At 41.2% G+C, this 122,994-nt stretch overlaps 1 protein-coding gene across 4 annotated transcripts; it reads left to right on the forward strand.

Annotated features, from left to right (window-relative positions):
* Positions 1-11,522: 11,522 nt before the first annotated feature.
* On the forward strand, positions 11,523-105,568 carry Pcyt1b (phosphate cytidylyltransferase 1, choline, beta). 4 transcript variants are annotated; one of them, XM_036174706.1, is made up of 8 exons: positions 11,523-11,946; positions 62,062-62,161; positions 67,594-67,710; positions 79,187-79,338; positions 81,571-81,649; positions 87,689-87,831; positions 90,701-90,889; positions 102,262-105,568. In XM_036174706.1, the coding sequence occupies exons 1-8, from the start codon at positions 11,794-11,796 to the stop codon at positions 102,472-102,474; spliced, it is 1,146 nt and encodes a 381-aa protein (XP_036030599.1). In that variant the 5' UTR covers positions 11,523-11,793; the 3' UTR covers positions 102,475-105,568. The 4 variants fall into 4 exon arrangements, with proteins under 4 accessions (XP_036030599.1, XP_036030600.1, XP_036030601.1 ...); XM_036174707.1 differs by lacking the exon at positions 11,523-11,946 and adding an exon at positions 36,218-36,616; XM_036174708.1 differs by lacking the exon at positions 11,523-11,946 and adding an exon at positions 61,058-61,288.
* The last annotated feature ends 17,426 nt before the right edge of the window (positions 105,569-122,994 follow it).

Consider the following 122,994-nt stretch of genomic DNA (forward strand, 5'->3'; position numbering starts at 1 on the left):
CAGGAGAAAGGATAGACATGGCTGGCAGGCAGAGAGAATGAATAGAAGGAGAAATCTGAGAAGCAAGAGAGGTCCAGGAGCAAGAAAAGGAGGAGAGGAGAATGCTAGGGGTCAGCCACACAGCCATACAGCCAGCCAAAAAGTAAGAATAAAAACCAGACAACTACAGTAAAGCCTACCTCCAGTGACAAACTGTCTCCAACAAGGCCACACCTTCTAATCTGTCTCAAGTAATGCCACTCCCTGATGAACAAGCATTCAAATATATGAGCCTATGGGACCATTTTTATTCAAACCACCACAAGATCTAAAGAAAGAATTCTCAATAGAGGAATCTCAAATGGCTGAGAAACACTTAAAGAAATGTCCTTAGTCATCAGGGAAATGCAAATCAAAACAACTTTGTGATTTCATCCTACACCTGTCAGAATGGCTAAGATAAATAAAACAAGTGACAGATCAGGCTAGCAAGGATGTGGAGTAAGAAGAATACTCATCCCTTGCTGGTGGGAGTGCAAACATACAGAACCACTATAGAAATCAGTACGGCAGTTCCTTACCAAGATGGGAATTGATCTACCTCAATATTCAGCTACACCACTCTTGGACATACAGCAAAGGATACTTCGTCATAACCAGGTGGTGGTGGTGCACGCCTTTAATCCCAGCACTCGGGAGGCAGAGGCAGGTGGATCTCTGTGAATTCAAGGCCAACCTGGGCTACAGAGTGAGTTCCAGGAAAGGCGCCTGTCTTGAAAAAAAAGGGCGTGGGGGATGCTTCACCCTACCACAGAGACACTTGCTCAAACTTGTTCATTGTATAATAGCCAGGGATTGCAAACAAACTAGATGTCCCTCAACAGATGAATGGATAAAGAAAATGTGTTATATGCACAATGGAATATTACCCAGCCATTAAAAAATGAAATCAAGCAATTTGCAGGTAACTGAATGGAACTAGAAAAACTCCTCCTGAGTAAGGTAAACCAGACTCAGAAAGACAAATATGCTATGTATTTGTTTATATGTGGATGTCAGCTGTTAAGTCGATGAAAATGAGTTACAATCCATAGAACCACAGAGGTTAGGTATTGAGTAAGGGACTAGGGTGGGGGACAGATAAATCTTCCTAGGAAAGTGAAATAGAATAGATATTTATGAATGGATGGGGGATTAGCATGGGAGGATCAAGTGAGGATGGGTATGAGAGAGGGAATGTGGGGAGAGACAGCCATAATTAAGAGCTGTTTGAGTAGTATGGAAACATAATAAAGTAGAAGCTTCCTAAAATATATACATATATAAAGATGATCTAAATGAAATTACCAAATAGTTGGAGAGACAGAGCCCCAAATGGACATTTCTTGTCACTAAATGAAGCTTCCAGTACCAGGATTGTATGGTGAGATGTCCTTCCATACGCTATGAATATGTGTTGCTCTCATTGGTTGATAATAAAGCCATTTGGCCAATGTCAAGGCAGAATAAGGTTTAGGCAGTACAATCACACTGAAGATGGAGATGAAGAAGGGTGTTGCTGGCAGATGCAGAGGAAGCAAGATGAGAATGTCATACTGAGAACAGGTACCAAGCCACTTGGCTAAACAATGATAGGAATTATGGGTTAATTTAAGTGTAAGAGCTAGTTAGTAATAAGTCTGAGCTACTGGCTGATTTTTTTATAAGTAATATTAGCCTCCAAGCCAATTATTGTGGAAGTAGCTGCTGAGTATTTGGGAATTGCTGGCAGGACAGAAACTTCCGCCTACAGGATTGGGCTACTTTTAATTGAGTTGTTGGCCAAAGGGGTCCATGGGAACCCCCAAACACCTATCAGTTGCTCTCCATAAACTGGTGGCAAAGCCCTAATGCTGAAGACAACACCTATATAGCTCATTGAACATGGAGAAGTTGAACTGGTGCCTACACAGAGCCTTTACCCATAGGTGCTAGCATCTTTGGTACAGGAAGGTACTCTGGGCACTAACAAAAGAGAAATGTAAACACCAACACAGCCACAAAACCCTTGATTTACGATGGTGTCCTGCCTGCAAGATATACTAGTGCAATCATTGCACAAAGCTTGTGGGAGTAACCAACCAATATCTGATTTGACTTAGGACCACTCCACAACATGGAACCTATACCTGGCACTGCTTGGGTAAACAAGAACCTGCGATTAGATAGCCCAGGGATCTAAGGTAAAAAACCAAATACTACTGTTTTTTATATATATATATATATATATATATATATATATATATATATATATATATATATGAATAAATATACTGTTTTATATATATGAATAAAATGGCTCCTGACGACATCCTGCTATACTCATAGATCAGTGCCTTCCTCAGCCATCATCAGAGAAGCTTCCTCCTGTAGCAGATGGGAACAGACACGAAGACCCACAGCCAGACACTATGCAGAGAGTGAGAGACCTTGGAACACTCAGCCCTATATGAGATGTTGCCATTAAATTCCTCCCCTCTGGTCCCAGGGAACTCTGGGCAACAAGAGGTGGAGAGAGTGTAAGAGCCAGAGTGGATGGAGGACACCAAGAAAACAAGTCCCAGCTGGGAGAAGGTAGCTCATGGCTTTAATCCCAGCACTCGGGAGGCAGAGGCAGGCGGATCTCATAATTAGGCTCATGTTAGGGCTTTTAAAAAATTTATCTTATTTTTTATTTTAATTTTAATTTATCTAACTTATATATTTTTTTTCTTCCCTCTTTTTACCCTAACACTCCTTTGCATATACTATTATGGCTTCCAGTGTAGTGTTTTTTTTATTTTTGTATTCCTAAGCATGCAAATGAGTGGGTCTCTGAGTTTCTATTTCTTGTGTGTTTTTTTTCAGCTCTTTTCCTCCTTCTGTTTGTTTTGTCCTATTCTGATGTGCTAGCTTTTTTGAAATATCACATTATATTATATTATATTATATTATATTATATTATATTATATTATATTATATTATAATCCTTTAGAAATGTTTGTTTTCTAGTGAGAGACAGAAAGGGAGTGGTTCCAGATCAAGGAGAGATGGAGAGGAACTGGGAAGAGTAGAGTGAGGGAAAAAAATCTCTTTTCAGTAAATGGAAAAAAATAAAGACGTCACAAAGGTGAGTTTACATCTTTTTTTTTTTTTTCATTTGCTAAGCTTTGCTTTAGGATTTCCAAATCTGTCTATACTTTTTTTCTAAGCAAGTAGAAAAAGTCGTCGTTTTTTCAATTCTTGGTTACATATTCTACCTTCCCTTGGGCCAGTTAACTTCACTAGCTTTCAAACTCTGGTTGGCAGGCTTTTTCTCTCACCAGTTTAAAGACTTTGCTTTGCTTTCATCTCATATGCCTTCCCATAAGTGCACTATAATCTCAATTGTTCTTCTGTAACAGTGATTTTCAACCTGGTCAGTCTTCCTTCAGGATTTCCACCGTGGCCAGGCATGGTGGAGCTGGCAAAGCCAACAAGAGACTGAGGCTAGAAGGCTGTCTGTAAGTTCAAGGACAGCTTGGGCTACCTAGTGAGATGCCATCTCAAAACAAAATCAACCAACCAACCAAACAAAAACAGACTTTTAACATTGGAAGGTGACATTCCTGGGGGTGTTTTCTGATCTGGTTTGGGTATTGATGCTATCCTCTGAGCTTCCCAGATTCTGCTTTATAGCTGTTACATTATTATTACTTGGAGAGTTCTTAACCAATATTACTTCAAAGACATTTTCTTTCCCATTTTCTCTTTCTGCTGCTACTGATATTCTAATTACATGTGTATTCCATCCCAACCTTCTACTTCTCCCCCTAACTGTGTTGTTTCCAGTTGATTTTCTCTAGATCTTGCCCTTTGTTGATTATGGTTAATCTCAATTTTCCCCTTAGGTAAGATAAAAAGGATGGAGCAGGCCAAAGTCCCTTTCTCTCAAATAGAAGGCTTGATATAATTTTGCTCCGGAAAGAGCTTTTCCTGTGGAAAACAGGCCGCTGTGACAGACATTTTGGAAAAGGTTTCCAAAATAAGCTTGTTATACCAACAGCACAACTCTCTTTCTCTCTCTCTCTCTCTCTCTCTCTCTCTCTCTCTCTCTCTCTCTCTCTCTTAACTTTTTAAAAAAGATTTATTTATTTATTATGTATACAGAAGAGGATGCCGTATCTCATTGCAGTTGGTTGTGAGCCACCATGTGGGTGCTGGGAATTGAACTCAGGACCTCTGGACGAGCAGTCGGTGCTCTTAACCTCTGAGCCATCTCTCCAGCCCCAGAATAGCTCTCTTATATATAGTCTTCTATTTTCACTTGATTTTGGAGGGAGAAGGAGAAGATAATTTTAATGGTTTTGTTTATTGCTTTTTTTGTTTGATTTCCAAGAACCTGGAAGAAGCAGGTGACTGGCAGCATTGCATGCAACCACAGTCGTAAGCTGCATGCATGCTCATTCCATTGCAGCTAGGCCTGTGACGGCAGATTTCACTTTTATTATTGACTGCAATCCCGACATATCTTCAAAATAAATGAATCTTTTTTCTGATATGAATTTCAAACCTCTGGTTTGCCCTTCTTGATGGCAGCCACCATCATGTCACTTACAGAAACAGAGCAAATTCTGTTTGGTCATCCCCCCAGTTGCCTTCATGGAGCTAAACACAGCTTTTCTTTTTGTTGGTTTGGGTTTTTTGGTGTTTGTTTGTTTGTTTGTTTGTATTGTCAGCATAGTTGATCATTGCTTTTACAGTAAGGAAGACTAATGTAGCTTATATGTATAGATCTTAAAATTAGGGACCCAGGGCTAGTGAGATGGCCCAGTGTGTAAGGGTGCCAGCTACTAAGCCTGAGGACCTGAGTTCAATCCCTGAGACCCACATGGTCGAAGGAGAGACACAACTACCAAAAGTTGTCCTGTCATCCTCCACAAGCATACCGTGGTATGTACATATACACATACGCAATAAATAAAGTGTAATTAAAAAATTAAAATCCAGGGGCTGGAGAGATGGCTCAGAGGTTAAGAACATTGGCTGTTCTTCCAGAGGTCCTGAGTTTAATTCCCAGCAACCACATGGTGGCTCACAACCATCTGTAATAAGATCTGGCTCCCTCTTCTGGCTTACAGGGATACATGCAAACAGAACACTGTATACATGATAAATAAATATATCTTTAAAAAAGTTAAAATCCAAGTTCTCCATCATTGTTTTTCTTTTCAAAATTATTCCAGGTGATTAGGTCTTTACATGTTCATATTATTTTTGGAATCAGTTTATAGCAAAACACTTATAGCAATTTTGACTGGGATCACATTGGACCTATAGATTAATTTGGGGGATGTTTCAGTCAGTTGGGGTATTTTGTAAGAAGGTACTATAAACAGTAATTTATAAACCAATGGAAATGTATTTTTCATAGTCCCAGATCCAGGTGTTTGCAGGTTCCATGTCAATCCTATGCTTGTAGTCCATCCCGTAAAACAGCTTCTTTGGGACTCAGATTTGAAGGTGAAGACTCATTTGCTAAAGCACCAAGAAGAGGGAAAGAGAGAAAGAGGCATTGCTCCAGGTTTTTGTTTTTTGCTCAACCATCAAAATCTTTCATCATGCAAAGGCTACTAGCAAACAGTGTCTATGCGTGAGTGCGTGCGCGCGTGCGTGCGTGCGTGCGTGCGTGCGTGTGTGTGTGTGTGTGTGTGTGTGTGTGTGAGAGAGAGAGAGAGAGAGAGAGAGACAGACAGACAGACAGACAGACAGACACAGACAGGCAGAGACAGAGAGACAGAGACAGGCAGAGACAGAGGGAGAGAGAGAGGAAGAGACAGAGACAGACAGGAGACAAAATTAATTATGAAATACATTGTGCTCAGTTTTCCTCCTAGTCAGTTTAACACCAAATAGACAGTTTTTCTGCTATTGAAAATAAAAGTCTACAAAACCCCAGTGACCCATTAAAATAATTGCTATGAGGTGAGGAAAAGGAAAGAACTTCAGAATCATTTGGCTGACCACCTCAACAGCTTAGAGAAGTTTTGTCAGTGTTTTGTCCAAACTTGGAAGATGGTTCTTTTCTTAGAGCTAGAATGTTTCTTTGTGTTATTACAATGAAAGCTATTGTGGATTGAAAAGAAAGACTAATACATTCCTATGGCCTTTGATAGCTACCATTTCTCAATGTAGTATTTTTTCTTTTATATCAATATTTATCCAGATGCTAACTCCACCATGTAATATTAATCTTATTAATCTTCCGCAATCAAGGTCTTTCAAAACTAAAACCCAAAACCAAAAAATCCTATCACTGTCAAACCATGCCTCTTTTTCTAGCAATACTCTATATACACAAAACCACATCAAAAATAGGAAAATAGTATAATTTCAATCACATTCATTAACAAAACATTTCTAGAGTACTTAATATGTGCCAGGCACTGGATATATTAGCACTGAAGCAAAATCCCTGTCCTTACTACACTCTTCTAAAAAACACACTTAATAATCCCATATATATATCCCTTTAGGGACTGCTGTTATGAAACAAAACAGAGCAAAGCCAAGGGGCCAGAGATGAGCTGGAAGTGGTAGAACTTATTACCTAAGTCAGGAGCGTAGTCTTTTCTCAGTTCTGAGTGATAACCCCAATATCTGAACACATTAGGCAAGTACTTAACAGTGAGACATATCTCCAAAAATATTCAACTTAATAGCATTTATAAACTGATTCAGAGTTCCATAAAAGTGAGTTTTTGTGAGAATGTGTCTCCTGAGAATGTCAGAAGCTACACTCAAAAAGTCCCACCAACATGGCTGCCTAAACATGAGATGAACAAGGGCACAAACAATGGCATGCTAACCTGGATGGAAGCAGGGGCATGAGGTCTCAACCCTACACAAAGAATTAGGAACAACTAAAGAATGCTGAGAGCAGGAGAAGTCATCTTCCCCAGGGAAGAGCACACAAATTGGTTATCCAGTGCTAAATGGTCAGACCTGAAAACATACATACAAGTAACATTTATATAGACTGAGAAAACTGTACTTAAGTATTTGGTATATTGTACCTAAGTATATATGAGAATATATATTGGAATAAATATGTAATATGTATGTGTATGCAACAAAAATTAATGAAAAAGAGGCCATGAATTTGGAAGAGAGCAAGGTAGGGTAAACGGGAGGATTTGGAGGAAGGAAAAGGAAGGGGAAAATGATGTAATGATATTATAATCTCAAAAATAAAAGAAACTATTAAAAATAAAATAAATAAAAATAGAGAGCAGTAAAAAAAGAGCCAATTTCTATCTGGCTTCAGGCTTGGCACAAAACAGAAGCTCAGAAAATCCAGTTGGGGCTGTAGAGCTAGCCCAGTGGTTAAGAGCACTTGTCGCTCTTGGAGAAGACCTAGGTTAAGTTCCAGTAGCTCACAAGCATCTGTAACTCCAGTTCCAGGGTTTCTGATATCTCCTTCTGACCTTCATGGGCACCAAGCTCACTTGTGGCGCACATATATAGGTACAGGCAAAACACTCACACACATAAAATAAAAAAAATCTTAATATTTATATCCTACTCTTGAACTTGGATAGATCTTGACATCATATGGATGGAATCTGATTGTAGTTCAGACTTTGGAAACACATATTCCATGTTTTGTGTTCCATTTAATAAGTGGTGTTTTTTTTTTTCTCTTTTGAGAACCTGCCACTCAGCTCCCAAATAAATCACACTGAGGCTTATTCTTATTTATGAATGCCTGGCCTCAGCTTGGCTTGTTTCTTGCCAGCTTTCCTTAACTTAAATTATCCCATTTACCTTTTGTCTCTGGAATTTTCCCATTCTCTTACTTCTGTAAATCTTACTTTTACTCTGTGGCTTGCTGTATAGCTGGGTGGCTGTGCCTTGATGTCCTCCTCCTTCTTTCTCTTCCCAGATTTCTCCTTCTTTGTATTCTCTCTGCCTGCCAGCCCCACCTATCATTTCTCCTGTCTTGCTATTGGCTATTCAGTTCTTTCTTAGACCATCAGATGTTTTAGACAGGCAAAGTAACACAACGTCAAAATTAAACAAATGCAACATAAACAAAAGTAACACACCTTACAATAATATATCCCCCAACAAATAAGTATTGATATCTAATTCTAGAACATCAGGAGATGAAAAAGGTAGGGAGTCATAGGTAACCACTTGCTCTCAAGAGCCTCCCATTTCTTCATTTGTTCCTTAGTTTTATCTAAAAGCTAAGATGCCCAAAGCAGCCTCAGATGAACACTTTTCTACAGCCTTATTAGCTGCCCAACACATGGCAAGTGATGAGGGTCAGTTTACAAAATGCTGCAGGGACTCTTTTATTCATCTTTATAATCATTTTTAAAGCAATTACTATGGAGCTGTAAGTATGGCTTACTGATAGTTTGCCCAATATACACAAGGCCCAGGGTCAGATCTCCCCTCGCTGCAATAAAGAAATAAACTAACTACTATATGGCAAAAACTATCCTAGAGCAAGTTATTTTACTTTAGTATAGGATCTAGCTCTTGGTTACGTAGATTTGGAAAACAGTATTGTTCACATATTCATAATTAATGAAATTGACACACTTCCTATAATTAGCTATCATTAAAATTACAAGAAAATGCCAACTTGTTAATTTCCACAGTGATTTTAGATGATTTAGAATACTTTTAGACAGGCCTGCATCTAATATTTGTGGTATCGGAGTAAGAGCATAAAATGGAGGCCCAAGTATCATAAGCCTATGTGTTTAAAAGTTAGAAGTTACCCATGAGTATATATACATTACAATATATAATAACCATTATCATAACTTGACAAATTCACCTTATAAATAACATAGGATGCCAAACAGCTTGTTGGAAAGATGAGAAGAGAAGCCAAAGCTCCCTCTCTGTCTACACCACAGGATGGAACTAGAACAAATCTTCAGGTTTTATTCAGTCCTCCTGGTAAAAGTCTGTTCATCCACCCCCTTGTTGTGGAACATTAGTTTAAGATGTGTTCCATTCATTTATGCTGTGGACTATTTGTTTAATGATGCAAAGATGTGTTGTATTCTTTTCTGTTGCATTTGTTTAGCTCTGTGAAGCTGTGTGACTTTGCCTGCCTAAGACACCTGATGGCCTAATAAAGACCTGAATGGCCAATAGCTAGGCAGGAGAGAGAAATAGGCATGGCTGGCAGGCAGAGAGGATAAATAGGAGAAATCTATGGAAGAGTGGGAGGAGGGTGGAGTGAGAAAAGGAGAAGTAGAAGGAAAGGAGGACGCCAGGGGCCAGCCACCCAGCCAGCCACGGAATAAGAAGTAAAGAAAGGTATATAGAATAAAGAAAGGTAAAAAGTCCAGAGGCAAAAGGTAGATGGGATAATTTAAGAAAATCTGGCTAGAAACAAGCCAAGCTAAGGCCAGGCATTCATAAGTAAGAATAAGTCTCCATGTATTTATTTGGGAGCTGGTGGTGGGCCCCCAAAGAGGAAGAAAAAAAAAAAAGAAGCAACTATACCCCCTTTTGTGCCATTCTGCAGCAGTGGGGTTTACCCAAGATGACCCTAAGGAAGAGGCTAAGAATGCCCTAGAAGTAGCTCAGGACTTGTGGGCAGATAACTCCAGAGTATTGTAGAAGGAGGATGGGGCCTCTAGATGTGTATTCCATCCTCTTGACTCATGGACTTCTCAGAGAATGAGCGTCAAAGAAAGACCCTTCAGCGTGAAATCCATAGCCATGATTCAGAATATTCTCTGCCTACCAGTGAGGTACTAAGAAGGCAAATTGCTGACTTAGTACAAAAAGAAGACAGTTCACCAGGCATGGTGGTACATGACTTTAACCCCAGTACTTGGGAGGCAGAGGCAGGCAGATCTCTGTGAGTTTGGGGCCAGCCTGATCTACAGAGGGAGTTCCAGTATAGCCAGGGCTACACAGAGACACCTTGTCTCAAAAAACAAAAAGACAAGTCAGCTTTGGAGTTGAGACCTAGTTCACCATCCCTCCTTAACAGCCTCCTAGCCTAACAGACGATATGTGTCCCTTAGGTTCAGGTGATGGTACTAGCAAACTGTGTTCCCAATCCCATTTTCTCTGAGGGCCAGTGGCTGCAAAGTCTCCCTGAAGACTGAGAGAATACCTGAGACTCATCATATTGGGTTGCTTAATCCCAAGAGAAGGCCTTATGTATTTTCTTCAACCCCTCTGATGATTTTAAAGCCAAATTCTATGGGGTGTTCTCCCTATTGTTCCCTAAACTCTGCCATGATGAGAATTCTCTCTTAACAGTCCTCAAATTACTTAGCAAAAACTAAATCAGGCTGAACTCAGTCAGGGAAGCAGGCATTATGAGTGATGGGAAAAATTATTTATCACAGGAAGTAGTCCTAAGAATCATTGAGAGAGGGGCAGTGAGTAGACGCCTAGGAGGGCATAGAAGGATGCAAGAAGCTAAACTATCACTAGTCTGAGAAAGCCAAAGCTGTGGCAGTGAAGGAGGAAGTAGGTCAGGATACCTGTAGGAAGGTGCTCCTACCTTTGTGCATCTGGGGTTGCTCTTAAGAGTCAACAGTCGGAAGGAAGACCTGGCCACAGACAGAAGAGCATAAACTGGGAGTTGCCATCACTTCCACCTGTGCATGATGATGTCTCTTGTGTCAGTCTTGCCTTCCAAATATTCTATAAATTCCTCTGTGTGTCAACTTTAATCCAGGGCTGTAAGGGAAGAGGATCCCAGCAATATGATTCCAGTGACCATTTTGGCACTCTACCACATTAGGAAATCCATCGAGAATCTCCCAACAAAACTCAACTAACAACTAACATAGTGCCAGAAAAGGTACAGGGTCAATTCATAGACATAAAGGCAAAAATGGATCCTTTAACAGATCCAGCAGGACTACTGTTCTAGAAATTAGAATATAAGGACAGCTACTAAAAGCTTTCCTGTGGGAATGGAACTGAGGATGTCATTACTTTGGCTAAAGGAGACTCAGGATAACTGTTTTCATTCTGAATTGACAGGCATGAGTCAGCAGCTAAAATTTCCATAGTACTTTGGTACAACTCCATTACAACCACATCTTTAAAAAAACCGGCCCAAGCACACACATCTTTAGAGTTCTTTCCATGCACCGAGTGTCTGGGGGATGGGAGAGCATTACCTTAACACAAACTAGGAAGCCTTCACATTGCTAAAAAGCACAAATTCATTATTAACAGTGCTTACTTAGATGCTGGTAAGAAGATAGCTCCTTATGAAGGATAAAATCATATTAGAGCCAATTAAAGTATATTTAAATGCTTTATTTGACCACCTTTATTTTCCTATTTAAAGAAAGTTACTGCTGAGTTGTACATCAATACTTCAAGGTTTTTGGTACTTTTTAATCTTTGGAGTGGAAAAAAAAAAGAAAATGTTTGTCATTCCAGGAGCATAATCAGTTGAGCCAGCACACAATGACATAGTTAACTCACCAACGGAATTTGTTGCCATAGCTCCAGGGAGGGACAGGGTAGATCAAACAATGGCCTTCTTTACAACTGCAGCTTTCACCACAACCTGCCTATCCCCACACAACAGCCATCAGAGCGCCAGTCCCGAGCACAGCACTTGTCAATGAGCAACAGCCCAGAGGAGACAAGAGGACGCTTGTGACAAATCTAATAAAGCGAAGGCACTGGACAACTCGAATCTCTGCTTATTCAATAATCTAGACACTCCGAGTCCTTTGGAGCTTATCTGTCAGCACTGGGCAGAGTAACATGCCTTGAGCTTTTTGCCAAGTGTCTCTCTCGTATATGTCTAGATCCACAAAAATTTCACCCTGTGACTCAAAAGAAGTTGTAAAGGGAGAAGACCATAGATACAGAAGAAAGTTGGGAACGAACATAGTGGGACACCAGCAATGCACCATGGACAAGGACAGCTGCACTCCCAAATTCTCACGCAAGGTAATGCCAGTGCTTTCCTCTTTTTGCTTCTTTAAATATTAAAATTGATTGAAAAATAAACTACCTATGTGAGTGTGACAGACCTGTGTCACGTTCACACAGAAAATGAAAGTAATGTCCTTTCTATCTTGAGGCGATTTTTAAAAGGGAGAAACAGAAGGTGGCTCATGTTAGTTTCTCTTGCCTCTTGTAAGTTATTGTAAGATCCATTTAGAAAACACAAACAAACTTGCTTTCTAGAAAATAGTCAGGGAGATTGTTATGGTGGTGGCTCATGTTGTTAATCGCAGCACTCAGGAGACTGAGGCAGAAGGATTACAGGTTCAAAGCCAGCCTGAGTTATGTAGCAAAACTCTCATGAGGAAAAGAAACGGCGGGGGCTGGGCTTGCAGCTGAGTGTGGAGTGTGTGCTTACCATACATGTGGCTCTGGGTCCAATCCCCAAATCTAAACCCCAAATACAGATTAAAAAGTCAAATCACTATGAGGAAATATAGGTAGTTCAAGGCAAAAAAGGATGCCTGGAGAGCCTGGGGATTTTGGAAAAATAGTTTAATAAAATGTTCATCTTCTAAAGTGATAGCTTTCTCTAGTGCAAATGACATAAGATCTTGATCTTTTTCGAGGCAAAGTCTTATTAATAGCTCAAGCTGGACTTAATTTCACTATGTAACCAAGACTGGCCCCAAACTCATAATCCCTTGTCTCTACCTCCAAAGGGCTGGCACTACAGGTATGCCTCACAACAGAGGTTCTTACCTGATTTCTGAGGTATATATTATTTATAGCCTCACTTTTAAGTGAGATAATTGAAGCTCCCAGAAGTTAACTAAATTGTCCAAGATAGTAAAGGGAGACTTGGATCCTAGGATCCAATTTCCATTAAAAACAGAACAACAAAACCTATCCTGAAAAACAAGGAAGCCAGCTACTAGCTACACATGACTATTTACATTTAATATTTTATTTATCTTAATTTCCTGTGCATGTGTGTACCTGAGTGTATATATGTGCATCACATGTGTGCAGGAGCACACAGATGTCAGAAGAGGCATCAGCTCCCCTGGAATTGGAGCTATAGATGGTTGTGAACCCACCACATAGGTGCTGGGAACTGAGCCAAAGCCTTCTGCAAGAGCAATGAGTGCTGGCTCTTAATCTCTAAGCTATCTCTCCATCCCTGGCCATTTAAATTTAAGTTAATTAAAATTAAATATAAATTAAAATTCAATTCCTCAGCTGCACTAGGCAAATCTCAAGTGCTCAGCAGCTACATATAGCTCATGAGACTACCTTTATTTGAACAATGCAATTATAGAACATTCCATAATCACAGAAAGTTCTATTAAATAGTATGATTTTAAACCATATACTTCTTTTTTACTATGTTGACCCATATTCTGAAAATGCATTGCAGTTCTGTTACAAGTAATATGGATTTAAAAATTTACATTAAAATCTCATTCATTTGAAGTCTCCTCATTTGCATAGTGCCAAGTTAACTTTGATCTGCAAATTAATAATATAGATAAGAGTCAAGGAGACTGTTAAATGCACTTCAGAGACCAAAGATTTTTAAGCACCATCAAATAACTCCAGAAGCACTCACTTAGTTGCAAGCAATTGATATGATAATTACACATCATTTTTATTTATTCATTAAAATAGGGATCCCCTAAGGTGCCCTTGTAGAGAATAATGTGGTTAGCCTACTTATTTCTAGTAACCCTTTTGCTGTTTCTGAATTCTGTGTAAAATCATTTTATGCTACCGATTTTGCTCACTTCATTTGGAACATACAGTAAGTTGGTAGCAAAAAAATACTTTACACTGACATTTTGACCAGTTCAAGAACCACTTCCAAAACCCTTACTTCTTCCATATAACCCATGAAACCCTGGAAGGGTGTTCCCATGGGTCCAGGGTACTGCTTCTCACAACACAATTCGAGAACTACCTGTTGTTAATCAAGGGACAGGTCCGTCAGGATCCCACTTCCTCAAGTGGACTCTGATTTTCCGAATACAATCCATGAATCCAGTGGAAAACTACCTCATGCTTGCTTCTTTCTTTTGCACCAGTCTTTGCTCCAAGGTCTTTGTGCTGAGATAAGGGCCTGTTGATGAGAAAGAACTAAGTTTTGGGCATTGGGAAGGGAGAAGAGGAGTGTGATTTGAAGGTAAATTGGCTGACTCCCTTAGAAGAGAGAACTGGAACAGAAGAGAGAACAAAAAATAAAGAACTTCAAGATGTTTTCTTTAGAAATCAGCACTTAGCCCTTAGTTATTTGGGGTGTGTGTGTGTGTGTGTGTGTGTGTGTGTGTGTGTGTGTGTGTGTTTGCCATGATGGGGATAAAACCCAGGACACTGTATAAGCACTTTGGCACTGTGCTGCACTCCCAGGCAAGCATTTGTATTTTTAAATTCATAGCTAAGGTGGTTTCTTACAGCTTCCTAAAACCAGTCACATCAAACATGAATGCCTTTCTTCTTGTCATATATTCATTGTACTGGATTTCACAGGGACATATTTATGTAAGTATATAATGCACTTTGAGCATATCCCCCCACCATGCACCAAAGAACATTATCTGTTGTTTCCTCTTTTTCCTTAGTGAAAATGTCTGGTCCCATAGGCCATAAAGTGAGACAAGAAAAATTAATAGAAACAATTTAATGTGGTGTGCACTAAACATTTATGCTTTATCTGGAAGCCATTAAACTTTTTAGAATCTGCCAGATCTAGAACTTTTAGATAATTGAACATTTTTGAAAAGCCACCGAAGAGAAAGTCAGGTGTGAGTTTAAGGCCAGCCTGGTCCACATAAGGAATTCCAGGCTCAGCCATGGATACCTAATGAAACCTTGTCTCAAAAACAAACAAACAAAGCCATATAAAAGGAAAGAAGTTATTAACTTTTTATTCTAAACTATCATTAGGCCTTCCTTCCTCCCATCTTTCTGTAAACCCCTGTATAGGATCCTTACTATTTTAGGAACAGTGTATATATGTACACCTTTTAGCTAATCAGCACACTCATGTGTCCTTTGGAGACTATGATACATTGCTCCAAGGGTCAAACAATTAGCAGATATAGAATCAATCACTGCCATAGACTGCCTGGTTTCGACTTCTTCCTCTAAATATTGACAAGTGGAACACGAGCTGATTCTCTAGAGTGCAGTAACTTCTCCCTGTACCTCACCCTTTGTGGTCCCCCAAGGCAAGCCTTGGTGGTTCTAAATTCTCTAAAGCCTGCCTGCTCACTGAAATGGCCCAGTGATCAGACAAAAAGATGGGCTCTAGCCTTGTGGCCAAACAAGGTTTTCCTGTGTTTCCTGACACTGAGAGCTACGAGGGAGGAAGAGTCATAGGTTTTTTTTTTTCTCTCTCTCATTTTTGTTTTTTATTCTGAAGGACCTGGGTTCAGCTCTTAAATATCATAGAATAAAGAAAATGACAGAATTAGCATGAAACTGTTATTTCAATCTTGCCTTGGGTACTAAAACAGTTCTTTTTGAGCCAAGCATGATGTATCATGCATACAATCTCAGCACTTGGGAGGTTGAGGAAGGGAGTATTGCCTTGAGTTGGAAGGCTGCCAGGAGTTCAAGGCCAGCCTGGGCAGCAACAGCAAGAGCTTGTTTCAAAACCACAGCAAAAATAGTTTTCTTTGTTTTTCCACAAATGACAAATTCTGTCTCAAATGTGTGTACACACACAAAAGATAGACACATATACTATATACACACATACACAGAAGTAAGGAATTTCAAAAACTGGCAAGTATGGCCCAGGACAAAGAGAACTAAATTTGTTTTTTTCCCTTAGTAACATTGGTTAAATCATGAATAAAAGCATTATGCCAGGGAAGTGAGTCAGTAGGTAAAAGAACTTCTATGAAAGCAAGAGGACCTGAGTTCAAATCCCAGCCATTTGTTAGACAGCTAGCCTAACCAAAATTGTGAGCTTCAGGCTCAGTGAGAGGCCCTATCCCCAAAACTAGAGTGGAGAGCAGTACAGAAAGACACCTGATGTCCTCCTCTGACCTCTGCATAATACACCACACACACACACACACACACACACACACACACACACACACACACACACAGAGAGAGAGAGAGAGAGAGAGAGAGAGAGAGAGAGAGAGAGAGAGATCATGGAAGAATGTAGCATGAATTCCAATTGGTCTTAATAATGAAAACCCAGAGTCAGATATCAGGGTAATTGATGAAATATCAGAGAAGTAAAGGAGCAGCCACTAGAGAGACTTCTTACCTCTACTGAATCCTCAGACCAAAAGGGCTGAGCTCCTGTCTCCTCCTGCCTTATATTCCTGTCTCCACCTCCCTAGTGCTGGGATTAAAGACATGAGCCTCCACAGCCTGGTTCTGTTTCTCTTTTAGATTGGATCAGTCTTGTGTAGCCCAGGGTGACCTTGAACTCCTGGTCTTCCTGTTTCCTCCTCCCAAATGCTGGGATTAAAGGTGTGTGCCACCACTGCTTGGACTCTATGGTTAACTAGTGGCTAGCTCCGCACTCTGATCTCCAGGCAAGCTTTAATTGTTAGAGCACAAACAAATATCATACAACAGAAGAATTTAAATGATTTCTTTTGCAATAAATAACCAATATGATTAGAGTTTTTAACATATTTACTAAAAAATTCAATCTTAGGGTTTTTTGTGGGAAGAATGATAGAGACTGAACATGGGGCCTTGAACTATACTATCTACCATTGAGCTACTTGCCTCCAAACCCCAAACCAATTTGTAAGTATTTGTTCTATATATTCTTGAAAGTAGAGACTTTCATCTGGAATCATGGCTTCTAAGCCATGCTTAGCAAATTATTGTTGAACAAGTAAAAGGAATCTAAATTGCTGTTTATCCTAGTTTTTTTTTTCTTACCAAGGAAGACTTAAGTTTCTCCATCTAGTGTCATCTCTAGATCATTCCAGAGAAAGAATCTGTTACAACCCAGCCTTTGAGGCATGGTTCAATGTTAAGTAGACCAACTTCAACTAGACTGCAACCTCTAACTTGATTGACACTAACAGCACCAACAACCAAGATATTGGGATTGTTGTTTACAGGGCTCTCCTCTTCATCTCCTGTGTGATTCCAAGGATTGCCATGGGAATATAATATCCACAGAGGGCAGACTCATCCATTTATAGCTCCTGCTCAACTGTCCTAGAGGGTGGGAGCTAGACCATCCTCTGAGAGAGAGGGATAAGACTTGAACATATATGTATCCCATATGACTGCTATACCTTTGTCTAGGGTGGCAATTGAAGTACCCTTTTTTTGGACACACTCTCACTAGGTGGCCAGGCTGGCTTCAAACTGTCAATCCTCCACTCAGCCTCCCAAATGCTAGGATAACTGCATGCACCATCATACCCAGCTTGAAGAACTTTCTTAAACTATCACACAAATAATTCACGATAATGTCCATCAAAGTTTTTAGGATTTTCTCCATAGTAAAAAGTTGGAGAGAGTTGCAATCACTAGGCATTGTAGTATATGTCTTTTTACTCTATACAATGAGATATAATAGTTCAGTTTATTGAAAAATAAATGAGCCTCATTTTGAAAATAAATACATGCATCTCAAACATTTATTGAAATACAAAAGATATTTATTTGCCAGTGCTTTGATTGGGGCACCAAGCAGAGTTCTGAAGCTTCATCTTTATTTTCATTAGGCAAACACATGTGCACTGTCTATGGTTTCTGGTTTTGTTTTATTCCAATTGGAATGACAGCTTAAGATCCTTCTAAAACATTCTGAGTACAGATTCACCACATAAACCTTTTGTAATTTTATCCCTCAGCTTTTACAGTTGTCTTGGCCTCAACAAGCAATTCAATGGCAATTTTCAGAGTCATAACTGTATCTTACCAATTCAGTTTAGGATAACTCTTTTTTTTGCATATTTTCTTGCAGAGTAAATGTAGGTTTATTAAAGAAAAGCAAGAAAAGAAGACCTGAGAAAACAAGGACCTTGCATTTAAAAAAAAAAGTGACAAGGTCTTTGTAAATGTAGGTCTCAAACTGAAGATCTTTCTGCCTCAGCCTCCCAAGCGCTCAGTGTGCTACCATAATTGGCTGATTGTGCACTAATTAACTAGACTCAAAGACAATTGTAAGTACAGTGGACATACACAGGTTTTAGGGAAAGCTCAGTTAAAGCAAAAGCACCTAGTGATGTCTACAAGCCATAAGCCTTTGGAGACTTTTGAGACTCTTGAAAGAAGTGGCCAACATCATTGGTTAGATTTGCAGGTTGGTTAACTTGGCAGTTATTTAAGGAAACCATGTTTGTTCTTCAGATACATACTGTTAAAAGACTAGTAACCAGGCAGGACAGAAATATGTTAGTGGCCGACTACTATTTTGCGGATCTACTGTATACTGAGGACCTATATACTTTGTGATAGGTACTTAGGAGATGCAAAGACACATTTGTGGTTTGTTTGTTTGTTTGTTTGTTTCAAGACAGAGTTTCTCTGTGTAGTTTTGGTACCCGTCCTGATCTCACTCTGTAGACTAGGCTGGCCTCGAACTCACAGAGATCCTCCTGGCTCTGCCTCCTGAGTGCTGGGATTAAAGGTGTGCTCCATCTCCGTCTGGCAAAAGACACATTTTTTTTAGATTTGTTTATTTATTTTATGTATATGAGTGCTCTAGCTGCATGTATGTTATGCCTTTATTTAGAAGAGGGCATCAGATCTCATTATAGGTGGTTGTGAGCCACCATGTGGTTGCTGGGAATTGAACTCAGGGCCTCTGGAAGAGCAACCAATGCTCTTTCTTAACCACTGAGTCATCTCTCCAGCCTGCAAAGACACATTTTTAAAGACACAGCTCATGTTTAAGGCTATACTGTTTGTGAATTGAATACATACTTAACTTCTTTCTTTCTGGGTATATAGCATTATAGACCTCAACTCCAAGTTTCCTGACTGTATAACAGGGATAGAGAGCAAATGGTATATAATAGTGACCTGGTAGGCAACCAGCATTGAAATGGAGATTACACTTTTTTCCAAAGACAAGTCGTTGCTCTATATCCCAGGCTGGCCTTGAACTAACAGCCAGCCTCCTGACTCAGCCTCCTGGGTGCTAGGATTATACGTGTGCACCACTACACCTGGCTGAAATGGGTTATTTAAACAAAAGAAATACAACACCGTAATTCTTCCCATTGACAAAGACAAAAACTACAGAGCTGTCAGGAAAAGGAACATCCTTGCCACTAGTTAATGAAAAGATGTCCTGCCTTCACAGTCTATTAATTGAGAAGGTATTGCTGTAAGCTTGGAATTTGCTATTTGAAACTCAAAGGTAATACAATCAGAACACCACTCAGACTTTTTTTCCTCACAAATGAATAATAATTTAGGGCCACCAAGCTAAGGTAATCACATGATTTTAAATGATTTTTCATGAGTGTGCCTCTGATCTCCTGCTCATGTTGGGTAGAAAGAAAGAAAGAAAGAAAGAAAGAAAGAAAGAAAGAAAGAAAGAAAGAAAGAAAGAAAGAAGGGAGGGAGGGAGGGAGGGAGGGAGGGAGGGAGGGAGGGAGGGAGGGAGAAAGAAGGAAGGAAGGAAGGAAGGAGAGAGAGAGAGAGAGAGAGAAAGAGAGAAAGAAAGAAAGAAAGAAAGAAAGAAAGAAAGAAAGAAAGAAAGAAAGAAAGAAAGAAAGAAAGAAAGGCAAAGTTAGTTACTAAGGAAAGTCTTGATCCCCTTAACCCAGGGTTTCTCATTGTTGCTGCTACCAATATGTGAGGCTAGATGATTCTGTATGGCAAGGACAGGCTGTGCATGGTGGGATGTTTCAAAAGATCCCAGGGCTCTAGCCATTAAATACCATCAGTGTCCCTCTCCATCAAGTTGTGACAATGACAACTGTCGCCCAAAATTGTTAAATGTCCCTTCTAAGGCAAAATGACCAGTGCATCACCTACTGAAATAATTCCTTCCTTCCTTCTCACTCTCCATCCCCTGGGGCCTTCTAGGGTTTGCTGTTCTGGAGGCCCAAAACAAAACATTTCATAACAGGGTCATCTACACTTTCCATGGAACTATCTGAAAAGGAATAGACTAGGTCAAAATTACTCATCCAGACAACAAGAAAGGACGCTTTGCATTTCTATACTGGGGAGTACCATACAGAAAGAACAGGTAGATGTAGTAAGGTGTTCATGGAAGGCACCCCAGTAAACATGGCCTCTAAATAATCACCACAAGACCCTCAGAGGTACTGTCAACCTCATTTTATCTGGAGGGAACTGAGGCTTACAGAGGTTAAAAGCTGTGCACAAGAACACACATTCTGGAACTTAGTAGTGGAGCCAGAAACCCGACAGCAGCTCTTGAGCCTATATACATATTGCCTGGACATATGCATTTAGAATGCCGGATACATAATAAAGCAAAGGGACCAGTATTTATCTTTTTGAAGGTTTGTTTTTATTGTATGTGTATGTGTGAGTGACTACATATATGAAAATACACCACGGCCTGGTGTCTGAAGAGGACAGAAGAGGGCATTGGATCTCCCAGAACTAGTGTTACAAGCAAATTTATACTATCACATGGATGCTGGGAACCAAATCACAGTCCTCTGGAAGAACAAACACTGCTTGTAACTGATAAGCCATTTCTCCCACCCCAAGCATTCATCTTTTTAAAAAATATATTTTTGTTCAAGAAAAGTTTCCAACTTGTATATATTTTAGATAATGCTGTATATTCCCCTTTTTTAATGTTCATGTGCTCCTTACCTTGCTTCAGCACGATGAACTTACAGCCCTGCTCATTCAGGAGATTCTCAGCCTCTATATTATTGATATTCTGGGTGGGATAATTGTCATGCACATGCACACTACAAAATCTGGGTCAAGGTCTGGCTGATTTGACTGGTAAAAATACAATGGGCCACTTTTAGATTCAGAGAATTTATCACTTCCATAGTCAGCAAAACAAACAATGGCTGGTGTCACTAACTCCCCATAACCCTGTGTCCCACAGAATAAAGGGTAACGCTAAAACAAAATGGGACAGAGGCCCTGACTCCCATTGCTGAGAAGCCTAATGAAGATTGAAACTATGTAATTTTGCTTTTGCTGCTCTATACTGAGAGACACAAAACAGAAAGCCCAGTGCCCCAAAGAAGGGACGAAGTGGTTAGAAACCACCTTGTGATAGAAAAAAGAAGTAAGAATCTCCTCACAGGTCTCCCAATCTCAAAACTCTGTGTGATCCAAGGTCTTTGTCGCATAGTGGAGGATAGCATCTCTGAACATTCTAGGACGTTCAGTAGCATCCGTACCTTCACTCCATAGATACTTGTAGCACTAGCCTCCAAGTGGACAAAAATGTCTCTAGACATCACTGGAATGTTTTAGGACCAAAACTTCACCTGACTGGAAACCACTGATGTAGAGTTTAATCCACTTCTCACATCCAAACATTATACAAAGGCAAACATTTCAGTATATATTTCTCTTTTTTTTTCAGTATATATTTCTAAAATAGTTTTGAAAGCAAAAGCACAATGCAATGCCATTGTCACATCTAAAAAATTAACAATGTCTTCATACCATCCAGAAATCAGTCCAATTTCTAGTGGTCACATAAATACCATTTTTTTTAGTGTTTTTAAATTAAAATACTAAGACTCTACACTGGTTGCTGTTTTATGGACTTTATGTAATCAGTGGATTTCTTGCCATTGTTTGGCTGAAGAGGCAAAGCTTGTTCTGCAGAATATTCTCAGATCTGGACTTTGCTGATTGTGTCCCTGGGTTAGCGTACTTCTTTTATCCCCTCTGTGTTTCCTGTAAATTGCTCTGAGATCAAGAGGTGTGGTCAAATTCAGGTTCTGTTTCCTTGAAGGACTATTTTATAGATGGTTCAGAAGCGCAGAGTGGTTAAGGTTGTCTGTCTGTCATGTTATCCATAGTTAGTGTGCAATGCCTACATTGAATCATTCATTAGAGGCGAGGAAGCAGAGCAACTCACTACCTTCTTCAGTAGTCACTTTAAGATGAGATCCTCCTCCCTATTTGATGGCTCAGAGGGACAGTTTGGATAGAAAAAGTTTGTAACAAAATATAAAACACTTGATCCTTTTTCTAGCCCCCAATTTTCAAAATATCCAGCACCCTCAAATTCAGACAAGTGAAGGTTTTGGTGGTTTTGTTTCTCGAGACAAGGTCTCACATAGCCCAGGCTGGATGCAAATGCACTATGTAGTTAAGAATACCTTTGAATTCTTTTTTCCCCACTGTGGAAGTATTTTTCCTCTTCATTTTTCTCATTATTTACAGGATAGGATCAATATACACATATAAAATTTTTGCTGAGTATAGTGATGGTGTTATGCTGCAGGAACAGCAGGAGTAGTCCCAAACACCACTCAAATAGATCACGAACTAATTTCTTTATTAATCTTTTCATATCCATTATCCAACTCAAACTATCATTTTCCCTACATATGGTTTTAAAAACCTAGTATGCCTAAATCAAATTCTGTCTCAAATGATTCTTGTTAGTATAGTTATGTTTTTATTTAAATTAACATGGGAGTGGAGATCAGCATCATATTTGCATGACTTATGGGACCTTTCAAAGGATTTGAATCCATCAGACTTCTCTATACTGTTGTAACCCAGCCCCATAATGAGTATTTCCCTTCAAATCATCATAACTTTGAAGCCTTAATCCTTCTGTCTCTCTCCGCAGGTGATGGGGTCACAGACTTGCACCATCGCACCAAGCAAATGTGGTGACAGATGACCCCAGTCATTCTGTGCTCCTTCTTTTCTTGACATAGTACTGTGAACTTGTGGATTAAACTTATTTGGTGGGCTTCAATCCATCGAAGTTCTCATTCTTACTGTTGTTTGAGTTTTCCATCTTGGCTGGCAGGTGTCTCTTCAAGTTGGATCCTAAGTTCTTTTGACATTTTCTATCATTTTAAAAAAGACTGATATGTGATACTCATGAGCACATTGTTAGCAACAGTTTTACCTCCTAAGTCTCTGTACTTACTATACTTTCATAATTGCTCACAAGTGTTGCTGAACACACATGAACTTGGACAAAATTCAAATTGGTGGGCCCACTGAATTAGAATCTCTGATTTTCATGAGTCATCTTGATGAGTTGCCTTGATGGAAATTTCAAAAGACAAATTCCCAAAGTGTGTGTGGAACAATGGTAGGTTTTCTTCCTTTTTAGTTCCTATGGCTGAGTGATAGTAAAGTTATTCAACTTATTATTTTTCAGGGAGAAAGAATTACTCTTCTTTGATACTATTTTATCCAATGCTCACTTATTTACTTACTCAAGAAAAAAAAAAAAACGTTTATAGCAATGATGGGCTTCTGCAGAAGGCCATTGGCTTGTATACAGTTACTCTACTCATGATTAGTGATTCATTTTACATAACTTCTCCTAATACTTTAGTAGGTTAGGTGTTTAAATTATTGCTTTGGGACCTATTGGAAGTTTTTATATAGCAAACTTTTGGGAACAAAAATAACAATAGCTATTTCCTCATGAAAATAGCTCATAATGAGGATTCTTGGGGAAAAACAATTAATAGTTGGGGTTAAGGCTCAGAGGGTGAAGGTACTTGCCATTAAGACTGCCAACCTGAGTAAAACCTGAATTCAGTTCCAGGAATTTACATGGTGGAAGGAAAGAACCAACTCCCACAAGTTGTCACATCCATGTATGCATGGTGATACAAGCACATGTGAGTACACACACAGACACACACACAATAAATGTAAAAAAAAAAAGTTTAAATCTATGCTTGTTTTGTTTTGAAGCAGGGTCTCACTCTATAGCCCAGGCTGGCTTGGAAATCACAGTGTAGGCCAGGCTAGACTTGAACTTGCAGCAACCTTCTTGCCTTAGCTTTTCAAGTATGTAGACACAGGTGTGTGTTGCCGTGTTTGATTTCCAGATGTTATGCTCCAGTCTATTAGACCAGAATCTCTAGGGCATTAAAACCAAGCCTTGGTGTTATTGAAAACCTTCCAAGTAATTCTCTTTATAATCAAGATCGTGAACTGTATTAATTGGGGTTTTCTAGAGGAAGAGAACCTAAATAATGAATATTTCTGTATATATATATATATATATATATATATATATATATATATATATATATTGCATATACATATATGATACAATTCTGTCCAAATTCACAGGAGTTCAGTAACACAGTTGTAGAGCAACATGAATATATATTATATGTATATGCACATATATAAAGGGAATTTATTAGAATGGCTTATGGAATGTGGTCCAGTTAGTCCAACAATAGCCATCATCTAATAATAGATGGTCTAAGAATCCAGTAGTTGTTCAGTCCATGAGGCCGGATGTATCTGCTGATCTTCAGTATATGCCAGAATCTAGAAGAAGTAAGCTCTGATGCTAATGAAAGAATGGATTTGCCAAGGAGAGCAAGAGCAAGCAGGCCAAGGAGAGCAAGCTTCCTTCTCATTCTCCTCTATACAGGCTGCCACCAGAAGGAGTGGCCAAGATTAAACATGGATTTTCCCAGCCATGGTGGTGCACACCTTTAATCCCAGCACTTGGGAGGCAGGGGCAGGTGAATTTCTGTGACTTCAAGGCCAGACTGGTCTATAGATTGAGTTCTAAGACAACCAAGAATATCTAAGGTACACGGAAAAACCCTATCTCAAAAAAAAAAAAAAAGAGGAAAAAAAGAAAAAGATCTTTCCACCTCAAAAGATCTGGATTAAAGGTGTGTCTCCCCACCTAAAAGATACAGATTAGAAGTGGGTCTGCCCACTTCAAGTGACCCAATTAAGGAAAAATCCCTAGCAGGTGTGCCCAGCCATTTGGATTTTAGTTTGATTCCAGATGTAGTCAAGTTGACAACCAAGAACATCTATCCTAAGAACTTTGTGGGGTGAAACAAAGATGACACAAAGTTTTATTTAGGAAGGAACTCAAGACCTTTTTTTTTTTTTTTTTTTTTAGAACAGGGCATTTGGCGGGCAGTGGTGTCACACAGCTTTAATCCCAGCACTCGGGAGGCAGAGGCAGGAGGATCTCTGTGAGTTCCAGGACAGCCAGGGCTGTTACACAGAGGAATCTTGTCTCAAAAATCCCCCCCCCAAAAAAACAACAACAAAAACCCACAAAATCAAAAACAAAAACCCAACAGGGCAGTTAGTATACTGGTGGGGCTTGGGGAAGATAATTTTCCTTGTGCCAGCCGGCTATTATCTTTTGGAGAGTTACATTCTACTCCCAGAGAAGAAGACCTAATAAATCCATTTCAGCTCACATTGCAGAGTAACTTGTGTTGTAATGGCAATGCCACTTTCCGAAAGACATATGGGAGCTGTGAAGGCAGCTTTTCTTTTCTGGCTGTGGATAGAGCTCTGAGGCTATCACACACTCATTGTGTCGAACCATTGAGACTGAGCAGCACCCCCTAGCCAGAGTATCACCTTCAATGTGTGTTTCCTGATGATGTTTTCCAATGACATCTTCTGATTGAGTAAAATAGGAGATATATGGGGCTTACTAAAAGCTTTTATCTGGCTAATTTGTATCATTAAATGTCATCCAAACTAAATGAAAAGCTTTCAATTCAAAGGCTATCCAAAGAGAGCAAACTGATCAGACCTTGCAAACGCTGAGATACTGAAGCAAATGTGCAGTGAACAGAGCCTTTGAAATGCCCCAGTCCTGAATTTCAAACCCAGTTTTGCACAAGCTCTGAGACCTTGGGAAAAATCATTTAGTATCTCCAAGTACTGCTTGTTATCTGCAAACTAGGCATAGTGCCTGTACCTGATACAGAGTAGGGTCTCATAATTATTAAGTATTGAAACTACAAGCAATGTATTCTTCTGAATATCTTGATATGAGATATCAGGTCAGGCTCCCACTAAGGAATGTGTAGCAGGCAGAATAACAGGACATCAGCCTCCCAACGATGTCTGCCCTATTCCTCAGAAGCTGGGACTACATACATTAGTCTACATGGCAGAAGGGACTGTACAGATGTGATTTAAGGTCTCAAGGTGGGAAAAATCTCTCTGGATTATCCAGATGACCCCAGGACATTGCCAGAGTCCTTCTAAGTGAAAGGAGGCCAGAGATTTAGAAAATGAAATTATTGATGCAGAGGCTTGAGTGACATGATTGCTGGTTTGCCCATGGAAGAAAGCAGGCCAAGAAATGTGGGCAGCATCTAGAAGTCAGAAAGGCAGGGAACCAGATTATCCCTTGGAGCTTCCAAAAGTACAGTCATGTGGCCATGTTGATTTTTAATCCAGGGAGATTCATTTCAGGTTTCTGACTTTGGTCCAGAACTTTATTTTTTTTAAGGGTAAAACAAATTTAATTGAACAGAATCTAAGAAAACATATTGAACAGTGAAATCAATTTTATAAGGCATAAAATGTTTTACACAGCATCCAATGTAAAATAAATGTATACATGTAGAATAAGAACAGTATCCAAGGAATGTTATGTAGACACCAGGGTATGAGGCTGGAGGTATCATTCAATAGGAGAAGGCTTGATGACATGCTCCAGGACTATAACTCAATGAAAGGCTCTTTTTACAAAAAGAATGCGAATCGCAGCATGCATGTTGGGATTGATTTGGAATAGCATTGCTGCAGTTACTACTACATTCATTAATTGTAAGATGATGTTCACCTTTAGAGACTGTCACTAGGAAACACTTCTGGTCTATTTTTGCTTCACAGGTTTCTTTTGATGACTTACACCACTTGGTAGATGGAAGTTCTGTACACACAACACATTGCAGAGCTTCTACAGAGCAGAGAAGAGATATGGTCGCTGGAGTCATGTTGCATGACAGACAGTGGCTTGAAGTAACAGATGGCCACTCACTCCCTTTATAAAGCTGGAGAACAGAAAGAAATCTCCAACATCGGTGCAAGGAGGAAATGCTCTTTTCTTTTCCAAGAAACAAGATGTATGATAATGTTGGAAGTACAGGCTGCCCAGTTGTCTAGCTGCAGCTGAGTCAGAGAGCTTCCTTCCCTTATCTCATCTTCTCTGTGTGCAAGTATGTGAGATGTAGTTTTCAGGTCTTTCAGGAACTTCTCTAGGAAATGCCTGCTCATCCTAGGATTAGGAAATGGGAAACAGTAACTGAGAATTCCAAGGCTTCCAGAGAAGGTACATGTAACATGAAGATTTCCTGAAAAGCTTATGCTAATGTTGGAAAATTCTCCAGTTTGAGTCATACAAAAGAAGGAGGTTTGAACCTAAGAGTCTACACACAACTCCCTAGTGTGTAGCATCTTCCAACATTTCCATCTTTCCTCCTTAGGAAGTTCTAGTGCTTATCACTCTGGAAGTCTGGGATATCTGGAGGTCTGGGATATCTCAGGTTCCCAGCAAATGTTGTGGTTGAGAAGTTCAGGAGTGAAGGCAGAAATGAGGGTGCTTCTCAGAGGCATTTCCAGTGAGCTCCTTCTTGATATCTGAGCACAGTTTCTGACTATTTCCTGCCCTGGTCCTTCTGGAATTAAAGCTAGGACCATGCCTCCACCATACTCAGCCCTGTCTCACACAATGTCCCTGCTGTGGACTCTATGGAAATATCATGGTCCCAACCTCACTCTGAGCCATTCAGCTACATTCTAGAACACAATTCTAGAAGAAAAAATTTTCTTGTCCTTGTGGACTCCCCAACTTCTCAGGGAGATTTATTTCCTTCATGAAAGAGGCCATCTCTGGTGGGGTACATTCTCTCCACCCCATTCTAGTTGTTACCAGGTCTTGATACCTTTCTCTTCCAGGTGACCTTGTCTTTGTGTAGCTCCATTGTCTGGACTTCATTTAAAACCAATAACCATGAAGGTCTTTTCTATTTCTTTGTTGGCCTTGTCCTCTGTGGGGATTAGGTTCTAAGACCTTAACAGACAGGCCTCTCTCCCTTTCCATCTGCACCTTTCACATACTGAGTCCTAAAAACAACTCTGAGAAGTATGGATATATATGTGTATATGTATGTATGTATGTGTGTATATATATAAAGAAGCAGCTCACTGGAAATGCCTCTGAAAGGAATCTCATTTCTTTCTTCACCCCTGAACCTCCCAACCATAACATTTGCTGGGAACCTGAGATATCCCAGAAATATATATATATAAAATTATCATTTCTTCAAATGAAATAATAATCTCAGAAAAGTTCAGTAATGTATTTAAGGTCACAGTCCAGTTAGGAAGCTGCAGAGGACTTGGCACCATGATTGCAACAAATCTGTATTTGAGATAAAATTTGTCCTACTTAGAGATTATAATTTTTTCTTTTTTTTATTATTATGTGTTTTAATTTTATACATCAGCCATGGGTTCCGCTGTCCTCCCCCCTCCCGCCCCTGCTCCCACCTTCCCCCCATCCCCTCCCCTCCATTCCCATGTCCTCCAGGACCAAGACTCCCCTGGGGATTCATTTAAACCTGGTGGATTCAGTACAGGCAGGTCCAGTCCCCTCCTTCCAGGCTGAGCAAAGTGTCCCTGCGTAAGCCCAAGGTTCCAAACAGCCAGCTCATGCACTAAGGACAGGTCCTGATCCCACAGACTGGGTGCCTCCCAAACAGATCAAGCTATTCAGTTGTCTCACTTATCCAGAAGTCCTGATCTAGCTGGGGGCTCCTCAGCCATTGGTTCATAATTCATGTGCTTCCATTCGATTGGCTATTTGTCCCTGTGCTTTTTGCAATCTTGGATTCAACAGTTCACGCTCTTGCAGTCCCTCCTCTTTCTCAACAGTTGGACTCCTGGAGCTCCACCTGGGGCCTGGCTGAGGATCTCTGCATCCACTTCCATCAGTTATTTGATGAGAGTTCCAAGACGACTGTTAGGGTGTTTAGTCATCTGATCACCAGACTAGGTCAGATCAGGCTTTCTTTCGACCATTGCCAGCAGTCTACAGAGGATATATCATTGTGGATTTCTGGGGACCTCTCGAGCACTCTGCCTATTCCTGTTCTCATGTGGTCTTCATTTATCATGGTCTGTTATTCCTCATTCTCCCTTTCTGTTCTTGATCCAGCTGGGATCTCCTGCTCCCCTAAGCTTTCTTTCCCTCAAATCTTGCCCTTCATTACTCCCACTGTCGTCCAGGTTGTTCATGTAGATCTCATCCATTTCTCTGTCATCGGGTGATCCCTGTGTCTTTCCTAGGGTCCTGTTTTCTAGGTAGCCTCCCTGGAGTTGTGTGGCAGTCTAGTCAACTTTGTTTTACATCTAGTATCCTCCTCTGAGTGAGTACATACCATGTTTGTCTTTCTGAGTCTGGATTACCTCACTCAGGATGATTTTTTCTAGATCTATCCATTTGCCTGCAAACCTCATGATGTCATTGTTTTTCTCTGCTGAGTAGTACTCCTTTGTGTATATGTACCATATTTTCTTTATCCATTCTTCTGTTGAAGGGCATCTAGGTTGTTTCCAAGTTCTGGCTGTTACAAACAAAGCTGATACGAACATAGCTGAGCAAATGCCCTTGTGGTATGATTGAGCATTCTTTGGGTATATGCCCAAGAGTGCTACAGCTGGGTCTTGGGGGAGACGGATTCCCAATTTTCTAAGGAAGCGCCATATTGATTTCCAAAGTGGCTGTACAAGCTTGCATTCCTTAAGCTTTAAGATAATAAATCTATATAGTTAAACCCATTAACTTTGTGATAAATTGTTAGGTCAGTTATAGGAATCTAACAGAAGATTCAATCAACTCTATGGGCATTCAAGTATTTTGAGTGCAGATTTTGCAAGACAGTTACATTGGAAACACATTTAAAAATCTGTTAGTATAAAATCCAAGGATCATCATAATAATCTATTTGTAAATGATTGCATCTAACCTGCCATATGATCTTGATAGCTTGTCAGATTCATTTGTGTCATACTTGGATGACTCCTGGGAAAACCCTCAAAACTCTACAGTATATGATGTAGTATTGGGAAACTGAGTCTGAGCATGGTGGGGCACATCTGTAACCCCAAACTTCAAGAAGTAGAGTCAGGATATTTGTAAGCTAGAAAGGTCATACTTGAACTGCACAGTGTGACTCTGTTTTGTTTTTTTTTAAAGAAAGAATGGAAGCCTGGAGGTGTTGGTATATACCTTTAATCCCAGCTTGGGAGATGAAGCAGGTGAATCTTTGAGTTCAAGGCCAGCCTGGTCTACACAATGAGTTCCAGAATGGTCAGGGATACATAGAGAAACCTTGTCTCAAAAAACAACAACAACAAAACAAATGAACAAAAATGATAGAGCTGATTATGGGAGATACCAAGCAAGGAAGACAGTTGTTTAAGTGGATATAAGGAAATAAAAATGTGATCAAACAATTGGGAGATAACTTGATCACAGTATCAAAAAACATGTCAAAAGCCCTGAAAAGGCAAGTACCCTGACTTAACAATTCTAATTATAAGAAAAATCGTTGGAATGGGAAAAAACAGATTACTATGCATATCATTCACATACTTCAATTCTTTCATGGTCCCCATGATTCCTTATAGAATAATGTGGTGATACTGAAGGGAGACAGCAATACACCCATTTAAGGTAAACAATGAAGACTGGCAGGTGAGCATACCAGTTGTAGCTTTGTCTAGACTTGCATCTGGTTGAATTACCTCAGAGGTCCTTCATCCACTTTTGGTAGATTTGATTTTCATTAAAATTGCTGAAACTGTGACTGTGACTAACAGTTGCAATAAATTGGTGTCTGGTTTTGTGCGATTATCAAGACTACCATTCAATTTTTTGGGCTAAGCAAACAAAACTTTAATTTCATAGATGCATTAAATTAAACTATTACATGTAGAAAACTATCAAGAGTTTTACTTATCTACTGTAGCGGTTTGAAGGAAAATTATCCCCAAAGGGAATGACACTATTAGGAAGTGTGTCCTTGTTGGAGTAGGTGTAGTCTTGTTGGAGGAAGCATGTCACTGTGGAGGGGGGCTTTGAGGTCTCATATATGTTCAAGATACTACCCAGTATCTTAGACCATTTCCTGTTGCCTGCAAGATGTAGGACTCTTAGCTACATCTCCAGCACCATGTCTGCCTGCACACCACCATGTCCCACCATGACAATAATGGACTAAACCTCTGAACTGTAAGTGAGCCAGCCCAATTGAATGGTTTCCTTTATAAGAGTTGCTGCGGTCATGGTGTCTCTTCATAGCACTAGGAGCCTTAACTAAGACATCTGCTGACATTTACTCAGTGAATTTAGTACGCAAAATTTTTACATTTAAAATATGCTTAAATCCAAGTGGGAAATTTTTACCCATTTTTGTATATAGTATTATGTGTTTCAGTCACGTTAGACTCAAATCCCATGAGGGAGGGACCAAAATTTACACAGCTTCCTGAGTGTGATGGCGGCAGCACTTAGAATTTTGATTAAACTGCACTACATGTGTGATTATTACTTGTAAACAGATGATTAGATATTAATTAGACAATAAGTGATTGTAAAGCACTTAGAATATAAAAGTGTTTATAAATACCACCAAGTGATAACAACAATAATTCTTTACTGACTACACAGCTGCTAATGTCAGTAAGAATGATTTTTTTACAGCTAATGGCAGCTCTAATTTGTGCCCCAAATCCCTGTTATATCTGGCTTACAATAGCAAAAAAATATATACCATACTTCTACTGAGTTTAATCATCAGTATTTAGATAAATGCATTGTGTTTTGAGGGAAAAAATTGTATTTGTTTTCAAGACTTTCTCAAACACAGGTACAGCCACTATGCTCTGCTGTTTGTCCCCTTTGGTGCCAAGAACTTGAAGTGTCAAATATTTGGGTTTTTTTTTTTAGTTTTTAATTATTTATTTATGTTGTGTGTGGGGGCACACATGTGTATCTGTCACTCACAGGCCACAGCATGTCTGTAGAAGTCAGAGGACAACTTGTTGGAGTTGGTTCTTTCCTTCCACTTTGTGGGACCCATGGACCAAACTCAGGTTATCAGGCTTGGCAACGCCTTTCCCTATTGTGCCAGCTGGCCAGCCTGTTTATTTTAGATACAAGATGTTAGATCAGAATTAGTTAGCCACATTTTCACTATACAGTAGGTTTGATGTTTTGGGTTTATGCAGTTGCCCTTAGCGTCACAAAACCATGCTCAGAAACAATATATTTTGGTCAAATGAATGAAGGCTAACTTTTTCTTGGTTACTATAGAAGTTGAAAAAAGAAGAAAATACATTTTAAGAGCAAAACAAAGCACTTTAATTCTATATTCTTGAACTTTTTTCTCTTCAAAAAAATAAGTTTTGAAGTTCTGTTAGGCCTCTTCCAGTGGCCTTTATGGATCATGGCCTTGTATGAACCTTGTTCTTAACAAAAATGTTTGTTCTATCATAAGTAAACATGAGAACCACCACCATAAGTTCAGATCCATGGTTGTACAGATTTGAAATGAACTATATGAATCAAAGTGAAGAGTGCTTCATGTTTCATGACCCAATAGAAAAGGAATAAAGGATATAATGGATGAAGATATATACCTGAATCACCCAATAGTTTTGTTAACAAAGTAAATCTAGTTATACTGAACAGTGAACCAGTATAGCTTATTGGAAAAGAATGTTCAACTTTGATTCAATAAATCTAGACTTTTATCATTTACTATGTAATGCTGGCTCAGTCAACTAATCACTCAATCATTTGAAAATTTTCAATATTAAACTTGGTGCTACAATGTTATCATCTAATGAGTGAAAGCGCTACAAAAGGGTGAAATGTTCTCCATTGTGAAATATGTTTATTACCATAATTTTCCTGGAGTAGATGAAAAGGATTTGTGCATGGGTTTCATTACTTAATATAGTTGGTTTTCTCCAGACTGTTGGGGTTTAGACCTTAACTTTGAGCCACAGAGGGACAATTGGGGATGTGACTCAAATGAAATTCAACAAGAGAGGGAGAGGTTATAGAATCTAGATGTGCCTTAGGGGACATTTCCTCTACCTCTACTAATTACAGATAGTAAGCCACACCCATATTCCTTATTTCAGCTTTCTTATTTCTTTGCCCTGAGATCCATATACCTTTCTAGTTGCACATGTGCTAGCCAGTCCTGCCTCACCCCTAGCTCTTGATGCCTTTTAGAAGGAGGGTAATGTTCTTTTACCCAATTTCAAGATTAGTATGGGGGTTGGGGATTTAGCTCAGTGGTAGAGCGCTAGGCGAGCGCTAGGCAAGCGCAAGGCCCTGGGTTCGGTCCTCAGCTCTGGGGGAGAAAAAAGAGTAATGTAGCTGCTTATGGTGGCACACGTCTATAATACCAGCTGCATGGAAAGGGGCTTGAAAAAGCCAAGGCTAGGCTGGAATAGCATTAGTCGTCATGGCTAGAAGCCTGAGCTGCCAGGTTCAAGAACTTAGAATGAGTAAGAGTCTGACATAGGTTACTCAGTGATGGTGGGCATCTTGTGTACAGGCAGCCTTTGGTTTGCTGGGACAAGGAAAGAAGTACAGGAGAGGGGAGAGTATCTAGAGACAGAAAAGGCTGGGGGTACATGGGGGTACAAGGCTGTGGTCCAGGCCGTGGGACAAGAGGGCTTCAGGAACCATCTAGATTTCATAACTTAGCTAACTAAGCAAGCAAACTTCCTACCTTGCAGTGAACTCCTATTCTAGAGAAGAAATTAAAGGACCAGTTAAGAACCCTATTGGCAGCTCAGTGACCCAGAATACCCTGGGAGTTAGGTGCTTTCCAGTGTGAACACATGACTGTAGCCCAATGTTTACAAACTTCAGCATATGTTACAATACCTACTAAAACAGGGGTTTCTCTTAAAAACTCAGATTCTCAGCCTTCACTACCTCAGTTTCTCATTCAGCAGGTCTGAGATGGGTGAGAATGTCTGACAAGTTACCAGAAGTTTTGCTGCTGTTCTTCAGGACGTAACAGTTTGAGAACCATTTCCCTAAGGCAAAAAAACAAAAACAAAAACAAAAACAAAAACAAAAACAAAAATCCAGATGGAAAATGTCAACAGTAAGAATGACAATGGAGGAAAGGAGCTTTTAAATAAGAATACAAGTGTAAAAGCCTAAGTGAAGCTCAGGGGTTTCAGAATGACTATTTTAACTGTATAGGAAAAGTTCATTGAGATGTGTAGAGTTTGGGACTGTTTGAGTGGCTACCTTAATCTAGTTGTATGATATTTTCATTTGTGAGTTCACTACAATAAAGTGATTTTTTAACTTTAAAATACAGTGCAGGGTTTGCTTCTTACACACTCATCACCTCAGTAGAGCAAAACCTGTAGCTTGAGGTGTTTGGGGTTTCCAGACTAGGGAGGAAAGGACCCCTCTTGAGATGACCCAACAGTTGCTGGGATTTTTGCATTACTAGGGTTCTCTTTCACTCAAAGATATTTTCAGTTGTGTGTGCATAGACATGTCTGCAGAGGACGTAGGTGTGTGTATGTGAACGTTGGTGCTTGTGGAGGCCAGAGGCATTGGGTCTCCCTGGAACTTGACTTACAGGCAGCTGTGAGGGGTCCAATAATGGTGCTAGCAACTGAACTCAGGTCCTCTGCAAAAGCAGCAGCATCTCTTCTTAACCACTGAGACATCTTTCTAGCCCCTAAGTTCTCTTAAGCATAGGTAATACACTGTCAAGTGATGTCATCCTGACTTAAATGGCCAGTTTTTTTGTTTTGTTTTTGTTTTTGTTTTTGTTTTTGTTTTTGTTTTGAGATAGGGTTTCCCTGTGTAGCCCATCTGCAGACCAGGCTGGCCTCGAACTCAAGAAATCCACCTGCTTCTGCCCCCAGAGTGCTGGGCATTTTTATTCTATCCTTTGAAGTACTGTTTCTCAAATTATGGTCTCTCTGTACCTGTGGCGTTAGAATTACCTAGAAGCTCATTAAAAATGCAAATACAGGCCCCATCTCAAACCTAAAAAGTGTGGTTTTGGATTTGTCATGGGACTAATAATTTTCATTTCTAAAACATTCCCTGGCGGTGATTCTGATGTTATTACTGCTGGTCTGGGACTACACTGAATAAAAACCATGGTTAGAGACAAAAATGAAAGATTTAGAAGCACGAGACTTGTCTTAAGTGGATTCTTCCTTAGTTCCTTTCTGTTATACCTGCTGCATTCTTCAAATGTCAGCTCCATTGCTTATGAACTTTGAGACCCTAAGCAATTACTCTAACTTGCAATTTTCTTACTTATAAAATGGGGATAATAACAGGATCTGCTTGGGGTTCTTATGAAGATCTAAGTAAAGTACTTGGCACTGCATCTGTGCTTAATAAATACTAGTGATTTTCTTACTAATATTAGACATGGCCTTTCACTAGAACAAATATCTTTGCAAGTTCTTTTCCTTTGAGCGTGTGTCTTTAGAATGCTCCACTTAAACTGATGTTCTAGGACAATGTAAACACTAAGACACATCATTCTGTGGTTTTTCTCGGATTGCCATAAGCACTTGGATGAGAGCAGGGTGCTTAGGAGCAGGGACTTGGAACCGACAAAAATAAGAGTATAGGAATATAGGGACGCTAGATAAGAGTACTGAAGAACAAATGACAGGAAGAGCAAGAGGGAAAGACTGGCTGAGGGAGGAAGAGAGGGCAGTCAGACCTGGCAGGAAGGCTGTCAAAGACAACCTACCGCCTTCCAAGTTCCTCTTGTAGCAGCCCCAGGGATAGACTCCAGGGTTACAACAGGCCTTAGGCGTCTGCCAGCGTTCCTGTTTTATGCAGTCCAGAAGGTGACCACTCAGGTGCCCTCCCTCAGTGAATTCTCTAAGAAGCTCTCAGAGGCAGCTGGCAGTTGGCCCAGTGGTTTGGGGCTTTCAAGTGGCTCTGTCTTCAGAGTGACTTCTATTTAGCAAATATTCTGACTACAACTGCATCATACACTCATGCCAGAGACATGGTCCTTTATAGCTATGCTCTTTAGGGAGGCGTCTGGGGCACCGCAGGAAATAGCTTTATCTTATCTAGGAAATGCAGGGAGTCCTTACCAGGCACAGAGACCTTCACGAGTGAATTAAATACAAAAAAAACAAAAACAGCAAGTTCAGGCCCCGTGGGGACAGCAGGCCAGCCAATGGGCCCCGGCCGCTCCCAGGTGGAGTGGTACTATGATGACAGTAACCAACCAGCGCGCTCCATGCAAATGAGGATACTGTATCCGCACCAGACGCTCCAGTGCCGTCTGGTTGTTATAGTGATAAACTGAGGCCCTGCCTCTGGGCTTCTCTGAGAAAGGGGTGGGGTGTGTGTGTGTGTGTGTGTGTGTGTGTGTGTGTGTGTGTGTGTGTGTGTGTGTTGGGGGGGTAACCTTTTTACTTCCCCCCAGGGAAGACAAAAAGAAGGGAAGAAGAAGGGGGATGGGTAGGGAAGAGAAAAATACGTGACAAAGAAAACATTCTCTGCCTGGGAGGAGACTCCCAGAGGGTGTAGAGCCGGAGGGAGCATTCACTGGCCATGCCAGTACTTACCACTGATGCTGAGTCAGAAACAGGTATCCCAAAATCCCTTTCCAATGAGCCTCCCTCAGAAACCATGGAGGAAATAGAGCACACATGCCCACAGCCTCGACTGGTAAGTAAAGACAAAGGATGGAAATGTATGCGTGGCTATGGCACAAAAGAGTTCCTTCTGTGCCCGCAGTCAGCGAGGAAAAAACGATGCTGACAGGATTTTCATGTAAATGAGAACGGAGCGGCAGCAGCCTAATCCTTCTCAGCTGTTTATACTTAGCTCCTATACCGGACACAGTTCTCAGCTTACAAAGCATTATTGTATTGGCCGGGTAGGAAACGGGCTTCTCGGGATATGGTGCGTTTTTTGTGCTTTGGGAGGAGAAAGAATGATCTTTTCGCCCCTTTTAAGCGTATTGTCATCTAGAGGTAAAAATCCTACAGTACAGTTTTTAAAATGGTTTTCTTCTTCACAAACCTTGGACTGCTTCCCTGGTGAAGTTCTAAATTCTAGCTCGGGAATGATCTGTCCTCCTCAACTGTTTTCTTTCTTTTCTTTTCTTTTCTTTTCTTTCTTCCTTCTTTCCTTCCTTCCTTTCTTTTATATATATAATGTCTGTTTTGGAAAAAACGAAAACGACATAGAAGCAAAACTCCCCCATTCCTTTGATATTTTCAAAATAAATAAATAGTCCCTCGAGGATGCATATAGAAATAATGCGCATTTAAAATGAAACATGAACCTTTTTCTTTTCGGAGGGTACTGGAGGTTTCTAGTCAAGCAATGGCAACCTGGAGACGCTACATTTATTTAGAATAGGGACGCATGCCTTTAAGAATGAGAGTATGGAAACAGGGTACTCAAGCTTTCTTCACAGGAACTGCGGCTCCATTGATCAGCTCCTCTGCCACTGGTTCTGATCCCTTAGATAAATGGGGAAGTTTCTTCTCAAACACTTCAACAAAGTAGCCTCAAGGAATTAAAAACATGTCAAATGGGTTGTGGGTTTCCTGTGGCTTCTTGAAGTCCTATAGAACTTGGGGGGAACTGCTCTTTGAACCCCAAAATCCAAGACACACTGGAGGGATCCTTTTTTCAGTGATTCTCCCAAGTTAAAACGTAAAATGTTTTGATTGGCTGTGGAGCTGACACTAGAGAGACTTTTTTTAAAGGATTTTTTTTTTTGGTGTACAATTTTCTGTGAGCCCCCACATAACTTGGACTTACAGATTTCAATGCTAGTGCATTATGGAAGTGTTATTTCTTAATAAGGGTTTGAGGGCAGGCTTGGATCAACTTTCTGAAATCATAAAAACAAGGGAAGTTATATTAGAGCAGTTTCTATGTCTTGAAGCATGTTTTTAGGGTAATTTAGTATTAACTGCTTCTTAGCCCTTTATCCAGTGACTGAATGACATAAGCCACACAGCATCTGTGCCCTTTATCATGTTCTGATAAGTTGGTTACTAAAGAAGTCCCCTGAACCACTCACTAAACAATTCAAGCTTTAGCAGTGGGAAAAGAGTTGACCACTAAAGATGTGTTACAAAATCTCCCACAATATATATTTTTAAGGAAATGCAATGCAAAAACCATGTATGCTTGGATAAAGAGAGAGCAGCGGAGAGAAAGGCGTGATCCAGCACCAGTTTTTATTACTTCTTTTCATCTTTTCTCTCATCTTTTCACTCCTCTGCTCCTTGGTTGGCTGGCCTGAGAGAGGTGTGCACAGATAATCAAGTCCGGTTGGCTTGCTCACTTTCACTTCTTACAGCGCCTCTCAGGTGCCACACTTTCACCTTCCGCCCATTTTCAGAAATAAGGACTTGAGAGAATGCCTTCAGAGAACACAAGTAACTTCCTTTTGCCACGTTGAAGGGTCACAGCTGGCCACTAAGCCCAGAACAATATACCTGAAAAGTCCAAGGTTATGCCTGGGGAACATATTCTTCAAGGGAGATATAGTCGCTTCTGTCTTTTTGGAGGGGGTGGGTGATGCAAGCACATCAGAGGTATGAGAGGTGTGTCCCAAAACGGAACTGTTGAAATAATTGTTTTGATCTACTTTGATAAAAAAAGTTCCCATGGGCTGCTGAAATTGGCAGTTTACATATTGGTTTAAACTAAATTTTATGAAGATTCTTTTTTCTTAGTAGCAAACTATGATCACTGTGGAGTTGGTCATGTTCAGTAACTGAGGCACATGCTAACTACTTAATGAAGTTTTTTTGATGAAGAGGAGTGGCACAATGAAATGGGGAATTACCATTTTGGGCTCTTTAGCTCTTTCTGTTGATCATAAAGCATTGCCAATACTTCCATCATTCCAATGCTATTAAGTCTCTGTTTCTCCATTCACCCAAACTTATCATATGCGGGTCACTCATGATACAGCCATCTACAGGATGTGGATATTGAGCTGCATAAGCAACTTTGGAAAGTTCATGAAGAATTTGAAAGAGACCTGTTTAGGAATGAAACTCCATACTCAAATTCTGCTTCAGATGCCAGGTCCTTTCTCCCAGTCATTGAGAAAGACAGAAGCTGGCATTTCCTGAATAAAAAAGGCTCTAAAGGGATCCATATTTTAAGTGCAAATCTATAATGGCATTGATACTATTGAAGGTGAAATTTTTCAGAAGGGAAAACATATAGTCTTTCCAGTTGCTTTATTCCACACTGCAGAAAAATTTAAAAGGAGAGGACTAAATAGAATAAATTAGCATTGCTGAAGAAGTTATAAAAGTAATCACTAAAAATTATTTCACTTTTATGGTAGTTTAGATTTTAGGAATATAACCTATTGCCCTTATTACCATGGTATCCACTTAGAGATGTTTCTGAGAACTTCTCATGTTATTATATTTACTTTTGACTGGTTTTCTGTTCCTTAATGTTTCCTGCTTAAATATGATGCAAGGTGACTCAGAAGCTTGGGTGTGAAGAAGAAAAAACTGAGTGGCCTTGGGTGATATGATGTAACAACCCTCCTTGGAAACCTAACTCCTGAGGGAGGAGTGCTCCTTTCAGGCATGAACTGTCCTCAAATCTCCCCAGCCCTCTGACTATACCTGGACAAATCCTCTGGGACCAGCAGGGGCTCCATAAACCCTTCCTAACAAGGACCAGCTGTCCTAAAAGCTGTCTGCTTGAGGATTTAGTTAATGACCTTGGTCAAGTTCTTTGGGGGTACATTCTGTTGTCAGAAGGAAGCTGTAATTCTAGCCTACAATGGTCACTTCCATGAAGATGAGTGTGGCCCTGATCAACTTAGAAGGCTTTGGAAATGAAAAAAAAAAAAGGGCTGATTCAATATGCCATGTTAGCAGGAGTTCATTTGGGGTTTTACTTCAACGTGGAGAAGTGCCAAGAGACTGCTGTCTTTTGCAGAAAGTGCTTTATGTCAGCTGGGATGTAGATATTTCCCCACTGGTACTCAAAAAGATGACTGGATTTCCAGCTCTCAGTATATTTCCTTTACTAGTATCACCATCTGTTTAGAGCTCCATGCATTTTAAAAGCAAGATGCTTTTAATGTGCTGCATTGGTGCAAAGAAATGAACATAAGCTTCCTTGGTTATTTACTGTGGCCAACTGGAAATCTGCCCACAGTTATTGTTAGAAATCTTCCTGCTGATCCCTGTCCCAAGGCAACATCCATTTCTTACCGATTGAGAATTGTCTCACCATTACTCCAAGCACCCATTTCTCTAATGCTAAACTCCTTATGGAAAAAAGCTTAAATCAAATAAAAGATCAGTACTTTGCTTTATTTTGGTGTCTGGGCATACAGAAATCACAAGGATGCATAGATAATCATGCAGACAGTTGGGGGATTGAAAACATCCAACCAATATAGGACTTTAGAAAGTAACTGAGAGAAACCTCAGTCTCTTACTAAGCGGATTCACGGCTACTCAAGGGGTGACAACTTCTAAACACAGCAATACGCCAGGTGATGTGGAGAGGACTAAAAGAATGACTCCAGAGCCCCCACCTTTAAAAATCATTTCCACTTAATAGAACATGGTAGTCTGGTATGTGAATGCATGCCAGGATGCTGAAATCCCTTGAGAACATTTTTGTAAGTGTGACTTTAATATATTGGGCTTCTTTTTTTTTATTTTATTTTTGGTTTTTCAAGACAGGATTTCTCTGTGTAGTTATGGTGCCTGTCCTGGATACAGTTCTGTAGACCAGGCTGGCCTTGAACTCACAGAAATCCATCTGGCTCTGCCTCCCAAGTCCTGGGACTAAAGGCGTGTACCACCTCCGCCTGGCTTTTAAATTTTTTAAAGATTTATTTGTTTAGTATGTATACAGTGTTCTGCCTGCATGTATGCTTGCAGGCCAGAATAAGGCACCAGATTTCATTATGGATGGTTGTGAACCACCATGTGGGTGCTGTGAATTGAACTCAGGTCCTCTGGAAGAGCAGCCCCTGCTGTTAACCTTTGAGCCATCTCTCCAGCCCTTGGGTTTTCTTAAAGGCCATATTTTATCCATTGAGCAGTACTTCTGAGCAGGGAAAACTCTGTTAACCTTATCTCCAAGTTAAGAAAAGTCCCACCATTTGAGGGAAAAATTCTATTTTCTAATCCTTAACTATATTTTGAGACAAGAAAAGGATCTGAAGCTAGGGAAATGACTCTGTTGTTAAAGAGCTTGTCTCGCAAACATGAAGATCTGAGTTTGATACCTAGCACCCAGGTAAAAGCTGGGCATGGTAGCATACACCTATAATCCCAGCATTTGGAAGGTGGAGGCAGGAGGATCCCTCAGGCTTGCTGGCCAGCCAATCTAGCTGATGGTCATTTTCAAGTTCAGTAAGAGACTCTACCTCAAAATATAAATGGAGGGCAATTGAGGAGGATACCCAGTGTCAATCTCTGGCCTCCATACCTACACATGTGTACCCTCACATGTGCAAGCAGATACACACACACACACACACACACACACACACACACACACACACACAGATCAGACTACTTTTTAGATTCTCTTAAAGATCTGTTGTGGGCCTTTAGAGAAGTGCTATCCAATGGAAATACAGTTCAAGTCATATATGTAAATTAAAGTTTAAAAAGGGAAAACAATTGTAACAATGTACCATATCATTTGATGTCATATCATAATAATTCTGTCAACATACCAGCCATATAAAATTATTATTTAATATATTTGTGTGCATATGGTATGTGTGTACATGATTGTGTGTGAGGGTGCATGAGATGGCACATATGGGTTCTGGGGATCTGAACTCAGGCCATCAGGCTTGGGTGACAAGTACTCTTACCCACTAAGCCATTTTCTACTGTTTTATTCATACAAAGTCTAAAATCCAGTACATATATTACACTTAAAATACATGTCAATTCAGAATAGAGTTTCAAGTGCTCAGTAGCCATATATGGCTTTTGAGGAAACTCAGGACATCTTTTTGCCTAATCCAGTTCATGATGAGATCTGAGGATTCACAATGTCAGGTTGGGACTGTAGCTCAATGATAGACCACTTGCTGCCTAGCATCCATGAGGACCTAGGTCTAACTCCCAGCACTGCCAAAAAAAGAGGAAGCTTCACTGTTTAATGCACATCTACATACATGTAGTCATAACAAACATTGAACAACACCTCCCATTTTGTACTCTTGTATTTTCAATGTTAACCTATTCTGTTTCAGTTAGTAGGCTATTGCAGTAATCTAGATATAAGTTAATGAGTTTGAGATTATGGGGTAAGTGGGGAAAGAGAACTGGACAGACCTGGAAGATATTAAAGAGACAAATGCATCAGGATTTGATAATTTAGTCTGAGAGTGGGGCAGGGTCAGGGAACACTAGTTTTATTAGCTCCACTAAGCGGGTACCATCAGTGCAAGTGAGCATCAAGAAGGGAGAGTGGGTGGGTGATGGGAAGACACCATGGGGATTTCCATTTGCTATTATCTAGTTAGTGTTTGTGGAACTCAGGGGTAGAGATTGTAGAAACAGCACAGAAGAGAGAGACATCTAATTGATGACAGTGAAAGTGGGTCGCCTTCTGGATATAGAAGGAAGTGGATTGAAATCATTATCAGGAGAGATGCCTCAGGATAATACTAATGGTGGGTGACTCACTCTTGTAATACCAGCACTTGGAGCCTAAGGTGGTGGCCTGGCTAGATTTATGCCAACTCAACACAAGCTAGAGTCATCTGGGGAGAAGAGGGACTCTCAGTTGAGAAATAACATGGATTTGCCTTGGACTAGGCATGCCATTAAATCCCATCACTTGAGAGACATAAAAAGGTGAATTACTGTGAGTTCAAGGCCAACCTGCTCTACATTAGCAAGTTACAGGACAGCCAGGGTTATAGAGAGACATGTCTCAAAAACAAACGAAACAAAACAAAAACAAACAAAAAATGAAAAATTTGCCTATAGGCAAGTCTGTAGTGCATTTTCTTGATTGATGATTGATATGGGAGGGTTGTGGCTGATATCCCTGTGTGTGGTGATATCCCTGGGCTGGCAGTTCTCTGTTGTCTAAGAAAGCAGGCTGAGCAATTCAGTAAGCAGCATTCCTCCATGGCCTCTGCATCAGTTCCTGCCTCCAGGTTCCTGACCTGTCTGAGTTCCTGTCCTGACTTCCCTCAGTGCTAGAGTGTGGTGTGGAACTATAATCGAAAACAAAGCCTCTCCTCCCTAAATTGCTTTTTGCTCATGGTGTTTTACCACAGCAATAGGAACTCTAATTAAGACAGACAAATATAAACAAATGTGAGGGTAGCCTGCACTATATACAAGACTTTGTTTCAGAAACAACAACAAAAACCCCACATAAAATAAACAAAATCAGCCAGCCATGGTGGCACACACCTTTAATCCCAACACTTGGGAGCCGGAGACAGGGGGAACTCTGAGTTCGAAGCTAGCCTGCCAGGTTTACAGAGTGAGTTCTAGGACAGCCAAGGTTACATAGAGAAATCCTGTCTTGAAAAAAATATATATATAAAACAGAAACCAGCCAACCAACCAAACAACAACATTACAATAACAACAACAAACCCCAAATCTATCCAAACCCAATCATCAGTCACCCCAAACAATCCTGGGGCAAGGCTAACTCTAGGAATCTGTAATGAAACAACCTAACCACAAGCAACTTGGAAAGGAAAGGGTTGATTTGGCTTACACATTCCAAGTCACAGTCTGTTGAGGGAAGCCAAAGCAGGATCCTGGAGGCAAGAGCTGATGCAGAGGCCATGGAGTGCTGCTAACTGGCTTGCTCCTCATGGCTTGCTCAGCTTACTTCTTAAAGAACCCAGGACCACTAGCCAAGGATGGCCCCACCCACAATGGGATGAACCCTCCCCCACAAATCACTAATTAAGAAAACGAACTGGGGCCCCTCCACATCAATCAATCAAGAAATACCCCACAGACTTACCCACAGCCCAGTCTTCTGGAGGCATTTTCTCGATTAAAGCTCCTTCCTCTCAGATGACTCTAGTTTGTGTCAAGCTGACAGAAAACTAACCAGCACAGAATCAATGTAAGCTAAACCATCCTAGTGTGTTCTTGGGAAGAAGAACAGAAGAGATGCAATTAAATCTATTAGAATATTCCTAATTCTTGCCTGTCTGTACATGAAATTTGGCTAAATTAATCTACTTTTATCCTTAAATTTTCCCAGGACAGAATCCCAAGGAAGATATTTAAAGAGCCAACAGAGGAAGGATTATGGAAGGGAAAGAGAAATATATTTCTTAAATGACTGAGAGATCAGGGTACCAAGGGGAGGGTAAGTTCCCAGAGAGAACATTCAAAGTCAGCAGAGAGATCAAATGAGGTGAAAAGAGAGAAGGAAGAATTTCCTGCTGGATTCAGGAAATGGTCAGCGGTTATGTTTTGGTAAAGCTGTGTGAGTAGAGGTCAGCTAGCAGGCATTAGGCTAAGGACACTTTAGAGGAAGTAGATGCTGAACTGAGAGGGAAGAAAGCAAACAGAATCTGTAGTGCCCAGAGGTGGGAAAAGCAGCGTTTAGAGTCAAGAGAGACTAGCTTGCCCCTTCTTTCTTCTTTCCTTCACTCCTTCTTTTCTTCTGGCTTTCTTTCCTTCCAGTCATCTAAGATGCCAAAGCTTTTGGTTGGCTCATTCTTTTAAGATGACAGAACTTGTACTTGAATGTAAATAGGGAAGGGCCAGTGGGAGAGGGAGCAGGTGGAGGTGAAGGTGGCCGAGAGAACCGAAGGACGAAATTCCCCTTGATGCTGAAGAGCTTGGGCACCCATGCAATACAGAAACATTGGCTTCAGGCAGGAAAAGGGAGAACACTAGCAAGGAACGTTTGCATTCAATTAACTTACAGGAAAGAAGAGTGGAAGTTTAGGGTCCCTCTTCTCTGATAGCTTCTGCAAAGGGAGAGGGAAAGTTAAAGTGGCTTGGCTCTGGCAGGTGCAAAAGTATCATTCCGTGGCATTCTGGGATGCTGGGTCCTGTCACAGAGTGTTTTTCAGAGATTGTCAGACCAAGAGTAGGCACAGGTAGAAATGCCTGGAGAGAGAGAGGTCATTTGGTAAAATACTTACCACACAAGCATGGGGATCTGAGTTTGATCCAGAACTCAGGCACAGCAGCACACGCCTGTGATCCCAGCTCTGTGCAGTGAAAAGAGGTTCTCTGGGGCTGTCCTTCCAATTTAGCCAATTAAACAAGCTCTAAGTTCAGAGAGAGAGACTCTGTCTCAAAACCAATCCAAACCAAATCAAACCAACCAACCAAACAAACAAGCAAAAAGTGGAGAATGATTAAGTAGGACACACAAAACCAACTTTTGACCTACACACACACACACACACACACACACACACACACACACACACACACGTGCACATGCACAGACAAATTGAGAGGCAGAGACAGAAAGATGAGGGAAAGGGTATGTTGGTTCTTGATAAGACAGAATGATGAGAGCCAACCTGGTCCTTTGTGGCTTCCAGAGCTCCACATCAACTGCCTACAAGATGAACCTAGGATTAGCCAGAGGGAGCTGGACTGGCCCACAGTGAAAGGGTTGGGAGTTGGTGAAGCTGAAACCTAGTCCCCACTCACTGAAGCCTGCTGTGTCATTCAGTCAGTTTTGTCTTGAAATTATTGTGTGGAACTAAGCAAATCATTTTTCTTCTATAGTCCAACTCTAGCACCCTAAATGAGTCAACTAGGTGATGGTTGACCATGGAGTGTGAGCCATTGTGGTATGTATGTCTGTTTGACCTGCTGCTCCAGTCAAAAGTCAGGTCTCTGCCACTCCTTACTTCTCTCTCATTTTATCCATTTGGGCCAAGCTAGATTGAATGATCTTATGGTAAGACACACCGGCTAAATGCTTGTAAGAAATGTTCACAACGTACTTTGAAATTTTACATGAATCTTGTACAAACCACTTCAGACTTTGGCTTTTTATCTCGGTTGCCTCCTCAAAAGATTAAATGTATTCCAAATTGTATTTGTTATATTCTAGTCATTGTTTAAAGAAAGCTATGTTGAATCTTCTCTTCATGTGAACAATAGCCTCCTAATTTACCTGTTTCATAATACTGAAGTTTGAAACATTGGCTTTTTTCAAGGCTTGGCAGTAGCACATTGAATTAGAGGAGTTTTCTTAACAGAGGCTGTCCATCTATGTTCAGTGCTTGGGTTTAAAACCCAGCAGCAATGGGAAAAGCAATAGACTTGAAGCTCCTGTGTCTTTAGCTAATGCCTGAGGAAAGCTTCTCAGTGACTCTTAGGGAAATAAACATAGAAAAAGAATTCTTCTATCTGATCACAGGGGGCAGGAAGAAAAAGAAAAAAGAAGGAAAGTGGGAATAAACTAAGGCATTGCAAGCCCATTTTCTTCCAATAATCTCCCAGGTAACAGCGTCTACCTTGCTAGGGTCTGATTACCCGTTGCTGGCCTCAGACCATAGTATTATTGTTTTAACATTCCTACCTTCCTCTTTATCCCAGCATGAACTGGGTTAGAAGGGAGGCTGGAGAAGCTGACCCTGCTTGGGGAAAGACAGTTTAGTACTCAATGATCTTGAAGGCGGACTTGAAAACACAGTGATTAGAAAATAAAGCAGTGAGCCCTGGTAGTGTAAGCCTGTGTAATAATGTGCAGGGCCACACAGGGCTAGCCTACTGAGCAGGATTCATTTTCATATAATCTCCTCCCTCCAGCCAAAGTCTTTGACTTGGTGTTTTTGTTTTCCACTCCGTAATTCATGCATGCTGAACCTGACATCAGTGTAAAAGAACACTGAGGGTTATTTAAATGGGCATTTAAGAAAAATAACAACAGCAATAATAGGTTAATAGAAACATCATGAATGATGTGTAGAGCTTATTGCCAAATGAATGATGTTGAAAGCCCATTCCTAGGACACACAGGTTTCTATGCTTCATCTCTAGTTTGCCTAATAGTGATTGTAGGCACAGTCACATAATAATAAATTGTATTGTAGCTCCAAATTGTTTAGTTATAAGGTAATTGTTCTATCCTGGTTCCAGGCTGGAGGCCTTACTCATTTTTCTCTGTAGGTGATGGAGAATTGGTACAGCCATTCATAGTCACACTGTATTGGGCAATGTGTTGAATGCCCTATATGTGTTAAATACATTTAAACAGGCCACAGACTCATGAAATAAGAACTATTATTCCCCACATTATAAGAAAATCAAGAAAATATTCCAAACACCAGATACTAATCGATTAAGGAGAGATTTCAAATGAACTCTATCTCACTTCTAAACTACATATAACCTCAAACCAGTGAGCCACAAGTTACCTGCTCAAGCCCCCAGGGAATTCAGAAACAGTATATGTGTAGATGGAGTTTGAGGAATGCTGTATTTAGCCCTCTCATGGCACATTTCTAATTTTCAGGACTGGGGCTGAGAAACAAATCTGATAGCTAAACTTTTTGTAGTAAAATTAGAAATTCCAAGTACTAATTTTTAAAGTGCTGGGGAAAGATCTCAGGCCTTTTCATGCTAGGCATGTGGTCTGTCACTGAGCTACATCCCAGTCTCAAAGGAAATACTTTTGACCCAGTAATTCCTCCCCCCAAAATTGTACATATGAGCACACACACACACACAAAAAAAAAAAAACCACACACACACACACAACCCCTTAGTATGTTTTGCCCAAATGCTCAGTAGAAGAAGAATACATAAATAAGTTCTAGAAACCTCCCTTTTAACTATGTGGAGTGGCCTAAATAATTTCACCAATAGACAATGAGAATGAAGAACAGACAACCAGCAACATGAATGTAGCTAAGTTTCACAAGCCAGACATGAAGTAATATGTACCACATAGTCTTCTTTCCATAACATACAAAATAAGATAGACAGAGCTCACCAGTGATGTTAGAAGTCAGCATATAATGGGAGGGGCATGGGATGGATGATAGAAAAGATCAGTGACTTGATCTGGATGCCCTGTATAGCCAGGGTTTTAGAAGGGAAAACCAAAGAGCTGTTGTTAAGGCTAGCTAATCCTTCCTATATCTGCTGATCTCTACAGGAATTCTGGTTAAATCAGTCTTCTTCACCCCCACAGTCTCCCAGGATGGAATCCTGGGAGCAACACTTTGAGGGCTAATAGAGGATGATTCCCATGAAGAAGACAAAATGATATTCCTTATATAGGTGGGAGATCGGGAGTCTAAGAGCAAAACCATTACTTCACTGATAATTCCATTGCTTCCCCATAAAATAATAAATTAGTCTTGGCTAAAGAAATCATATATTTTGCAGACTGTATCCTCTTTGGAGCATATTTGTCCATTGCTCAGAAAAACACTTTTATTATTAAAAACCAATCTTGCACATACTTCAAGCTGAGACATGTTAGAAATAGCTGTACTCAATCTGACTGCATAGCAAACCTCCCACACTACATAATTTGTTCTAATGCTTGTTTCTTCCAATCCTCAGCAATGTTTTCTATATGTCTTCTAAACATAATTTCTGACAAAAGAATGCATTTTAGTTTGACATCGGGTTTTTTTTCCTCCTACATGTTAGAGTTACTTGTTTTACTGTGGCAGGAAGAAGAAATTTTTTTTCTCTTTTAAACTACAGGAAACTGAAAAAATACTTCTAAATATTTATCATTACATATGACAGCATTTTTAAAGTGCTGGGTTGAGTATCCCATGACTTGAAACATGAAACTTAAAAGAATCATTTGTCTCCATGTTCTGAATGCTTCATTTTAGAACACTGTGCTAATTACAATAGATCTATATTGCCTCCATCAGCTGATATCTTGAGGTATGATACATGCTCAAACTGGAACGCCTTGGCATTTCTAATAGTCTTCTGTATAATAATTTTCATTTTAGCTGTCTTCTTGTCAGCTTGAGATTACGTCGTCATTGGTTGTGTCTGATCATGTGGCTGATGCAGCATTCATCCAAGGAATAAGAGTCAGCTCTGTCATTCTTCCTTCTCTTCTCCCTTGCAGCTAGAGTTTTTCTCTCCAGGTCCTGCCAAGCCCCAGCAGTCCTGTAGCCCACTCATAAAATAAACACACAGAGACTTATATTACTTATATACTGTATGGCCATGACAGGCTGCTTCTTCTTATCTAGTTCTTCTATCTTAAATTAACCCATTTCTACTAGTCTATAAGTTGTCACATGGCTTGTGGCTTATGGTACCTTACATCTCGCTTGTCATGGTGGTGGCTGGCAGTGTCTCTCTCCCCCAGCCTTCCACTTCCCAGAATTTTCCTTTCTCCTTGTCCCGCCTATACTTCCTGCCTGGCTACTGGCCAATCAGTGTTTTATTTATTAACCAATCAGAATAACACACTTAACATATAGAACGTCCCACAGCACTCCCTCTTCCTTTTCTGTGGCTCATTGTTTTTTGTTTGTTTGTTTCATTTTATTTTGTTTTAAGGCATGGTCTAATGTATCCTAAACTGACCTCCAACTTGCTATATAGTGAACGATGACCTTGGACTTTGGATCCTCCTGCTTGTACCTCTCCAGTCCTGAGATTATAGGCATGTGACACCAAGCCTGGTTTTTGTGTGGTGCTGAGGACCAAATTCATGGCTTTGTATATGCAAGGCAAGTACTCTGCCAACTGAGCTACATCCCTAGTCCAAGGTCTGCCATCTTCTTGTTGTTTACCTCTGCTGCTATTATTCTTGCTTCCCTATTTTGCTGTAAGGAATGTTTTTTGAAAGATTCATTATTATTTTTAATTATGTGTATGTGTGTACGCAGATGATATAGGTGCATAAGTGTGGATGCCCTCCGGGGTCAGAGGCATGGGATCCTCCTGGAGTTGGAGATATGGGCATCTGTGAGCTGCCTGGATGTGGGTACTGGGAAACAATTTAAGGTCCTCTGCAAAAGCAATATGGGCTCTTAACTACAGAGCGATCTCCAGCCCTTCTAATGGGCTCTTAATCACGGAGCCATCTCTTCAGCCCTTCATTTCAGGAAATATTTTAAGCCACTAGCTCCTTTTGTGTGTATCTATCTAGTTAAAAATTAGATAATACAATCCACAAAGGCATTGATCAAAGCCTAGTGAACTATATATAAGTCAGGCCACCCAAGTTGGACTCTCCCTTTAGGACACTGACTTAGTGAGGATTTCTATTGCTGTGAAGAGACACAATGACCACGGCAACTCTTATAAAGGAAAACATTCAATTGGAGTGGCTCACAGTTCAGAGGTATAGTCCATTATCATGGTGGGAAGAAAGGCAGCATGTAGGTAGACATGGTGCTAGAGAAGGGACTGAGAATTCTTACATCTTGGCCTGTAGGTAACAGGAAATGGGTGTCACACTGAGCAAAGCTTGAGCAAAGGAGACCTCAAAGCCTGTCCCGGCAGTGACACACTTTCTCCAACAGGGCCACACCTACTCCAACAAAGACACATTTCCTAAAAATGCTACTCCCTATGAGTTTATGGGGGCCAATTACATTCACACTACTACAGACACCATATACTTCACCATGACAGGGATGGAATGTCAGTGTAAATCCATATGTTAGACTTAGGTATTAGTAATGCTGCCTTTCTTGAATACTGAGATGAAAAGTAAATAAAAATAATAAGCACAAGAGTCACTGTCCACTGCATTGTGTTCTGCCTTTTGCATAAGGAACCAATAGTCTATACATTCCAAATCTTGTCCTTGGGTGCCACCGTAATGGGGGAGATCTGCATTTGATTCTGATTCTCTAAGGGACTGTGTGTTTTGTCCCTTAGAGAAATGCTTTTCAGCTGCTTTTTTTTCCTTTGGTTCTGGGGCTCTTCCTTGCATGGGGAGTGCTATGAAGGTAAACCTTCAAAACAAAACTTTCTTCATCTAGGAGCTTTTACTGAGCTTGCAGGGACTGTGACCATATCATGTAACATATCTTTTAAGGTAGCATGGTGCAGGGGATTTCTTCCAGAATTTGCCGCCAGGAACGCTGGGATTTTCTCAATAGCTTTCCCCCCCCTTAAACATAAGAACAATGATGCCACCTGGTACCTTTATTCTCCTTGTCTCTGGGGCTGCTCAGAGTTAAAGCCATCTTTGTAGTCCACCTCTCTAAAATGCTGATGGCTCCAGCATGCACACTCATGCCCTTCCTTTCCTCTTGATCTTATCTTCCGATGTTTAGAGCTGGCACCCGCAGACTAGCACATGCCAGGTAAGCATTCTATCACTGAGCATCATTTCCGGCCCTTACCCAGGGTCTATTAAAAAACTCCTCTATATTTCCTTATTTCCCCAAGTAAAGCAAGTTTTAAACTCCCCATTTTGACTCTTTTTAAGCCACTTGAAGATTTGGGGGCGGGAGGGGGGAGGAAGTGGGACAATATATGACTGATGTTCATCATAAGCTCCTTAAAGCTCAACTGCCTAAGAAAATATAACTTGGAGTAAGGAATTTCTTATCTCCAGGTAAAGATTCTTTTCTTAGTACCAGTGCCTATGAATGCCATGAATCTGAGATCGGTTAGCTGTAAGCTGCCCTTCCATTTCAGAGGTGTCAGTGGGAAACAACAGCCAACACTGATTACAAGGCAAGATTTATTGGGAGACCCTTCCTAATCTTGGACCCATTAAAATATGAGGCAAGGAAACAGACATCTTACAATCAGTGAAATGCGATTTCAGGTTTAGTTCTAGGAGTCTTCATGCTATTTGAAAGTCACTGTTGTGTGTTCTGAAGGTAGCCACATGGGAGGGCCTTGCAGTTTATAGGTGGCCATTGTTTTTAGAAAGCCCACACACCAGGGCATAATACAATGTCTCACCCCTGATCTCCAGAGTGCAGTGATTACTAGTCTGAGTTAGATGCAGGTGCATAGACACTCACTTGGTGTTTGTTTTTTTTTTTTAATTTGTGTTTTTGTTTTGTTTCTGAGACAAGGTCTTACTCTGTATCCTTGGCTGTCCTGGGACTTTCTATGTCACACACACACACACACTGGTCTAATTTTTATGTTTTTAAGAACTGGACTATCAACCCCATCTACATTACCCATTCCCTCTTCTCCAATGCCTCCCCTATCCCTTCAACATGTTTCCCTCTTAACTTCATGTGCTTTATTATTTTTAAGCCCATGGAGTCCACTTAGTACTTCCTGTATGGAGACGGGTGTGGGACCATATATTGGAGCAAGAATAGGATCTCAGGTGCTGCATCCCTGAAGAAAACTGATTCCCCTTTTCCCAGCAGCCATTAACTGCCAATAGCTCCTCGAGTAGTGGTGGTACTTTGGGACTCCCTCCCTGATCCAGTTCACACTTGGACTTTATCTGGCTTGATTTTGTATAGCTCAATGCATGAATGTCCACAACTCTAGCAGCCCTCACATGTCCAGATGACTGCAATAAGTAGTTGTGTGGGGTTTTTTTTCCTTAATGGAGTTCTTACAAGGCAAATCTAAATAAAGTAGCAAATGCATTTTAAAAAGATATTTCAGGTAACCTTTAAACTGTGCTGTATTGTTTTGCTTTTAAACAGATTCAGCCTACTTATTCCCAACAACAGAAAAGTGGGCAAGGACAGGTTATTCTCAGAAGAAAATACAAATGGCTAATAAACATTTGAAAAATGTTCAATCTTTCTTCTAATCAAAATAATGCAAATTGAAACAGCATGATGCCATTTTTGGTCTATAAAATTGACAAAGATAATACTTAATGCCAGTAAGATGGCATTTTTCATACATTGTAATGTGAGTGTAAATGATTCAGCTTTTGTAGAAGGTAATTTACCAATATATGTTAAAACAGTCTTCAAATATTTCTCTTTAAAATGCTTACACCCCTGATCTAAGTAATTTGGCTCCTAGGCGTCTATCCAGAGAAGACAATCAGAGGGTCACAATTATGTTTAGACTGTTACTTTAATTATGAAAACATTTACAAAATTAACCCTCAACAATAGGGAACTATTTGTGACATTTTAAAAGATTTATTTTATTTTTAATTATGTGTATATGTGCATGTCTGTGTATGGGTATGTGCGTGTGAATGCATAAGTGTCCATAGAATCCAGAAAAGGGTATCCAGTTCCCTGCAGCTGGAGCTATAGGCTGTTGTGAATTGCCTGATGTGGGTGCTAGGAATTGAACTTGGGTCTTCTGCCAAGAGCAGTATGCAGTTTTAAACACTGAGTCATCTGTCTGACTCTATTTATGATTTTCCTATTTAGTGTAATATTTTATTGCCTTCCAAATTAGTGAGGTTGGAAACTACTTAAATGATATGATAAAATACTCGTGACATGTTGGGTGGAAAAAAGACTTATGCAGTGAAATTCTAAAGTTGTTACTATGTATACGTGGCGTATCAGAAAGGCTGAAACTAAACCTAAAAAGTATTGGCAACAGTTGACTCTGGGAAACAATTATTGGAGACTTGTTTTCTTCTCTTAACTTTCCCTAATTTTCTAAAATATACTATGATGATAAGAGACATTTATGGCATACTGTTAATATGTGCACTTCCTTCCTGAGTTTAATGTCTATTTACATCTTTATCAGTAATCACTTTTTCCAATTACTGTTCAACAAGTATTTATTAAGGACCTCTCCGTGTCAGGTGCTGCATTGGGGAGTAGAGCTATAGCAACGAAGATGGCAGACCACGCCCTTGCTTTCTTGGAGTTTCTGTAATGGTGGGGAAAGACTGGCTACAAATTTAGTGTCTCCTCATTTGCCAACTTGGACCCCTTTTCTACCTGCATTCATGTTTTGAAATGCTACAATGTGAGTTTGTTCCAATCACTTTAAGTATCACTTATATTCAGCCATCTGCCTATTGCCAGCTTAGTCTTCTCTCCCAAACTTCAGACTGGGACATACAGGCCTGACATCCCTACTTGGAGATCTAACAAGAATGTCAAAGTGAGGAAGAACAGAACCCCAAATCTTTGCATCCTCCCTACCACAGATTTCCTCTTCTAGTACCTTTCCCATCCAGAGAATGGTATTCCAGGTGGTCCAGCTCTTGTGCCCATTTATTTTGGAATTATCCTAGCTCCTCGTTCTTTCATACTTTGTATCCAATTTATTCCAAATTTTATTTATCCAAAATCTATGTAAAATCTGATTTCTTATTACCTCTGCTGCAGTGGTTTTGTTTCTACCTTAGATATCTTAACAGTTTATTCTCAGCATATCTGCTATGCCCTGGTAAAGAACAGTCAAAGCCGGGCAGTGGTGGCGCACACCTGCAATCCCAGCACTGGGAGGTAGAGGCACGCAGACCTCTGTGAGTTCGAGGCCAGCCTGGTCTGCAGAGTGAGTTCCAGGAAAGGCACAAAACTACACAGAGAAACAGTCTCAAAAAACTAAAAAAAAAAAAAAAAAGAGTTCAGGCCACCACCAGATAAATAGTGAGTTCAAGGCCAGCCTGAGGTACATAAGATCTTGTCTCAAAAAGAGAACAAAAACCAAAGACTAGACAGATGGCTCACTGGGAAAGAATGCTTGCTGCACAAGCATGAGAACTTCAGTTTTGATTCCAGCCTCCGTGTTTGAAAAAAAAAAAAAAAAACAGATGTAATCACATGCACACATATAACCCAGTGCCATAGCGGGGAGAAACAGGAAGATTGCTAGGGCTTATTAGCTTAGATTCCGTTTCAGTGAGAAACCCTGCCTAAAAGAAGAAAGGCAGAGAGCACTAGAGGGAACCGGACATCCGGATACACACACACAGGGATGTACGCACACCCACACACTCCGCCCCCCATACCCCATACTTAAACAAAAAGATCAGATCACACTTCTTTCTCCTCCTTTTCTGCTGGGAATTGAACCTAAGCTCTTGCCCAACCTAGGCAAACACTACCATTGAGGTACACCTTTTGTTTGAGACAAGGTTCCACTAAATGGCCCATTGAACTCATTCTGTAACCCAGGCAGGTCTTGAACTTCAGCCTTCTGAGTAGCTGAGGTTACAGACTTGCCATTTTTCTTTCTGTCTCGTTTACTCTTGATCTCTCTATTTCCTTTCCTCACCACTTAAACACTATATATTTTATTTTACATTCTTTTTGTTGTTTATCATTACTGTTTAGTGTTAGCAAACAGAACTTATTTTGTCTGTTATGGACTCTAATGTGACTTCAGAATCTACAACAGCACACACTAAGTAAGTACTAGTCAAGTGGTGTAAAATGTTGGACAAATGAATAATGGGTAGATATTATGACAGCTATTTAAATCTTTCAAAAGCACAAATGAATTCTAAAACTTCCCTATATGTAGGAATTATATCCGCTATATAGATAATAGGTAAATAGCTCTTTTTTTCCTATAAGACCTGCCTTCCAGATTCAGGACAACTGACCCTTGGTTAAATTTTCTGCAACTCTGAAATCACAGAAGAGGAAATACTTTAAAATTATTTTTACATTTTGAAAATTACATGAGTATGTTCTCATTATAAGAACAAAGCAAAATAACAGTTTATATCTCCTCTCTAAAGAGGTAATTAAGTGTCTGATGTTTATTTTTCTAGGCTAAGTAGTACTTTTTATGATGACAAGAATGTTCTCAATCTACACTGTCCAGTATCTCTATTGCCCAACTGAGCACTTCAAATGTGGCTAGCATGACTGAAACATGACAGAGATTCTGTTGTAAATTTTGTTTCATTTTAAGGATCGTGTTAGTATAAATGCTTCTCCAACTTTCAATTTGGGCTGTGGTTCTCCAGGGAGGCGTGGTCTATGGTTCAGATGACCCCCACCATTCTAGACACTTAATTTCTATGATCTGTATGTTCAAAAGAATGGTACTGAGGTTACAAATATGAAATGACCGGAAACTGTGTATGCCTTTTGATCTACTGTCTTCTGTTGTCACTCTGGTAGATTGCTGCCCCAGAGTCGCTCTCTTTCCTGCCTTTCTTATATGTTCCTTTTTTATTCTTATTTGTTCCTTTTTTTAACCCACCTTCCAGATATCTAGCATCACTTAACTGTGTAGCTTGTGCTAATAAACGCATCTTAGATGTAGTCATTTGTTCCAAGCTGAGGCTTGCAATGACTACATGTGAGACATCTGACATGCTTCTCTAAGTTGGGGTAAAAATATTGGCCACGTGCTTTTGCTTCTTCAGTTAATTGTTTACATTTGCCCTTCATGGTTATAAGGAGTTTCAGTATCTTCTTTCTGAGGTCTCCTCATCCTGTCTAAGAATATTTCCTTAGTTCAGAGGGAGCCAAAAAGGCAACTGAATCTAAAGGATCTATCATTGCTGTTGATTCTTGTCATCAATTGATATTACTATTGAAGGCAGGTATTGTATAGTTCACTGGAAATTGTACAAATCTTACAGAGTTGTTGTACAAACTAAATGAGCAAATATATTTGATATTTTATGTGTCACTACATATACAATCAAAGACTTAGTTGTTTTACTGTGTTATTGGGCCCTACTTTCATGTCTTACAAAAGGCCTATGTCTGGAATACATCACAGTATACTAGTAAGCATTTGGGCTTTGAGGAATAGGTAGAGACTTTGGTCCCTTGTAGACATCTAGATAGTACAAAGGCCAAGTTGGCCCCATCCTCCATCTTCCTAGGAGACTCCCAATATCTTGTTCACAGTGGTTCTGAGGTTGACCCGTTGCTTATATGTGGAGAAAACAGAACCTAATGAGCATAGATTCCTTAGTAGTCAAAGGAATTGTTCTGCTCCTGAAAGGGGATTGTTTTAAAAATTGTAGTCTAAAGTTCTCAGACTGAAAAAATATTATTTCAAGTCACAGAAGGTAGTTGGTGTTTGCCAGGCCCTCGCTAAGTCTTGGTGCATATAGAGTTTAATTACTTTTAACCTAAAATTTATTACCGTCATTATTAATTTGTGGGTATAGATGTCATACTTGTAGAGATCAAAGAACTGCAGCATGAATCTTAAAAGGTCTTATTAATAAAAACAAACCTGGAGCCAGGTATTGGGGTGAATGCTGGAAGGTCAGAGAAACAGAACAAGCCACAGCTACCTCACCTCGCCTGTTTCTCGGCTGATCCTGTTTCATCAAACTGGAAGCCTCTGTGTCCTCATCTGAATAGCTCTCAGCTGAACTGCTGCTCAAAGCTAAAAGCTTAACAAGACCTCTAATTCCTGGTATGCAACCACTGTCTAAACTTATGTTTAATATAATGGCTGTTCTATTCTCTAACTCCCAGATAAGTTTATTGGGGTACACAATACATCAACCACATTTCCCCTTTTTTCTTTAAAATAAAGTTATAACAAATATAAGAAAAAGTATATACAATAAGTATATACAATACATATAGTCAAGAATTACATTAACAATGTCTAGTCCATTCACATTTGACAGATTCAGACAAAAAAATCGCCACTATATACATTAACAATGTCCAGTCCATTAACATTTGACAACTTCAGACAAAAAAATTTTGTTTCTTATCCTATTTAAAATAAGTAGTTCCTTTTAAAAAGTAGATTCAATAATCTACCTTTTATCTTATCATATCTATATTCTCTCTTTTTTCTTTTCTGATTAGATTCAAAAGTCTACCTTTTATCTTATCATTTCTATATCTTTGAACAGCTTTGTGGAGTCAGTTCTCTCCATCTACCTTTACATGGGTTCTGGAAATTGAACTCAGGGTGCCAGGCTTGCATGAATAGCATCTTTACCCATTGAGCCATCTCATTGTCCCAATATAGTGTTTTCTCAACCCAAGGATTATTCTGCATCACTTTTGAAAGGATATTGTAGTTGGAGTTTTCTCTAGTCCCACTTGGGCCCATAGCCTCTCTGACCTCAGTAAACACACAGAGACTTATATTACTTATAAACTGTATGGTCATGACAGGCTTCCGGCTATCTAGTTCTTATATCTTAAATTAACCCATTTATATTAATCTACAAGTTGCCACATGGCTTGTGGCTTACCAATACTTTTACATCATGCTTCTTATGGTAGCAGTGGCAGCTGGCAGTGTCTCCTGACTCAGCCTTCCACTTCCCAGCATTCTCCTCTCTCTTTATTCTGCCTTTAGTATAATTCCTGCCTGGCTACTGGCCAATCAGCATTTTATTTATCAATAAATCAGAACAATACATTTACAGCATACAGAAAGACATCCCCAGCAGGATATCTTCTGGAAAGCAGGGCTTTCCACTTGTTTATTTTTACATTGTCCCCATTCTAAGCATAGTTGTCTTGTATATTACATAAAACAACTGCTTTCCATGACAACTGCTGTTACAGGTGCTCACCTGTGTGCATGCTGTACATACAAGCACACTCATGCACTTAGGGATTCTGTCTGTCTTCCATTTCTTCAGTTCTCCCATTTTCTTACTTCCAGGTTATGAGAATCAACAGCAAAATGCACAGTACACATAAACTCTATCTTCATCTTTCAGTAAATGTCATTTAAAATTTCTAAATTTTTTAAATGCCACACCCTCTTAATACACTTTCCTTATGAAATGATACTTTGTCTAATAATTTTTGTGACTAGTACATAAAATATTTCTAAAGTCATTTATTTTAGATCATTTGATAAAGATTCACTGTTAGTATGTACACATAAATGAAATGGCTGTGTATGGTGGCACACACATATAATCCAAACATTTGAAGACTGAAGTAAAAGGTTTATGAGTTCCAGGTTAGCCTGAGCTATATAGCAAGTTACAGCTAACCTGGGCTAGCATGACAGTAAGACTCTATCTTTAAAAATCACCACAATAAGAACAACAGAACAGAAACGGGTAATGAATCATTAATAAAAGATATTCCCATTTGGGTCTGGAGAGATGGCCCAGCAGTTAAGAGCACTTGCTGCTCTCCCAGGAGACCTAGGTTTGGTTTGCAGTACCCTTGTCAGGTGGCTCACAACTGCCTGTAACTCCAGTGCAGGGAATTGGCTGCCATCTTCTGGCTTCTGTAGGTACCCACATGCATGTGGCTTATTCACACACAGACATGCATGAGCACATGCACACACACATAAAGACCCTTTCATTTGCAACCACATTACTGATGTGGATTGTGTTATCAAAATGCACTTACAAGTCATTTCTTTTGTTTGTATGGAGAACTACATTATCTATCATTGTATAAAAATATGTAGTGCTATGTGTGATATAATGAGTAAGGATAACAACTGTAGGTACAATGTATTGGGTACTAGGTAGAGTGTACATATGATCTCTGCTTCTCACAACAGTCATGCAAGATAGTTACCCCTTTCACAGATGAGGCTGAATTCAGATAAGTGAAAGAATTTGCTTTTAGGAACACACCAAGACAAATAACTTTCTCAGCTCATGTATAGCTAATTCCTGCTAAAGGGGCAATGTTGGGTCACCCATGACTTTCCCTGCCATAACTGTTGGACACAAAAGTACACCTTCCACAACTCCAACTCATTCTGGTTGTGTCCTAATTTGAAAATATGAGCTTAGCCAGACAGATTCTACTTGATGACATTTTTAAATGGTACTGGGGATAGTACCCAGAGCCTTGTGTGTATTAGGCCACCTACCACTCTACCACTGAGGAAAATCATGAATTCAAGGTCAATCTGGGCTACCTGGAAAGACTTTGTCTTGATACAAACAAGCAAATAAAACAGCCTTAGGGGCAGCTTGTGAAGGGAGACTGAGAAAGCCATATATAAGCTGAAGTTCTAGGGAATGGAAAGCAAGCAGAGACTTGACTGTGGTAGAAGGATGCAGGGGGATGGGAGAAGGATGCAGGGGCACGGAAGAAGGATGCAGGAGGATGGGAATGCAGCAGAAAGAAGTACATGCTGTGACAGCCAGCTTGGTGCAGAATTCTTGGCATGCTGAGGCCACACTCTGCCCATTTCCTCTTTCCACTTTCTGTGCATGAAAATAAATCCCCCATCCCTTGAGCTAACTTTAGTGAGTGTTTTTAACCAGAAGAGCCTAATTAAAATGTGCACTCAGTAAGTGCTACAAAGGACATTTGAACACTAGTCTTACAAACACAGATGGAACTCCTTTGCCACATTACACATGTTTCTCTGGTCCTTTAGAGCCCACAAAGTGACATCAATGTATCTGAGGGAAAAAAAAATGGAGTCACATTTCCCAATTCTTTTCCCCAAGCCTTGGTTTGCTTCCAGAGTCCCGAGGGACAGGGTGGGAGTTACAGAAGTCTCAGGCAGCTAACTAGGAGATCTCCAAACAAAATTACCCTAGGATTCCTACTTCAGAGTGGAAGGTATTGAATGGGGCTACAGGGTAGAGCCGGGGCAATGTTCTGTTCTTGCCAGTGTAGAGAACATGGTGTCTTGGAGAACATAGTCTCATCAAGAGCAGGGACTAACTTCCAGGCATGATGGTACATGCCTGCCTGCTAGCCCGGCACTTGGGAAGATGAGGCACGAGGATTCTGAGTTCAAGGTTGGCTTGGGCTATATAACAAGCCCCTGTCTTAAACAAGAAAATTTAAAAAAAACAAAAAAACCCCGGGACTGGGCTAGTCTTATCTCCACATCCAGCCTCAGATTTTAGTATAGCACCTGACATATATGTGAGTGAATGAATGAGGGATTGAAGAAATACCAACAAATGAATGGCAGAAGGAAATCACATCCCCTGTTCAAATGGCTAGATCCTTCCTCAGTCAAATCTTCCCACGTTAAGGAATAGAACCTGTCTCCGTCTCTAATAAGCAATTCACGCAGCATTATGAGTAATGTTTACAGTGACTAGTGAACCTTAGCTTTAAAAAAAATACAACTGAGGATGATGTAGTGGTGACTGTGGTAATGACAGAGCTCAAAGACTGCAAATGGATAACTCTGGGTTGCCCTGTTTACAGAAACACCACCCGCTTTGTCTTCCTCAGTCTGGAGAGAGTGAGGTTTTCATTTTAAGAGGCTGACTAAAAAATGCAGGGCCACTTCCTGGGCAGGCTTCCAAGTGACTACATCTTTTTCACAGCATTCCCCAGAGCGTCAGCCCAGGCTGCCTGGGGCGGGGCCTCTAGCCATTGGTGGCTGGGGAAGCTACCACAGGAGCAGTTATCTGCAGCCCGCCAGAATTGCTGTGCTTTTAGGCTCTCTCCGGTGCAGATATCAGCCTTGGCCTTTGCATTGAAGAGACGTCAGCATTTGTGATTGGCCAGGCTGGTGTGTGTGTGTGTGTGTGTGTGTGTGTGTGTGTGTGTGTGTGTGTGTGTTACAGGAGATGTCGTGCCACGCTTCCGAATATGAGGTTCCTTTCAGCCGAGTGTCCCGGGTATGGGTGAGTCTAAATATCTGAAGACTGCCCTTGTTGGTTGGAAAATGCTCAAAGTGGGGCATTATGATTTTCCAAGGGCATGACTTAGCATATTTCTTAATCTTACTGAGTCTCAGTTGCCTTTTCTGTGAAATAGGCACAGGATGATGGTATCCTATGGAAGGATAGGAATATGTATGCAGCTAGTGTGTTGGGAGACCAGAAAAGAGATGATACCTCCAAAGCATCTCATCTAGCATCTTACATATGGTAGGCACTGTACAGCTCTATTATATCTTCTTTCAAATTTTTATTCTTATTTTTTTAAGACAGGATCTTACTATATAGCTCAGGTTGGCCTTGAACTCTCCATCCTCCTGCCTCTGCCTCCTGAGTGTTAAGATTACATGTGTGAGCCACCATGCCTGACTTACTCTTAATATTCCTGATGCATCAGTGAAAGAAGACAGGGAGAGAATGTGACAGTGCTTTATTTCTAGGAGTACAATGTTGCTCTGGCAGGCCCATCAGATGTAGTCTACTTCTTCCCCTTGGGTCTCACTCTTTGAAGCCTGAGGAACATTGAGGAACTCACTCCATAGTTCACCTTGGCCTGGAACTCACTGTGATCCCCCTGTCTTGGCCTCTTGAGTGGAACACTGGGACTATAGGTGTGACCCATCATGGCCTGCTACATTATTACCTTTCTACCAAACAAGAAACTTCAAGGGAGTTGATGGTGCTAAAGAAATGTTTATCAGAATGCATTCATTCCCCTTCTCTTTGTTTCCATCTAGACCCTGACTGCACCTGCCCCATTTGCAGATGAATCCAGCTGCCAGTGCCAAGCACCTCATGAAAAACTAACCATTGCCCAGGCCCGCTTAGGAACACCAGGTGAGGCTGCTGTTCTCATTTTTCAAATGGGCTTTGTCTTGACATTTGAAGTGTCACAAAGCATTCTGTGAGCAGTGCTTACTTTCAGAGTGGAATTTTGTGATTAGAGCACAGTGCAAGAATGGTGACATTAGTGTTGAGAACTAGTTGGGTGTGGTAGCTTACAACTATAATCTCAGCACCAAGGAGACTGAAGCAGGAGGACTACTGTGAATCTGAGGCCAGCATGGGTTTTGTAGTGAGTATTCCAGAACAGCCCAGGGTGCAGAGCAAGACCCTGTTTAAAAAAAAAAAATAAATAAAAATAAAAAAAAAATCAAAACAGCAATAACTTATACAAATCAAAGTAGCCAGGGCAAAAAAAAAAATGTCATTTATTAGTTCTACAGACACTGGCAAAAGATCTGAATCCATTGTCTCACTTGCAAAACAGGGACAATATCTTGCTCCCTGTGGTTTTTTTGTGACAGGTAGATTCTGTTTAAAGTAGCATTTTTCAAGGTGTTGAAGAACTAAGCCACTATAATTGTAACTACTTTGAAATGTCTTCATTTTTATGTTTTAAGTGAGCCCTAAAAAACAGACCGTTCTGTTCCAGAAGTATATTTGCTCCATTCATTCCTTTGGTCAATATCAGAAGACCAATGGGGAGAAGATGTAAAAAGAACTTGCCAAGCGCTCTCGTGCTAATTAAAGAGACAAGACCATTAGACATGAAGGAAAGCCACGGGCACATGTATGACTGTACAGCACTGATGACACATTCAGAGAATGGCACATTCATGTGGCCTGGAGAGGTCGGGCAAGATTTCAGGGAGGGAGCAGAACCTAGCTGGTTCTTTTGGGAAACGTTTTGGACCATGTATATGGAAAACAGCATGTTATTCTGGGAGAGTAGACTAGGAACAGTGCAGGAAAGCACAGTGATAGAGTTGTGCGAGAGTAAACGGAGGTCCAGTTGGTCAGGACAGAGTGAACAATATGACTAGTTGAGTGGGTTAAGCTTTGACACATATGATGGCATAACAGAGTAAGCTCCTACTGCCATTGAACAACCCAACCAACCCAAACTTAGAGGAATCCATGGGGCAAGGGGCAGTGTATTAGCTAATAGGAATAGGCATTTATTAAATGTACAAAGTACTAAGGTCTTTATGTGTCTGCTGCCATTTTCCTCTCACCACTCAACATGGGCAGTATTTTCAGTATTCTACACAAAAAGAACAAAGGCTTAGGGAGTTTGCAGACTGCATAAGACCTTTCAGCTGCTAAGTGGCAGGGCTCCTTACAATGGAGCCTGCAGCAGAACCCCCAGGAGGACCTGTGGACATACAGATAGCTGGAACTCCCCACCGGAGCATCTGATTCTGTTCACATGGGGTGGGACCCAAGAAGCTGCAACTCTGGCAACCTCCCAGGTAGTAATGCTATTCTGGGAACACTTGCTGAGTTGCAGAGCTGGGGTCTCAGCTCCAGAGTGCTGTAGAGCTTGACCCTCTGAACCATGACACTCTGAACCTTGACCCTCTGAACCATGACTTCCTCGTTAAGGAACCCCTCAAGAGTGTTGAGGTCATTGATCCAATTTTATACTTAAGTGTGTAAAGAATCACATGGAGGGGCTGGAGAGATGGCTCAGCAGTTAAGAGCACTTGCGGCTCTTCCAGAGAATCCAGATTCAATTCCCAGCACCCACATGGCAGCTCACAATTGTCTGTAACTCCAATTCCAGAGGATCTGATGCTCTCTTCTGACCTCCATGGGCACTTGCATGCACATGGTATACATACAGAAAGCAGGCAAACACACACATAAAATACAATAAGAATAAGTATTAAATAAAATAAATACAATAAAAATAAGTATTAAAGAGTTTCTCTAGTCTCCCCCATTCCTCTGCCCTCAGACCAGGAATGGGGATGGCAATCTGAATTTTTAACAAACAGCCTGGATAGTCTTTAAGTTGGTGGTTAGAGACCACATACTGAGAAATACTGGCCCAACAATAAAGTCAAGAGATGTTTATATTTTTGGTTGTGAACCTAGCCTTTAACGGCTGAGCCATCTCTCCAGCCCAAGTCAAGAGATTTTTTTAAATGAAAATTTGGGTGTGTATTAGTAATCTTTCTGTCATTCTGATAAAATATCTGAGGAGAGTTAGGAGGAGGAAAGGTTTAGTTAGGCCTCCTTGTTTCTCTCATCTCCCAATAAAACTGTCACCTAGGAATCAAACCTTCAATACACGAGCTATGGGGGCAGCGGGAGCTGGGGGGCAGGCAGGGTGAGATGAGGACCCAAATGAAAACAAAGTGGTTATGTGGAAAACAGACTTGACCTAGAGTTAAAGGATAAGCTTCAGATCTGAGCAGAAAAGGACCTTAAGTTCCTCTAGAAGTTACGGCGCATCTACTTGATAGGCTGCCCTGTCCCCTAGCTCATTTAATTTTTGAAAAATCCCAGAAGACTAGAGAACTGGTGTCAGAACTGAGTAGACCTAGGACTTCAAATCGCTTTCTCTTCAAAACCCTTCTTTATCCAGCACAAGGGCCTTCCCTGTGAAGTGCTGTCCTCAGCTAACCTTGGGGCTAAGTGAAAACCCGCTGAGGCCCTGAGCGGGCGTGGAAGGTGTGTGAGTCCAGCAGCTAGACAATACTTTCATTGGAATAATTTGCTCTGTGTCTTCAACTTCTGTCAACCGGTCTCTCTCCTCTCTCTCCCTTCCACCCTCCTTCCCCCTCTCTCTGGCCCCTCTTTCCTTTCCCCTTCACCCCCTTTGAAGAGACCAGGAAACCAGGTTCTTCTTTTTGCTTTAGGCCCTGCAGGAGTTTTCCCAATCTGGAAATTGCTGACACGTCACATTTTTCAAAAGTGATCCTACTGCAAAATCAACTCTGCAGATAGTCTTCAAATTTCCCCAGTAATTATGTCTTCTTTCTTTACTTTTCTTCCTCTCTGCTTCCTGAATTCATTTATCCTGATCACCTCTGAATCATTAACAAAAACTTCCACAAAACTGCCATCTGCTTTCTTGTGGGATTTATATCTTAAAACAAAATTTCCTCAATTGAATTGCAATTGAATAAGAGCATTGAAATCCAAGATCCCTCATTAGACAGTTTGTTATTTCAGAGCATTTTCTGTTTACTGAGACTTATTTAGAATACAGTATAAGCCTGTGAAAGCAATTCTGTCTGTTCAAAATAGTATATAATTGAAAATAGTTGCAGTTCTCAATTTGACATAAAAATCTCCATATTTTTTATTGGAGAAATTTAATTTATTAGCAACATTGTACCATCTGAATCTATTAATGTAATATGTCTTTATGTTTTAAATTAATGAGGATGACTGCATCAATAACGAATCACAATTTTAAATCTAAATCCAAAATCATTTAATAGAAGTTTGCAATGATTTCTTTGGTCTTCAACTCCCCATTTTTTGGCGTGTGGTTGCTGAAGTTTGAACTCAGACCTTTGTGCATGCTAAGCAGGGACTCTACCATCCCCTAAATATTTCATTTTATAGCATTAATATAATACATACACATATTTTTCAAAGTCAGTAGGATTCTTAGGTTTATACAGAAAATCAGCAAGCTGGTGAGATGATTCAGTGAGTAAAAATAATTGCTGCACTATCATGATGACCAACTTTGAGCCCTAAAACCCAATAGGAGTGAACTGATTTCTGAAGTTGTCTTCTTACTTCCATGTACATATTCTGGCATGCATGTACTCCCTCTTCCTCCTCCTCCTCTTCCTCCTCTTCCTCTTCCTCCTCCTCTGTCTCCTCCTCCTCCTCGGCTATCAGGATGGAGATATGAACAACAACCTTCTTCCTCCATTTTGTGCCCACTTTATATACTGCATTAGTGAAATCCAACCACTCAGCATTCCCTTCTGATTAGAAGGAAATGGGTCTCTGGTCTGGCTCAGCAATAGCATCCTATAGGACTAGAAAAGACTAGAATACTGATTGGTTGTTTCTAACCCAGAGCACCAACCCCATATACAAAAATGATACATTGACTGCCTTCTCTTTTGGGCCACATACCCCTTCTCTCTTATACCACGGGGGGACCTTGTACAGTGGTATTCTGGGAAACATTTTGCCTTCCGAGGTGAAATGATACTTGCTTTGTAGCATTTGCCTATTTCTGGGGTGAAAACATCCCCATTACAGCTCACTTTGGCCACCAATGAACTTTGGAATTGGAAAAAAAAATGAGCAACAGTCTGAGCACCAAGTAGAAAGCAAAGCATCACTGTGTTTGAGAACAGGACTCAGGTCTTTCTTCAAGTTCTTCCATTCTTGAGATCTTGATGTTTCCACCAAGCATGTGATGAAGAATAGGAATTTTAAAAGCTCTATCTAAATAAATGTGGCTGCATGTGGTGGCACATACCTTTATCTTAGCATTCAGGAGGCAAAGATAGGCACATCTCTGTGAGTTCAAGGCCAGTCTGGTCTACATAGTGAGTTCCAAGCCAACCAAGGCTACATAGAAAGATCCCATCTAAAAAAACATGAAAAAAGTGTTTGCAGAGGAACATTAGAAGTCTTTTCTTACCCTGCCATTGCCTCCATCCAAGGAACAGAGCCTATATAAAACAAAACCTCAGATTCAAATGCAAGGGGAGGGAACCTCAAAAAAACCCATATGCTGCATTCTGGATGCTTTGGGGTCTATATTCAGCTCGTTTCCATTTTTTTTAAAGATTTTTATTTATTTATTATGTATACGTGTTCTGCCTGCACACTCGAAGAGGGCATCAGATCTCACTACAGATGGTTGTGAGCCATGTGGTTGCTGGAACTTAAACTCAGGACCTCTGGAAGAGCAGCCAGTGATCTTAACCTCTGAGCATCTCTCCAGCCCCTCACTTCCATTCTGGAGGGTGATTTTTCCTTTCTTAATAATCATCTGTTTCTATTCCATGCCTCACTTAAAGGTATGACTCTTTCTTCATCTGTCTTCCTGGTGGTTGCCAGGATTTCCCCCTAAGATCTACATTGTCCTCAGGTCTCCTTCTGAGTCCATTTCTAAAATCTTTGATTAACAAGATGAAGAACTCTAAAAGGGAACCTCAGTTTCCCCAGTAACAGGTAGACTCCACTGGTTCAGAAATCTAGATTTTATCTGTAGACTCCACTGGTTCAGACATCTAGATTTTTATCTGGGGTGAAGAGAATTTCAGTGCTCTGTGTCTTCCTTGTTAGGTAACACTCTTGAGTTGGGTTCTTAATTTTTTGTTGTTGTATTTTGATGCCTTTAGAAGAATCTATTTAAAAAAATCAATTTAATGCACTAATGTTAAATTGACAATGTGTGGATATTGTGTCTTCTGAAGGTAAACTTACGGCACTGTACTGATAGAAGGGGCTTCCTTATTCAGCACTTGCATTAACCATGTCTCTTTCTTCCACAGTTGACAGGCCTGTTAGAGTGTATGCAGATGGAATATTTGACCTCTTCCACTCAGGTCATGCAAGGGCACTTATGCAAGCAAAAACATTGTTTCCCAACAGCTACTTGTTGGTAGGAGGTAAGAAGTACATTTTCTTTGTCCAGAAACTCCCTTATAATATGCTTCCTGAAAAATATCCCTTTCACATGTCCATCAATAAAACCTGACATTGTTAATGTTTCCAGTTCAGCCCATACCACCTCACTTGTTCACTACCTGAAATTTAAAGTGACATTTGAAACCATAGGAGAAATTACATCATGAGATTGTACACCATTGTACCAGAGAGAGACAGAGAGAGAGAGAGAGAGAGATTAGCCACTTCATATTTTCCATTAATGCTTTTCTCCTGCTATTTTTGACATGATCCAATTTATGTTTCTAAAATTTTCTAGATGATCAAGGAAAAAGCAGTATTACTCTGATTTCAAATCTTGGAGAACTAAAGGGGTTTAGGATGATTGGTGGAGCACAAGGTCATTATCTACTTAATTGTGTGTGACCTGAAGCACTTAGGTCCGTGTCATGCTCATAAGATAGGCCTAACTGTTTGCATACCTTAAGTACAGTGTGGTGATAAAGAAATGGAGATTTATACATCCAGGCCATATTCACAATGAAGGAGCCGACTTACTTCCTCAGAGTATAGAAAGAGAAACATGGTTTGATGTGGACTGACATTTCATCCTTCAGAAGGCTTACCTTTTCCAATTTTGGTGAAAATGTAGTACTTGACTGTGGAGATGTGCACATCACTTCTGTAGCTCTGGAAGCAGTACATCCATTCATTGTGATTAGTTTCACATCCAGCTACTGGAATCAGTTTCCATGCTGTTACATTGGAGCAGGCACTATAAACCTTGAGATCTCCAAGAAGGAAAAAAATCCAGGACATTCTAGTATCTAATATCATGTTACATTATGCAAATATTTAAAAAATAATACTTTCTGGAAACATTTCTGAGGGAAAACTTGCAGATTTGGCTAAGGGTGCTAACCGTGTGACTATTGAATGGAGTTCTTTGAGAATGACAAGATGGTAAAAGCAATGGCTACTAGGCAAGTCACATGAAGGGAGCCAAAGGAGAAACTATTTCCTGTTCTCTTCCCTTTGTCCTGTCTCCAAGGCGAGTACTGCCACCTGGAGTCTCCTGGGCTACTGGAGCCCTGGGAAGACCTCTGCAGCATGTGGGCTCAAGTCGTTTACATGATCTGAGCTCAGAGGTGGTTTGGTATGGGTGGGTCACAATCAACTATGAGATCTAGAATGTTAAACTCTCGTGTGGGTCCACATGAGCCTTGGCAAGTTGTCACTTTCCATTCTGCTGCCTCTGGTGCCTTCAGAGGTTTCTCCCTGTGGATTTCTGGTCCAGTAAGTCATGCTTTATATTCATATTCCTCTCCCCTGCTTCCTTTCTCTTCCTCCCTTGGGTAGCAGTTTGCCCTCTGCCTTTATTTCTCTGAGAAATCTATGAAAGCTTGTTGGTTTTTCAGTTATTTCTTCCTTTTACTTTTGTTTGTTTGTTTGTTTGTTTTGGTTTTTGGTTTTTTTTTTTGAGACAGGGTTTCTCTGTGTAGCTTTGCGCCTTTCCTGGAACTCTCTCTGTAGCCCAGGCTGGCCTCGAACTCACAGAGATTTGCCTGCCTCTGCCTCCCGAGTGCTGGGATTAAAGGCGTGCGCCATCACCGCCCGGCTTCCTTTTGCTTTTTATAATGGTATGGTAACATTTAAACTCTAACTCTGCCACACCAGGAGCCAGAATTATAACACTGAAACTTTAAAACAAAATTATACCCCAGTATGCTGGTACATAATAGTAATCCCAGAACTGGGGAGATTAAGGTGGGAGAATCATAAGTTTGAGGCTAGCCTGGGCTATGTAGCAAGTTCCAGGCCAGTTTGAGCTACTCAATAAACTCTGCCTATCCAAAAACAATTAAATTAATTAATTTAGTTAGGTAAAATTGTTTCTCAACCACTGAAATGCCTCAGTGGCATCTAAAAACTTTGAAATGTGCCACTATACATTTCAGAATACAAAAAAACTTTCAATTGTTTGAATACTTTATAAATTTCCCCTTTCCTTCTCAAATTTGTTCTTACCTATAATTTTCCTAGTGTGACACTTCAGTGTTTATAAATCTTCTAGTTGCCTCTGTCATAGTCTCTAAAAGAGAAATATGTGTGTAAATCAGAACACAACCAAGCACCACATCATGCTTTTTGATAATCATTATTAAACCAAGGTAAATTTGATCAGCAATTTCTCTCTTAGTAAAATGAAAAGGATCTTCTTATTTATGGATGTACCTGTGGGTGAATATAACTTCTTGCTAGACCGAAGCAAGGTCTAACAATAATTTTGTTTATGTTTCCATTGCTGTAGTAAGTACTGAAATATTTGAGCATACAAATGTATAGATGGGAATGAAAGGAGTTAGTTAAAGTGATAGCACTCAACTCTGTGACTTCTTTCCGAACTATTTACCCTAGCTCACAAAACAACGTTTTTATTAGCGTCAGGCAGCAGTTTGATGAGATCTCTTGTGAAGAATGGATTGAAAGTGGTCTGACCTGCAAAGAGATTTGTTACAAGCTTTTTAGAGTCATTTGTTCTTTCCCTTTCTGGGAAATTATAACAAAAGGTTTTATCAAGACTTATCAAATGGCTCTTAATTATCACCCTTGCTTCTTGAAAGCAACTTATTCAAGCAGATACATGCAAAATGAGAGGGGAAATGGAAGTATTGGTAATTGTGTTATGCCATTGCCAATCCAACAATTTCTGAAAAAAAATGTTTTTGGCATTTACTTTTAAAACATTTTTTTAAAAAAACCAAAGTGTTGGGGCTAGGATTTTAGCTTACTGAATTTGCAGAATATACCTTCTAATCTTATTGGCAAAATGAGTCCTGTAGATAGATTTTTCTTTGGGCTGCCAGCTCACAAATGATACAGAAATTTATAATTAATTATGAAAGCTTGGCTCAACTAGCTCTTATAATTTAATTAACCCATATTTTCTAATCTACATTTTGCCTTGTCGCTTGGTTATCTTTTATCTGTACATATATCTGACTTTTTTAGTGTCTCATTGGTGTCTTTCTGCCTGTTTTCTTCCCAGAGTCCTCTCTGTCCCAACAAGTCCCACCTAACCTCTTCCTGCCTAGCTATTGGCCATTCGGCTCTTTATTAAACCAATCACAGCAATATATCTTCACAGAGCATACAAATATCCCACAACAGAATCCTTATTGTCAGATTTACTAAAACCTGGAAACCAGCATAATGGCTTTTATCAACTATATCAGTACACTCCAGGAAGCTTTATGAAAAATACTGAGTAATGATCATAAAACATACTATATGAAATAGAATCATTCAAGATTAAAATAATAAAGATGCAACAAATATTATAAACAAGACAATGAGCCAGCATCCTTAATTTGTTACAATGTGATATTCACAGATAAGATTAGAGGGCATTTATAAGAATAGAAATAAGGATTTTCTTTTTTAAGACTTATTTTCCTATTTTTAATAATGTGTATACATATGTGTGGAGGGGGAGTTATACGCATATGTGGAAGCCAAAGGTGTTGCATGTCCCTAGAGCTGAAGTTACAGGTGGTTGTAAACCAGGATGTAAGCCTCTTGATGAGGGTGCTGGGAACCAAGTTTAGGTCCTCTACAAGAGCAGTTCTTGGTCTTCCCTGCTAAGCTATCTCTCCATCCTGTCACCCTCCCTTTTGAGACAGAGTCTCACATGAGAAAAAAACATTTTGGGTTTTGTTTTTTTGAGACAGGTTTTCTCTGTGTAGCCCTGGCTGTCCTGGAACTCACTCTGTAGACCAGGCTGGCCTCGAACTCAGAGATCCACCTGCCTCTATTTCCCAAGTGCTGGGAGTAAAAGTGTGTACCACTACCACCCAGCAAGAAATATGTGTTTTAAAGGCATGTTATTCTGAGGTAGGGGTGGTGGTGCACACCTTTAATCCCAGCACCCAGGAGACAGAGGCAGATGTATCTCTGAATCTGAGGCCAACTTGGTCTACAGGGTGAGTTCTAGGACAACCAGAGATTCACAGAGAAACCTTATCTCAAATAAATAAATAAATAAATAAATAAATAAATAAATAAATAAATAAAACAAAATAAAAGGCACATTATTTGTTCTTTGAATACTCGTGTGTGTGTGTGTGTGTGTGTGTGTGTGTGTGTGTGTGTGTGTGATTGTAATGTTTGGCTTTCAGAAATAATTCCATAAAATCAAATGTAAAAATCAGAAATAACTCAATTATATTTATTAGATACCATGATCAAAACTTTTCTATGTATTTAAAGAGATAAAGAGGCATATTACTAAAAATAAATTGTAGGTAACTTCAATTTTTATCATGAAGAGGTAGAAAACAAACATTTTAGAAGGTGAAATTAGATAAGGTCTGTAAATGAAATATTTTATGATGGGAAATTATACAGTAGTTTTTATCTTCCTTTAAAATAATGCATGTAAAATATAATGTAATGCATATAAAAATAATGTAAATGTTTTACCCAGGCCTTTATTCCAGTGTATCTTAAAAATTTTATAATTCTGGAAAATATTCCAGATATATTTTTGAGATGTAGCAGTAGCAGCCTATACAGCTTTGCCTTATTAAAGTGATTTGAAGTGAATAGCTGGAAAAATGCTTACTCTTAACTACAAGAGAAAAGCCATTTTTAGGATTCAATATGAGTGTTGAGAATAGCTGGAAAAATGCTTACCCTTAACTACATGAAAGAGCTATTTTTCACATTCAATATTTCTTTCCAGTGCTCCTTCTGCTTTGAATTCCTGGACCTTGGCCCTCAAGATCCATGTGTTCTTTGATAATACACGAGAGAAGCAGAAGCAAAATTGTTAGGCCAAAATTTGCATCATTCTCCATTCTGCTCTGCTGCTTCCTAACAGCAGCTTTCGTCTGTAACAGAAGTGTGGGGGGGGGGGCCCTAGGGAAGTGGTTTTCAACCTATGGGTTACAACCCCTTTGAGAGTCGAAGGACCCTTTCACAGGGGTCACATATCAGAAATCCTGTGTATCAGATATTTACATTGCAATTCATAAGAGGAGCAAAATGACAATTATGAAGTAGCAACAAAAATAATGTTATGGTTGGAGGTCACCCCAACATGAGGAGCTGTCTAAGAGGGTCGCAACATTAGGAAGGCTGAGAACCGCTCTACAGGTCCATGGTGCTCCACGTGATCTTTCAAGTTGATGCTTCAAGTGTTACCCTCACCCTTCACAGTGCTCCGTAGTGATGTTTGCATGGTGTTCCCTTCTGGAACTGTGATGAGGGCAGTTTCAGATATAAAGACTCCGTCTGGCATATTAATTTTAAGAAATTATACTGCTAGAAGTTGAGGTTCTGGACATTGGTTCCTTTAAAGCTCCCTGTTCTCAAGTACCCACCACCTCTGCATGCCCTTGGAGACTTTTCAGAGTGTCACAACCCTTAATAGCAGACAGCTCGAGCCTATGAAAGTTAGGACACATTTAAAGAAAAGCCATTCTGTCTTATTTGTTGAATGGGTGACTCTCGAGCTTATGTGTGAACACATAAAAATGCTTGTGGTGAACTGAAAGGTTGTGTCATACTAATTACATCTACAGGTAGATTTATTGTAGGAAGTCCTCTGAGTGATGCTAAGCTAAGGTTTCATTCACAAAGCCACTGTTGTCTGTCCAAGTACATGGACAGGTTCTTGGTGGAAGTCTCTGGTGTTCAGCAGAATTTATTTATTTATTTATTTATTTATTTATTTATTTACTTACTTACTTACTTACTTACTTACTTACTTACTTACTTATTTACTTATTTACTTACTTATTTACTTAGTGTGTGTGTGTGTGTGTGTGTGTGTGTGTGTGTGTGTGTGTGTGTGTATGTAGGCATGTGTGTGCCATGGCACATGTGTGAAGGTCAGAGGATCACTTGTAGGAGGAGATGGTTTTCTCCTTCTACCATATGGGTCTCAGGAATCGAACTCAGGTTGTCAGGCTTGGCTGCAAGTGCTTTTACCTGCTGAGCCATTTCACTGGCCTCCACAAAGAATTCATTGAAGGATCAGAAACTAAAAGTTCTGTGGTTTGCTTTTCAACTTTAGTAACAGACACTTTTGTATTTGCATTATGATTACAATATTTGCATGTGTGATTTTTAAGCACACAACCAGTAATTATTTGAAATTTTTTCCTGTACAATCATACCATGTTGGCAGCATTTTAATGAACTGAGAACAGCCCCTTACAAAGTACTGTTTTATCCATTTTAATATTAAGGTGCAACTCATTAAAAATTTACAACGGAGATTTTTTTTAAAAAGGCTAAACATTTTTCTTTTATTTATTTTATTTTATGTGCATTTAGAGTTTTGCTTGCATGTATGTCGGTAAGGGTGTCAAATCCCCTGGAGCTGGAGTTACAGACAATTGTGAACTTCCATGTGGGTGCTGGGAATTGTACTTGGGTCTTCTGGAAGAGCAGCTAGTGCTCTTAACCATAGAGCCATCTCTCCAGCTCTAAGCCTAACCATTTTTAAAGGGCAAGTCTCACCAAACACCTACCTCTACCTCAAACAAAGGGAACAAAATGAATTAATAAACATGGCACTATTACTACTATATGGTAACTTCAAGTACAGTAGATGTAAATATTACTTCACAAACTTGGGTTTATGCTTTGTTGTATTTTTATTAATTAAAATTATGTATTCCTGGACAGCTGAGGGTATAGGTCTATGGTAGGCCACTTGTCTAGTATACAGAAGGCTCCAGATTTGTAACATAAAAACATAAACAACAGTGAAAATTGTTCTTAAAAAAAACATATTCTTCTAAGATTCCATGCTGAGTGGTAAATGGGAAAGTCAATCTCAGTCCTTATTGCTTCATTCTGTCATGTCTATAAAAACAGGACAGGGGTTCCTACTCCTCACATTCTCCACTGCCCTCTCCATCCAGCACCATGCAGTTCATTGTTCCTTTCACAGCTGAGGGACTTGAGGTCTGCACCCAGATGTCAACACCAATTACTAGAGACATTCATCCCTCATCTCTCTTTAGCCTCTAGTCCTCATTCTTGTGGTTTCCAGAGACAATTGGCCCTTTGACCACTGCTTGAAGGAATCTTCTCTTTTGTTATCTTCTCTCTTCTACAAGTCCTCCAAGGAGCTCCAGCCAGGAAGCAACCTGTTGATCAGCATCTTGAACATTAGCACTTCTACAAGGAGTTTGTAGCAAGAACCCCAGACAAGCAATTGGAGTTAGGGTAAGGGAAAGACAGCCCAAAGCCCAAAGGACTAGTTTCACCAATGGTCCTACATTATTACTATTATTAATAAATGGCTAATATTTTAAAGCATTTACTCTTTGTTCATATGGATCATCAAACTGAATTCTCAACATTTCACCCTATTTCAAAGACCAAACAATTAGAACAACTTTCCCAGTAAATGAGGAGCAGAGCTGGGATTAGAATCTGAGTCTTTGGAGCTCCAAAAGTCAAGCCCTGTGCTATTTTTCTCTCCTGCAGTGTGCTTCACTGAGCACAGTGAGCATAGTGAGTACAGTGAGCACCAGGATGGGTTAGCTGCAGCACAAGCTCCCAGAGAACACAATGAATTCACCTGTGGGGTCCCACTGTTGGGAGTTCTACATCTGCTTGTCAGAGTGCATTTGCCAAGATTCACGAACAACAATGCTGCCATGGGTGTAATGAATGTTTAGTCAGCATGTTCAGCTGCTTCTTGAGGTCACTCCTGAGTATGAAAGGAGCCGTGTGTTGCCGTAAACAAGACGTTTGTTTTCTTTGTGGTCTATCAGGAGGCCATTATCTTGGTCATGTAAAAGTCATATGAAACTGCTCAGGTGCAGAATCAAAAGGGGGAGGGCAGTTTATGGGCCAGACCTAGTTTTGTGTGCTCTGAAATATAAAACTGACAGAGTTGAAATCCATTTCTACTTAATATGATTCCTGATAATGATCTTAATAAAGTTCTGATAGAATATCTAAAAACTCCTAGATCTGTTTTTAAATATAATAGTCTAGCCCATAAATGGTTCCTATTTATGGAATCAAAAGCTGGCACAGTCAGTGAATTAATGCCAGTTATTATGGCCCTACTACCTGCCCTCCCACACCCTCTCCTGCTTCTGACCATGATGGATGATTTAGAGACAAGCAGATCTCTTTACTCAAGTTATTCATATTATGCCTCGGGGGACTTGCAAATGTTATAAGCATCAGAATCACCCATGAAGCTTGTCAAAGACAGAGCTGTGTGTGGACCTCATCAGAGACCCACTAAATGAAAACCTCAAGGAACAGAGTACACACACACATAAGAGAGAGACAGACGCAGACACACACACACATACACATACACGAGAGAGAGAGAGAGAGAGAGAGAGAGAGAGAGAGAGAGAGAGAGAGAGGAGAGAATTTTAAAAATATTCATTAGATTAGATTTATTTAAACATCTAAAAAAGTGCTGCCTCTAGGTTATGCTGGCCAGATAAAGAACATTCCATGACACATGTGGCTATGGCAATATACTACAACAGACTCAACCATTATAGACTGGTTTTCACTCCAGTTGAAATTTAGCAGTGGTCAGGGTGGCTCATTTAAACTAAAAACATTGACAGCATGCAAATTATTTTTCTCATCCAATTGAAAGGGCTATAAATAAATCCCAGGCATGGACAAAGGAAGCAATGTAGTCACGTAGGTAACACCTCTGCTAACTGCTTCTACTTACTTCCTCCGCTGCACACTCAGCTATACAATTTTCTAGATTGCACCATGGTTTTGATGCTGGCCTACTGGAAGTGACTGAAACAAAGTGGTTCTGGTAAGTTGACTCTGTGTGGTCTTAAAAATAGAGAGAAATGGCTGTAGGAGCCAAAGGATCATTGTGACTTAGTGTGAAATAAATAAGTGATCACACACGTTTTCTCGTTTTCTTTTGAGATAGGGTCTCACTATGTAGCCCTAGCTGGACTAGAACTCACTATGTAGATCAGGCTGGCCTGGAATTCAGAGAGATCCCCCTGCTTCTGCCTTCAGAGTGCTGGGTCTAAAGGTGTGCACCACCATGTCTGACTCAGATATCTTTCTATTTAATAAGCTCCTTGGATGATTCAGCCATGCAGTTGATATTTCAGTAACTTAAACTGCTATAATAGAAAGCATCTTGGGAAGTATTTATAGAAGATACCAATATACTAGAGCTATATAAGTTTTTATGTGTGTGTACCTACAGATTCATTAGTCTCATGTGCATATGTGTTGACAAAGTGTACCTGCTGATAAATATTTATTGCTTTAAAATAATAATCAACATTTATTGAGCATTGTTATGCACCAGACACAATTAATCACTCAACAAATCTTTGTTAAGAATCTACTATGGCCAGGTACTATTCATCAGAAAATGTAACAGCCACACCGGTCATGGTGGTGCACACCTATAATTCCAAAACTTGAAAGATTGAGGCAGAGGATCTCAAGTTAAAGGTCAGCCTGGGCTATACATTGAGTCCCCACGTCAAAAAAATAGTCTATACAATTACATGCACTGCACAATACTTGATAATGATAAGAAACAACTATCTTATTGGCTTAAGTATTCACTATACCATACGTTTTTGTGTTTGAAACAGGGTTTTGTTATGTATCCCAGGCTGGCCTCAAATTCATGCTCCTCCAGGTCTGGGATTATAGGTATGTACCACCAAACCCCTGTTCTACTCTTTTCTATTGTTAATTTAGAGCATGCCCACTGGTCTTACATGGGTGGCATCCCTGTGCATCTTGTATTTACTCTCTTTTGGTTGCATCAAAAGGCAACATCTAGTTATTGACCTGTACTATCTAAGTTTGTATAAATGCACGCTTTAGTGTTTGCAAGTCATGAAATCAACTGGCAATGCACTTCTCAGAACTTGCCCTTGTTATTAAGTGACACGTGACTATTATTGACATAATAACTGTGTATATTTATTGGGTACAATTTGATGTTTTGCTCTCTATATACATGATAGAAATCAAGGTAATTATGTAGTAATTATACCCATATGATAACATATCCATCACCTTAGCAATCTCACTTTTTTGTTGTTGTTGTGAGAGTGTTTAGAATCTGTTTTAGAAATTTTAAAGTAGGCCAAGCTTTATTATTAAGTGGTCACCCTGCAATACACTAGATCACTAAAATGTTCCTCCAGTCTCACTGAAACTTTGCATACTTTAATCGAGAGCACCAAGGCCAAAGGAATATTTCCATAAAGGATAACTTGGATATTAGATTGCAAAGGAGCTATAAAGGCAAGTTTTCTGCAAGTTGAGCATGGCAGTTGGCTACACTTACTCTGTGGCCAGATTTGGTTCATGGTATTGAACATGACTTGGTTCCAGAAAAAAGAGGATAGTTTTGTCTGTAAACACCACCTTCTACCCTTAAGATCAGAGAGTTTACAGTGTGTACATAATACTTCAAAGGGGGAAAAATCTCATTGCAAGAAGCAATGGTCTCTGGCCAGTAGGACCCAGGTAAATAAACACTGTACTTGTAGTGACCTTTCTTCCTGGCACACAGGGAACACTAGGAAATCTGCCTTAGCCAACCAAAATGTAGGTGAGTAAGTAGGATTTTTGCTTTGTTCGTTTTAAAACACTTTTAAGTAAATCTTCAAAAAACAAAAACCTTTCTGAGGCTGAAGGTAAAGGAAATTACTTTTCCCATTTAAGGGCTTTAGAAGCTGAGATCCGGAAAGGACAGGAAGTTATGGGAAGGTTGAACTCTGTTCGATAAGATCTTCCACTGTATAACTCTCACCTCTTCATTGTGTAGCCTAATGTGTAGTGACTGGATCTCTATCCAGGGAATAGAGCTCTCTCTCCCCCTCTCCCTCCCTCCGTGTGTGTGTGTGTGTGTGTGTGTGTGTGTGTGTGTGTGTGTGTGTGCGCGCGCGCGTTTCATAACTGGGTTACTAAGGACAGTAATTTTGTGAAAGAATTGGAGTTGAAATTTATCGGTCCGGCCTTGTACAGTTCAGGCCTTATCTCCTCTTTCTGTTGTCTCTTCATCTGGTTTCATCTGGCCATTTCATTTCTGAATAATAACATCCACCAAAAAGGGTGAGCTACGAGGATGAAAAGATAGAAAAGTCACATTAGATAATGTGCAGAATAATTTTGATAAAAGCCTCAGAAGAGAATGCTGCTATAATTAACAGTAAAATGAAACTCTTAATTCCTAGTGGATTTAGGTTTGCTTTCCTCTCATAATCCTGTGTTCTTGTAAAAAAAAAAAAAAAAGAAGAAGAAGAAAAAGAAGAAGAAGAAGAAGAAGAAGAAGAAGAAGAAGAAGAAAGGGAAAACAATGAATTCAATGATGCCAAGTAACTAACTAGTGAAAGCACACTCCTTTTGTTTTGCCAAAGAAACCAGGTCTAGCACAGGATGAGTAGCAACAGTATTTAATACCTTTGCCCATTTCAGTTTGCAGCGATGACCTTACTCACAAATTCAAAGGTTTTACTGTGATGAATGAGGCAGAGAGATACGAAGCTCTCAGACACTGCCGCTATGTGGACGAAGTCATCAGAGATGCACCATGGACTCTCACACCAGAGTTCCTGGAAAAACACAAGGTACTTCTCCTTGGGTCACCTTCTCCCTGTAACAGGATTAGGGACTCTGGCTCTGGAGCTGAGACTGCAGGGAACATAGAGACTCTCCCAGTTTCTAAAAAGGGGAAGCTTTAGGGACTGACATGGCATCGCTTGATGTAACACCTCTCTTTTGTCCAAAACTAAGGACTGCCTTCTTCTCCTTGCCTTGAGTGCAGGTATTAGAGCTGGGCTAGCCAGGTCCAAATGCTGCCTCCCTCCTCCTCTAACTAGACAACCACAAGCAAGACTCTTAACCACACTGGACTCAGTTACTTCATCTCTAGAACTGGATGAGACTGCTGTCCTCCTTGCAGGGCCATTTTAAGGAGCTAATGAAAGAATCTGAGCCAAACACTTGGAAAACTGGCTGGCCTGTGGCAGGAGCTCCAAGGATGCCATTGTGCCAGCATCCTTGTTGGTGCTCACAAACTCACAAGCATCCTTAGGCATGGAACAAATGAACACACATCCCATCTGGGAGGTCAGAGGTGAGGCTTTAGGGAAAGAACTTTATAGCTATGATTTTGTGATTCTGAGATTCCTACTGACATAAGATTTTTATTAGTTGAAAACATGAGACATTCTTTTGATCTGCATCAAATTATGTTCTTTGTATCTCCCTACCAGCCCCACACTAGGAGCTATTCTTTCCTTTTATAAGCAGCACAAAAAAATAAGATTAAGCTGTTCTAAGAATTTTCTTTTCTATTTTTAAATTCGCAATGCAGAAGAGAATAGAGAACACTGATCAATGTGCATGGGTAATAGCAGAGGAGACAATTTCCTGGTGAGAAGGAAAAGAAAAGAGGAAAAACTACAATATGATTACTAGCAGTAATCATACTTCGTTTTACTTAGCATATATTGTATATATTCAACATATGACAGGCATTTTAGAGGATACTAATAATGACCACGATAAATGCCACTTATTTTTTACCATATGCCCAGGACTGTGCACAGGACTTTGTTATTATAGAAAGTGGGTTCAGTATCATGGCTACCCTTAGTTATTATTATTATACACTGAAGAGGGGGAACTAAGCTTGAGTACTGAGGATAGAATTAGTGACAACAACAATAATAACACATGTATTGAGTACTTACCATGTATCAACCTCTATTTTTAAGCACTGGTACATATCATTTAACATAGAAATTCTTCCTTGAATTTACACCTCAAAGGGCATTGTCTGGAAACATTTTGGTTGTCATTTCTAGGGGGTGCCACTGACATCTAGTGGGTGGAGGTATGAGATGCTGCTCAGTATCTTCCAATGTACAGGACACCTATACATACATACCCCCAAATTATCTAGCCCCTGCTGTCACTGGTATTGAGGTTGAGGAATCCTGATTAAATTCCTCCTTCCGGTTGTAAGTGGTAGGTAAGAATGATACCCTGGCAAATTAAACTATTAATCTAAACCGCCTCTCGAAGTGGATAAAGGCTCACTGTAAACAGCTTTCAAAGCTGTGCAGAGAATGTTTACCTGGTGTAGCAGGAAACAGGAAGGAAGGAAGGAAGGAAGGAAGGAAGGAAGGAAGGAAGGAAAGGAGGGAGGGAGGGAGGAAGGGAGGAAGGGAGGAAGGGAGGAAGGGAGGCAGGCTTTATGTTTTAAATTCCAGGGGACACAGGTCATCATGACAATGGATGTGAGGCAGCAGAAGCAAGAAGCAGCTGGTCACAGTACATCCAGAGTCAGGAAGCAGAGAGCAGTGAAAGCTTGTGCTCAGGTCAATTTCTCCTTTTTATTTGGTCCAGGAGCCAAGCCCATAGAATGGTGCCACCCACATTCAGGGTGGCTCTTCCCATTCAGTTAACCTAAGAATCCCCCACAGACATGCTCAGAGATGTTTCCATGGTCAGTCTAAATCTCATCGAGTGAACAATAAAGATTAACCATCCCAGGAGGACAGCCCACATGACCACAAGATGGCTTGGAGAGGAAGTCCAGATAGAAATCGGTGTCATGACTCAGATAACAGGGTCTGCTTCTGTGATGCTGAGCTGGAGGGGTTCTTGAAAGCTGTCACAACTGTTTTGATGAGGATGGTTAATGGCTTGTTATGCCCAGACGACAGCACTCTATAACTGCTTTATTTTAAAAGGCACCGGGGTGGAGAGGGAAGGAGTCATCAGCCTCTTTCAAATCTATAAACCTGCCCCTCCACACCAGTGGTAATGTCCTTTTTGTCTTTCTTCAACAGATTGACTTTGTGGCTCATGATGACATTCCATATTCCTCTGCTGGTTCTGACGATGTTTATAAGCATATAAAGGAAGCAGGTGAGGCATTTCCCTGTCCAACACAGCATACAGCCAAGCAAAAGACTATAGTTGTTCTAGCTCTACACTATGTATATATGGAGTGTTGGAATTTCCACTATCACCAAAGTAGCCAGGTCTGTACCATCCATGCTCTTTGCAAGGACTTCCTTAGAACTCAGGAGACCTTGGTAAGAACTAGGGGCCTGACACTTTTCAGTCCCAACCTTGCTTGTAAGGAGTTCAAAGAAAAGAAATCTTACACGTTTCCAACTTGGAAAGGTGCAGAGAGGCTGAGAAACACTGTGCGGAGGATGAGAAAAAAACCTGGTTGGTGCATGAGGTACATCATGATGGGTCATGCCATGGGGGATAAACTGTTCCTTCCCTAAAAACAGCATCAGAGACATAGAGCAGGGATTTGGATCAGCTAAGAGACCCCAAGGTTAATGGAATTGCTGCTCAAGAATTCCTTAGCTACCTTAGTCATTTGGTAGTAGTTTCTTTCCTGGGTGAGTGGTCTCTAGTAAAGGAGGAATAACAAAATTACTCCCAAGGTAGTGATTTTAAAAGGCTGATTTTGTTCATGACTTTTGTGGGGCAGAGTCTTAATAGGGGTCTTGGCTAAGTGCTTCTTTTGTTTCTCTTTTTTTTTTTTTTTTTTTTTTTTTTTTTTTTTTTTTTTTTGTAACAGACTCTTACTCTGTAGCTCTGGCTGGCCTAGAAACTACTATGCACATTTGGCTGGCCTAGAACTCCCAAAGATGGTCTTCTCTTGCTCCCCAAGACCTAGGACTAAAGGCATATGCCACCATGCCTGTTGTGTGGGTTTTGTGTGTGTGTGTGTGTGTGTGTGTGTGTGTGTGTGTGTGTGTGTGTGTGTGTAGTACTGGCAATTAAACCTAGAGCTTCCCATATGCTAGGCAATCCCTTGACCATAGGCTGAGAGTTTTGTGCTTGACTCTTTCAAGTAGTTATAGCCAGATACTGATAGGAGCTGCAGTCATCCAACTGTAAGCCAGGAGCTCAGCTGTGCTTATCCCTATAGCACCAATACATTGTCTCCATGTTGCCTGGGCTTTTCACAGCATGAGGGATGGGAACAACTATCTAGAGAACAAGCAAATGTAATATATTCCATAAGGCTTCTCATGGCCTAGCCTTGGAAGTCACACACCATCATATATAACCTTTTTTAGTATAAGCAAGTCACTGAGGCTAACCCAAATTCAAGGGTAAGGGAGTGTGGGCCTCTTTTAAGAGTTATTTTTCTGTATTCTTGCTTTCTGTATGTGTGTGTATCTCTTTCTAAAACATTTGCTTTTTAAATATATCTCCTGAGAATTTCATACATGTATACAATGTATCTTGATCATGGCCAACTCAAATACTTTCCATAGCCTTCCAAGACCCTCCAATATCTCCATCTTCTACCTTCATATCCTCATCTTTTTTAAAAAATATAATCCACTGAGTCCAATTAGTGCTGCCCATGGGGCCATGCAATGGAACATGAGCAACTTACCAATGTGACCCTTCACCAAAGATCACTTTCTAAAGCAAAGAGTTAGGTGGCATTTTGTTTCCTTAGAAGTGCAGACCTAAGACTAAGGGTATGTGACTTTGTTTGCACAGAGATCCTTCCTTATGGTCCATGAATCTGCTCCACCAATTCCTCACTAGGAGGAAGAATTACTATGAAGATCTAGTTGGGATATACATGAAGAAGGCCATAGAATGGCCACTGGAAGAGAGAGTATCAGAAATTATCTGAGCATCCACATGCAGCTTTTATACTCGATGGTTTATTTGGAAAGTCAAAAATCACTTTAAATGAAGCCAGACATATCATGAGTATAAATTAAGCAGTACAACATTGGGCTCTGTTTGTCAGAACTGAGTGTTAAAATCTTCTAGCAAAGCTGGATGGAAAGATGGAACTGAGATGAAATAGACTGTAATGTCCACATTACTCATTATCATTCTGATAGTGCCTACTACTGTTGAAAGTTGCTTTATTAACATGTGCTTTGCTGCTTCTTAAAATAGCTCCATAACCAAATGCTGCAATTCTGAAAAGCATGATAAAAAAGGTTCTCTGATCATGCTCATTACTGAATATTTTTAGCAGAGCAATAATTAGGATTTGGAGGAAGCTGGGTGCCTCATTATGTCAGTAGAGGGCTTGGCTTCTTTCAGAGACCTACCTCTCAAGCAGCCAAAGCAAACCCCCAGCTCCAAATCTGCTTTCAGTTACTCAGCCACCGAGACCCAAGTCTCTGACTTCAGACAGAGCAAGCTCATGTCCCCTGTGTCTAAGTGACTTGCTAAAATCAATTAGTAACTAACGAACCTTCACATTTCATCAATCCTGAAGGAAGATAGGATGGATTTTTCCACCAGAAAGTCCTCAACTGTTCCAGTTGAGGTGAGGATGCTGTCCTAGACCTGCTGGCTTGGGGTCACACAAGGACCCCCCACCTACCAAAGCCCTGCTCCCATACTTAGTCTAGTTGGAGTTCTCTTTGCATCCATATGGTTATATGTTTACATTTTCTGCCTTCCATTTCATTTTTATGCATTTGGTTTCAACCTTCTGGATGATCATAGATGTTTCAGACCTAGTGACCAACCCTAACTCTGTCCTCTGAGCCATGGGCCAGAGTCACAAGTTGTGTCTCCAAGATCAGCAGTGCCATTCTGCTGCTGACACTGTGAATGTGCAGATGACATGTTTTTAAAGGTCCCAAAGGGACCTTGGGGTAGCAAGACAGAAACATTCACAGAGAATTGGATTTGGAAGGATGCCCAGCATCAGTATTCATCTTGATAGTGCCTGCCGGTCACGTGGTGCAAGACTATAGAAGAAAACAAGAAGGGTGTGGTCCGGTCCCTCATACAGATCATGGGCAAGAAAGACAGTTGCTAATGGAAGTGTTCCATCGAACACCTTGCAGTATTTGAAGGGAAAAAGCAGTGGGGCTGACAAACGGGACGACCTGCTTTGGGAGTTGAGAATTTACTTGACACTAAGTCCGAAACCCAGTGGATGACCAAGAGTTAAGCAGACAGAGAGAGACTGTGACAGACAGAGAGGAGGAGAGCTGATAGTTTTAGGACACCAAAGAAGCTCAGTGTGGCTAGGTACTGGCCCAACTTCATAGAGTATGTCTTAGTTAGGTTTCCTATTGCTGTGAAGAGACGCTGTGACCATAGCAACTCTTAAAAAGGAAAACATTTAATTGGGATGGCTTACATTTTCAGACGTTTAGTCCATTATCATCATGGTGGGACATGGTGGCTTGCAGGCAGACACAGTGCTGGAGAAGGAACTACATTTTGCTTTGCAGGCAACAGGAAGTGAACTGTGTTCCACACTGGGCATAGCTTGAGCAAAGGAGACCTCAAAGCCCACAGTGACACACTTCCTCCAACAAGGCCACACCTACTCTACACCTAAACCACACTTCCTAATAGTGCCACTCCCTGGGGGCCAATTACATTCAAACTACCACAGACTATAGCAAAACAATCACAGCCCTTTGTACAGTACAGCAGCCAGAGGCCGGGAGATGAGACTAAGACAAGAAGGAAGCGCAGGAAGGGGACTGTGTAAGCTGTGGCATAAAGCCTAGTTAAAGGCTTTATTCTAAACATGACAGAAAACCAATGAAGAGGAATAGGCAGGCATGCAACTTGCATTTAGAAGGATGACTCTGTAGATCTTGGCTGTGTATGTTTAAGTGGACAAAAATGACATCCCCAGAGCTGGAGAGATGGCTCAGTGGTTAAGAGTGCATACTGCTCTTGCAAAGCTCAGTTCCTATCATCCAAGCCAGTCAGTTCACAACTGCTTGTAATTCCAGCTTCTGCAATTGTTTAGCCTCCCTGGGTACCTGCATTCATGGGCATGCGTGCGCGCACACACACACACTGGGACATGGCTAAAGACTGATTTTGAGGCTCTTGATGTAATCTTTGAACAAGGTGGTTTGGGTTTGGCTAAAGATGGAGAAAAGTGGTTAAATTAGGGAAGCATTTGAGGATCAGGTTTGTTACCATACATTGATTGGATATGGACAGTGGGGAAGAAAAGCCAGATAAGCACAGGTCACCTTGTCTAGCTAACTTCTCAGTTGAGGGAAAATAAGGTCAAGTAGCTTGCCTTCAGAGGTTGAAGTGACTTGCTGTAAACCGAGAACACAGTACCCTTGTCTGCAGGCTTGACTGTGCTGCTGATATAGGATAGATCTAAATGATTGAAATGATATGAACTAGTTCTCAATTGCAGACACATGATTTTGGTTGCCAACAGAATTTTGAGCATGAATTCAGTTCTTACTGTGTTGGCATCTGTGACTCCTTTATAGCCTGTGTTGCTGGCAATGCCAATATGTCTTTGACCTTAAGGACATCTAATAGAATCATTAGAACTTGGTGTCCGTGTGCTTGTTTAGTTACACTCTTTCCCACAAATTCCAGATGAAAGGGTCTCAGAGTGGTGATAAAATCATCTAGCACATCACACACATATCCTTAGACAGAGGCAATAAAGACTCCCCTTTTTCCTGTGGGGATAATGTGATGCAGACTTCTGGAGGGCAGAAGACTTGCTGTGCTCTGACTCATTCATTGACTCAGTTGTTATTATTCATTCACTTTGCATTTATTAAGCACCTTCCATGTATACTGATCTGGGCACTGGCAATTTGAAGACAATTAAGGCATAACTGCATTCAAAATATCCATTTCTGGTTTCTTTCTTTCTTTCTTTCTTTCTTTTTTTTTTTTTTTTTTGAGACAGGTTTTCTCTTTGTAGCTTTGGAGCCTGTCCTGGAACTCATTCTGTAGAAGAGATTGGCCTCGAACTCACAGAGATCTGCCTGGCTCTGCCTACCAAGTGCTTGGATTAAAGGCATGCGCCACCACCACCCAGCAAATTCTTTCTTAAAAAAAGATTGATTGATTGATTGACTGATTATGTATACAGTGTTCTGCCTTCATGTATGCCTACAGGCCAGAAGAAGGCACCAGGTTTCATTATGGATGATTGTGAGCCACCATGTGGTTGCTGGGAATTGAACTCAGGACCTCTGGAAGAGCAGCCCATGCTCTTAACCACTGAGCAATCTCTCCAGGCACACCCCCACCCCCCAGGTTTTTTGATTTGTTTTGTTTTGTTTTTAAGATTTATTTATTTATTATACAGTGTTCTGTCTGCACATATCCCCACAGGCCAGAAGAGGGCACCAGATCTCATTACAGATGGTTGTGAGCCACCATGTGGTTGCTGGGAATTGAATTCAGGACCTTTGGAAGAGCAAGCAGCACCCTTAACCTCTGAGCCATCTCTCTAGCCCCTTGTTTTTGTTTCTAAAGAAACATAGAATTAAATATAAAAACCACACAAACAGATGTCCATTTCCGTACAGAGACAGGTATTAGACATATGGTTTTGTTAACTGAAGATAGCTTTATGTCCAAAATGCTGTGGGTTCTCATGTTAATTTCAGGAAAGACTTCACAGAGGTACAACCTTGAAGGTGGACCATTGAAGGTGAGGAAGAACTCTGTGGATGATGGGGGTGGGAAATGGGTGTCCAGGATAGAAAAGAAGAGCTGAGCATGAGCAAATGGCAGGAGCCAGGTGAATGGATCGTGTCTCCTGGACCAAGCCTGGGATGATGACTATGCAGTGTTATGGTAAAGGAAATATATGGTACTGAGGCTGGGAAAGCCAGCTGGGACCAGAAAAGAAGGCCTTCCTGGCTGCCCAGAAGTTCCAATTTTATCCATCAAAAAAGGATCATTAAAGGAAAGAGGCTGAGCTGGGCAGTAGTGGCCCATGCCTTTAATCCCAGCACTTGGGAGGCAGAGGCAGGTGGATCTCTGTGAGTTCGAGGCTAGTCTGGTCTACAAAGCGAGTCCCAGGAAAGGCACAAAGCTACACAGAGAAACCCTGTCTCGAAAAACCAAAAAAAAAAAAAAAAAAAAAAAAAAAAAAGGAAAGAGGCTGACTGAGGTAATCTTACCTTTATCTTTTTAATCTTACTTGGACAGGCATGTTTGTACCAACACAAAGAACAGAAGGCATCTCAACATCAGACATCATCACCAGAATTGTACGTGACTATGATGTGTATGCCCGGCGCAATCTTCAGAGAGGCTACACAGCCAAGGAACTCAATGTCAGCTTTATAAATGTGAGTGTGCCTCCCCATGTAGCGTGAGGGCCACCATAGTATACTGTCATGACTGTCGTTTACTGTGTGCCCTGCGGTGCTCTTAATGCTTTTCATTATTGTCTCATTTAATCCACATTAAAAACCCAATGGTGTGTTTTAGTTTTGAGAGAGGGTCTCACTGTGTAGCCCAGGCTGGCCTCCAAATCATGACCCTCCTGCTTCAGCTATACAGGCAGGCATGCATCAGCACACCTGACTCAGTAATCGTGTATATATTTACAATTGAGGAAACCAGTGCACGAAGAAGTAACGTGAGTCAACCAAGGAGCATAGGCAGCTTCACATTTTATAATGGAGCTTCCTTGTTTCCCTCCACTGCCCCCAAACCCCCTCTTTAGTTTTCAGATGTGGCAAAGGGTTTCTGGAACATCTGCCCCTTGGGAAAGGCAAGTGTTGTCTTCTTCTCAAAGGAGAGGAAGGCGGGCGGAAGCAATGAGATGCTAAGCCCGGAGAAAATGCTTTCTTGTTTTAACGTTTTACAATTTTCATTTTATTAAGGCCTTACAGATGCTCATTAGAAACCTTAACAGCCGTTTTTTATTGTCCAGAGAAATTACAGCTGCTTAAATAAAGCCTGGAGCCTTTGGCTTCCTTTTCTATTTCTACCTTATTGTTCCCACAGAGCTGCTGTTAGTTTAATAATAGAGCACTGTTAAAACAATCTTTAAAACAAGCAAAACAAGCTGTTACAAGGCAAAGAGAGTAGCTGGATGGTTGGGGGTGATGTTAGTGAGTCTGGACAACTGAGGTTACTAGGCTTCCAAGGAGCCCATGATTTTGATCCAAACAAACGCTCTCCATGCATACAGAATTCCAGCCCCCAAATAGATACTGTATTCTCAAAGGGTGATTGTCTGCAAAAGTAGGCATTTAGAATTATGTGCAGCTCTAATTATCTAGCATCTTATACAACTGATCATTGGTACCTTCAAAATAGGAGGGGCTCATTAATTGTAAGTCAGTGATTATTCATTGTCCCGATAAAGCAGGGAGTGTTGGGATCCAGGCCCCTCCAACTTCAAAATGGAAAATGCCGGGTTCGAGTAGCACCACAACACGTGGCTGAAGAGAATTCAGCTAACGTGATGATTTGGTATCTTAGAGAGAATAAAGCCCTGGTTATTTCAATAAATTAAACTGTCTGTTCTTTTAAATTGAATTCAGTCAACCATCCAAGCATAGCAAGCCATTTCCAAAAGTTATTGCTCACTCTCTTTAAATGGTCTTTAGATAAGCCACTTAGCTCAGGGAACCGTGAGGACAGTGGGGGTGTGCTTACTGTCTTTCTATGACAACAAATCTGGCTGCAGCTCCAAGAGGAAATTGAATGTGTTGGATGGGCGTGTAAATGAATCACAGAACCTCAGAAGTGGCAGAGACCTGATGAGGACCAGTCAGCCAATCTATGTCCCTTGACTTTGAGATAAGTAAAACGGAGCCCAGGGAGTAGACAAGGCCAAGGGAGGGTGAGAGAGAGGTGGAGGTGGCAGTCCCCCTCCAAATCTTGTGACTCCCAGCCCAGTGCTCACTCTACTGTTATGTGCTGACACTGAGCATTAAACGAAGAAAATGTGGAAGAGCGTGATATGAATACAACAGCTAACACTTACCTAGAGCTGGTAAGATGCCATCGAAGTGTTTTACCTGTATTATCTCATTTCATACATGTGGTAAGCCTACTGGGGGCGTGCGATGACACTATCCTACTTATAGGTGAGAAAACAGGAGCCTAGAAGGTTAAACAACTCACCTCAGACCACACTGTAAAGGATAAAAGGCGGAGTACCTCCCTGTGGCACATATGTATGATTATATAGCTCAGTAGCAACACACGTGGCTTATATCCCACCCAACCCCAAGATTGCAATACAGTTTTGAAGGGTCTAAATTGGGGAATCTTGACCTAGTTTCATAATATTTGAGGTATTTTACAAAATTCTAAAGCACAGAATGAGCTTGATTTCTACATAGTAAAGAAAAATATCCTGACTCTTTTAGAGACAATATATTGAGATTTCAAAAGCGAAGACCTTTTGTGTGACATTATTTTCATTGTTTAGATAACATGCTTATCAGGTAATGTAGATAAATGTCTGTGGTGCTTTATGAGAACAATGTAGCTAACACAGATGGAGCAAATGTCAGGCTTTGAGCCACACATTTGCATGCATTATCGCTCCCATTTTATTAATGAGAAAACTGAGGCTTAGAGGTGACTAGTGTTTTCCTCAACACAATATAGCTTCCTGGAACACAGGTAAACAACATCATTGCATAAAGTCTCTAAGCACGAAATCCAGAGAAGCAATAAAAATAAAAGCTTTCTTTATATCCAAGGAAACCAATGCAGGCTTCATGAAAAATATGATAATGACAATTTTGGCATGAGACATAGGTCCTAAGCCCATTTAGTGGACAACTTAATATAAACAGTATAGGTTTTAGCACTACCTCAGTAAAACAGAATTTTCAGGCAGACTCTGAGCAACCATTCTATACACAATCCTTTATTTTATCTAAGTTCCGGAAGAATTGAATAGGGGTATTTGTACAATAAAAGGTGGTTATGTATGTTGTATATTCTGTCTCATATGATTTCAACTCATAGACATTGAACAGATTGAACATAGATAACATTTGTACCTCACTTTATAAATCCAAAGAGATTGATGTGCAAGACACGTGTGTTCCAAGCAGTCTAGCCCTTGGGAAATAGTGACAGCTACTCTCCACCAGGAGCAAACTCAAGTTGATATAAAATATAAGCAGTAGAGATGGACTTCTCTGCTGTCTTCTTGAACCAATCTATTCCATCAATTTTAACCAGGAGAAGAAGTATCGTTTCCAGAACCAGGTGGACAAGATGAAAGAAAAGGTCAAGAATGTGGAGGAAAGATCAAAGGAATTTGTTAACAGAGTAGAAGAAAAGAGTCATGACCTAATTCAAAAGTGGGAAGAAAAATCAAGAGAATTCATTGGCAACTTCCTGGAACTGTTTGGGCCAGATGGTGCATGGGTAAGTAGTCATTTTAATTGGCATTGATCTGGCAGGTATTTTCACCTTATCTTCCTTTCATGGAGCTACTCAAGGATTATCCAGTTGCCTTTGCTTGGACATCATCTCATGTCACTGCAAGTCTTTATTCAGGATGATTCATCCCTTTAGTATGGTACCAAATGGCACACAAAGTGGAGTCTTCTCTGTTTCTGTTTTCAGAACTTGGAAGCCATTCACTTACCTTTGAATGTCTGGTATTGCAGAAATTGGTCTTGTAGCTCATCCCAGTCTTCCAGTTGGAGGTGATACAAAGCTTAGGATTAATGGGAAAGTGAATCAACACAACATGGAGCTTGTGTTGGAAGTCAAGTCCAAGGGTTCTTATATCAACGATAGGCACTTATGTTTGGGGGAGGTGTGTTTTAACTTTTCCCGGAGAGACATGAATAAACATCTACTCACCCAGATAAAGTACCAATGACAGACCAAAGTGAGGACTCTGCTCAGTCCTACCAGCTTTGGTGAGACAAGTTGATTAGGATTAATGAGCATGAGTGAAGGGTTACTTCAACACATGTACATCAGCAGAAGTCCCAGCTCAGAATGGATAACAAATTTCCTATAGCTGAATAGGTAGCGTTCCCTTTCACTTGCTCTTCCATACTTTATATATTCTAGTAGCTGTCAAGATGACAGGGAGCTGGGGCAGAATTACAGTTGGCAGGGAGCTGCAGGAAGGAATGGCTGGAATCTTGGATGAGGGTCTAATACTCTCATTATATAAGTCAATAGTCTGGACCCTTGAAAGTCTCCTGGAGGTATCCAACATCTGCTCTAATTAAGGAAGTAGTGGTTACTATGCTTTGGGCGCAGTGCTCTACATTAGGAGATGTAAAGGAATGGAGCTGCCTTGCCACTCTGTGTTGTCAGGAATGCTATCACTGGAGAGAAAAAGAAGCAGCAGAATTTTGCCTTGTAACTATGCGGATAAAACCTTAGTTTTCCATTTTCCTCCTTGGCATCCAGTTGTTGATAAAGGTCCCAAAAGTCTTAAGGGACTGAAACCATGATCCAAGAAAGGAAAGGCATATTTTCCCCTCACCCAAACTCTTTAGATAATTGTGATTCATAACTGTAGAAAGGAAAAGAATTCTGGAAGCCGCAATGGTATTGCGTGTGCCCTCTATGAATTAGATAACCAGTGCCATCAGCAGAGTTGATGAGGGTTTTGTTAAATAGCTATCTTTAAATTCACTTCCTTTTTAGAAAAAAATACTATGTATGTTTCCATATGTGTGTATGTATACATGTGTGGGATATGGATACCGGTGTGCAGAGGCCTGCAGACAATGTCAGGTGCCCTCTCTTATTCCTTCAAATCAGAGTTTCTCCCTGAACACAGCACTCCTGTTTTCCTGGTTAAGATGGAAGCCAGAAAGCCCCAGCATGTCTCAGCAAAGAAGAGTGTTTGCTGCATAATCAGAGGAGCCCAGCTCCTGTGTAACAAGCCAGACATCCTGTACACAGCTGTGAGCCCACATCTAAGTGTGGAGAGATGAGACCACTTGCTGGGGCTTTCTAGCCCCAAGCCAAGTTCCTTTTTTAAAACACAAAGAAATGATTCCATTTGCTTTCCTTAATCTTAAATAGCCAAGATATCCTGTTATGATATGAGGAGTCTCTAAGGAAATCCACGTCTACTTAATTATTTTATTGATGGCTTGTCACTAGTGTCTTTGCTCACTTGAGCTCATCCGTTATAGAATTATGTAAAAGTAAAACACTCAATTAGTATAGAAAAAGAACAATGTTCTGAGAGTTGGAAGAGATGCTTCAAGTCTAAAGGCCTCTACTGTGTTATAAGGTGGTATGCCAGGCAGTGGTGGCGCACACCTTTAATCCCAGCACTCGGGAGGCAGAGGCAGGCAGATCTCTGTGAGTTCAAGGCCAGCCTGGTCTACAGCGTGAGTTCCAGAACAGCCAAGGCTACATAGAGAAGCCTGTCTTGAAAAAAAAGAAGAAGGTGTTATAAGCCACCTATATTCTATGTGTAGGCTGAGTTTGAAAGGGAAGGGCTAATTGAGCCATTAAGACCTCTCAGTGAGGACTGGCAAGAGAGCAGAAACCACGCACCGGCTCCTTCTCACTTTTTTAGTTCATTTTCAGTTCAGATCATTGAATTCATGGCCCATTTAGTAACGTTCTCTCTCACCTATGTGTGGTACCACGGAAGAACGCAGACAGACAAAGTGAACAAACACCCTGTTCTCCGCTCGTTAGGGTATGAGTTCCAAACTCGCCCTTTTGACCCCGTAGATGCCTTACTACTTGGCTTTTTCACAATTTTCCAGTTCGGAAGAAACAGTGAGTGGTTTTTAATGAAGCCACATAGAGGCTCATTCGCTTACTGGGCTTCAGAAAAGTAACTCTTCCAGAAGCCCTCGGACTGTGACTCACCAGGTGGACACTTTCTCTACCGGGGGTGAGCAAAGGCCGGGAAAGGTGGCAAGCATTTCATAGAAACTTCATGCCCCCAGTCTTTTCAGGCTTCCAGCAAAGGCAAAAAGGTAGCTGGAATTGTTCTTAGGAAGTCTGGTGACAGCGAGTGGAGGTGATTTTTAAGAAATGAAACCCAGCTTAGAGACGAGAGGTTTTTCTTTTAAAAACTTGCTATTAGTGTCAAAACTGTTATTACATTAATTTACTGTATCAGCCAGACTTAGACATTACTTTTTTTCTGTTGACATTAAAGGTACAGGAATAGTTACAAGGATGTTAAACGCCAAGATAAGTAATTTGCTTTTCATGAATATGCTATTATTATAATAATTCTTTATTTGTGGATTTGTGACTGGAACTCATTTCTTAAAACAGGGGATCTGCATTACCTGCAAGTACAGTACTGGTACAAATAATCCAGACTTAGAAAGGCACAACATAGGAAGATTTAAGGACCAAAATTTGGTACAGCAGGGTTGGTATGCAGCTTTGCATGAAGTTTTCAGTGAGTACTCTAAACAAACATTTCTTCATTGAGTGAGTGCATGAAGGAATGGATTCTGAGGAGTACCTACTCACAGACCTTCCTCACATCTGCAAGGGACATACATGGTGAGGCCAAAACTCTCCACATGCAAAGTCTTCCTTTGCTTATGGCACTGGATACAGCTTAGTGTATCAAATCTAATAGGCAGAACTTTACAATAAATTCCAAGCCAGCCTGTGCTATGTGGGGTCCAGACCAGTCCAGGCTACAGGGTGAGAACCTGTTTCAAAAAACAACCACAACAAAAAGAGACTGACTTGGTTTTCTTGGTGTTTATATTTCTTTCTGACTTGCTAGCTCTCTCCATGGCCATCTCCTTTTCCCTGCTTCCTCTGCCTCCCCCAACCTGACTCACATATTTATGCTGCTGAGGTAGGCCAAAGGAATATCTGAATTTGCTCCTTAGCTGTTGTGGGAGGACCCTACATAAAGATCTAAATAGCAGGAGTTGGGCTCTATGAGGGTCTCTTGGAGGCTGTGGGCCACAATGACAATTTTAAGAATTTAAGGGTTGAGGATTTAGCTCAGTGGTAGAGTGCTTGCCTAGCAAGCACAAGGCTCAGGGTTCGATACTCAGCTCCGGAAAAAAAAAAATTTAAAGCTGTCAACGTATTAATTGCTGTAATAGATTTTCCAGTTCCTGCTTACTCAGTTTGACTGGTGGGATATCAGGGCCCAAATCGTTCTTTTTTTACTTACATCACTTTATTTATTTAACTACGATCAATTGATTCTTCTAAGTTGTCTTTAGTCATACTCAGAAGGTGGCTTAGGATCCATTCCAAATGGCAAAGAGAAGCCTTCTGTGTCAATGAGCTTTACATTACTGTAACAAAATACCCGAGACTACTTAAGAAGACAAGTTTATTTCATGCATACTACTGAGGTGGGCTTAACTTATTATACATGAACATTTTAGGATGAATAACAAACTATAAAAAGTTATTTGGTTTTGTTTTGTTTTGTTTTGTTTTTCCGAGACAGGGTTTCTCTGTGTAGCTTTGCACCTTTCCTGGATCTCGCTCTGTAGACCAGGCTGGCCTCGAACTCACAGAGATCCACCTGGCTCTGCCTCCCGAGTGCTGGGATTAAAGGCGTGCGCCACCGCTGACGGGCATACAAAAGTTTTAGCCTTAGTTTTCACCCATGGTGGTAGCTGTCTTTAACATGTGCACCACGTGTATGTAATACATTCTTAGGATGTGTGTAGTAAATCAAGCTTTCTTTATGGGAGGGAGAACAAGAAAGAAAAAGAGAGCGAGAGGAATGTGAGAGAAACTATTTGGGCTCACTGTTGGGGGGCTTTGGTGGAAGAGCGTGAGAAGAAGCTACTCCCCTTGTGACAGCTAAGGGAGCCAAAGGAAAGAGAAGGCGGCAGGGTCCACCCTCAGTGATGAGGGGGCTCCTCATTTGACCTCTCTTTTGAAAATAGTCTGCAGGAACAAACTCTGAATACAATGGGCTCCTGGGTGGACTGTCCAGATCCAAATGTAACACCTTTTAGACAAAGCCTCAGTATTACCTCTCCTTGTGAGTATTGTCTCTGAATGACCCACTGTCTCAAAAGAAGAGCTCTACTTGACCTTAACTTTGAAGCTTGATTGTTCATGTTGGGGCTGATGCTGTTTTTTTCTCCAAAAATGGCAGTTAGTGAAGGATGCTGGGTTAAGGGCTGTTGGCCCAGCATGCAGGTTTATGCTTTGGGTATTGATCGTCTTAAGGCAGCTCCATTATTTTTGTTTGGAGCATCTGAGTTCATAGAGCAGAAACAGTCTATGTAAATATTAGCACCTCAATCACAGGCTGGGCCTGTCTGCACTATACTCCTTCATTGACTCTGAAAACAAAGTTCTCTCCTGTTGTTTACAATAACAGTCCATTTGATTTTTACCAAACATGGGCCCTTTCCTCTAACACAAACATAAAAGACCTCAAGTTCAATGGAAATTTTAAGTTCCTCTTAAACCAGTTTATTTTCTTGCCCTAGACTAGTCTAATAGATCCCATGCCAACCAGACAGACATGTGCCATTTGTTATGCACCATTATTTTGTTTTGTTTTTAAAATAGACTGTGGAGCTGATTTGGGAGTGGGAAATTTATATAATGCAAGGTCCACGACTATTTTTTAAATTGTGGTATATGCATTCATGTACATCACAAAATTTGTCATTTTAATTTTTTTTCCTGAGACAGGGTTTCTCTGTAGCCCTGGCTGTCCTGGAACTCACTCTGTAGACCAGGCTGGCCTTGAACTCACAGAGATCCACTGGCCTCTGCCTCCCGAGTGATGAGATTAAAGGTGTGTGCCACCACTGCCCAGTTTGACTTTTTATTTTCAGGCCTGAATATCAAAACCAGGACCTCATGCATGCTAGACAAGTGCTCTACCACTGAACTACACTGCCAGCTCCATGTTCAAGCAAATGGTGGCATTAAGTTCACTCATCACCACCATCCATCTCCAGAATGTTTCCACCATATCAGATAGTGCACCTTATAAGCACAAACTTCCTACACCCAAGCCACTGGCAAATACCCTCCTATTTTCTCTCTGAATTTGATTGATCACCTAGGTAGCTCATATAAGTCGAATTGTACAGTATTTGTCTGACTTATTATACTTAATATGTTCAAGGTTCCCTCGTGTTGTAGCATTGGATCAGTGTTGTAGAAGCTTTTAAAAGCTGAGTAATATCCCCTGTGTACACACCACATCTGCTTTATCCACTCCTCTGTTGGTGGATACGTGGGTTTTTTTTATTTTTATTTTTTTTGAATAACGCTGCAATGAACCTTTTGGTGATCTGCACACAGCAGTTCTCTTGGGCATATACATAGAAACAAACCTGCCAGATCGTATGGTGACTCTGTGTTGAACACTTCAGGAGCTCTCCACAGCAGCTGTACTGTTTTCCACTCCCACCAACAGTGTACAAGGGCTCAACTTTCTCCACATCCTTACCAAAATTCACTGTTTCGTTTATAAAATAGTCATCTTCATTTTAGGCATGCTGCTAAGTTTTAGGATCATTTGAATTTGGATAAAAGAGATAAAATGAAATTTGCATGTCTGAACTAGACTTCACATTGGGAACACTGTCCTTTTTGCAATGCTGGGAACTGAGCACAGAACCTGGCAAGTGCCTTCCTGGTGAGCCACATTCCCAGCCTTGCCACTTAAGACTCTTTGCTAATCCTAAAGCTTGTATCTTTAAGCAAATCTACAAGTCAAGACTGAATAATGTTAAAGCCTTTAGCCCTGAAAGAGTCTAGTTATGAGAGAGGCGTCACTAGCATGGACTCGACTCTTAGCTGTGTGGCCTTAGGCAAGTCCTTTTGTTGTTATTGTTTCCTGAGTGGTTTCCTTTTGGGAATTTTTTCTCTAAAGGTGTATTCAGTGCTTTATACATGCTAGTCCAGCGCTCCTAGACTGATACTAGCCCTTGCACTGGCCCCAGCCCCAACCCTAGCCAGACCTGGCCCAGGACCCAACCAGGCCCCAGTACCAGCCCACCTTGGCAAGTTCTGTATCTCTACACTTCAGTCACGTCATCTGTAAGGGAAAAGTAACCTCCTAGGTTTGTCCAGAGGGTTAAATCAGTTTTAACAATGTCCTCAAAGCAGTGCCTGGCACCAAGGCCATGTCAGCCACAGTGAAGGGTCAATCACTGTTGACGATGATGGTGATCGATTTCTTTGGTCAGAATGGAAGCACCAACTCTTCTGTCTTCTTGGGTTTCATCTTCCTTACCAGAGGTCCAGGCCAGATAATACTAGGTTTTAGTCTCACTTCATTTGAACTCATGTGCCAGGTTGGAAACACGGCAGCCTTTAAAGGCTGTCATCAAGGTATCCGATGCCTCACTTGATGTTCCATTCCTCTTGAAAGGGAAACTTTGTAGGAGGGAAAGAGGAAATTACTTTCACAGGGACAGGACTATAAACGGGATTATTTTCTTAGGGCAAACTTTCTAAATGGAAACCTCTTACTATAATAAAAGATTGAATTTAAATACCTTTTCTCTTTGAAAATGTCATGCCATGGTCTTCATTATTTGTTATATTTCTAAAGTGCTTTTCTTCCCAGGAAGCTAATTATGAACTGTCTCCTGATTGGATTCAATTCAGCTCCTGGGTAGGGAACCACCCTGGAAAGTCCAGCAGAAACAGATCGGAGAACCTGCAAGTCCGGGCCCGGCTGCTTTCGCCTGGGTAGCAAATTTTGTGAAGTGTGACACCATTGTTTATCATTAAAGATTCAAATTCTTTCATCCCTTTGGGTGGAATATTCTCAAGTTATGAGCTTGATTCAAACTAGAGTAGACAAGATGTAGATTTCTTGGAAAGTGGGCTTCTAATGGAAATGCTGACAATCCATTAACAGCAGGAGGGCTAATGGCTGCCACTAAAAATATGTTGAAAGATTATAGTAATAAAACACACATTTTAGAGTGCCTGCTACAAGTTCAAGGATTTTTTTAATGTTACTGTTAATAATAGGCTACCCAATCCTTTTGGCATTTGATTTTGTCTCATAAATGGGCTTAATCTCAGGTAATGCTGTTGTACTGCACAATTTTTTTTCCTGTCTAATTTCACGGGGGTTGCCTGTCTTTTGGCAGAATTATCAGTGCTCTTAATGGAAGGTAAATAATTGCTGTATTTGTAGACAGGTGGAATTTTCCATCTGGGAAGAATCTCAGTGATCTATTATACTTTCCAGAGGAAACTTTAGGCTCTAAAAGTGATAGAGGAGGGCTTAGCACGGACAATGTGCATGGAGGAATTAATGATGTACGTCAGGTCTTAATGTTTCCCTAGCGGTGTCACCATTGAAATGCCCGCTCGCTCTCCCTAGCCAGGCTATTTGAGTTTCTTTCTATATATGTTTCATGAAGGCAAAAGCAACATGCAACAGCTATTGCTTTGTATTTGTTGGGGATCAGTCCAGGGCTTCCTTCAGATACCAAAAGCTGTGGATGCTCCAGCATAGTGTTGGCACAAAGACTTCACACATCCCCCTGTATACTTTAAATGACCCTGATGACCTATAGTAGCTAATATGATGTAAATGCATTAAGAAATATGCTATATTGTTCAGGGAACGATTGCTAGAAAAAGTCTGTACGTGTTCATGCCAGTTTTGATCTGCAGACAGCTGAGGCCACAGATGTGAAAGTAGCACACATGAACGACTAAGTGTATTCATTACAGAATTACTAGGAGGTAATGACCAGACAGGCCTGGAGGCACAGTATGATAATCCCAGCTAGATGAGAGAGCAGGGCAGGGGGATCACAAATTCAAGGGCAGCCTGGGCAAATTAGAGAGACCCTGTCTCAAAAAGTAAAAGTAAAAAGCCAGGTGTGTTGGCACACGCCTTTAATCCCAGCACTTTGGAGGCAGAGACAGGCAAATCTCTGTGAGTTCGAGGCCAGCCTGGTCTACAAAGTGAGTTCCAGGATAGGACTACACAGAAAGACCCTGTCTAAAAAGATAAGGGGAGCTGGGGCCATGGATTAGTGGCAGAGCACTTGCCTTGCATGTCTGAGGCTCTGAGTTCAATTCCCAGCAGCCCTCCTCACACACAGAGAGACTAAAGACAAAAAGCTCACTTGCATTCCTATTGCACAGATCTACTACTGGAATCATGCTGACCATATGATCCTAAAGTCATTTTGAATTTCCAAGAGCATTTTTCATGTTACTCAGTATTCTTTAAGAAACGGACTTTCAAGCTGGGTGGTGGTGGTGGTTGGTGGCAGCGGCGGAGGTGGCGGCCTTTAATCCCAGCACTCGGGAGGCAGAGGCAGGTGGATCTCTGTGAGTTCAAGGCCAGCCTGGGCTACAAGAATGAGTTCTAGGAAAGGCGCAAAAACAAAACAACAACAAAAAAGAAATGGACTTTCTTGACTGGAAAGATATCTCAAAAGTTAAGAGCTCTTGTTGCTTTTGCAGAGAACCCAGGTTTGATTCCCAGCACCCACATGGCAGCTCACAACCATCCCCATCTGTAACTCCAGTTCCAGGGCATCTGAGACCCTCTTCTGACCTCTGAGGGCACCAGGCAGCCATGTGGTACACACACATACATGCAAAGAAACATACATGAAATAAAGTGAATAAATTGTTTTTTTTAAGAACTTGTTTTTTGTCAGCTGCTTAGTATATATTCTTGAAGTTATATTTCTCTAACTTATTTCAGAAGCTTACACTTTCATCAGGTGCAATGCTATGACCCCGATACTCCTAAATGTTTGCTAACATCTCTAGTTCCTGTGTTATGGCCCTTCCAGGGTGGCTGCAGTGTGGTTCCTTCCCCGCTCTCATCCACACTCACCATGACCAATGAAGGAAACTTGAGCAATCTGGTATAGTGAAAAGGGGTTCTTCCCTGGCTGGTTAGCTCAGTTATTAGAGCATGGCGCCAGTACACACTGTCTCATTCCGGTCATTTGGTTACTAGTGAGTGTGGCCATTTTTAGCTCATTTTATAATAACCTATGCCTCTTTGAAATCTTCTTTTCTCCTACCCTTTCTACCCCCTTTCCTCTTCTTCTCTGTTCCCCTTTCTTTTTTCTTTTTATGAGACAAGGTCCTCCTCAGTATTCCAGAACAAAAGCACCATGCAACAGTCACCTGAAGTCTCAAAGGCTGGAAAAGCACACACCTGTAATTTCAGCACATGGGAGGCCGAAGCAATAAGATTGGAAGTCCAAGGCCAGCTTCAGTTATTTAGTGAGTTTGAGGCCAGCCTGGGCTACATGAGAACCTGCCTCAAAAAACAAAGCAAAACAACTCCATCCCCCGGGGGAAAAAAAACCAGGAAAAATTTAATTTTACCACCAAACCCCCTTTTATCCACAGTCTTGCTCAACCCTGCAAATGGCATCACCCCTTTACAGTTACACCAGCTAGAAACTACAGTCACTTGATATGTTTTCCCCCTGTGTGCCACATCCCATCTGTCAGCCAGTCCTGCAGCTTCTCCAGCCAGACTACACACTGAAGGGCTCCACTGAAACACCGTTCTGGTAAATGTTAAAGTGAAGGACAGAATACAGGTCTGTGTTGAGAGTCTTGGACAAGAGGTGATGGATAACAAGAGGCCAGGAGAGCATTTTGGACTCAATGAAGTCTCTATGCCTAGAGTGAGTGGCGTGCCGGCCATACAACTATGACCGCTTGTCAAAATGCATACAAGTGCACACAAAACAGGAGGGTTTACTAGACCTTAATTTAAATTCTTCCTGGTCATCGTCACAGCCATCACTCTGAGCCAGGTGCCATCATAATCTTAGACTCTGACTGTGATGGTTCCTCATGCATCTCCCTGTTGCCACACTCTCCGCAGCAGTGTGTTCCCAGCACAGTAGCTAGAAAGGTCACTGGAAAAGACAAGAACAAATTGTGCTACTCTTGCTTACAACTCTCCAGAAGTTTCTTTTCCCCTCAGAGAAGGTCCTATGTGAATCAATCCCCCACACCATTTCCCTGGCCTGACCTCCCTAGGCCATCCACTCTCCTGTGCTCCTTCCTGTCCACAGAGGGACATACAGACTTCCCACAATGGCTGCCAAGAGCCTCCATGACAAGCCCCTGCTACTACTTCAGTGATCTCCACCTACCTCTTCCTCACCTTGCTCTCCAGGGAGCAGACCCCACTCTAGGCCTGTGGGCAGCTTGTTCCTCCTGGCTCATGGCTTGCTGTCTTCCTGAGGTTGTCGGTCTGGAACCGGCTTCCCACTGGTTTCCGCTGGTAGAGTGGGTCCTCCCTCATCTGCAGGTCTTTGCCCAGATAGCATTTCCTCAGTGAGGCCTGCCAGGGGAAGCCCATTAGCAATTGCAGCCCAGGGCCCGCAACGTGATAATTTTGCTTTTTGAGATAGTCTCTTGCGGCCCTAAGCTTGTCTCAAACTCTTACTGCCTGGCGTGGTATCTTCTCTTGTCTTATTTTTCTTGTGGATCACATTTCCATCTGCTATACCACATACTTTGCTTAGTGTGTGATTTTTCCTAATATCCATGAGGACAAAGGTTTTTGTTTTATTTTACAAGACCCCACCACTACTGAGGACATTACTACTTTGCCTGGCAGTTAAACTGTACAGATGAAAGAAGAGGAAAGTCCCATCCATCGGCAGGGATTGTAACCTTAGGGATAGACTTCTCACTGGCCCCAGAGTTCACTCATTTCCTCTCTTTATAGCCTTTGACAAATGGAATTTCATACAAGTCTGTGGGTGCAGATAGAAGCAGCTCTGCATCCTGCTCTTCCTTTCTCTTCAACTGCACTCAAAACTGTTGTGTTAACAGACACCTTCTCTCAATCTTTTCTCTAGAAGCAGATGTTCCAGGAGAGGAGTAGCCGGATGCTACAGGCCTTATCTCCGAAGCAGAGTCCCGTGAGCAGCCCAACCCGGAGCCGGTCCCCTTCCCGCTCCCCGTCTCCCACCTTTTCATGGCTCCCAAACAAGACCTCTCCCCCCTCCTCACCCAAAGCAGCCTCAGCCTCCATCAGCAGCATGAGTGAGGGGGATGAGGATGAGAAGTAAAGGTGCCTGGCCAACAAGAGCCACAGCACACAGGATGGGAAGGGGTCCCGGGATGCCTGGGTGGTGTTGAGAGCAGCTCAGCGGGGAGATGGGAGTTCTGCCATGGGAAGGTACCGAGGTCAGCTCCTCTTCCTTCTCCGTACAGCCTGTCCGGGGCACAGCATGGAGGTTCCCAACCTGAAAACCCGTCCAAACCTTCTTAGCATCATAGAATCGCCCCACTTTAGCCCTGCTATGAAAAGATGCAGAGCACTCCATGAAGAGGGGTGACTTCTGCTGTGGTCCACACATTCATCCGTATCAAGTAAGCCACCTGCAGAAGTGGCTGCTGCCTCACCCTGCTATCTCCAGCCCTCTAAGAGCCTTGCACGTTGTCTCCTATCTCCCAAGCTCTCCCAGAATGAATTCCCTTCCAAATGAGGTGGCTAAGTGCTTCCAAAATGGGCAAGTGAAAGACATTCCTGCCTTCTCAGTTCAGCCACTGAGGCCCGAGGATGCAATTGTCAACTCTTTCCTGTTCCAGGACAATGACTCAGACCCAGCTTTGCTTTGGCCAGATAGAAAAGTGTGAACCTTAACTTCTCATTCAAAGGACAGTTGTGTCAAGGTGAACTCCACCTAAGGCCTGACATGCTTCTGGCTGTACTTTTCATCACTGGCATGATGACACTGTTTCCCAGAAATTACCCGAATTGATGGGAATCACAACAAGGAAACCTGTCTTGTCTAAAAAGAAATAACCAAACCAACCAGGAGCTGCTTTGCTTTGGCTCCATGTATGGAAGATAAAAATATCTCTTGGAGCTTCTTAAAGGAATGGCTCTTTCCATTTCTGGCCACTTCACAGTTCCTAGTCCTCAAGTAACAGTTTGATGTAACAAACACTTAGTATACCGATAGGGGGTGCTACCTGCACGTATCTGTTCTATGTATCCTTCAAATATGCCACCCCAGGGTGTATACCATATGCAATATGAATATATGGTGGTGGTGTTTGACTACATACTCCTTTCCTGCTCTCCCCCCAATACCCTGCTGAGAGGCTTGATCAAAAGAACCATCTGGTTCCCTCATGACTTGGGCACTTTGTCAAAAGCTCAATCAAATGTTAGATTCCTGTAGAAATGTTTTGTCCCAGAAAATTCCTGTTGCTCTTCACCCATGACATTTTGGGTAAAGGAAAGCTCTGAAGAGTCTTGCAAAGAATTGAAGGCTCAATCTTTCCCATGGTCTAAGAGATATTGGAGTGATTTCTGGCCCTAGCGTCTCTGGATGGGATGGAGACGCTCAGGTTACTGTAGAACTGTTTAGGACTACTGTTCCCTAATCATGTGCAGGTTTAGAGCCAATCTCTTAAGTGCAAATAGAAGTCCCTGATTCTCCAGAAGTCAGACAGCACTGAGGCTTGACAGAATCAAGGCCATAACCTGTAACTTGTGGGCACAAGCCTGTCATCTCTGGTGGCAGAAGCATCCCTTTGTTCAGAGGCTTTGGGGACAAGCCTTCTGGGCGTCAGTCAGTGGAGAAAGAAGCCTGCCTTTCCCCTTCGTGTTGAGGTTGGACTACCTTCCCACTCACCTGAAGATCAGTGGTGACTCCACTTGGAGCTTCCTTGTTCTGGGCACTTCTTCCAGAACTCTGTGCAGTGCTCATGAAAGATGGGGTTGGTGGGAACACGGCCTGTGAGGAGGAAAGTTCTTTCCATAGTCAAGGCCCTCTCAGAGCATCGCTCTCTCCAGGGGCAAGGGCTTCCACTCTTCCATTGTGTCTTTGACCCCAGCCTTCCACCATGCACCCAGGACAAATCGTGCATGTTTGCCTTCCATGTCAGCCAACAGACACTTGTGGCAGTGAAAGGAGAAGACCGAGCAGATGAAAGGAGTGAGGACAAGAGAAGAGGAGAAGAGAGGATCCTAGAGAAAGAAAAGAAAGATAAAAGAAGATCTGCCGTCTTAAGGCATCAGGTTGTATGTGGGGGAACTCTCTTTGATGAGGTGTTTTTAAAAAGCTCTGACTCTATGATCCAGGGCACAGAGACGCACTTTTACCTAAGTGTTGCTCTGAGGCAGACTGAGTAGGGTGGATACATCAGGCAACTATAGTTTTGCAGGCCCTACACACCATCCTGAAAGGTACCATACACATGACTCATCAGAGAGTACCACTGTAGCTGGGGATGATGGGAGAGGACCACACCAGAATCATTCCAGGTACAGACAGGCCCAAAGGACTTCTTCTCATTTCCAACAGCACCTCCTCACAAAGAAATGGGCCTTCTGCTGTTTAACGTTTAACCCCTCTTGACCGTCTCTCAGTGTTTCCCAGCCCTTGCCCTACCTTGCCTCTTCCACACCCAGCAGGAGCTGGGATTGAGTCATTCGGTCAGTTTGCGTGACCAAAAGTGAGTTAGGGATGTAATGAGAGCATAATTATGCTACAAGCTTGGAGAAGTAAGCAGAAATGAAAAAAGAAAAAGGTTATTTTTCTCCAGAAAGGGAAAGAAAGAACTTAGGGAATGGGAAGATGGAAAAAATTGAGACTGAGTTGGTGAGTATGGGAGAATTTGTATTTTCTTCTTTCCCCTAGGCCCCTACCTAGTGAAGGAGAAAGGCTTCCTATTATATACTTCCATGGTCAGTGGGCCCCATGTGGCAGGTGGGGTCCTGGCTTTTCCAGCTTCTTGGGCATATTAACAATTCCCATATCCCCCCTGAAACCAAGTGCTGACTCTCTTGGTGGAGTTGAAATGTGGTAGTCACACTGAATGGCCCATTTCTGTCAAGAAACTTCACTGTCAGGATATCCCAGAGGCAAAGGTAAACCAGCCCTATGACAGATGTAGCGTGGCTTCTGACCTGCTGTGGACCCAGAAGACTCAGCCGCTTTACGACCTAGGCTACAAGATACTGCAGCTACCCTGGTGGGTGGCAGCTCCAGGAAGAACACAGCCCATCTTCAGGACTCAGTTAATACCCAGTCATACCCCACAGACGAGCTTGTTTTCAGGCATCTGCTCAGCACCAGTCCTGTCCTGACCTTCTGCTCAGAAAGGAAGAACAAAAGAAAGTAAGAGAGAAAGAAAGCAAGCGATGAGTGAGCTCATCAGACTTTTTTTTTTTTTTTACTTCTCCTCTCCTCTGGTGTTCTGTCGTATCACTGCAGTGTGTCTGGGGACAAAGCCATAAGAACAGCATATCTACTTAAAATTCTGCTGTACATACATATAAGACGATGACTCGTCTGGATTCAAGAATGACCTTATGCCCAAGCATTTGCTCTGGTGCTGAATAGTGCAAACTACTGGAATCACCCCACCCTCACCACCGAAACTCCTAAACCCTCTTCCCCTGCTCCCAAATGACCACAGTATTCCTTACTTGTTTATAAATAAAGGGACGCAGAGTCACACCTTTCTTGTCCTGTTTATTGTGTGTTGCCGTGTTCCTATCTAGGAGCTCGAATTGAATGTACAAAATATATGCGTTGTAGCAGCGGTCCCAGGCCACTGCCTGCCCAGCTGTGGCTTCAGCACTTGGAAGGTTCTCACCTTGCTTTCTGCTAAACGGATCCAAGTCTTGGAGTTGCCAAATGACCCACATCTTTACTTACAACATAGGAACAGACCCACCTGAGGGGAGGTCAGAACTGAATTATAGACCTTACCACATCACTTCTCTAGCCTCAGTGTTTGGTCTCAGAAAACGAGGGGGTTTTGAGGCAATAGCTTCTGAGTTCTCCTTTGCCAATACAGCACTATGGATTTCCAAGGTAGTCTGCATTGTCCCCCAGCCTTTCTTTTCTTTTCTAAAATTTATTTATTATGTATACAGTGTTCCATCTGCACATATCCCTAGAGGCCAGAAGAGGGCACCAGATCTCATTACAGATGGTTGTGAGCCACCATGTGGTTGCTGGGAATTGAACTCAGGACCTTTGGAAGAACAAGCAGTGCTCTTAACCTCTGAACCATCTCTCCAGCCCTGTCCCCCAGCTTTTCTAAGCTACCACATTGACCAGGAAAAAGGGCCTACTCCCCACAAAGTAGAAAGCACCCTAGGACCTCCACAGCCAGCAGCATTGGTGATCTTGCTTCAACATTTATAGCATCAAGGTGAAAGACTCTCAGGTTCCAACTACCTTTGTCATCTTGCTATTTTTCTTTAATTTTTAAAATTAGCATAAAATGGATTTCATTATAGCACTTCTTATTTTATGTGTATGTGTGTGAATGTTCATTTGTATGTAGGTGCACATGCACATTTGTGTACATGCATGTGGAAGCCTGAGGTTAACCTTGGTGTTGTTCCTCAGGTGCCATCCACATTGTTTTTCCAGGCAGGGTCTCTCACTGCTCTGGATCACACCAGTAGGCTAGACTGGCTGTCTTCACCTCTCCAGTGCTGGGATTACATGTGTGCACCACATCTGTATTTGTGTTGTTGTTTAACATGGATTCTGGGGATCAACCCCTGCTGTGCTATCTCCCCAGCTCCTCATTATGGCCATTGTATACATCTATGTACTTACATGTTCTCCTTTTTTGTCTCCCTTCCCCTGCTCTCTTATCTTCCCTCTCACTCTTATTAGTCCCCTTCTTTCCAACTATTCTGCTCTTCTGCTTTCATGTCACATGCATTCCACTTCCCTCTCTTATTTCTCTCCATTTTATATCTCTTTCCCCCTGGAGGAGCTCCATGTTCAATGAGAGACCCTGTCTCAAAAACTACGGAGAACAATTGATGAAGACACACACAAATGCTTATGTAAATTTACATAGATTCTGTAAGCCCCTCAAGGCATACAAGTGGCCAGGTCTCTCCCCTGAGTATCTCTAACTGCCGGGTTCCACCTCCTGAACACTCTAACTGCCCTAATGGCCAGACCCAGCCCTTACCCTACAGAGTAAAAAGTCCAAGCTCAGAACTTGAAATTCCACCAATCCCTGAGCTCACCCCAAGCTCTGGACTTGAAATCCACCAATCCCCATCCTGGAAAGCTCCTCCATACCAAGAAATGCTATACAAAACCTGTCCTCTGCTCAGTTCCCTGCTGCCTCTCACCTAAGCAGAGGCAGCCACTCTCCCAGGGTTCTCTCTCCCAATAAATCTCTTGTGTGAGGTTTGTTGTATGGTGTGATTTTACGGTACTGCTCGCCTCCACACTGCCAGGATACCTTTCCCCTCAGAGCTGTAACACTTAAAGATTCTGCATATGAAAAAGAACATGTGATGTTTGTCTTTTTGAGAGATAACTAAAAAAAAAAATCAAACACCCAAACCCTAATCATCCAATCAATTAATGGGCTAATGATTAACTGGACAGTTCTCAAAATAGATCAAAATGGCCATTAAATATTTGAAAAAGTGTCCAGTATCTTTAGCACAGAGAAATGCAAATGAAAGCTTCTTTGATATTCCATCTCACTTCAATAACAATGGCTAGCTACCGTTAGGAAAGCAAACAGCAAAGGCTGGTGAGGATGTGGGGAAATGAGAACCTTTCTTCACTGGTGATGGGAATATAAACCATTAACTGGAACACCCACTATGGAAATCAGTATGTCGGTGCCTTCAAAACTGAAAATAGAATGCTTCTCAAGTATAGCTAGACTTTGGCAAGCGGCCAATTTAAGCACTTCTCCATTTTTAATCCATTGGAAGCACACAGATGGAGGCAGATACACTGAATCATGATTCCAAGTGTCAATACTGAAGGGAGATGTGGCTGTTTTAAGAGTTTTATGCCATTGCCCCAACCAATTCAGGAGCTTTGATTAACTCCATCTGGAGCTGGTAAGCTCTGTGAAATGACTGCAGTTAACATTAGCGTATGATCTAAAATAAAGCAAAGCTATATAGTCAGTAAGGGAAGCAATTTTAAAATAGGCCATATTACTTGGATTTAACCCACAGATCAGGCACATACTTATTTTAGATTCAATCTTATAAAATATCCAGATACGGGTTTTAAAAAGACTTATACGGTGTTCTGCCTGCAGGCCAGAAGAGGGCACCAGATCTCATTACAGATGGTTGTGAGCTACCATGTGGTTGCTAGAAATTGAACTCAGGACCTCTGAACCTCTGAGCCATCTCTCCAGCCCCAATCAGATACATTCTTGACAGGCTGGATTTAAGTAAGTTTTTTGGTTTCTTTTGTTTGTTTGTTTTTGTTTTTGCTGTTGTTTTTTCAAGACAGGGTTTCTCTGCGTAGTCTTGGCTATTCTGGAACTCGCTCTGTAGACCAGCCTGGCCTCTAACTCACAGAGATCCCACCCACCCCAGTAAAATAAAATAAAATTGAAGAGAAATGAAAAAAAAAAGAAGAAAAGAAAAATCTCACTGTGGAAGCTGTAGTGTGACATGGTGAGTCACACAGTTTACCCTTTTACCCATACAACCTGGAAGTGTTGATTGCAAAGTCATTGGTCTGGCTTGAGGCCTCTACTACACTGCTACACTATGGACGCTGGGCCCTCGCTGGGGCTCCTCTTGGATATCCTGTTGTCCTGTGTCGTGGAGATCCCGCCGCTTTGGACCTGTAGCATACGGCCCCTTCACGTGCTCCAGCAGGACACAGATGAGGTGGATGTTGGGGTGGGCTCACTCATAAGCCTGGTTCTGGGTCTGGGTGGTTGCTGGATGGGTCAGTCCACCAACTGTCCCCCATCCTCACCACCAGCGTTGGCCGGGCTGGTTCACCCTCTGCAGCAGGGAGCATGGGGCAGATTACGGGGGGTGGGGGGTGGGGCGGGCAGGACCTGCAGGACCTGCTCTCAAACCCCGGTGGTCCATCACGCCCCCTGAACAGGGTCAGCTCCTTTGTGCTGCCCAGGTGTGGTGTAGGGTTCCCTCTCCCTGGTGCTGCAGCCAATGAGAGGGCAGGCCCAGCTCTGTGCGGGGGGGGGGGGGGGGGGGTGCCTATCCTCTCGGTCTTCAGTGGTAACAGGGCCATAGACATCAACACTGACTGTGGCTGCATCAGGGCCACGGACCCAGACAGCAGCTCAGGCCTGGGCATCACCACGGCCCTGGGTGGCAAGCACGATACCAGCCTCAGCCCACTCCTCACCGTCTTCACCTCTTCAGATATGACTCTCCACAGGGAAGAAATCATTCTCTCTCTCCTCTCTCCTCTCTCTCTCTCTCTCTCTCTCTCTCTCTCTCTCTCTCTCTCTGTCTCTGTCTCTCTGTCTCTCTCTCTCCCTCCCTCCCTCCCTCTCTCCCCCTCCTCTCCCTCCTTTTCTCTCTCCCCCATACCCCACCATGTATTTGCTCACAATAGTGTCCGGCCAGGCGATGCAAGGCTCATGTTCTCTCCTCGGCACCCAGGGCAGGCCCTCTTTCCTTCTTTTCTTTCTTCTTCCTTCCTTCATTTCTTCCTTTCTTTCTCTATCTCCCCTTCCTTCCTTCGTTCTTTTTTTGTTGGTTTTGTTTTTGAGACAGGGTTTCTCTGTGTAGCCCTGGCTACCTTGGAACTCACTCTATAGCCCAGGCTGGCCTCGAACTCACAGAGATCTGCCTGCCTCTGTCTCCTAAGTGCTGGGATTAAAGGCGTGCGCCACCACCGCTGTCGCCACCACCACCACCCAGTGACACTTTTTAAACTATATGACAATTCACATATATCAAAGTACACCCAGGGAACAAATTCACTAAGAAACCACCCAATACCTAGAAGTGGTGGCTTTGAACTCACTTCCCGCCTCTATCAAGAGTTGGTTTTCCAAACATACATTGATATGCCTACTAACTATTTACTAAATCTTTTTTTCTGGTTAGAAACATGGGAGATATCTCATAAGAAGTTGTCAGTAAACATTTGAGTGGGCCACTAGGTGTTGGAGACACAAAAGTCAAAAGGCATATCATCTTTGCTTGTGGTCTGTCAACTCAAGTCCGTCTCTCCACCTGTCCTCACCATTAATTCTTGACAAGTTCTTACAGAAAAGTCCATGTTTAGTCCACAAAAGCTTCTACTTCTTCCACTGATGTCTTCCTGTCATCCCAGGCTGGCAGAAGGATTACCACAAACCTGAGGCCAGCCTGGCTATTAGCCTGAGCTGCATACGAAAAACTATTCTGATGCTATTGAGTAAAATGTAGAATTATCATATCAACTCACCAATCTTACTAATCTCTTTGGGATAGAGCACTCTAACTGCAGAGTGAGGAAAATTTCCAATTAACAATCAGAGTGAGAAAAACAGAAAAACTAAAATTTAAAAACATTTTCTATTTGAAATCATGCTTTGAGTATGTTGAAAAGAGGAGACTGGCAATATTATCTCACATCCAGGTCCATAAATAGCAGAAAGGCTACAGTGAGCTCCCAAAGTTCTTGTTGACATACACTTTCCTTGAGGACCTTGGCAAGAAAGCCTTGGCATCTCTGGCATCTCTGAGAATAGACCAAAGTCTATTTTATGGATGAAATGCCCATCCTAGGTCTCATACTAGGTGTGGTTTTTTTTGTTTTTGTTTTTGTTTTTTTTTTTTTTTTTTTTTTTTTAGCTGAGAATCGAACCCAGGGCCTTGCACTTGCTGCAAGCGCTCTACCACTGAGCTAAATCCCCAACCCCTAGTTTGTTTGTTTGTTTTTTAAATCACAATGTCTGAAGGGCTCCCACAACTGAAAAACAGGACATTCATTTACCTTTACAAATTATTTTATTACCAGTTTTAGGAAGAGCAGTTTTCATATAGAAAGCTCCATTCCAATTATTGTGCTAAGGTAACAATAATTCGAAAACTTTAGAAAACATGACACTAGCTTATTAAGCTGTTAAAAGAACCGTTGAGGAGCTGGAGAAAGGGTTCAGTACTTAATAGCAGTCGGCGCTCTTTCCAAGGACTGAAGTTTGGTTCCCAGCAACCGCGTTAGGAGGCGCACAGCTACCTGGAACTGCAACTGAAGGGATCTGATGCCCTCTTCTGGTTACCTTGAGAACCTGCACACATGTGGCATACATTCATAGAGACACATATCCATAAATTTAAAAAGCAATCTTTAAAAAATGTTAAGAGCTTCAGAATCTAGTACAGTTGTTGAAATTGCTGACAATTTTATTTTGATTGAGGACCAACAGATTCTGCTAGGACAAGATGCCAGGGAATAGTAAGTGAGTGATGTGAATAAAACCTTAGAGTTTTATGCACAGAAGGAAGCAGCGAGGCATGTGGTCCCAAACCGAAGACGACAACACCTCTCCTTTTTAGCTTTCCAATCGCCTGTTAAGCGGGGCATCAGTAATGTTGCTGTGCCAGAGAGGTGGGTTTGCTACCAACCCTGTAGCCACTCTCAAAGGCCACTCTTTAACAGGCACCGTGGGCCATCTGAAACAGCTGAGAGTCACCAGTGAGTCTGGCGTGGAGGCCAGGCCTCAGAGATCTGGGCACAGAAGCAGGTCAAGAGCCTGTGTGCTATGGTAATACTTCCTATCAGGGAACAACGTGTCCCCGGGAGGAGCTGGGTTACAGAGGTGCCTGATCCATGGGTGGCAAAGACGAGACTTATTCTTGCTGCAGGATGCTAGCAGGAAAAAAAAAAGTATCATTTTGTTATTTTCTTATCCAAAGAGAGACTGTTACACTGGCAGTGATGCCATCAGTGCTCAGGGAGGCCAAGGACAGACCAACATCTGGAAAGGACAGTTGCCATCAAGCACCTAGGCCAGTGACTGGTAGAAAAGAGGTGCTTAAAGTTGTTTCTGAAAATCCCACAGAGGGAATGACTGCTGATGGATATTTGACACCGCTAGCCACAGGTGGCTACATACTAAACATTAAAATTCAAAACTGCCTTTTGTTGCAGTAGGCACATTTTAACTGTTGAGGTGGCCAGTGTCATCCGTAGCTCACAACAGAGCCACAGAACAAGAATGAGATCAGAGCAGAGTTTGAGTGATGGAGGGTAGTCTACAGGAACTGTTCCCAGAGGGCAATCCCTTCTACACAATGCTTCATGGTTTATTCATGTGATCAAAGTGTTAATCTACGTGTTATTATGAAGTGAACACCTGAAAACATTATCAGCAGATAATCACTTTCAAGCATGCATTATGAAGTCATTTGGGAAGGATTTGGAACTGAAGGACAAGGAAATAAAAACACAACACATTGCAGCATAAATGTCTGCAGCAACTTCCTGGAAGGGCACGATCCCAAGTGGAAGACTCTGTCAGTCTAAACTATACTTACTTTATGAATTCAAAGCCAAGACAGGAGCAGCTGCTACGAGAATGCTGTTCCCAAGTCATGAACGACTGCTACTACAGTGGCTGACCATTGCTAAACTACAGATGGAAAAATTCGGAAACCGAAACTCACTTCTAAGAGTTTTGCATTCTTAAGGCAAAACGGGTAACACAAAAGTAGTTTATTTTTATTTGGTGTTTTGAGACAGGATCCCATATAGCTTAGGCTGACCTTGAATTCACTATGTAGCTGAGGATGACCTTGAACTCTTGATCCTCTTGCCTTTACCCACCTAGTGTTGGGATTACAGATGTGTGCCACCATGCCTGGCCTAAGTAGCCGATTACTAATCACTTAGGTTTTTTTTTTTAAGTACCATAAAACATAATATTTGGTAAGGGCCTAAGAAGCCATATAGTCCAACTGGATAATTTTATAGAGGAAACAAAAGCTCACTTCAGAACTAGCTATTAACAGATCAGGAATTCCTGACATTAACCTCCTTTATAATCAATTGCTACTGGTTTCTATTGATGAATACATAATAGAGTGGCTGCGGCTTTCATATTAAATCTGAAAACAACACCTCTTCACTGCTGAATCCTTAGTATGAGTGACCCATGCTAGTAAAATGAAGACTCCATCTTCTGTCTAGGAAGCACATAATTGCATCTAAATATATTTGGGGGCAGTGGCATGGCTGCTGCCACTTTCCCAAAAGACACCACGGAGCAAATGGTCCTCTAATTGAACCTCCATGTTATCTTCAGAACACTGCTGCAGAAGCTCCCAATTTGCTCCTCTAAAATCACTCTCCTCAAGTATTTGGTAATTAATATTTCTGAGCCATAACCCCAGGGAATGAGAGTCGGGAGAGTGAAGACAAAATTTAGGGCTTCACATTCAGTTATTTCAGGTAATTCTGATGTAGGTGGTTAAGCCAGAACAATCAGGTTTACACCTCTTTACACAGTCTACAGCGTCATAGTGTTCCTTTCGCTTACAGATGGTCCACTTCCCCCCACATGTGGGCCATATTATGAACATTTACTGCTATGAATTTCCTGTGTTTTACGCACAGGATGGATATGCCCTAAAAATGTGCTTTCAGCATTCTTTGCCACAGAGAGCACAAATTATGATTTTTTTATTTTAATCAATCAAAAAAACTTGTCAGTGTCCTTGTGCATCCCAGGCAACTTGCAAAGGAGCTTGCTGCTGCTTATGTGTCAAACTTCAGAAACAGAAGGTAAAGTTTATCTACGAGAGAGTGATGAGAATTGAGAGCAGAGTGCTCCGAAAACCACACACTAATGAGCTGTGAGAAACAACTGCCACTTTATTGTTCTGGTTACCAGGGTACAGAATGCCCGTGGGAGGCAGGATAGGTCTGGTTAGGACAAACAGCACATTGCTCAGCAACTCAAGAGGAGCGTGGTGCAAGTCACACAGGTCTCCTCCGGTTGTGTTTTTCCAACAGTCACAACACACTTCTCTCTGAGTGACAAATGACCCCATCTAGTCATTCTTCATTCATGACAGCATACCTTATGGGGCTGAGCTTCATTCTACGAAACACAAGGTTGCTTGGGAACTGTGGACATGTGTGTACATTCATCACCAGGACTAAGTCAACAGATGCACGGAGTGAATCAGGTCAGACTTGAACTTATGGGTACAGACTGCAATGGACATTTATTACATGTATAAGTTAATATTTGTCTCTTATCAAACCAGCAATTATTCCATTTAGACAACACTAATAAGTCAAGGAGTTACAAAGAGAACCTGGCAAAGTGTTGAACTTTGCACTTACACCTCTTTTGCCTAGTTCAAGCATCTCCTAGGCATTCCAAAGTTGTGTTCTAAGGAAACAGTTTCATTTCAAGCACTTGGGTGGGGACTTGGAACAGCAAATGCTCTGTTTGTAAACCATAAGCAGCAATTACGACTTCAAATACAGTCAAAGCACAAATTCAGCAGAGATTAGGGTTAGCCATCGCTTTCTTCTGGAAGCGTCCTTGTCCAGGACTGACTCAAGTACACCTGGCGCTCCAGTTCTCAGTACAGAGTAAAGGGAGAAGCATCTGGAATAATGAGCGAAAGGGAAGCTGTGGGGACAATAGGAGCCAATTCCTGCAACACGGAGTATAATCACAGTCATTTGTTTCCTCTGTTTTCAATGCTAGGGGTAGAAGGCAGGCCTCCACACGAGCCACAGAAGTGCTTAGCTGCTGCGCTACATCCCCAGCCCAGGTCCTTGCATTTGAAATCACTTAGTGCTTTATACATTGTAGGTAAACTGTGCCTTTGCTGTCCACCCGAGTCCATACACTTATTAGTCTCCAAAATTTTATTGGTCTAAATCATGTGTCAGCTCTAAGAGGAACTTTTTGATGTGAACAGGATCCAAATGATGTTGTGATGTTTTCCCTAGGAAGTTATATAAACCCCCAAGAAGAAAGGGAGAAGATTCGAGGCCTTCTAGACTGTGGCTTCTATTTCCCTTTCCATGCTGGATAAACAGCTGGGAAAACTCTGCCTCCAGAAAGGACTTGCCAAGTGAGGCTGCAAGATGCAGCATGTTCCTCTTTAGTGGTAGACAGTCCCAAGTCTTCTCATATCCCTATAGTGACAGGCTCAGTTGTCAATAGGCTTACACATCCTAATTAAAGATGTGGGATAGTAAGCTCAACATTTAAGTTAAAGGCATGAGTCAGTTCTTCTTAAAAATATATAATGATTTTTAGTTTCAAAAATAAAGATTGAAGTTTCTCAAAATAGTTTGAATGACAAAAAGAAAATGGAAATTAGGGGAAAGGGATGTCACAATGTAAACAATATCACATTTATACTTACCCTGAGTTCACAACCTCTTTGTGGATATGACATTCAGCATGGCCAAATGATAACTGTCATGGACACATCATCACAGTTAACTTTCACAATCTCTTTGATTGCACCAATATTGATGCACCAATACTCAAAACGGAGTTTATACTGAACATTAATATTGTATTTTTTCTTTATCAAGAATCTGAAGGTAAGATCATTTTAAACATAATGTAGTTCTGTTATTAATATGTATCCTATTGGCACTGTGCCATTTTCAATCAATTTGTGATGTCAAGTTGAAGTGGAAGCAGTTAGACCAGTCCCCCTGCCAGACTCTGGTATCTTTTTACTGAGCAAACTGCAGGGCCAGCATTGCTTAGTTACTGCACATACAGGATCTCTGACATCTGCAAAAGTTATCCAGAGCACTGAAATCAATAGGCACTTTGAAAGGAAGTCAGAATAACTTAATGGGATGTTCTTTTAACTGAAAGCTTACCATCTCAAAAGGAGCCAGTTCCAAGTGAGTATAGAGCCTTCACAGAAAAGCTACTAAATAAATGGCCAAACAGAAGTAAACTGCCGGGGGGTGGGGGGTTCTATGAATATCTCAAAGGGTGTTAGACACATCTCCATCCTACACAAAGGAAATTTGGGTGTCACTTCTTTCGAAAAGGACAAGTTCAGGTTTCCTGGGTAAGTTTATATTGCTGAGATGACAATATCTTCGAAACTCTCACTGGGAAATTTAGACGAGTACTATATCTGAACAAAACAGTTGCAGATCTTATCAGAGCCTGTTCCCTGAGACAGGCAAGGTGAGAGAAAAGCCTTTACTCAAAAAGAAATAACATCTCAAAGCAATTTGATCTAAGTTTTATCTTATTTTTTTTTTTTTAATTTCAAGTGAACACTTGCAGCGAAGGCACGCCTGGGCTGAATGCTTTCATACAAGCTCTCCCCTGATACTTCACTTAAAGCCACTGTTCAGTAAAGAAATAAAAACATAGTTCTCATCATTTACACAAACGAGGTAGAATCCTAAGAGAATTCACTGGAAGAAAACTGTAACTCTTCATTTTTGCAAACTATAATAGGAAAAAGTTAGAGCAAGCTTAATGGAAGCCTGGAGTGATTAGAACTTTTAAAGAATGCAAGTATAATTTGGTACTTTTGAAAAATAGAATGTGAAAAACAAATCCAAAATACCTCTCTATGTAAATTAAAGCTCAAGCCATGGTATTCAAAATTAAAATGATTTACATAATCTACTATCCTCTGTGTTTTTTAGTAATTAACCTTCCTGAGGCTGATTTTGTTCTCCTTACTGTTTGCTTAACTAAAATGCTTAATAAAATTTCTACAGAATATATTACCCTCTCCATAGATGAATATTATTTTGAACTACAATCTGACAAAAACCTAACTACATTTAATTATGCCTGATTAATCCAAATGTCACTGAGAGATTTCTAGAAGAGAGACATTTTTTTCAGGTTAAGTTCATACTCTTTCACTGTACACGTCCTGGATCTGTTCTTCCCACCTCAACTCTCTAGTGGTTTGTTAATGTCTCAGCCAAAACCTAATCGTCCTAACTGGACCATGAGACTCCACACATCAAGCTTTATTGCCTTTCACTTCCACGGGACTTGTGGACAGACCTCCATCAAAGGCTGATGTCACCACTTTGAACTGGTTGGTACTGTGCCTGTCATCACCTACACTTAAGGAGCAAGTGTGCTGAGAACTGAGGTCAGTTCGGAAATGTGGGTAAATTTCTCTACAGCAAACTGGACATATGGGCTATTTCGACTTCACTAAAATACTCAAAGGATATTGTGAGATGGGACGTGCTTTCCTTTAATACAGGTACAGAACTACCAAATCTCTGCAAACTTTCAGTCCCAGTGATTCTGTCGATAGAAAATCAGGCAGTTTAAAGGGTGAGAAACTGGATAGACCTATGGACACTATTAAAGGGGACACCCTTCTCAATCAGCTAAAGCCTCACTGCTGGGGCACTCAGATCTGTCCCAAGGAGTCAGAGAACAAGTCCCCACTGTGCCTCTAATATTCCCTCTGAGGGAAAGTCAATCTTCTGCCAGGAAGCTGGGTGGCATACACCAGCTGACAGCCCATGTTCCAGCCACTTCAAACTATCGTGCAGACAGGAGGAATTCATGTTCCTACTTCAGGAGCAGAAATATGGAAGTAGAGGTTTCTCCAGACTTCTGTGGCTGGCATACCACCTTTATTTTGGCAAGTGAACACAGCTGCTATCAACTGGTAGATTTCAGAGGGAAGCCTTCTTGGATCCCCTTCCTCCACCTCTGAAATGAGTTGAAGTGTTAAACAGGACCCCCTCCTGACCAGCAGCAATTTTAACTCTAGCCTCATTAGCTAGATACTTCTAAGCATCTGACTAAAACACTATTACATTTATTTAGTGTGTGAGGCTGCATGTGCCACAGCACATGTGCAGAGGTTGGTGGACAACTTGCAGCAGCTGGTTCTCCCCTTCTACCACGTGGGGCCTGAAGACTCAACTCAGGTTGTCGTCAGTCTTGACGGCAAGCACCCTTACAAGCTCAACCATCTCACTGGTCCTTAAATGATCATTTGTGAAGTCCTAAAAAGATGTATCTGAACCTGTGGTGAGATTTGACTGTGAAAGCTGGCCCCTCTCAGCTGACCACACTCCCTGTTGGACTGGAATGGGCTCGGTCCCAGTATTGACTGAAGCAGGGACCCCAGGGTAGAGGAAGAGCCAAGCACAGAAGACAGACTCTTCACATTTCAGACTGATAGATTAAAAGGAGGAAGTAACGGGAAATCATGAACACTACCTTCTCTGAAGAATACACCTGTCCTTTATGAAGGTGAAGTCTTTCGTTTTCCCCACAGTACTTGTTTCCCGAGTGAAGCAGGAAATGACCCTATCTTGTCCCCACTAGAACAGGGATTTCACTCTGCTTTGGTCACCATCACATGGTCAGCAGGGAGTGCAGTTTCTAGCATGTGCTAGATACAATATACTATTGAAGGCAAAGACTGAACCACATCGTCTCCCATGACTCCTCTACCTGCCCCCTTCCCTTCTAGTGCCCCTTAGCTGAGGACAGTTGTGTTCAATCATCTGTTTCACAAGAGCACAGCCCAAGGCAGACTGACCTCAGGGAATGCTCAGCCTTATGCACAGTTCAGTGGACGCTGCAAGGCTATCATTTGTGGTCCTTGATTGCTGTATGGGAGCTCTGAAGTTCAAGTTTGCTGCTGGCTGTCTACTAGACTGTCTGGCTACTGAGGCAAGAAGCTTCAGTTCTACAAGCATCCTAAATAAGCCCTTACCCCATGATCTACCTGCAAATACACTTCCATAGCATTATCCTGTGTTCTTGTGCTGTAGGCCCCAGACCTACAGACTACAAATCACAAGAATAAGCCGTAATGAAGCCTTCATGCCCCTTTCCTCACATCCTCCCTCCCTTCTTCACCTGTGCTCTTGCTTCTAGTCTTCCCTTTCCTCTTTCTCCCTCTCCTTTCACACAGCTTCTCACTACGTAGCTCCAACCTTTACCTCCTGTGCGTTGGGATTACAGGGGTATATCAGCAGGACCAACAGAGTTTACTGTTTCTTAATGAACCACATTTTAAAACGGTTGACTGAAAAGACAGAAAACATGTCACAGTGAAGCTCTTAGAATGGTCAACACCCTCAGTGAGGCGGTCTACAAACTGCTAATAAAACAAGCTTATACTTCTCTTGATAACACTGATTATGCCCTAGTTTGAAGTATTCCACCATATTTAACTAACAAATTAATCAATGTCAACGGCTGATAAGGTCTCAAGTTCATTAAAATTTCACATGTCCCATCTATTTTCCAACCAGAAGGTACCGCTTTCTCTAATCAGTGTGACAGGAACTGGAGTTAAAAGTCATCTTTTCATCCAGAACAGCAAACAAAACTCCTTCATTGATTAAGCCGCTAATGGTGCTCTCCTGCTGGCAATATCTGTCCCTTCTGTTTACTAACATATAGATTATGAAGGACATTATCTTTAAAGTCAATGTTTAAGCATCTGGACCACTGGGAAAGACAGCAGAATAAATATATGTTTGTGTAAGTGTTCTATCCCCCCTGGCCAGCACACATGTCTAAAAACTGAGCAAAAAATGATCTATGATGAAATTATTAAAAGCCACAAGCCCACAGCATGGTCTCCGGGAGTGCGCTTGACAGAGTAAGCAAAAGATACACAAACACATTCTGGAAAAAATTGATTTCAGAAACCCTGAAAATTTTAGACCAAAAGCCTTGGTGCTCAAAGACATTAGGCATCAAAGAGGACTAACATAATGAGCTAAGAGAAGTAAATTTTTAAAAAATACAGAAGTAAAAGCAAGCCATGAGGCTAGAAAAACAAACAGTAGAGAAAACAGGTCGGTGAAGGGAGGATAAGACCCAAGAGGGGGAAATCACACATGAAAGAAAACAAGGAGATGAAAGCCATAAGAAAAGATGAATGAAAAATGGGTAACACAAAACTGAGAGAGAATCACATTTCTGAAGAACACAACAGTACAAAATGATATAAAATGTAGTAAGGCCCAATATGTGAGGAGAGCTCACTGTGTACCAGGAAAAGCCAACAGACAACTACCAACCTTGAGCTCTACTGAAATGAAGTTACAAAATATCAAGGATAAACATGCAACCATGCCAAGCAAGCAGGCTGTCTATAAAACTGAAAGAAAAAGCCATCTGTACTCAAGAACTTCAGAGCACCAGCAGATATAAACAATGAAGTCTCTAAAGAATGTAGTGGGGGCCGGGTGGTGGTGGTGCACACCTTTGATCCCAGCACTCAGGAGGCAGAGGCAGGTGGATCTTTCTGAGTTCAAGGCCAGCTTGGTCCACAAAGTGAGTTCCAGGACAGCTAGGGCAGTTACACAGGGAAACTGTCTGAGGTGGGGATAATGTAGGGGGAAAGAATGTGATCCAAGGTTCTGATAGGCAGCCGAGCTATTATTGTAGTAATGGCTACTAGAAAGAATGTGCAAGAGCCTCTAATCGAGGCTGTAATTGAGTCTACCAAAACACAAAACCATCAACTTCCAAATGTAGAATCTTTGTACAAAAAGGCTGGCAGCAAGCACTGATCTCATTCAAATATAAACTCTAGTCATGACCTACACTAGTCTGAAGTTGTCTGTTTTACAAGACAAAAGCTGCCGAATCTCACTTGTCTCCTCTAACTGTTCCAGAATGGAAACACACCAAAGGAAACTTGTCCTGAGTGTAACTGCCTTGCATTACAGAAAACTGCTGATTTACAGATCATCCTCGAGGATTAATATGCCCAAGAATTCCTCTAAAGAGACCATTCTAACCACTTGACATATTGTTCAGAGCACTGGCCTAGGAACAGGAAGCCCCAAGCACTGTTTTTGGTTCTGCTACTCACTTGCCATGTCTCCTTGGCAAGCCACTTAACTGCTTTGGATTTCAGATGAAAAAGAAAAGCTATTTGGCATAGTCCGCCTCCTGGCACTGTAAGGCTCGCATGGGGTGCTGATGTTAAGTTCTTTGGAATCTCTAAGAGGGGCTATAAAATCATGTCACTAGACAGAAAGAAGCCCTTGGATTATGAATTCAAAACCAGACATTCAGAGCTCTTGTGATCCATTTCTAATTCGGTCACTTCTCCACATTTTAAAGCCATCTCTTAGTACTATAAAAAGAAATTCAGTATACTGCCACAGCTCTTGACTTGAATCACTACCAACTTGAAGTTAGGGATATCTGAAGAACTTAGAAAGATGTTTCCACACCTACCATTGCAGATTTCTATCAGTTTTCATCCTTTGACTCAATAATTACCTATTAAGTACCTACTATATGCCAGGCACTGTTTCAAATAGTATACATGGCTCCCAAATACTTAAAATAAGAGTGTAAATTGGAGGACATTACAGAGAAATGAGGAAGAATTCAGCTGAAAACAGGTCAATATTAATTTGTAATATATCTAGAAAGTCACAGAGCTAGAGAGACATGCTTAAGCTCAGAGGATCATGCACCATTAGCAGAAAGGATCCATCAATGCTCCAGTTGAGGGGAGAATAAACTTTGAGAATGTAGGATGTTCCTGAAACTCTCTTTATGGTCGGTTTAGGGCTGAGGTTAAACTATTGGTGATATGAAGGCAGGAACAGCTGGAATGTACTGGGCTTAGATGGACATGAGTTAAGCCCAAGAGTGTTAGTGAAAGACTGTGGGTTAAATCCTTAAGACATTTAAACAAAAACTGGCTTTTCAAAAAGACTTTAAAAGAACATGACAAGGTTTTTATATGCCATAACCAACTCTTATATGGTTTTTGTTGTAGGAGTGTGGCAATCAATGGGCAGCCCTCAAACAATAAAAACAGTGCCAAAGCAAGGTGATAGTTGCCATAATATGACTCTGTTGCCTCCTTTCCCTACAGGCAAACTTGCAAGCGTAAAAGAAGATGACTGGAATCGATACTCAGCAAGATATGGACATTCTATCTGGTGTTTTCTAAGGCAGCCAGGGTCTTTAAATGTACAGGACCATTATTCTCACAGCTTTTCCTCACAAGAAAATAGTCATATATCTTAACCATCAAGATACTGACTTAGCCCTTAGAAGTTTATCAACATTTCTTTTGTTTCACTATGTCTGCTTTGTAATGAGGTGTTTATAAGACAAAAAGGAGCTACCAGGAACTCAGGTAGTACAAGGAACTGAGAGAAAATCAGATGCTGTGTGACACAAAGAAAACAAAGTTACAATGAGCCACCTTCAGCTAAGTCCAGCAAAACTGTGAGGCCAAAGCCTTCACTGTGGTGGCAGTGGGTAACGATGTAGCAGGAGCAATACAAGTTAAAACTGTTTGAGAGGAAGTCTTGTTACATAGCCCAGGCTATGAGCATGATCCTCCTGCCTCAACATTTGGAGTGCTGAGATTTCAGGTGTGAACCACCATGCCTGGATATAAACCAAAACTTCTAAATCTGGATTCAATACTGAAAAACTGGGCAGAAACATTTATACATATAGTACATGAAAGCAGTAGTCAAGAGGAGCTGACATGCACATGGAAAATATAATGAACAGAGAAACACACACCAGGGACCTGGATAATCTAGATATTGGTTTGACTCCAGACTCTCAGCCTCTATTATGAAGGATAAATATCACATCATTTCTCTTTCCTTACCACAGGTCCTCTGCTAATTCCTACTTCTAACATTCAGCAAAAGGGATTATAAAAATCAGATTGATGACCAGGCAGTGAGTGGTATCGCACACCTTTAATCCTAGCACTTGGGAGGCAGAGGCAGGCATATCTGTGTGAGTCTGAGGTCAGCCTGGTCTACAAGGGAGTTCCAGGACAGCCAGGGCTGTTACACAGAGAAACCATGTCTGGAAAAACAAAAATCAGATTGAATGGATAG

The sequence above is a fragment of the Onychomys torridus genome, chromosome X (genome assembly GCF_903995425.1).
Source record: "Onychomys torridus chromosome X, mOncTor1.1, whole genome shotgun sequence".
NCBI lineage: Eukaryota > Metazoa > Chordata > Mammalia > Rodentia > Cricetidae > Onychomys > Onychomys torridus.

Excerpts from the sequence above, each read along its gene's own strand:
- Pcyt1b (XM_036174706.1), top strand. The coding sequence starts at position 11,794 with ATGTCTAGATCCACAAAAATTTCACCCTGTGACTCAAAAGAAGTTGTA. Across the intron at positions 79,339-81,570 it reads AGTTCCTGGAAAAACACAAG|ATTGACTTTGTGGCTCATGA; the intron begins GTACTTCTCCTT and ends TTTCTTCAACAG. Across the intron at positions 87,832-90,700 it reads TCAATGTCAGCTTTATAAAT|GAGAAGAAGTATCGTTTCCA; the intron begins GTGAGTGTGCCT and ends AATTTTAACCAG.